General features: G+C 45.4%; 8 protein-coding genes across 9 annotated transcripts; 6 read left to right on the top strand and 2 right to left on the bottom strand.

Moving 5' to 3' along the window:
* Positions 1-3,109: 3,109 nt before the first annotated feature.
* On the top strand, positions 3,110-8,461 carry LOC134640749 (inner ear-specific collagen-like). The gene is made up of 5 exons (XM_063492648.1): positions 3,110-3,310; positions 5,639-5,885; positions 6,131-6,211; positions 7,380-7,460; positions 7,542-8,461. The coding sequence occupies exons 1-5, from the start codon at positions 3,110-3,112 to the stop codon at positions 8,459-8,461; spliced, it is 1,530 nt and encodes a 509-aa protein (XP_063348718.1).
* A 9,452-nt stretch (positions 8,462-17,913) lies between these two features.
* On the top strand, positions 17,914-18,849 carry LOC134640748 (olfactory receptor 4S1-like). The gene has a single exon (XM_063492647.1). It carries the CDS (start codon positions 17,914-17,916, stop codon positions 18,847-18,849), a length of 936 nt encoding a protein of 311 aa, XP_063348717.1.
* Positions 18,850-28,853: 10,004 nt separating this feature from the next.
* On the bottom strand, positions 28,854-43,487 carry pgm2l1 (phosphoglucomutase 2-like 1). Of its 2 annotated transcripts, none has more exons than XM_063494404.1 (14): positions 43,098-43,487; positions 38,795-38,962; positions 38,611-38,717; positions 37,730-37,814; positions 37,401-37,484; positions 37,112-37,308; positions 36,122-36,311; positions 35,947-36,044; positions 35,665-35,845; positions 35,497-35,590; positions 35,036-35,165; positions 33,246-33,435; positions 33,037-33,170; positions 28,854-29,883 (listed from the first exon to the last, which is right to left on the bottom strand). In XM_063494404.1, the coding sequence occupies exons 1-14, from the start codon at positions 43,206-43,208 to the stop codon at positions 29,781-29,783; spliced, it is 1,872 nt and encodes a 623-aa protein (XP_063350474.1). In that variant the 5' UTR covers positions 43,209-43,487; the 3' UTR covers positions 28,854-29,780. The 2 variants fall into 2 exon arrangements, with proteins under 2 accessions (XP_063350474.1, XP_063350475.1); XM_063494405.1 differs by having other exon boundaries at positions 38,795-39,003; positions 43,098-43,201.
* A 2,744-nt stretch (positions 43,488-46,231) lies between these two features.
* Positions 46,232-51,183, bottom strand: lipt2 (lipoyl(octanoyl) transferase 2). Its single transcript, XM_063494427.2, has 4 exons — positions 51,091-51,183; positions 50,154-50,672; positions 49,948-50,074; positions 46,232-48,614 (listed from the first exon to the last, which is right to left on the bottom strand). Exons 2-4 carry the CDS (start codon positions 50,460-50,462, stop codon positions 48,322-48,324), a joined length of 729 nt encoding a protein of 242 aa, XP_063350497.1. The 5' UTR covers positions 50,463-50,672; positions 51,091-51,183; the 3' UTR covers positions 46,232-48,321.
* A 604-nt stretch (positions 51,184-51,787) lies between these two features.
* Positions 51,788-61,104, top strand: rnf169 (ring finger protein 169). The gene is made up of 6 exons (XM_063494409.1): positions 51,788-52,130; positions 53,171-53,241; positions 53,552-53,638; positions 53,708-53,802; positions 53,898-53,991; positions 56,533-61,104. The coding sequence occupies exons 1-6, from the start codon at positions 51,836-51,838 to the stop codon at positions 57,646-57,648; spliced, it is 1,758 nt and encodes a 585-aa protein (XP_063350479.1). The 5' UTR covers positions 51,788-51,835; the 3' UTR covers positions 57,649-61,104.
* Positions 61,105-62,554: 1,450 nt separating this feature from the next.
* On the top strand, positions 62,555-68,178 carry spcs2 (signal peptidase complex subunit 2). Its single transcript, XM_063493904.1, has 5 exons — positions 62,555-62,678; positions 63,674-63,757; positions 65,171-65,331; positions 65,624-65,758; positions 65,858-68,178. The coding sequence occupies exons 1-5, from the start codon at positions 62,631-62,633 to the stop codon at positions 66,042-66,044; spliced, it is 615 nt and encodes a 204-aa protein (XP_063349974.1). The 5' UTR covers positions 62,555-62,630; the 3' UTR covers positions 66,045-68,178.
* Positions 68,179-68,328: 150 nt separating this feature from the next.
* abcg1 (ATP-binding cassette, sub-family G (WHITE), member 1) lies at positions 68,329-89,185 on the top strand. The gene is made up of 15 exons (XM_063494266.1): positions 68,329-68,456; positions 75,254-75,500; positions 80,678-80,795; positions 81,046-81,178; positions 81,255-81,305; positions 81,380-81,525; positions 82,092-82,215; positions 82,712-82,826; positions 82,900-83,045; positions 83,176-83,277; positions 85,402-85,570; positions 86,250-86,350; positions 87,264-87,422; positions 87,511-87,629; positions 87,719-89,185. Exons 1-15 carry the CDS (start codon positions 68,394-68,396, stop codon positions 87,945-87,947), a joined length of 2,022 nt encoding a protein of 673 aa, XP_063350336.1. The 5' UTR covers positions 68,329-68,393; the 3' UTR covers positions 87,948-89,185.
* A 21,522-nt stretch (positions 89,186-110,707) lies between these two features.
* Positions 110,708-111,673, top strand: LOC134640747 (olfactory receptor 4D1-like). The gene has a single exon (XM_063492646.1). It carries the CDS (start codon positions 110,708-110,710, stop codon positions 111,671-111,673), a length of 966 nt encoding a protein of 321 aa, XP_063348716.1.
* The last annotated feature ends 9,688 nt before the right edge of the window (positions 111,674-121,361 follow it).

Genomic DNA, 121,361 nt, shown 5'->3' with positions numbered 1-121,361 from the left:
TGTTAACAGACCTCTCTGCATTGAATCATACCTGTTATTAATCTCTGTCTCTCTTCCACAGCATGTCTTTATCCTGTCTTCCTTCTCTCACCCCAAATGGTCACAGCACATGGCCCCGCCCCTCCCTGAGCCTGGTTCTGCCGGAGGTTTCTTCCTGTTAAAAGGGAGTTTTTCCTTCCCACTGTCGCACACACACACATACACACACAGACAAACAAATTGAGTTCATGCCTCAATGTGTTTATATTTATCTGTTTCTTAGCATGTGGCTAAAGTGCAACATTAACTGGATCAGCAGTGAGCTGGTGGATGTTCAGAGTTGGTGTCCACATAAATATGGACAACACATACATTCTACAACATTAGGAAAAAGCTGGAGCAGTGTTTCAGAAAGTCTGTATGAAGTTTGCAGGGTGTGTCTTCATGGATGGATCCTCTGAGGGGGGTCATTACCGTCCTCAGCCCTCTGAGACCAGAGCTGAGGTCTGCTCCGGCTGATCGGTCTCTCTGGTCAAAAGCACTCACAGATAGTTGCATCAGAGGGAGTTGGAGGAAACTGTGGCTAATGAGGAGACACCTCAGGGACAGAAATGTTTACATGCACAGATGACCTTTAATCTACCGGTTACAGTGATGATGTAACTCTTACAGCATCAGCAGCCGCTGCAGGTTTACTTCAACAGAAAAGTTCTCTCACTTTGTTCAAAGTCTTAAATTCGTCTTTTGTGGAAATAACTAAAAGTTAACTCTCGAACCAAGACGGCACTGATCCCAGTGCCACGTTAGCCTCCTGTAACATGTTTCATTTTAGCGTCAGCCAGACAAACCTAAACCTGACCCTGCAGGCAGTGTTTGTGTTCATAGATCAGATGTTTTATTCATGTGGAATCAGAGTGACTCTTCAAAGTTCTTGTAGCCATGGAGACCGTCGTTACTGCTGGTTACTGAGTAATTCGGTGTGACAGCAGCTTACTGCACAACGCTTTCATGTCCGCAATGACAGCCGGGCCACGCCGTCATCGCTTCCTTTCTCCTGGCTGTGGTCACGGTGCGTCAGCTGATGCTGCAGTGAAGAGCAGTGAGCATTAATGCAGTAACTTTATTGAAAGTGCAGCTTTTCACTGATAGGTGGAAGAACATGTAAGAAAGAGTGGAGTGGGGTTATTTTCTGAGGTTAACGCCGTTAAAATTTAATATTTTGATTAATTTTAAAGATTTTCTATTTTGGATCCAAACTTTTTTCCATTTTCTGTTTGGCGTTGGTGTGTTTAACATTTCTTTCTTTTTTCTTTTTTTATGCCTGTCCTGTCCAGCACTGTAGCAATCAAAACTGTTGTCTCAAGACCAAGAAAAATGCCCAACAGATTTTCTTTCCCAAGTGGACCTTTTCCTATACTCGTCCACTTGATTGTCATAGTTGATTCACTCTTTATTATTTATTTTTATTTTAAGTTATTACAACCACAAAGAATAAACTAGAGGAGAAGAGGGATAGAGAGAAAAGACACTGAAAATCTTATTCACCACCTGCTGAGAAAAAAAACAAGCAAAAAGAAAACAGCAGAGTAAGGAAACTACAGCAAGAACTAGCATAAGCATAGGTAACAGTAAATAATAAATACTGAATCGTACTGAAAAGCACACAAGTCTGACAATCCATGATATGTTTGGAGGCAGCAGCCAACCAAGAGAGTGTGCATCTGTGAATACCTTTTTGTACACCTGTGTGTGTGAGAGCGCTTGTATTCATAAGGTTTCTCCATGTAAATATCTAATAGTAGGTAGGTAGGTGTGGGGAGCCATAGCCCCACCCCCAGGGACATGAAGCAGGCATGGAGGAGATCCAGTCCCCAGACATCTAGAGGCCGTCCAGAGTGCGAGAGCTCACGGAGGACCACCAGAGGGCCAGCAAAGCCACCCTCCTTGAAAGAGCTGTGAACAGTTACAGATGAGGGGTCACCCAGCAGCCACGGCACAGAAGCCACAGTGAGGCTGCTGGGTGACATGCCTGCAGGCCCTGCCAGCAGCCAACTGTGCCAGAGTGGACTGAGCCCCAGGCCCAGAGGACCGAGGGCTCTCCATCCCCCGAAGGGGCCCGACCGAGCCACAGGTGCCAGGCCCCTCCAAACAGCCACCGGGAATGAGCTGTTACATACCTGAGGGCCCAGCACCGGACACCAAGAACCACCAACGCACCGACGCCTAAGGGCATCAGCCACCAGCAGTGAGTGTGATGGGGGGAGATAGGCCTCCATACTTTGGAGGGCCTGAGATGTTCACAGAGAGGTGGAGTCTAAGACCCAACCTGACATATAGACACAGACAAACAGGTGCACACAGACACAAATGTGCATTCCCACCCTCATGCACACACATACAAACACTCAGCACTCACTCAACGTGGAGAGAAACAGAAATGACATCGTGGTTTGGAAACAGCTGTGTGAAGGACCAAAAAGCTCTCCAGAGAGTGATCCGTACAGCAGAACGCTGCTGCAGGATTGCTCTCCCCCCGCTTCAGGACACCTACACCAGGAGATGCCGGACTAGAGCAACGCAGATACTGAAGGACCCGTCCCATCCTGGCAACAAACTGTTCCAACTTCTACAATCTGGTAGAAGGTTCCGCATCATCCGGGCAAGGACAGAGAGACTCAAGAGGAGCTTCTATCCCCAAGCCATCCGGGCCCTAAACCAACACCCCCCCCCCCCCCCCCCACACACACACACACACACACACACATCATCTATAATTGACTGAGACTCTCCTCCAGACACTCAATTCCTTTAACTTTAAATATGTTTATATTGTCCATTCTGTAAAATAGTCAGATGTCTATTCATATTAATGTACAGAATTCACCTGCTTGCTGCTACTACTGCACATTCACCCAATGTATATACTATATATATATATATATATATTTATAATGTTATTCCTCTACCCCCCCCCCCCCTTTTTTTTTTTTTGCACATGTTGAGGAGCGTGTCAGGATACATTTCACTGTGTGTTATACTTGTATAACTATGCATGTGACAATAAAAGAACCTTGAACCTTGAAATGAACACTGTACACACACTCACACTCCCCGTACATACTCTATAGCCATGGTCCAGGCACCATCACCCTCAGAGGGGCAATCTGCCCCCAAACCCAGGAGATGTTGCCCTTTTCCTGCAAAAGAAAGGAAGCCAGCATCCCGGATCCAGACCAGACAGTCAACTCCTCCTCCCAGCCCCCTGCCCCCGATGGCGAACAGAGAACGGAGTTATGAAGACCCCATACCTCGAACTGCCTCTTCATATGTGGTCTTGCTGCGTGCTGTTCTAAAGTGCATTTAAAACAGGTGGCCTCCCCTGCACCTCAGTGACATACCTGTACCCCAAGGCCCTGCATGCCTGGGGGGTTTGATGGAGTGGGAAGAGGGAGGCAGTTGGGGTAGTTTAATAACACACTTTAATAAATGACAGTTTTAACCTAGTTAAAAAACAAATACGTTGATTAATTGAAATAAGTAAACCAGTTAAAGAAAAACAGGAAAATGTAAAATAATAACAAAAAAAATCACATGTAGTGAATAAATCTACAGGCTAACACGTGATAAATGAAGTTTGTTTATAAATAATCTGTACTTACAACAACAACGTGGATTTTCAAAATAAAAAAGTGTATCAATCGTGTAAATTTCCTGCACCTGTCACAGACGTTCACATGATGATCCAGTCAAAGCTGTCAAAAATGTTGAACTTCATGTTGTGTCACGGTTGGACATCTAAAATTTGGATGCAGTTTGGACGTTGTACAGATGTCCTGAACTGGTCTGCACGTTTATCCGCCATCTAGTGTTTGGTGGGGGATGAACCTCTCTGTGGACGGCGCCGTCTTCAGTTCTTCTTTCTGTTTGAACTTTGCTTTTCTGCTTCTTGGGCTACCTGCCTCCTTCGGGGTTTCAGTCATTGCTCCACACTTCATGGCAGCAGTTCCTAAAGTTGCTCTAGCTGATTATACCTCTGATACCTGAAAACTAAAACTTCTAACAGTCATGTTTCTGTATTGTATCATGTGCCTTTTATGGCATCACGGAGGTTTGTAACGTATAGATCTTGTATGTTGTTATCTCCTTCGTATAAAACGTCTTATTGTCCATAAAAGAGGAAGTTCACTCAAGCCCTAAAACTTTTTCTGAGGACATATTATGATGATGTCACTACAGCGTTGACAATATTATAATGCCTGTGCCAGTAAAACAGCAGGAAGAACAGATGGAGGCCTTTGCCATCGAGAGGGATCGATTTCCACCCATGTAGCCTTTATTTCTTTGTCCTTGCATGTGAAGCTGGGAGTCTGGTCCTGAAACTGAGCCATCACGTCGTGGGTGTATCACCCGCTCTGCTGTAAAGTTGACCCATATCCTGATTCCCAGGGTGCGGCTTTAATGAGGTCCCGCCTATGGAGCGTTTGTCTGTGCGGGATCCGATGACGACCTTCAGTCAACCTGCTGGATCGTACATCAGAGAAGGATTACAGTTACACCTGGGCCTATCAGGGCCTCCTCCACTCACCTGAGCAGCTTTCTTTTTTGGCTTTAACTGACTTATTCTGATTTTGTTCTCATATTCTGTTTTATTTAAATGATGTTTCTCCTTTGTGTTGTTGGTTTGATGTTTCGGTAACAACCTGCAAAAACTGTACTTGTAGCCGCACACGCTGAGGAGACCGTCGTGCACCACTGAGATGAGGAGGAGGAGGAGATGAGGGTCTGACATCATTCTGCTGATCACAAACAGCTGCAAACATGAAAGTAACAGAAAAGAATTCGAACTGTAAGTGTGTGTTTCTGTGTGTTAGTGTGTGTGTGTGTCTGTGTGCCCTGTCATCTGACACCTGTGAGGCAGCAATGAGGTCACATTTTTCAGTACAGTCAAAAACATGAAATGCAGACTAACACAGACACACACACACACACGTGTGGGTGGGGCACCAGGTGGGCGTGGTCCAGGTGTTTTATTAGCTGCTGTGAGAGGTGAACTCAGAGAAAAGGCAGAAGGCGTGAAACACGACAAGGTGAGTTTCTTTAAAACTTTTAAACCAGGAAAAAGCGAGTGACTATTTTTATGAATTTGTATAAAATGCATTTTCAAACACAGGACACCAAAGCATGTTTGTAACATTTCAAATTAAAATGAATTAATGAAACAAAACCAGACTTAACTAAATAATATTTAACACTAAAACAGCTTACTATACTTAAATATAAACGTAATATAATTTAATAACACGGACAGATTTTAGGCAGATTGCACTGAACAAAACCCTCTTTGAACAGATTTGAAAGGACAGAAAGTTTCCAGAAGATAAAATCTTATTTTAAAAGTGACCCAAATACTCCGGGGCACTGTTTTTTCAAATAAAAATGAAGATGTACTCTTTATTTTCGTGGCAAATGTACAAGCCCTCATTGGTGAGTTAACCAGAGCTCATGGAAGCTCCTGATCTCCATCGCTGGCTGACCTTGCTTTAATTCCCTGATGAAACGTTCACGTCCTTCCAGGAAACTCTCAAACACAGCTTCAGAGCCCTGCAGAAACTGACATCAGCAGCAGGAGGAAGTTCAAACATCTCCTTTGTCTCTGCAGACCATGGTGACTTTTCTTCTTCATGCCCTGCTGGCGGTGATGTTCCTCCCTGTTGTCATGTTAACAAATGGGACCCAGTCCCCTGTCCTCACCTTTGACCCAGCAGCTGTCAGTGACCGGGATGCTTATTGCCAGATGCTCCTTCAGTCCGGCGTCCCCGAGCAGCAGATCCCCTGGTTTTGTGTCTGCACTCGGTGCCAGAACACCAGAGGGCCCAAAGGAAGCCGCGGAGACGAGGGGCTGCCAGGTAACCTGGATCTATATCATGACATTACAGATCGCACAGAACATTTTTACATTATTTTATTTCCATCAGACTGAAAATAAATACAGAACAACATGACGAATATGAGAAGCTTATAGTTTGTGTATCAGTCTGCACACATGCTTAAATTAACATGGGGCTGACTCACCTCTGCCTCTGCTGAACAGTGAATGAACTGCAGCTATTGTTGATTTGTCGGTTAATCAGTCTGTCGCTCTCCCCGTCAGGTATTCCTGGTAGTCCTGGGAAAAGAGGCATGTCTGGGTTCAGAGGTCCTCTAGGTTTCGTGGGCAGACAAGGAGCCAAAGGTTACTTCTCCCTGATGGGGAATGCTGTGAAGCAGGCTCAGTATTCCCAATATTTCCATTTTTCCTTCTTTAAGAGTCTCTGTCAGGTAGAAAAAAACTAATTTTGCAAGATGTCGCTCACTGATTGGACACTGATTCTTTTCACCAAAGCAATCTTTGTACCTGGCCAAGCATCTGATTCCTTTGATTGGAAATCTAAATGGGATTTAAAAAAACATTTTTATGTGCAGGAATGTCAAAGTATTTTACACTGTGAGCCACAAACCACAAATCCCTCACGAAATGATGTTATGTTAAATTATGTTTCAGTGCTCCCGAAAAGAGAAGCTTTCCTTTGTCTCAGTTTAAAGACGTTTAACTCCACATTTAATCTGTAATTTATGTTAATTTTCTTAATATAGGAACAATAAGTTTAATTTAAACTGTACATGTCCGTTTTTCTACAGGACAAAGACATGGCCATAGTAAATGACTGTTAGCACGACTGTTTGGGCTTAAATTATAATAAATAAATGTTACAGAAAGAGTTCTGATAGCTCATTCTCCACACTGTCCTATTATTATATAATTAATAATTTCTCTAGTAGATCATGAAAAATCAGGAACTCTTCTGTCATTTAATTGTTTATCTATTACGTTGTATCGCGTGAACAGCCATTATTATTATTATTATTTAATTTATTTTATTTTATTTGAACAGTTTTTCCCAAAATGCCTACAGCCAATCAAAAACACCACTTCAAATTTGAATCTCTTTGTTTTTATAGCATTTACCACGAGAGCAAAGAGAAACACAAACTCCTGGTTTAGCTCTGTTTAAAAATATTCCTACATGCTGACTGTGTTAGTCGCCCCGAAAGCTGCTGTGAGAGACTGAAGTTAAATGACTGGATGATAGATGATCAGTTCCTGTTACGAGCAGTGGAAATCATAAAAGAGGTTTGAAGCTGCTCCTGTTTCTGCATCACTGACTGTCTTCTCTTTATGAACTTGTCTGAAAAATACTTCATTTCACCACTAGGGGCTGCTGTAGTAAAAAGAAATGTGTGTTATCTTCTTACTGCCCTAAACTGCTTGGACTCTACTTGTGGTTTTCTGTTTTGCTATAACTAAATGTTTACCATGGTGCGAGTCACCTGACTTCATCTGTTTTGTGTTCAAACTTTAGGACAAAAAGGCGAAGATGGGTATAAGGGCGACCGCGGACCTCAGGGGCCTGCAGGACTCAGAGGACTGCAGGGCTTCAAAGGTGAGTGATGAGGCAGTCATCGGGTGCTTCAGCCCATCGAGCCTCAGAACACCTCCTCATCCTGTTTTTGTTGGTCTGCAGGTGAAAAAGGGGAGCAAGGTTTTGCGGGTCTTCAGGGGGATCCGGGTCCTAGAGGAGATGATGGTGTCTGTCCTGATAATTGCAAGTCCATCCTTGGAACTCAGGGACCAACTGGTTTGATAGGCCCTGCAGGATCCAGAGGTCTGCCTGGCACACCGGGGATGCCGGGTCCCAAAGGTGTCAAGGGTGAGATGGGAGAGTTTGGGCCCCCTGGTGTTCCTGGATCTGTGGGTGAGAAAGGAGAGCTGGGGCCACAGGGGGAGTGCAGATGTATAGATGGAGCCGATGGACATAAAGGCGAAAAAGGAGATAAAGGAGTCAAAGGTGATGTGGGAACAATGGGCACCGTGGGCCAAAGAGGGCCCCAGGGGATAAAGGGAGACATGGGGCACATAGGGATGATGGGTCCTCCAGGTCCCTGCATGCCTGCCATCCAGTCGGCCTTTGCTGCAGGCCTGACGACCAGCTTTCCCTCACCTGACACCCCCGTGGTTTTCTCCTATGTTTTCTACAACATCCAGCAGAATTACAACCCCAGCACCGGCATCTACATCGCCCCCATCAACGGCACCTATGTCTTCAGCTATCATGTCACCGTCTTTGACAAAGTCCTGAAAATCGGCCTCTTTCGTAACTTCATGCCAGTTATTAAAACCACGGAGGCCAGCCAGTTAGCGACCACCTCACAGTCAGTTGTCCTTCACCTGCTGAGGGGAGATTGGGTGTGGATTCAGGTGAAGGACATGGTCACCAACGGCATGTATGTCAGCAATGAGGCCAGCAGTGTTTTCTCTGGCTTCTTACTGCACCCAGATTCATGTGATTTGGCTTTACTCAGATCCCCCATGCCCCTCAAGAAGGTTCCCGATGATGGATACACCTGGGGCGGCACGCCTGAGTCCAGCACCCCCCAACCCTGATCAAGTTACACTCGTGTTACACAAGATAAAAATATTTCCCACCAATCAGACCGACACAAACATAGTGTAACCACAGACGGTGTGCTTGGTTTTTGCACTTTGTGAATTATCCTTTAGAAACCTTATGTTTTAGACCAATAGAGTGACTTCTGGTGTTGTGGTCTCATTAATTTTGGAGCTTTTCTGTTTTCTTTGTATTTCTAGAAATTACAGATGGTATCTGATGGGGAAGTTTCTCTCCGAGCCTCTGCTGTAATAACATCCTGTATTGTTGGCGTGTCCTCGTTTCCTCCATGGTTTCAGTAGCGCTGGAGTATTTATCTCCCCTCTTATCTCTCTGTCTTTGTCTGTAAACTGGTGTGATCTCCAAACTCTGAGATTTACAGGCAACGACTTACCTGATGATCCCCTGACACCAACCCGACTGGGCGGGTTCCCCCAAAACAGCTCTGCTCTGCTCCAAACAATGAAACCTAGACAACACAAATCTCTGTCGCACCCTGATGACTCAGCCAGAGCTGTTCTCTGTTTTCGAACAGGACATGCATCAGAAACATCAGCTCTGAAGCATCTTCACATGCAAAAGATTTCTGTGAGACGCACAGCTCAGTAACAGCTCAGGATCTCAAAATTCCCTGAAGAAAAAACTTATATTTTAATATTGGAACACTTGCATTGCAGGATGATTTACTTAAAACTTGAAGATGTTAAAGTGAAAGCTAAGGGGATTTGGAGCTCATGTTGCTGTCTTCAGATAACATCACACAGTTTCTCTCTCAGAGTTTATTGATCAGTGCTAACTGGCATTGAGTCTTTTAAAAGAAAAGCTTGTATCGCTGTGTGTTATTAGGTTCAGGTGTTGGTGTCATCAGGTTCCTCACACAAAGCTAAGAATAAATAAACTGGGAGCTCAATTTATAAAACACAGTTTATTTAATAAATACATTAATTTCAGGGCATACATGTAAAAAAGCCTCCCGCATCCAAACCCAACAGGAAATCGGCCATTTTGAATTCCATTTTGGCATCTTTGCTAATAAAGTTTTCTTAATTGAACTTTTATTTAACAGGAAGTTAATTAAAGTTTAAATGTTTCTCTGCATAGTTCTTTCCATCAAGATACATTTTAAAAAACTCCTGCTCGAGTTGTAACAGATCAGTTTTCAGAAGACTTTGAAGAGTCTGATGTGCCGACCTCTTCACGCTTTGATGGAGGTGTGTCAGGGAACTGTGGCAAATTTTGATATTTAGATATGAAATTTTAAGTTGCTGTGATTAATAAATTGTTCAGTTGACCCCATCACATGCGAGTCTCAGCCTGAGCACAGCTACCTGCCAGTATTCAGTTACAGTCACAGTGCCACCTAGTGGAAACAGGGTCATTGCCATATCATCCAGTATATGTAGCAGCCAATCAGTCCCAACCCTGCTTACAGGAAGTGCCTGAAACACATGCAGCATGCTGACGGTCACTGCAGCTGTAACGTTTGGCTGTTCTTATCGTCTTTATTCAAACAAAACAGTTTCAAGAGCTTCATTCTTGTGGTCCACATTAGAAAATAAATCATTAGCAGGTCGGGTGATTCTAGTTCACCCTGAAATAAAAATCAAATATTAGAGATGTTGTGGGTTTTGGTTTGTGATTGTCCTCTGTATGAATACTTTTGTGTTGTTAAATTTAAAAGTCCTCTATTAAAATAAGAAAGAAAGGAATCTGTCATTTCATGTCTGAATAAAAACTAACTGCAAATTCAACAAGAACAATGTCAGCTTTAGAGCGGGACTCCAGACGAGTCCACCCGAGCTGTCTGTTGTGTCTCTACAAAGTAAACCCAGACAAAAATTAATTCACAAAGAAACAGTGTCTGAATGCTGAGTGCATGTTAAGCATGTGTGATGCTTCAGCTGGCTGCCTGTCTCAGTAAATGGTCTGCATTTGTATAGCGCTTTACTAGTCCCTAAGGACCTCAAAGCGCTTTACACAACCAGTCATCCACCCATTCACACACACATTCACACACTGGTGATGGCAAGCTACATTGTAGCCACAGCTGCCCTGGGGCGCACTGACAGAGGCGAGGCTGCCGGACACTGGTGCCACCGGGCCCTCTGACCACCACCAGTAGGCAACGGGTGAAGCGTCTTGCCCAAGGACACAACGACCGAGACTGTCCAAGCCGGGGCTCGAACTGGCAACCTTCCGATTACAAGGCGAACTCCCAACTCTTGAGCCACGATCGCCCACATGTAAGAAAGTTGCTTGTAATTTTCCACCAACAACACGTTGGTTCAGGCTTCATTCATTTCTGTTTAACATGCGCCTCGACTGCCAGGGTTTGCATTGTTGGCTGCACAGCAGTGTTTAATTTTCAACAGATTATGTTCCTCTGTGATGATGCGACTCTGACACAGTGACAATCAGTGATGGGAATAACGCTGTTACTAACGGCGTTGCTTTTTTCAGTAACGAGCAGAGATGGGCAGTAACGCGTTACTTGTAACGCGTTACTGTAATCTGATTACTTTTTCAAGTAACGAGTAATGTAAGGGATTACTATTGCAAAAACGGTAATTAGATTACCGTTACTTTCACGTAGGAACGCTGCGTTACTGTTTTACTAAAACCGTGATTTTTTGCGAGAATGTCTCATGACAGTGACGTAAGCGAGTGCGACGTTCGTGACAACAGCTGTGTGCAGATCAACAATGGATAATATATCAAGTGTGGGAGAGAGTATGAGCGTGCAGCGTTTAAAGCGTGGAAGTACTGACCTCACTTTGAGTTTGATTCCATAAAAAGTGACAAAAACATTAGCGTCCGCTGTGCGTGGGAAGAAAACTTCTTTTTACAGCGAAAAAAAACCCTAAACTTCCGAGCAAGCACCGAGTGCGCTACGACGTAATGGCAAATTCACAGAGAAACTCGCGGAGTCTTCAACTGACCGCTGTGGCTCACCTGCACCAGGGTAAACCTCCGCCTACACCAGTCCTGCTTTATAGGTGAAAATAGAGCAACAGGACCGCTAGTCTTTGATTTTATTTATTTTCTGCTGTGTTTTACTTGCATTTATTTGAAAGAGTGAGTGTAAACACAAAAAAATATTTTATTTTATGTGCTGGAATGTGCAGAAAATAGGTTTAAATGTTAAACAAATTTCTTCCAGTCAGAGAATGTTGAATATAATTAAGTTTTTCACTTTTTGGCACAACACCTGGAGCTAAGGGGGCAAAACAATCACATGAGTGCTGCTGTTTGACTGAGGAAGAATAAAGTAGTCGTGGTAAGCCAATCATATGACCACTTTAAGATGACAAAGCAACAAGGTGATATATACCAGTTTTTAAATTGTGTTGATAGGCCACGTAAAACTAGAGTCATGATAAACAATATATACGCCTGTTTTTCCTCAATAGTTTCGTCATGTTTACTGTCTAAGGACAGCGCAGTGAGACCTCTCTGCTTATGAGCAAAACATAAAAAAACTAAACAAAAAACAGCCCGTTCGTGTTGGTGGAAAAATGCACCATGTCGACCAATCAAAAAATGATATGTTAATAAATAGTTTGAAGTGGTTATTTAAAGAAGGGGTAAAAGGTAAATGGATGCAAATAATTTTGTTGTTTCCAAAACTTGTACATATGATTTTAAAATTGACAATTTATATTTGCATTTAAAGTTGTGAAATATGATTCAAGAAACATGTTTGTGGTTGTTACAGTAAAATTTTTAACTTTTTCTACTTGGATTTTAGGGTTTATGTCTGATTTTAGATCAATTGTGTTAATACAGTTTGTCAAATTGAAAACATAACTGTAAATTCAGACACGTGAGGTTGTGCTGAAAAGAATGATACCAAACAAGGCAAAGTAAATAGTTTTTAAAGGTGAAATGTAGAGGAAACATCAAAAGTAGTTAAAAATGGCCAATTATACCCTGGAGCCCAGAGGGTTAAACTTTTTTTTTTTTTAAAGTAACTCAATAGTTACTTTTCAAGTAATTAATTACTTTTAGAATCTTATAACTCGGTTACTAACTTTTTTGAAAAAGTAACTAGTAACTATAATTAATTAATTTTTCAAAGTAACTTGCCTGACACTGGTAGCAAACATACTCATTAAAATTAGTCAAAAACAAAGAGAGTGTCTACAAAAAACAAACTATTTTTCTCAGTTTGGTTCAATATGGGGCGAAGAGTTTTGTGACGCTTCTCAAACTCTAAACAGTTTGAGAAGACTAAACACTTGTGCCTTTGAGACTCTGACGTTCTTCGCAGAACAAAAATTCAAATCTGTATTTGAAACTCTGTTGCTCACAGACCACGTGAAACAAAGCAAACCCAGACACCAGGATCAGCTGATGGGCTTCCTGCCGAGAGATCCTGTTTGACGAACGTCACAGATTCTCTGAACTAATAAAGAAGTAAAACTAAACCTTGTTTACACTGAATAAATCTGCCCCTGAGTGGGTCTGATTGTTTTGGATGTGTTACCATGAAAACCATAGCCCAACAACATCAGGCCAGATGAGTCGAGCGCGATATGGTGAAGTTTAGATGAAGATCACAGAGCTTACATTTCAGCATTTATTTTATTGGATAATTTTCACAAATACACCTGCTTGTAACATTAAGTTCCTGAAGAACAGGAGTGATGTGCTGGTAGGAGGGGTTCTGGTAATAATGCGAGCAGCAGAGTTCTGACCCAGTTGAAGCTTATGGAGGGATTTTTGGGGGAGGCCATGCAGAAGAGAATTGCAGTAGTCAATACGGGAGGTAACAAGACTGTGGACAAGAATGGACGTAGACTGGGTGGAAAGAGAAGGACGTAATCTGTTAATGCTGCGTAGGTGGAAATGGTTCGCCTTCAAAAGGTTGGATTTGGTGCCAATAAGGAGGATTTCAGTTTTATCCTCATTGAGCTTGAGTAAATTAGAGCTAAATCAGGATAGACATTCTGTAAGGGAAGAAGGTGGGAGGGAGGAATCAGGTCTGCAGGAGAGATATAACTGGGTGTCATCAGCAAAACAGTGAAAGTGAAGATCAAATTGGCAGAAAATGGTACCTAGAGGGAGGATGTATATTATGAAGAGAAGAGGGCCTAAGACTGAACCTTGGGGTACACCAGAAGTGACCGGGAAAAGACGAGAGCGGAATGATTTCAGTTGAATAAACTGGGAGCGGTCAAGGAGATATGATTGAAACCAGGCTAGGGGTGTGTCAGAGATGCCGAGAGAGGAGAGTCTGCTTAGGACAGAGTGAGAGATGGTGCCGAAGGCTGAGCTCAGATCCAAAAGGACGAGAATGGTGAGAAGACCAGAGTCAGCTCCGATTAGAAGATCATTAGTGACTTTAAGTAAAGCAGTTTCTGTACTGTGACATGAACGAAAACCAGATTGAAATCACTCGTAGATATTATTATAAACCAGGTGTGAATGAAGTTGAGCTGCAACTACTTTTTCGAGTATTTTAGAGATGAAGGGTAGATTAGAAATCGGATGGAGGTTGCTAAAGTTGTTAGGATCTAAAGAAGGTTTTTTCAGTATGGGAGTGACTGAAGCAATCTTGAATACGGAGGGAACGATACCGGTGTTGAGTGAAGAGTGGACGATAGCAGAGATGAGTGGGAGTAGGGAAGAGAGGCATGATTTCACAAGCCCTGTAGACATAGGGTCAAGATGACATGTGGCAGGCTTTGATTTACATATAACCTCAGAAATATCAGATAAATCAGGAAGATGAAAAGTGGAAAGCGGCTCAAAATAGAGAAAAGGTTCTGGAGAGGGGGTAGACACAACATTTGAACTGAGTTGCTGGTGAATGTTACTAATTTTTGTAGTCCAGAACAGCATCAAGGAGTTACAGGTTTCAGAAGAAGAGAAGTGTGGTGGTAAAGTGTTGGGGGGTTGAATTAGTTTGTTGAGAACCGAAAACAAAATCCTTGCATTACCCTCATAAGAACTGATAATACCTGAGTAGAAACTTTGTTTGGCCTTGTTGATGGAGTCTTTATACTGAAGTACATGGTATTTGTAGATTTCTTCATCAACAGTTAAACCAGATTTCTTGTATCTACGCTCTAGCTGCCGAGCTTTGGCCTTCAATGCTCGGAGGTCAGAGGTAAACCAGGGAGCAGAGCGAGCGAAGGAAACAGAGTGAGTTTTTACAGGAGCCAGTGAATCAAGGACAGTGAGTAAACAATTATTATAATATAACAACAAATCATCAGGAGTAGAATAGAAGTCCGGAATCTGAATCTTGTCCAGTCTGGTAGTGAGAATGTCCATATCAATGTTCTTGATGCTGCGGAACGAGATGAGACAGGTTGGTTTGGTAGAAGAGCAGCTGATAGTGAGTTTAAAGGAAAGGAAGAAATGGTCAGTTCCAAGGGGTGTCCTTTGGAATGAGTGGGAAAGTCAGCAAATTGTTTAAAACCAAAGCCCTCGAGACAGGAGGAAAAGTCTCTGGTGAGCAGAAGGTCATTATTATCCATGTGAATCTTGAAATCTCCCACCAAGATAACATTTGGGGAGAGAGATGAAAGATGGGTTAGTAGATTAGCAAAGTCACTGAGGAAGACAGGGTTAGGTTTGGGGGGGGGGGGGGCAGTATACAGTAGCTATGATGGTGGGAATGGGTCCAGTCAGCTCACATGCAAGGACCTCTAGAGAACTAAAGGTATCAACATTAACTGGCAGGACTGTTAAGTTCTGGCAAAAAATGATCGCGAGACCACCCCCACGACCTGAGCAGCGAGGTTTAGAAAAGTAAACAAACACCAGAGGAGTAGATTCATTTAGCTCAGAAAAGTCATCAGGTTGTTGCCCGGTTTCAGTTAAACAGAAAAGGTCAAACTTACAGTCAGATAGGAGGTCTTGGATGAGATGTCCCTTATTTGTCAGTGAGCGGATGTTTAGAAGACCGAAGTTGAGTGGAGTGTTTTCTTTTTTGCTAATCGCGGTCGGCGCCCTGGTCAGGTGGGCTAGAGATCGGTGGTTGACAGCCCGATCAGGGTTCCTGCGAGGGCGGCGAGTAGCAGACCAAAACGATTCAATTCCACTGGAGTTGAGGAAAATCCTGCAGGACCCGTGATGGATGTATCTCCGGCGAGGCTGGAAAGTGATGTCCGGGTGGTAGTGGAGCTCCGCCGGCGACGGGAGCGACAGCTGGCCGCGAAGGTGCAGGAGCTCAGCGGCCGTATAGCGGAGCAGTCCAGCTGTAGGATGGTAGATGAGCGTCAGGAGAATCTAGAATAGTGCCGACCAGCTCAGGAACATCTTGGCCCACATTTTGGACGATGTGGAGGAAAAGGAGCCGAGCCGGCCGGAGCGACGAACAGCTCAAACAGTTAAGCTAGTGCAGCTCACTGGGAATAAGATGTCAGAGCACATTTAGCTGAAGTAGCAGACGTTGAGGACAATCGTTACAAATCAATCCCTGGCAGAGATTGATCTGGCCCTGAGTGTGAATGTCCCTGTTCATTCAAATCTGAATCCAAATAATCGAAAATGTAGCGGTGAGTAGCAGCAGCCAGAGGCGCCAGCGTTCACTCAAGCCGGAAGTGTAATTGTAATTGAACTTTTAAACCCCAAAACACGCTGCGCCAAAAATTGGTCCACCCCAAGGATCGGGTCCCCTGACACAAACAGAGTAACATAGTGTACGCTGTTAAGTGCCAGGAGGATTGCCAGGATTTATACATCAGGGAAACCAAACAACCTCTGGCGAAGCGGATGGCACAACACGGAATAGCTAATGGTTCCCATTTGTCTGTGGGATCCCCAGGTACTTGTAGCTGTCCTCTGTGTCTACAATGTTGCCTTCTAAGTGTTTCTAGTAGTTTGATTCCCTCAGTTCTGACTACCTTCCCTCACTTTTTTATCGTCCGACTACATTTCCGATGTCATTGCTGTATATCCTGGTGGTGTGGATCAGTGAATCGATGTCTTGATCACTCTTGGCATACAACAGGATTCAGGTTATGCAACTTGTGGGCTGTCCTCTCCCTTAGAGACAGGGTAAGGTGTTCCTTCATTTGAAAGGGAATCAGAGTACTTTTCTACATTTAATGAAGCCAGTTGTGGTGGTTGCTAGTACATAATCTTATACTGATTCCTTCCTGGAATCTGCAGGAATAAACTCTAAATACTTAACTTTTACTATAAAAGTTTTTGGGCCCCAGTTGAACAGTTGGCTGCCCAGAATTTAACAACACTGTTTTTCTATTATTGGGCATGTTCATGAGGAGAGGGCGTGGCCTCAGCCAGCTCTGTGAAGTCAGCAGATTTCTCTCTCCACCTGTCCGTCCGTTTGTCAGGTGTATAAGAGCAGCTTCCCGTGTGGATCACAGACACCTTCACACTGCTCTTTGAAGCTGATGTTTGTTGTCCCTCTTACAGGATGACTGCTGCTGTCATTTGACTTGCTCTTTGACATGCCCTTGTTGATGAGGAATCTGTGCTGATGACGTTGTTTTTCTCACTTGCGAATTTGGTTTCATTTTGGTGATTTGACTGTTTCACAGTTAAGGGTGTAACGGATTCTGACTCCAGTGATAACAATCTCTTTCATTAACCTCAGTGAGAGCAGACTGACAGAGCCTCAGACGGTTTCTGCTGTTTATTAAGTGAGTCGCTGAGTCCAGCTTCATTGCACAGATGTAAAGTGCTTCTTTTCCTCATGCTGCAAGCTTATGATGCTTAAAGAACCTCATCTGTTTACTGTTGATTGTATTAATTAATGACTTTTTATGTTGAGAGGTAAAGACAGAAATGCTGTGTGCAGTTTTAATTGCTGATTCCCTGTTTTACAACCTGACAGCTGAAATAGAAAGAACTTTGTATATAAATTACTCATAGGATTAAAAGTAGTTTTTTTCCTTTGAAATCACAGCAATTAAATAAGTTTTTTCTGAAGATGTTAAAATTATAATTTTGTATTCCACCTCAGCTGGATCTTTTTTTTTTGTTTGTTTGTTTAATTAGAAAAAGAAAACATTAAAAACTGAGGTTAGCTCCTCATGTGCTTTATGTTTCTATGTCTGATGGTGAGGTGGCACCTGAGATCATGTCTGCTCTTTGTCTAGCCTTTTTTCTTTATCTAAGAGCTTCTTTAAGTGTCTAAAGCAGATCTGAATGAAGATGACGTCAGAAAACATGAAGAACAGAGGTTAAATGTGGATCTCTTTTATGTCACTGTGGTTTCCTTTTGTACAGGATGAGCTCTTCAATGTGAACTCTTTTTAGTCTTTCTGAAGTGAAACAAGTACAAGTTCCAATCCTTCACTGTGAGATTCATTGAGTTTTGTTTTCCTTGCCTCCCTTTAGATAGAATTTATGTTTTTCTATGGTTGCTCTGTTTAAAGAATAGTTTTGAACTGAATACAGACTCAGTGCAGCTTGTGTTTAAACTCTGACATGATGAAGAGTTGATGATCCTTTAGCAGCTCGTTACAGGATGGAGAATAACTTTGAAATCGTGTTTGTGCTTCAGGGTCTGAACGACTCGCTGACAAACCATCAGATCTACTTTGCCTTCGCTCTGATGTCGTACCTCTTCACCGTATCTGTAAACCTGACCCTCATCATCACCATCAGCCTGGATAAAACGCTCCACGAGCCGATCTACATCTTCTTGTGCAGCCTTTGTTTTAACGAGATCTGTGGAGCTTCGAGTTTCTACCCAAAGCTGCTTCATGACCTTCTGACCAACTCTTATGTCATCACGTACACGGCCTGTTTGGGTCAGATGTTTGTCACTTATAGTTATATTTTCTCTGAGTTCACCGGTCTCACTGTCATGGCGTATGACCGCTACATCGCCATCTGCAAACCACTGCAGTACCGGATGCTGATGACAGCTCAGAAGGTAGCACAGCTTCTGATGCTCACCTGGTGCTTCTCAGTTTTTGAAACGGCCGTGGGCACCGTCCTGACCGCCAGGCTGCCGCTCTGCGGACGCCACATCCCCAAGATATTCTGCACTAACTGGGAGGTGGTCAAACTGTCATGCTCTGACTCGACCCTCAACAATGTCTATGCTTTCATGTTGATATTTTCACACCTGTCACAGGCTGCACTTATCATGGTGTCGTACGTCCACCTGATACGAGCTGCCATCAGATCTCAAGCCGACCGCAGGAAATTCATGCAGACGTGTCTGCCACACCTCATTACACTGCTGCTCTTCACCACCTCACTGATGTTTGATACCATGTACTCTCGTTACAGTGGCAGCAGTACAATGAAGGCACTGCAGAATGCATTAGCTGCTCAGTTCCTGGTGGTCCCACCCCTCGTCAATCCCATCATCTATGGCTTGAACCTGCAGCAGATCAGGTCCAGGATGCTCCACAGGTTCACCCACCGGACTGGGACATTCAGGAAAAACTAAGCCATGTTAATGAAATCATCATGAAGAAAACATAGGAAGATTAAGTTATTTTCTAATCTTCTGTTCAAGTCAACCAAAATATGTGGATAGAATTCAGTTAAAACTAATAAAATCCAATCCTAAAATGTCACTTTTGGTTCTCAGTACTTTAAATTAAAGTTTGTTTCATTGTTTTAGTGTCCTGTGATCAAAGGGTCAAAGAATTTTTAAGTGTCTTTTTCTTATCACTCTGTTCCTTTCATTTATTTAAAGGAATCTGTGTAAAGATTGGTTAGATTCTAGTAAATGCTAAAACTCCTTGTTACTTCCCACCTTTAAACCGTTGTACTCACACCGGCTGTAATGAAATTGGATGAAAAAATGTTATGAAATGATAGTCATAATCCACATGAAAAACACCATCCAAGCCACATTGGGGACCCTACAGCACACACACAATTAGTGTCGGTGCTGCCCTTCATATTGCCGTCACACATTAGAGGGCAGCGACACTTATGTATGAACGCTGCTCATCAGCTTCCCTTCAGTATTCAGTACTGTGATACCACATAGACTAACTCTGGATACTGTAGCTCCTGTGAAAACTAAGGCCTCAAATCAGAAGTCCCTGACTCCGTGGTATAATTCTCAAACACGTAGCCTAAAGCAGATAACTCGTAAGCTGGAGAGGAAATGGCGTGTCACAAATTTAGAGGATCATCATTTAGCCTGGAGAAATAGTTTGTTGCTTTATAAGAAAGCCCTCCGCAAAGCCAGAACATCTTACTATTCATCACTGATTGAAGAAAATAAGAACAACCCCAGGTTTCTCTTCAGCACTGTAGCCAGGCTGACAAACAGTCAGAGATCTGTTGAGCCAACCATCCCTTTAACGTTAACTAGTAATGACTTCATGAACTTCTTCACAAATAAAATTCTTATCATTAGAGAAAAACTTTCCAATAATCATCCCACAGATGTAATATTATCTACAGCTACTTTTAGTACCATTGATGTTAAGTTAGACTCTTTTTCTCCAATTGATCTTTCTGAGTTAACTTCAATAATTACTTCCTCCAAACCATCAACGTGTCTTTTAGGCCCCATTCCTACAAAACTGCTCAAAGAAGTCCTGCCATTAATTAATTCTTCAATCTTAAATATGATCAACCTATCTCTAATAATCAGCTATGTACCACAGGCCTTCAAGCTGGCTGTAGTTAAACCTTTACTTAAAAAGCATCTCTAGACCCAGCAGTCTTAGCTAATTATAGGCCAATCTCCAACCTTCCTTTCATATCAAACATCCTTGAAAGAGTAGTTGTCAAACAGCTAACAGATCATCTGCAGAGGAATGGCTTATTTGTGGTTCCTAGAGTATTTAACGTAGAATTGGAGGCAGAGCCTTCAGTTTTCAGGTCCCTCTTCTGTGGAACCAGCTTCCGGTTTGGATTCAGGAGACAGACACTATCTCTGCTTTTACAGATATTCAATTCAATTCAATTCAATTCAATTCAATTCAATTCAATTCAATTTTATTCATACAGCGCCAAATCACAACAACAGTTGCCTCAAGGTGCTTTATATTGTACGGTAGACCCTACAATAATACATATAATATTACGCAAGAAAGGGGTTTCTTTAATATGTGCATTGAAGGACATATCCTGTCAAAAATGACTCCAAGTGTCCTCACAATGTTACTGGAGGAGGAGCCTGAGTTAGTGCGTGAGGTTGAGAGGTAGCGGCTAGATATAGTCGGGCTCACCCCAACACACGACCTGGGCTCTGGAACCAGTCTCCTGGACTCAGTCTGGAGTTGCCCCTGGTGAGAGGCGGCGGGCTAGGGTGGGTATCCCTAGTATCCCCTCGGCTTGCTGCCTGTATGTTGGGGTTTCTCCCAGTGGAGGAGAAGGTTTGTTCGACGCATAAGCGCAGACGACAGTCGGGACCCATTGCCCAATCCAGAGGCACAGGGTCCCGACTGTCGTCTGCGCTTATGCGTCGACTGGCAGTTCAGAGTACCCAGCCTTCTTGGAGTCCCTGGGTGGGGTGCTGGAGGGTGCTCTGCCTGGGGACTCTGAAGTCTCCCAGTTGGACAACAATGCTCATGTGGGCAATGACAACGACACCTGAAGGGGACTGACTGGGAGGAACGGCTTCCCGGATCTGAACCCAAGCGGTGTTTTGTTGTTGCACTTCTGTGCAAACCACAGTTTGGCCGTAACGAACACCATCTTCAAATCAAATCAAATCAAATCACTTTTATTGTCACATCACATGTGCAGGTACACTGGTACAGTACATGTGAGTGAAATTCTTGTGTGCGAGCTTCACAAGCAACAGAGTTGTGCAAAATACAATAATGTAAAACAAGCAAAATATAAAAATGGCTAATCTAAAAAGTAATAAATATATGTACAATATGTAAAGGTATATACATTACTGAATGTGTATACTAAATATGTTTTTCTACGTGTGTGTGTTTGAGTGTGTATATAGTATGTATATACATGTTTTACAAATGAAATAAAGTAAACAATAAAATAAGATATATAAAATATACAGAGGTTGGTATGTGCAAAACAGTGGTATTTATATACAGTATGGAGTGCATAATGTTGAAGTTCCAGTAGTGAGGGTGAGGTGTCTATGAAGTGTTCAGCAGTCTGATGGCCTGATGGAAAAAGCTGTCTCTCAGTCTGCTGGTACGGGACCGGATGCTGCAGAACCTCCTTCCTGATGGTAGTAGTCTGAACAGTTTATGGCTGGGGTGACTGGAGTCCTTGATGATCCTCCCCGCTTTCCTCAGGCACCGCTTCCTGTAGATGTCTTGGAGGGAGGGAAGCTCACCTCCAATTATCCGTTCAGCACACCGCACTACTCTCTGGAGAGCTTTGCGGTTGTGAGCGGTGCTGTTGCCGTGCCAGGTGGTGATGCATCCAGTGAGGATGCTCTCAATGGCACAGCGATAGAAGGTCCTGAGGATGCGGGGGCTCATGCCGAATCTTTTCAGTCTCCTGAGAAAGAAGAGGCGCTGCTGCGCCTTCTTCACTGTTTTGTTTATGTGTACTGACCACGTAAGATCCTCAGCCAGATGTACACCAAGGAAGCGGAAGCTGCTCACTCTCTCCACAGCGGCGCCGTTGATGGTAATGGGGGTGTGTACTCCTCTGCACCTCCGGAAGTCCACTATCAACTCCTTTGTCTTTGCGACGTTGAGGGTGAGATGGTTGTCTTGACACCAGTGGGTCAGGGCGCTGACCTCCTCCCTGTAGGCCGTCTCATCACCGTTGGTAATAAGACCCACCACTGTAGTGTCGTCCGCAAACTTCACAATGATGTTGGAGTTTCTAGTGGCCGTGCAGTCGTAGGTGTAGAGTGAGTACAGGAGAGGGCTCAGTACACACCCCTGTGGAGCACCAGTGTTCAGTGTGATGGGGGATGAGGTGGTGCTGCCCAGTCTGACCACTTGGCGTCTGTCAGACAGGAAGTTAAGGATCCAGCTGCCGAGGGAGCTGCTCAGTCCTAGATCCTGCAGTTTCCTGTCCAGCTTCGAGGGAACGATGGTGTTGAATGCTGAGCTGTAATCTACAAACAGCATTCTCACATACGTGTCTCTCTTCTCCAGGTGTGACAGGGCAGCATGGAGTGTCAGGGCTATGGCATCATCAGTGGACCTGTTGTGGTGGTATGTGAACTGTAGAGGGTCCAGTGAGTCGGGTAGTGCAGAGCAAACGAAGTCCCTGACCAGCTTCTCGAAGCATTTGCTCACGGTGGGGGTCAGGGCTACAGGTCGCCAGTCGTTCAATGAGGAGATGGTGGAGGATTTGGGTACAGGGACGATGGTGGCCATTTTGAAGCAGGCTGGGACTACAGACAGAGAGAGGGAAAGGTTGAAGATGTGTGTAAACACTCCAGCCAGCTGAGCCGCGCATGACTTGAGGACGCGGCCGGGAATCCCGTCCGGACCAGTAGCTTTGCGTGCGTTCACCCTCCTGAAGCACTTCCGCACATCCTCCTCAGACACAGTGTGCGCACTGACGTCATCCGCGGTGCGCACACTGTCCGGTCTCGTGGTGTTCGCTGTGTCGAATCTAGCGTAGAATACGTTTAGATCCTCACACAGAGAGGCCGTGGTCTGCGGTGTGCTGGTTTTCCCTCTAAAGTCTGTGATCGTGTTTAGTCCCTGCCACATACTCCGAGGGTTGTCAAACTGTTGCTCCACCCTGTCCCTGTACTCACGTTTGGCTGCTTTGATCGTCTTCCGGAGTTGGTAATGTGCGTGTTTGTAGTCCGATGTGTTCGCGGAGGCAAAAGCGGTGCTCCGTGCCGCCAGTGCTGTGCGAACATCTCTGTTAATCCAGGGTTTTTGATTTGGGAAGGATTTAACTGTTCTGGATGGGACGACATCTTCCACGCATTTTCTGATAAATCCGCAGACTGAGTCTGTGTACTCATCAATGTCTTTAGCAGCCACGTGAAACATTTCCCAGTCCGCGTGATCAAAACAGTCCCGCAGCGTAGACTCCGATTGGTCCGACCAACGGTGCACCGCCCTCAGGGTTGGAGCTTCCTGTTTCAGCTTCTGCCTGTAGGCGGGCAGGAGCAGGATGGAGCGGTGATCTGATTGGCCGAATGGGGCGCGGGGGAGGGCTTTGTATGCATCCCGGAAAGAAGTGTAGCAGTGGTCAAGAAGCCGGTCTCCACGAGTGCTGAAATGGATGTGTTGGTGTAGTTTTTGTGAGACTTTCTTCAGGTTACCCTTATTAAAGTCCCCGGTCGTGATAAACGCCGCCTCTGGGTGTGCGGTTTCCTCACTGCTGATCGCGCTGTACAGTTCCCTGAGTGCTCGGTCAGTGTCGGCTTGTGGGGGAATGTAAACAGCCGTAATAATCACTGCTGTGAATTCCCTCGGTAGCCAGAATGGCCGGCACTTAACCATCAGGTACTCCAGGTCCGGTGAGCAGAAAGATTTGACCGGGTGCACGTTCGCATAATCACACCAGCTGTTGTTGATCATGAAACATACACCACCGCCTCTGCTTTTCCCAGTAAGCTCCTGTGACCTGTCCGCGCGGTGCACAGAGAACCCCGGTAGTTGTATTGCGGAGTCCGGTACCTTGTCCAATAGCCAGGTTTCTGTGAGGCAGATCACGCAGCAGTCCCGCATCTCTCGCTGGAATGAGATCCGTGCCCGAAGCTCGCACAGCTTGTTCTCCAGAGACTGCACATTAGCCAGTAATAAACTGGGTAACGGTGGTCTGTTAGTGCGCCGTCTCAGTCGAACCAGAACGCCAGATCTTCTCCCTCTGCGTCGGCGTTTGCGGCCTCCACGGGCCCAGAACAAAGGCGTCTCAGGTGAGATGAATGGGGGGTCTGCAAACGGAGGGTCCGTGTTGCAAAACTTGAACTCCGGAAAGTGATGAGAAAGTCCATCTTTTATGTCCAGTAAGGTTTGTCGGTCGTACACAAGGAGACATGTGCTACTCGTGAAAAAATAAAGAAAAAGTAAAATTAAACACAAAAAACAGCTGTTGCTTGGGGGAGCTCGCGACGAGGCTGCCATACTCGGCGCCATCTTAAACATCTTTGACCATAAGTGTTCCATAAGTGCACGTGGCACCAGGACACTCTAGGCGGCAGGTCAATGATCAATTTTATAATCGTTTCACAGACCTGCGGTTATATGTTTTGGACACTTGGGTAAAGAGAGGGGCTGAACCATCAACTGATCACCACCTGGTGGTGAGCCTAGCAGAGACCCCGGTCCGCAAGATCTGCAACGCACACCTACTACTGAGCTTCAACAGCATTCCGAGGGAGACTGGGGACATTAAGTCCGAATGGACCATGTTCAGCATCTCCATTGCTGAAGCTGCTGCACTGAGCTGCGGCCGCAAGGTGGTTGGTCCCTGTCTTGGTGGCGGACACCATAGGACACAGGCCTCGAGGGCCGGTGTCCTGCAGGCTTTAGATGTGTCCTCGATCCAACACAGCTGATTCAAACGGATAAATGACCTCCTCAACATATCTTGTAGTTCTCCAGAGGCCTGGTAATGAATTAATCATTTGATTCAGGTGTGTTGACCCAGGGCCTGGAGTTGCCCACCCCTTCCATAGGTGAAGGGAGCCACCAAGCTGAAAAAGGAGTCCTATCGGGCTTGGTTAGCCTGTGGGACTAGGCAGCTGATAGGTACCGTTCACCAGGTCTGTAAAGTCAAACAGTATGACTGTGGTACATGATACAAAAGAATAAAAACTTTATGTGAATAACTTTACTCTTCTTAAATATAACTCATAAAACAAGTAAAAGTACAAATGTTTACAGACTTCCTTAGTATGTTTACGCTTTCGGAGTGATTTTAATTGTGTGTTAAAGGAGAAAGAGATTAGGAGGTAAAGCAGAGGATGCAGAGTCCATTATCACCTCTCCTGCATGAAGTCCAGGTGCTGGTTTTCCAGTGTGTGCATCTGATGGCCCAAAGCTGACTCAGAGCTGTAACACCATCAATGGCTGCAGTATGGAACAGATGTGGGTGTGTCCTCATCTCCCAGAGGAGTCCAAATCGTCATCAAACAGCCCTACAGACACAAAAACGTGAAAATATAAACAACCAGACTATCAGCAGTGATTTAACTACTTTAAGACCTCTGTGAAAATCATTTACAGTATATATCACAGAATTTAAGGCCTTTATAATCACAGAGCATACAGAGAAAAGTACTAAACTGAATCAATTTCAGCTTTCGTTTTTCATGATGTATATTGTATTAATAATTAAATTTCATTATCTGTGTCTTTAGCACAAATTTGCCACACAGGTGTAGATACTGTAGGTTCAGTGAATGCTTAAATTGTACTGATTAGAATATACTGGACATTCAAAGCTAAGATTCAGCGCACTGTGTTAGTCACGGCCAGGAGGATCAGCTGGACGCTGATCGGCGGTTTCTATCTTTCTCTCTCACTTCCACTCTCTCTCTCCTCCTTTCCGTCGCTGGGGCGGAACTCATTGTGGGTTCACGCCCTTGGCCCACGCCCTCGGAGAAAGGAAACACCTGAGCCTAATCAAGGTTATCAGCATTTAAGCCAGAAGGTGACTGCTGTTCTTCACTGGATCGTTGTCTGCCACGCGTTAGTGAAAGTCAAGCCACAGCAAGTTAAGTTGAGTGTTTCTTTGTGCTTTGTATTTAACCCCGTCTCCCTGTCTACAGACTTCCTGGATTCTTCCCCGTGTGATTCTCGAGTGGCGAGTGTTGGAGTGAGAGACTGCTATCATGTGTCTCCTCCACATCTCATGATTGCAGCAAAATTAACTGTGCAACTCAAGATTCATTCCCTTAGAGCTCTGATTGACTCTGGGGCAGAACAGAACTTTATTGACGCCTCGCTGGCGCTTAAGTTAAATATGAGCATGGAGCCTCTGCTGCATTCACTTCAAGTTACAGAGCTTAGTGGTCAGCGTCTCCCAGACATCACTCATATCACAGAACCTGTTTCCCTGACTCTCTCTGGTAAGAACTCTGAAGCCATACAGTTGTATGTGTTTAAAGCTCCTCTCACGTCGCTAGTCTTTGGTTATCTCTGGCTACATCAACATAACCCTGTGATTGACTGGAATAAGGAGAGTATCCTGAGGTGGGGAGAAGAATGTCACATGTCCTGCTTAAAGGCCGCCACGCCTTCCGTGGACCCGCTAACCAATTCCCCGCTGTCCGAGCCGCCAGACCTCTCCTCCGTACCGCCCATTTACCATGACCTTAAGCAAGTGTTTTGTAAGGATAGGGCACGTTCGCTTCCCCCTCACCGGCCATATGATTGCGGGATTGACCTTCTCCTGGCCGCACCACTCCCGACCTGTCACTTATACAGCCTGTCTCAGCCTGAGCGTGAGAGCATGAGAAGTACATCAACGAGTCACATACCGCAGGTCTCATTCACCCCTCATCATCTCCCGTGGCCGCCGTCTTCTTTCTTGTTGCTAAGAAGGACAAAAGTTTACGGCCCTGCATAGATTACCTAGGCCTCAACAACATCACCGTTAAAAACAAATATCCTCTCCCGCTTTTAAGCTCTGCGTTAACTCAGCTTCTCCAGGGGGCCACCATCTTCACTAAGTTGGACCTGTGCAACGCCCACCATCTGGTAAGAATACAGTGGCTTGCAAAAGTATTCGGCCCCCTTGAACTTTTCCACATTTTTTTTTTGGGAGGTTAGGTTGGACCCATCCTCGTCCAACCTAACCTCCCATATGGAAAAGATATATATAAATCTTATAAAGTTTGTATCTGTCTTGTGTGAAACTTGTATGAAAAGCATACAAGAGTGAAAACAGATATAAGATCCCTTGAAAAATTATATAATGAAACTTGTATGTTTTGGATACTTACTAAAAAATATATGAAAGTAATGGCCACTTTCATGAGTAAATCAGGAGATCGAGAACTACTGGCCATCAAGCTCGCCCTGGAAGAGTGGCGTCACTAGCTGGAGGGCGCTGCCCAGCCATTTGTGGTGTGGACTGACCACAAGAACTTGGCGTACATTCGGTCGGCTAAACGACTCAATGCTAGGCAAGCCAGGTGGGCCCTGTTCTTTACCAGATTCCAATTCACTATTGCCTACAGACCCGGTTCCCGTAACGTCAAGCCCGATGCTCTCTCACGCCAATTCACCGCCTCCGAAGACACAGCTCAGGACTCCCCCATTCTTCCTCCCACGTGTGTTATTGGGGCCCTGACCTGGGAGATCGAGTTGGCGATTAGAGAGGCTCAACTGACTGAACCAGATCCTGGAACGGGCCCTCCAGGGCTACTCTTCGTCCCCTTGTCAGTGAGGTCACGAGTGCTACATTGGGCTCATACTGCCAAGTTCACCTATCACCCTGGGGTCCACCGCACAATCACCTTTCTTCAACGCTTCGCTTGGTGGCCATCTCTCACTAAGGATGTCATTGCCGCCTGTCCGACCTGCGCTCAAAACAAAAATGTCCATCAACCATCTTCCGGTCTCCTCCAGCCTCTACCGACTCCAAGCCGCCCCTGGTCACACATTGCTATTGATTTCATCACTGGTCTGCCCGCCTCATCTGGTAACTCAGTCATCCTCACCATTATTGATCGCTTCTCTAAAGCTGCTCACTTATAGTCGCCCTCCCTAAGCTCCCCACTGCTCTAGAGACCGCCCGGCTCCTGACTAACCACGTTTTTCGCCTCCATGGAATCCCCGCGGACATCGTTTCAGACAGGGGGCCGCAGTTTGCGTCACGTGTCTGGAAGGAATTCTGCAACGCCCTTGGAGCTCAGGGCAGTCTCTCCTCCGGTTTTGCACAGTCACAGGTTCAGCTCTCCGTTTCGCTGCAGGGTCCCTTCATTCTTCACATATGCATGTTGAGCCGAGTGTAAATCCCGAGGCTGAACGGCCTTTGTACAAGCACACACGCTTCCTAGCAGGGCGAAGCTATGAGCTAGAAAAATCTTGGCAGACAGCCTGTGTCTGTCCAACCAATCAGAGAGCTCCTTACATCCCACGGTGTGGCTAATTTGCATTGCGGCAGGATTTTTAAAATGAAGTTGTTAATCCAACTGCGAATCCAAAAGTTAATCCCTGAGCAAACAGGAAAGGGAAATGGATTTTGAAATGAGTGGAATCACCATTTTTAAAAGCAATTTGAAAATCACTTTATTAAAGTGCAATTCGAAAAAGGTTTTTGAAATTAAGTTTTTAAAAAGCATTTTGAAAGTCAGTTAATGTGGAATTCAACAATGAATTTACAAATGCAGAATTTATTCTAAAATTCATTATTTGACAATGAATTCTTTATTTCGATTTGCGTGGCTCTTGTGGTCCTCCACAAAAAAACTAGTTCATGCATTTATTACTTCTAAGCTGGACTACTGTAATTCATTATTATCAGGACGTCCTCTCTCCAGCTCTCCAGAAGAATTTAACAAGATCCATGTTTCTGTGAGATTTGGTTGGTAAGAAGTGAAGAGCACATGAAGGTAATCAGAGAACCACATTAGGAGTATTTTTATTTTATTTTCAGTATGAGTGAAGCTGCGACAGTAATACACAGATGAGGCATCACGCTGTCGTCAACCATTTCTTTAACAAAATAAAAGCATCTGCATGGAGCCGAATGCGCAACAGCAGAAACAGCAGCTCCTCCTCTCACATAAACATCTTTAATCTCCTTGAGTAGAAAAATAAATTACCTCAGGCCAACGAACAGTCAATGTGACATCAGAACAAGCTCAGCTCTGTTTTATTTCTCAACAATATTTAAAATAAATATCAGCAACAGCTGCTTCTACAATCTGTTTAACATAAAACATCAAGAACTGGATAAAAATAAAAAACAACAGATTTTACTGTCACAAATAATTAAAAAGCTACAAAAAATATTTGGCATTTTTACACTAAAATAAATAAAATAATTTAATTGTCCTGCCTGCCGATTTTATTCATTTAAATTTGGATGAAAAGAACAGATGGCTGAACAACAACAACAACAACAACAACAAAATATCCACACGAAAAGAGTATTCAGGGCCAACTCCCATAATGCACTGCTGCTGAATTAAGCAAACTAACGAGCTCTGCTCACACGTGTCCTATTTCGATATTTCGTTTTGATCTTTTGTTTCATTTTTTCTTTTGGTCAAACTTTTTGTTTTAAAGAAAATTAATTTGTTGCTTTGTTGCCAGAACATGAAAATAATCTTAAAATAAGATTTAAATGTTTCTCATACACAAACACCACGTCAGGTTTGTCTGACATAAGGAGGTTCCATCACAGCCAATCACACGAAAGAATCTGAAGACTTGCTCTCTGAATCTCTTCAGGGTTCATAGTTCACCAACACCAGACTGAGGCAGCTGCTGCTCTGATTCACACATGACAGGATGTGATGTCATCAACAGTATCAGGTACGAGCAGGCGGTGCTACACCAGGCGGCGAATCAGGTTGTTCTTCTCGGGCTCCAGGAACTCATCCACCAGGGCAGCGGTGACCTTCCTGAGCTCCTCCTCTAGGGTGGACACCTCGCTGCAACACAGAGAGGGTGATGATGTCACAGAGGCCCCGCCCACACATCATGAGGTCACACATGAAGTTTGTTAGTGACATTAGGACCTGACGTAGATTACTCTTGGACTTTATCCTGTCTGCTCTAAATAAATTTGTACAAACGTCACGGTTCTATCAAACTTTCTTGTGGTACACAGATTTTCTCTGAAACGTCTGTGGATCTTTTCCTGTTAGCAGCACAGTTATTGAGCTCACAGATCAGAGCCAGTTCAGCTGAAGGCATCAACACTGCATGAAAAGAAAGCTCCATCAGTCAGCTGGCAGACCACAATTCAGATCAGTGTTATTTACACAGCACCAAATCACAGCAACAGTCGCCTCAAGGCGCTTTATGTTGTAACGTAGACCCTATAATAATACATACAGAGAAAACCCAACAATCATATGACCCCGTATGAGCAAGCACTTTGGCGACAGTGGGAAGGAAAAACTCCCTCTTAACAGGAAGAAACCTCTGGCTCAGGGAGGGGTGGGATAAAAGACATGCTGTGGAAGTGCGATCGGCACCATGCAGTCTTCCTCCAGGGCATTAGGACTTAATCTCAACAACTTTTACCGGTGAACAAGTGTGCTGTGACCTGCGTTTCTGGTCTTCCAGGAAAAAACTAACTTGTGTAGGAATACACATTACCATTGACAGGACATTTGAGCACTTTAAATTTAAATCTTATTCCATATAAAACCCAAAATGTTCTTAACAGCTGTGTGAGGGGGGCTGAGGGTCCGTCTCGTCTGTGCTGCTCAGTCTTGGTGATAGCTCTGTTCTGTCATTTCCTGTGGAAAATGAAGCTCATCACATCCACAGATCTGTTGTTGTCAACAGCTATAATAACGGTGGCTTAACTTTCATTGACTTCAGCTCTTTAAATAATACTTTCAACATTAACTGGACCAAAAAGCGTCTTAAAAATCCTACGTCCAGCTGAGATTTCATCTCGTGCCATCACATTTGCTCTGTTTAGGTGGCCTGGAGTTTATCCTCCTTTGCAACTACAATATTCACAAAGTCCCAGTGAAGCGCTCTGGGGTTGGAGGCGTGGCCTCTGATCTACAAACATGTTATATTTGGAACAACTGTACAAGAATACATCTCTGGTTTAATAAAGGGGGTGTCCAAATTCATGGGCTGCATCCTCCTGAGGCCGCATTTGTAGGCCGATTACGTCACAGCGATGCGCCGAAGGCTGTCCAAATTCGTAGACTCCTCCGAATGCAGCCGACAAATGCGTCCTCCTTCTCCCTGAATTTGACCTATCCCAGAATTCATAGCGCAGCCCAGCCAATTCCAGTTTCCAACAATGGCAGCAGCCACTTAGTTTTAATATTACTCTGTGTCGCAAAATAAACTTTTAAGATATTTTCAGAATGTAGCTGTGTAAACTTCAAATATCTGCAGATTTATCAAGATATCACATATTTGCAAAAGCGCTCCGACGTTTTTGGAGACGTCTGTTACCCACCAGCTCGATAGCTGACCGGGGCGAGAACAACGAACTCCCGGCACATCGTTTTCAGACCCCCGCGGTCTGTCGCCACTCAGGTTAAAAGTAATACATAAGTCACTTAGATAACTTAAAACTGTTATTGTTGGGCTTCTTTCAGTGTTTGATTTGTTCCTGAGTAAATCGGTTTGGCTGAGATCAAAGTTATTAGATTATTAGATTAAATAAAACTTTATTAATCCCCCGGGTGGTTTTCACACAGCTGAATAAACGTCAAACAGAAAACTGATTAAACAGAAGTGTGAGACGGTCGAGAGTTTACTCCAGTGTCCTGTTATATTTTAGATAGCAAGGAGCAGACGGCCGAGTTTATTAAACTCCACCGAGACAGCGGTGACGCTAATCTGAAGGTTAGACCGTCCAGTTTCACAGCCGTTTACTTCCGGCCTACCCGACCTCCTGAGGACCCGGCCCACGTAGACCGCGAAGGCCGGGTCCTCAGGAGGATGCAGCCCATGAATTTGGACACAGCTAATGTGTTCTCCTTGTAAGTGAGCTGTTTAACAATTATGGTTTATTACGCTCAGAGTTCAATAAGGACAGAGTTGCTGCTCAGAGGTGTGACCCCCCCCACCCCCCACCTGAAAGTGCAGGTGGATAGAGCCGTCAGCTCACTGACTCTGATGCGTCGGCGGGTCCGCGCTGTGTTTACGTCTTTTTTGAGCTAGATTCTGAGCTGCAGGTTTCATCTCTCAACAACCAAAATTCACTGAACCAGCAGCAAAAGAAGATCCAAACTACGCTTCACATTTGATAAATGTCGTCATGAATTCCCTCTGACTTTTGCTGTTTTGCTTCCACCACGATAAAAACTTCCTGCACAGCTCTCTGTGTGTACTTCAAGAACAGTTTCCCATCTCAAATCTGTTTTCTGCAGTATTCATTCACTTATTACCCACCAGTCTACTGTTGTTTACAGCGCTGTCGGCTGCTGTCTTTTTTTTTGGTTTGTTTTTTTTACTTAAATGACCTCGGACAAGAAAGCCTAATTTCTGCTGTTCAATACTGAAGAAATTTAAACTTTCAGAATTTTAAAAAGTTATCTGCTAATCAGAACAGGAAAATCTGCTTCATGTTTTTCTGTTTTATTCTCAGTGACTTTGACACAAAGACACCTGCTGTGATGCTCACACCTCTGATGAAGGCTCACAGTGTCAGTACTGATAAATGATCAGAATTATAATATTTTTGACTGTCTGAGGCAAAACTGAATCGAGTTGAATGGATTATAGAAATCAGTGATGATACTCAGCCCTAGTGAGCAGCCTAGGCCTGACAGAAGTGCCAAAGAGTGTCAAAGCACTTTAAGCACAAACACTTTTTCAGTCACGTGTATTTCTTGTAGAAATGTGCTCCAAATAAAGAACTTTGTGTTGACAAGACTGTTAGTTGATCATTTACAAATCAATATCGTCTGTACGGGCAGCAATTTCCCCCCCAAAAAAGTACACATGTAAAACTGCGGTGTTCAGCGACGCGGTTGAAAAATTTGGGTGCGCCTAACTTTTTTTGCACTGCGCACCAGTGTAACCGCGGCAAAAAGTTAGTCTAGTAACTCTGCTGCTAACGTTTCATCTCCATCACAGACAAACAGAAACGAGGAGCCGACCTCTGCCCTGGCGCTGCGCAGAACTCGGTGTAGTACTTGATCTTCGGTTCGGTGCCGCTCGTCCTCAGCGTGGCCACGACGCCGTTCTGCAGCGTGAAGGTGATCATGTGACTGCTCCTGGACACAGGAAGAACCTGTACGGGAGAACACACCTGAACACACCTGAACTGAACAGGAGGAACTTGAGGAAGAACAAGACTGCATCTCACAGATCTGAGGTCTGGCTGACTGCTGTCGTATCCCGTGGTAACATCTCTGACATGAGCGATCTGGACGCCGCCGCACGTCTTCGGGTACGAGCCGCTGCCGTCAAAGTTTCTGATGCGGCTGAAGATCCTCTGGATGGTGGGAGGGTCGTTACAGATGATGTAGGAGGTTTTGGACACGTGATACCCGTACCTACAGACAGGAAGTCACACTGAGGATGACTGTCAAAATAAGAGCAGAGCACAGCTTTCTGTCCAATGTAGTTTTAGTAGTAGTTTTGTCGAGATGTTTTTCAAAGGATTACAGTGGTCCCTCGCTATAACGCGGTTCACCATTCACGGCCTCGCTGTTGTGGATTTTTTTTTTTTGTGCAATTTTGCATGCTTTCTTTGTTTTGTTTTGCTTTTTTAAGCACATTGTGTTCTGCATCCTGATTGGCTGTACACTATTGTCAATCACTCTCCTCCGTGCCGTGTCTCCTGTACAGTACAGAATGCATTCAGCTTGTCAAACTCACATAAATCTTCGATCCTAGCAGTGTGACTCTGAAGTGCAGTACTGTATGTTTGTAAGTGTTCTCCCCGAGAAAAACAATGTGGAGGAAACGTTTTGCTCAAAGGCTCCTGCCGTAGCACCCAAAGGCAGAGGAAGATGCTACCATCACACAAAAAGCTGGACTTCTGGACATGCTAAAGGAAGGTAGAAGTTACTGTATTTTTCTGATTATAAGGCGCATTAACGAAACAAAACAGTCAGATAAGTCAAACTTTACTCAACTCATTCCTCTGCTTCCGTACCATTGATTCATTATTGATTCATTATTGATTCATTAATGTTGAATTCCCTCACAGCTGCTCTATTCCATGTTCTGGACCTGAAAACAGGGTTTGATCTTTGGTTTCATTCTATAATACTGGACTTATTTTTCTACGAAGGTTTGAACTTTGACAGTTTAAAGAAGAGAGAAAAGTGTGAAAATGTTTGTGCCTGTCTGAGAAAAGTGTATAAAGTGTGTAGTGAGGGGTTTTACGGCCTTAAAACATCTATAATTATTGTAAAAAATAAAGTTGGCTACTTTGCGGGTTTCACCTATCGCTGTTTTTTCTTAAAACATAACTCCTGCGATAAACGAGGGAGCGCTGTAATTCTATTTCTTTTCATTTTTACTTCCTGAATCCACTTTTTAAAAATATGCAGATTAAAGAGCCACGTGTCCATAACATGACATCAGCCTGTAATGTTTTATGTTTGAATGCACCAGTATAAAAAAAAAATCAGTTGTCCTTCTATCAACACTTCCTCTGTCACTTATACACGAGCCTGAAACTAAAAGAAAAACTGCAGTCATGATAATTCTTCCTGTTTTCTGTCTTATTTTAAAATAAATACATTTAACTGGATTATTTTGTTGATTCTCTGAAAAGGTTTACTTTAATAAAAGGACAGTTCTGGGTGTTGTCGGTGTCCCTGATGTGCTTTAAGCCTGATTGGAGGATGCGCTGCAGCATATGCGCTGCAGCACATGCTCTGCAGCGTCTGCTGCCCCCTGCTGGTGATGTTTCTGTTTGGAGGGTCATGCAAACAAACGGAGGGTTTGAAATATCTGGACTGAGTAACGCACACTGGTGTGTGAGTGTGTGTGGACCAAACTGTGCATGGGCATTAAGGGACACGAAATAAAGTCCAGCATAGAATCTTTTTCACTTATTGAAGCAGGTCAGTAAACGTCACACAGCTCGACATTAAATGACAAGTTGTGATCGTGATGTTAGAGCGGTGCCTGCAGTCTTACGTCTGGTAGATGTTGTGCAGCTGTTGGCTCAGACTTAGGTGCTTGTTGTGAAGGTAAGCGGCCATTTCAGCCACGACCGCCGCCGAGCTCACGCCGTCCTTATCCAGGACTGTGTCCCCACAGAGGAACCCTGAAGAGATGAAGGGACACCTGACAGTTTCCCTTCCAATAATCCTTTAAACACAGAACGAATTCAGTTCTCCAATAACCATCAAAGGGCCTTTATACTGTAAAGGACTGTGCAGCAACACAGGTAGCTGCTCTGTGTTGGTACAGGGCATTGAAGATGATCACAGTAGGTGGATTATCCTTAAACTCATCTACTGTGACGAAGTCTACTCCCCACTGCTGTGTAATCAGTTACTTTACATTTAAATCAGACAGTCAGACAGGAGAGGGTTTCCAGCAAACACTGCTAACTGCTCAGTTTCTACGCCAAACGTCACAGCGAACTTAGTTACCGATGGACTCCTCGAAGGAGAAGATGACTCTGCTTCCTGTTTTGGACAGCTCGTGGATTCTATTCCCGATCCATTTAAAGCCCGGCAGAGTTTCCTGTTGAACACAGAGAAACCATCATCGTCTTACTTCCAGACACTGGCGTGCTCACTAACACCTGAGCGTCTGACCTCAAAGTGGAACCCCTCGATGCGAGCGAAGGCCTGCAGGATCTTCGAGGACACCGTGGTCGCCAACATGTAAATGCTCCGAGCATCTGCTGGTTCAGAGTGGTTCTCCTTCCACGTGAAGAACATCCACCAGCCCAGCAGGGCCGCCAGCTCATTACCTGTGAACACCTTCCAGCCACACCTGAAACACAGGTAAACTAGACCCTGAAACCAGTTCGATACAGGTGAACCTGCAGCGCTGCCAAATACTTTCGGCTCTGAAGTGCCTTTGAGCAAATATACCCGTCAGACTTCTCTGCTACAGCCAACCGGTCAGCATCAGGATCCGTCGCCAGGACGACGCGGGCGTTTTCCCGCTCTGCCAGAAGGAAAGAAAGTTCCTGGAAAACAAGACATCGGATAAGCGAACGACAAGATTCGGTCATTTGTGAGCAAGCGAGACGGGAACCCGACCCACCAGCACGGACTCTCCCTCCTCGGGGTTGGGACAGCGCACCGAGGAGAAGTTGGGGTCGGGGTCTTTCTGCTCCGGAACGGCGATCGGTGGGGGGAAGCCGAACACCCGGAAGGCCTGCTGCACGAAGGCGTGGCCGACGCCGTGGAAGGAGGAGTGGACGAACTTCAGCGGGGAGCTGCTGTTCAGGTCCCTGAGACGCATCAGGAAACATGTTCTAACTTTGGTGCTCGGGGTCATTTTAAAGGTCAAAGTTCAACATTTTCTGACGTCCTTATACGTTCACATCCTGGCAGAACATCAGGGGAACGTGTCACTCTTACCGCAGGTTCACTAACGTTTATTTTAACGACACAAACAATCACGCCGTGAAACCCAAAAGTGGGGCTTCAGATCAGACCACCTCACTGTGACATCACCACGTCCAAGCCAACAACGCCAACCACACGATAACGTCACTGATTTTTCACTTAAACCTGAAAAAGAAATGATTATTTCCGCTGTAAACGCTCAGCGGTTAGAAATAATGATCATCTTTATTCATGCAGCAGTGGAAACAGCAGGTGGTCTGACGAGCTGCAGATGTGACTCATGAAACATGCGCTGCAGTCCTCCAACGAAACACCTGAACTCATCACGCTGAAACCTCAGCCTGCGGTCAGAAACATCGTCCTCCATTTTCACTCAACCATTGCTGGCAAACAGCTTCTGACATCAGCAGAACAACACACGCTGTGAAAATGAGGAAACTATAAATGACTTTTCACATATTATAAAAACCACGAGCAGGCATCTACTAATCAGGAGGTTGGTGGTTCAATCCCTGCTGCCGAAATGCCCTTAGGCAACATACTAACCCCAGGTTTCTCTCTGATGCTATAAATCAGAGTATGAATGAGCTGGACAGAAATCACCGAGGCATCAAAAACGTGCTGTAGAAGAACCATCAGCGTGCCTGTGGAGTACACCGAGAGGAGGAACAGGTGGGCTTACCTGTGGAAGCAGAGGGAGGCGAGCTCATCCATGTAGCAGCTGTTGATCTGGGTCAGGGGGTCGGTCCTCAGGGAGCAGCGATCCACCAGCCCTACGTCCCAGCAGGAGGCGCTCCAGGGCTCCAGCTGCTCCTCTATACATCGCAGGATCTCTTTGTCGTGAGGCGAGGTGATCTGGGCGCCGTTACACCAGTACACCTGCAGGGGGAAACACGCACTCCGCTCAGTCTGTGAGCTTCCTCACTTTTACTTCGCGTTTGAGGCGCAGCTGCGAGCGTGCCCTTACTGACCTTGTATCCGTTGTCTTCTTTTGGATTGTGCGACGCTGTGATCATCACTCCGGCTGCAGCCCCCAGCTTCTTCACAGCGTAAGGCTGTGAAAGGAGAACAGAGCGCGCTCAGTGTGACACTCCTTCATCCTTCAGCGAACGTTCAGTTTTAATAAGTGTTTAAATAACTGTGGCGTGTCTGTGACACCGTCAGCTATCAGGCTGCTGCTGGCGCCGACGCGAGGTCGGCTCATTCATTACAGCCCGGAACACGTGACAACGTGAACATCAGTGAGGTCACAGTGAGCAGCCGGCTGCATGCAGGAAGTGATGCGTTAATGTTTCCTCACCACGTACGGCGTGGGGATGAAGGAGGAGAAGAGATGCACAGGGACGTCTCTGCTCAGCAGCACAGCAGCCGTCAGCTTCGCCAGCCTGAAACACACACACACACACGCACAGACAGACACACAGACACACACACACGCACAGACAGACACACAGACACACACACGCACAGACAGACACACAGACACAGACACACGCACAGACAGACACACAGACACACACACGCACAGACAGACACACAGACACACACACACGCACAGACAGACACACAGACACACACACACGCACAGACAGACACACAGACACACACACGCACAGACAGACACACAGACACACACACGCACAGACACACACAGACAGACACACACAGACAGACACACACGCACAGACGCACACAGACACACACAGACACACACGCACAGACACACACAGACAGACACAGACAGACACACACAGACAGACACAGACAGACACACACAGACAGACACACACAGACAGAGACAGACAGACAGAGACAGACACAGACACACACAGACAGACACAGACAGACACACACATACAGGTTAAAAGTGTTGGTTCTGCTTCATTAACTCTGATGTTTGTCCATAAAAAAACAAAACATTAAATCCTGATTCTTTAACATTTTTACAGTTTTTAAAAATCAGGAAATTATGTCAGAAAATATCCAAAGAGAACAAAACATTGAAAACATTTATGAATATGTATGTTCTTTAAGTAAATAATGAAGAGTTTTAAAGAAAAATGCCTGAAAGATTGCACATAAATGAAATATTGCAGAGTGGTGATGGTCATCTGTGTGTCGAGGGACGTCCGTGGACTGGTGGGACTGGGTCGTCAGCGCATGTGTGTCTGTGTGTGCCACCTGTGGCTACTGCAGCCGCTCTCCTCCTGTCCTCTGGTGTCGAAGCCCACCACGACGCCTCTGCCGCTGAAGTCTGCGAAATACCGGCACAGGTAGGAGTATAGGCCCTGCAAAGGAAACAGGAAGTGGCTCGGGTCAGACATCGGCCTACCTGAGCCGGCCATGTTTCCTCCCTCTCTCTCACCTGTGTGGACTGGATGACAGTGAGGTCGTTGATCCGGTTGAATCCCGCTCCCATCGGCGCTCTAAGCCCGGCAGTGCCGAAACTCATCCTGCTGCAGAGTCTCCGCCTCAGGTCATCGACACGTCCCGCCCCCACCAGAGACTCCACCTGAGCCCGGGTCCACTGGTTCTGCAGCACAGCGTGGAAAACCATCACACCTCTGACCACACCTGCATAGGTAAAACCACACCCTCAACTCACAGCAGCTTTCACACCTCACACACACACAGTGACACACACATACACACACACACACAGTGACATGCACACAGTCGCTCACACACAGTGACAAGCACACACACACTGTGTTATCACTGAAGCTGATTCAGGCGCAGACGTCTTGTCCCTGTGGTGAGGACATGGATATCTGGGGATGACCTTTTCATGCTTCTCTAAACATTCAAACTAAACTGCACGGCCGTCATAAACACCTGTGGAAGTCCAGGTGAATACGGTCACATCACCTGGCTCAGGTGAGCTGCCCAAGTGTCTTCAGCGTTTCAGCCCTTCTTCATAAACACACTTGTCCAAAGCCTTCGCCTGCTCGGCCTCACAGACTGAGCATGTGCAGTGTGCTTACAGACACACAGGAGTAAGGACGTCTCGTGGGCCTCGTTAAGCCGACCGCTGACACCAGGAGGGAAACGTTCTCACGCTGCACTGTTTGCTGTTTTTCAGCCTCGCTCTTTAATCAAAGCTCTTAGAACAGTCTGACCTCGGCAACCTGAAAACTCTGGACTCAACTTTTTAAACTACCCGCCCCCCAACAGGGACGTGAGCGCCCTGTACTCACACACAGCCAAGGTCTCAGTGGAGGGACGGCTGCATGGAAGCCACTGATAAAGACGGGAAACAGGGAGGTTCAGGCTGTGCTGAAGGATAAAGGTGCTCACACCAAATATTCACTTTGAAGCGTGTTAGAAACGTACAAACTCAGCTTCTGTCTCTGACATGTACAGAAATCAGACACATATAAGGCAGCACACTGTAAAGACAGCTGCACGGTGCCGTATGTGGACACGTCACGGACAGGCAGCCCTGGCCCTCAATCTTCAGTTAAACGTCTAAGAGAGATATGATGACCCATTTGAGGTCACGTCCCTCAGAGGGTGGAGGGTAGTGGTGCAACGGATCACGGTTGAGCTGTGATCCGAACCGATCCCACTCCACGGTTCGGCACGCACGTGATCCGAAGATTCGAAAAAAAAGTATGTGTATGGTGCGCGTGGTGGGTCTGTCAAGCGATAGTTATGGTCAGCGCTAGCGGTCCAAGTGGAGGAGCAGAGGAGTTTGCAGTATTTAAGCAGCCCTTTGCTGCCCAATCCGACCGGGCTAAAGCTATTACAAAAGCTACTGGGGTGTTTAGCTGCAGACGGGAGGCCGTGTTCCTTTGTGCAAAACAAGGGGTTTAAAGTGTGATGAATGTGCTTGAGCCACGCTATGATATCCCGTTTGCGTCCACTTTAGTGGCAAGATCGTTCCAAGCATGTATGAGCAGGAATAGATTTAAGTTATGGCTGAACTGTCCCAGGCATCTTCTGTTGCCCTAACTACTACAAATGGGTGGAGCTCCAGGGCAACGGAAAGCTACGTGACCGTGTCCGCTCATTATATCACAGCAGAGTGCGATATAATGAGCGGTACGTATTATTGTAGGGTCTACCTTACAATATAAAGCGCCTTGAGCGACTGTTGTTGTGATTTGACGCTTTATAAATAAAATTGAATGAGTGGTAGAGACAAAACCCTGTACTGCCCTATATTGTACCATAATTTTTTTTAATAATTGTGTGGAATGAGTCTTGAGTTGAATGTTTTTAACAGGCAAAAAATACTTAAAAAGTTAATAAGTAAATGTTACATTTTTGTCTTTTTTCTTTTTTTGCTGATCCGAAAATTGATCCGATCCGATCCATGAGATTTTTTTGATCCGTTGCACCACTAGTGGAGGGTGTTCAGTCTTGGACCTGATGCAAACCTGAAGCATACTGTGAAGCTGAGCGTGGGAACACCTCAGGAACCTGTCAGGTGTGAGGAAACCTTATTTCCACACAGTGCAGATATTTATTTGTAAAGAGCAGGAACTCCGTGAGACGGTTAAACGCTCTAACAGGCTGATGAAGGCCGTACGCCAAATCATTCCTGACCCTCCACTGTGACACGTGGATCACAGATTATGATTATTGTATCTGTGGCCTGCTGGAAATGTGCAGAGAGGACGATGACTGCACGCCTAATCTCCCGACAGGCACAAACACAGGAAGCTGAACCTTCACAGAGGTTTCATTAAAAACATTAAATGAGATTAAGATTCTCACCTGAGGTCACACTCTGTGGGTGATAAAATATCACACATATTTAGAAAAGGTGCCCGGTGCATGTTTGCTGTACTCTGTGGTGGGGTGCTCACTTCCTGTCTTCATTAGGACGCACTCTGAGTGAAGGAGTCCCTGCAGGCTCACGGGCCTCGGAGCATCGGCTGATCTGCAGCTGATGCCCCGAGAGGCAGAAGGACGGACCTCATTCATGTTTCTCTGCACACAGGATAAAGATAGAGTCCAAACGGCGAGTGGGAATCTTTTCCCGGCTGCTGACATTTAAAGCGCAGTTCAAGGCAGCCGTGACCTTTACAGACCGCACAGCTCTGAACACTGGGAGGGCGACACTGGGGAGCGAGGGGGGGTTCAAACCCAGTCCAGTCTGAAACACTGTCACAGTGGACTTCCTCTGGTCTCCTGCCACGCAGCGTAGCTCCGGGTTTCTTCTTGAACATGGCCAAAGTTTCAAACAGCAAGGATAAAACGGTGTAGCTGGGATTAACCTTTGACCTTTCTGAAGCGAGACATTAGCACTAACGAGCACAGGCAGGTCTTGCTCACAGTCAAACGGTTGTAGTTCTTGCACAAAGTTGCACCACGTCTTTGTTCTGCAACAGGATGAACCAGCGAGGTGCTGAGGTGTTTTAGAGAAGTCCTCACTCTGCCTTCTTCTGCAGACGGGACTCTGCTCCACCGGCGTGCACCAGTGACCCATGGTGACCCATTCCCAGATCCAAATCCTCCGCCAGCATCCAAAACCTAAACTCGTCTGACTGTTCACCATAGGAGTTGGAGTTCCTCAGGGATCGATCCCAGGTCCTCTGATTGTATATTTTGCTGCTGACGCATACACAAGATTGACCCACAATAACGAGTCTAAGATTAAAGAAAACTGAAACAAACAGCTTCATGTAAAGGACCTGCACGGATGGTCACGGTGTCAGAGCTGAAGCTACAGTGCAGCCTTCACAGACGTCATCAAACACCCGGGTTTTTCTCACTGTGCACATTACAACAATAATTACCTGCTAGATGGCTCTTCCGAAACTGTACAAAAAGGATGGACTTGGCCACCTGGGGTCACCTTCTGGTTCCACATTTTAATGAATCTGGTGCCACCATGCTGGTTTGGGGGCCAGAAGTGACCATGTATGGATGAGGAGGTGGCACGAAGCTTATTTTTCATTTGCATTTAAAGTTAAAATGGTTCTAAAACATGTTGGCTTTAAAATGTGTTTGGATCTGAGCGTCATCCAGCAGCTCACAGTGACCTGGTTCCTGAATAAAGATGAGTAAAGGATCAATATTCACCCATGGATGAATGTTTATTGACCGGAAAAGCCTTTCTGACTCAATCTGCTGAGTCACGCTGCCGGTTAATCCTCCGGTAACCTACAAAGGTAATCTCCATCACGCCCCGAGCAGCCGCGGTGCTCCCGCCAGCCGACTTGCAGCTCCGCACTGCGGCCACCACACACCCTCTGACCCGGAGACAGACTCGCCTCCCGCCACCACACAACTCCCCTTTAAAAACTGCTCATTTTACTTTACTTCATTGTTTCGGAAAATAATTCAAGGAGGAAATACGTCTTACTAGATTTTTTGGGGGCTAGCTCATTCTACTTGTTCATTCGGCTCACAGTTTCAACCTAAAGTCTTAAACTGACTGTTATAGTTCAGACCTGCTGCAACACCGGCTTCCCGTCTTCAGGCTGTATGATGTTTATGTTTAATGACAAACAGTGCTGCTTCATGAAACAGTTTGTATGCCGATTTCTCCACACAACCACAATGATCTATAAAACATAACTCATAAACATGTTTCTGTGACATGTCCCTGCCCAAAAGTGGTGATATTTTGAAGCGACGGATTTGTCAGGGAAGTCTGGTGCAGCGCTCGTCGCTTACACCCGGCTTGGCTTTCTGACTAACGGGCACAGACTCACCCTGTCCCAGGCTAACCAGTGCTGCACCGCCTTGTCAAGCTTCGGGTCGCCGGTCCTCTGACACCTGACGTTGGCGTTCAGATCTCCATCGAGTCCGTTGTCGTCCTCCATGCTGACAGCTAAGGCTCAAAGAGCCGCACGGCCATCTGTCTGCCCGCTGTTAGAGGCTATTAGCTCCCCGGCGGTTAGCGCCTCAGGCTCGGACTTCTCACACACACCGCCTGCCTGTTATGGCTGCTGCGGCTGAGCTCTCTCCAAAGTCGTGTATAACTTCCCACGCCGAGGCCAAACGTTAGCGAAAATTACGCCAGATCACCGCTGGAGGCCGACAGAAGCTGGGCGATAGCCCAGAATTTTCTTTCTTACTTAAGTTACACGGAAGTTCACAGAGACCGGCAGAGGCAGGGCTCCTCATTTCCGGTTAGTTAATAAAATAAAAGCTTCACATGAAGCGGCACAAAAGAACAAAACCTTTGTTTTCATTTGTTAGTGTCTATGTTGTTCTTTAAATATTTCACAGCATTCTCTGATATGATTAATGTGCTCTGGGGTTTAGAAAAAGTGTTTAAAATTCAAAGTAAAAAATTAATTTCCGGTACATTTTTGCCCAACTGACGCCAGCTTTATGAGCAGTAATTGTAGAGCAGGGGTCGGCAACCTTTCTGATGATGAGTGCCATCTAAAATTTCCTCAGAAGTCAGTGTGCCATATGATTGCATTAGCAATAAATTTAATAACGCTCTATATTAACAGTTACACACTATATAGAACAACAGAATTATATTTGTTTGCAGATGTTTGCAGCTATCAGCGAATAGTTATCAGCTATTTTGAAACAAAAAAAGACACTTTTTATCCATAACAGCAAATGAACTGTACAACAGAAAATGCTATTTATGGTCTCCTCACAACAATGATAAGAACAGTAAACTGAGCCAATATGGCATGTTTGTTAATACAGAGATACACATGTTAATGTGATCTCTGGTCTCCCACTCAGAGACACTGGTCTCCGAGTGTCCAGCATTCAGACCTGAGGACACTCATGTGAGAGAAAATCTGCTCACACAGACATGTAGAGCCAAATACTGTCAATAAGGCCTCTGCAATGTTCTGAAGACAGTTAAACTTGTCAGGTAGTGATGTCCAGCAGGTGAAAATGCAGCTCCATGAACACGCACAGCTGTGGATTCCAGCTGCTTCAATGTTGCATTAACTGGCATTAACTCAGCCAGTTAATGCGAGACAAATCCAGCTGCTCATTAAAGCTTTCTGGTTTGATCAGAAAAGAAAACATTGGTCCATACACCTGAAAGTCCTGAAAACGCATTGTGAATTCTGTCTCGAGTCTACGGATGTATCCATGTATCTCCGCGGTGCTGATGCTGCGCTGAGCGGAAAGCTCCTGAAGCATTTGAAGAGTCTGAATGTGGAAAGCTAACAACGTCCCTCTCACCAGTAGGCTAAGTTATTTTTAGCCAATTACAAGTTGAATCTGGCAGTTGAGGTTATTAGCTAAGATACCGTCATTAAGAAGCGGCACAACTAATGTGTCTATGCAAGCTAATTTGCGATGTGCACCGCTGGCCCGGCCATTTATTTTTTAATGCACCTTCTCAGATTAATTCACTGCGTGTCGTGCCCAGGGCTGGACTGGGACAAAAAATCGGCCCGGGCATTTTGACGAGAGACCGGCCCACCAGGTATTAAAGCCATAAAGCCTTTGAATGAAAACAAACACTGTTGTGACAGTGATGTACAGTCTTGTTGGTATATGTATGATTTTAGACATTTTACGTCATACTAAAAACTTTGGTTGTAAGATTCAGATAATTATTTATTAAAAGCGAGACATTTTTAATGAGAATAAGAAAGAAAAGTATTTCTTTGTGCCCCCCTTTCCCTGTTAATGCCCTACCTGGCCCCCTGGCAACACTTTGCTAGACCCGCCCCTGCACAGTTACCAGCTGTCAGCTACTTAGAAAAGGATCCTGGTGTTATTTGTCTCTCAGAAACAGTTCATAACTTCCCTTCAACTCATTCATGTCACCTAAAAGGTAAACCTGTTTCTCCATCACCTGTTCAGCTCTGATGATTCAGTAAGGACATCTCCTGGTTTCATCTTCATGTTTCCCTCTCACCAGATATCCAAACCGACATCATGACCAGCAGCTTTACAGCTGTGGCTCCAGCAAACATCAGCTGATACTAGAAATTAATATTAAATCAATTCTAACAACAGCTGATCAAGCTTAAACGTGCTGCTGTTGTTTAGCACAACATCCGCTGGTTTCCTCTTTCTAGCGCAAAGTGGGAGATAAACAAACAAGAGAGAAAAGCCGATCAGCTGATCATTGATCAGTTTCATGATTGACGTAGCAACAGGAGAGGGAGGGGGGGAGAATGAGAGAAGAAGAGGCAGCTGCAGCGTAACGACAGAATAACTCCAGCTATGCTAACAGACGCTATCTAGAGATAGCGTCTGTTAGCATAGCTGGGCCATATCATACTGTTCACAGTAATACCGGTATAATGTTTGGCAACGATAGGAAAATGAAATATGGCCATAGAATATGGGTAAAACGCGCATGCGCAGTGCCTTTGTTTTCATACGCACATGGCGGAAAAAGCATGGCGGAGAATGAGAAGAGCGAAAGCGGATCGTTGAATGAAACAGATGAACCAGAACTGGTTTGTAAAAATGCTGCAGCTTCAGTGGTGTGGAACTGGTTTAGCTTTCGTCCGTCAGATACACAACAAAGCACTATTTTTGGTAGAGCATGCTAGCGGGCCGTCGTTATTACCGTGTTGTTTGGAAAAATCAATCCTTTGATTTTTCTGAAAATCGACAGTGCCCCTTATAATCCCGTGTGCCTTATGTATGAACTCTGGTTGTGTTTATGACCTCGAAACGGTTTTATGTGCTACACGGCGCTCGAAAATCTGTCAAATGTTTTAGTACGACTTTGCTAAGCTACGAAGCCGCACCGCTTGATGGATTGTCGCAGCATTACGGCTATCGTAGGCAGGAGCCTCGCGGAGTGATACGTACTGTGCTTCAACATAATATTACCGTATTGTGTGTGTATAACCCCTTTTTAAGTTTTGTGGATATTATACATGATTATGCTGAGGATATGTCGGCCAGTTTCCACTGGAAATGCCTTTTGGTTAAACTGTCAGCAAGGAATTTGCATTTGCACTGTTACATTTTTATATAACTTTAATGCACATAAAAAACAGCTGCTTGTTTAAGTGAAAATACATTGATGGGGGTTGTTGCACTAATAAAGTTGTGGAGTTGTAAAGTATTTTGTCTAGTGTCAATTATATCGTTATCGCAAATTTTCAAATGTATATCGTGATAAATATTTTTGCTCATATTGCCCTGCTCTAGTGTCTGTCTCCTGAATCCAAACTGGAAGCTGGTTCCACAGAAGAGGGGCCTGAAAACTGAAGGCTCTGCCTCCCATTCTACTTTTAAATACTCTAGGAACAACAAGTAAGCCTGCAGTGTGAGAGCGAAGTGCTCTAATAGGGTGATATGGTACTACAAGGTCATTAAGATAAGATGGGGCCTGATTATTTAAGATCTTGTATGTGAGGAGCAGGATTTTGAATTCAATTCTGGATTTAATAATGTGAAGTGAAGCTCTGGCTGCTCTAAACTTTTGTCACAGATTTTTTACTCTCATAGACGTAGAAGAGCAGCCAGAGGTTAAACCTCTGTGAGGAGCAGCCAATCAGAAGAAACGTTCCTTAAAGGGGGATGAGATAAAACAGCTTGTTTCAGACAGAGAAGCTGAACCGACGTCCACTGTCAGATTAAGAAGGATTATTCTTTACTGTGAATCGTGCAAAGCTGACCTGTCCCGTTATAAATACTCACCTGGGCCATCAGTGAGACTCCATGAGCAGTAACAGCTGCCTGACATTTTACTGCAGACGACACTTTAACACATCACAGACACACTGAGTGACTTTTTTGTGTATTCAGGTGTGAATATGCAAATGAGGTGTGAAGTCATTAAATAAACACAGATGAATGTGAATAGACCTTCATCCAGCATTATAAAAACAGCTGTTAGATCATGTGACCAAAAGAAGTCAAACCGAGCTTTGATCCAGACCAGAGCAGCACACCTGGACAGGTGTGGGCTTCATTAAGGCTACGTTCACACTGCAGGCGAAAGCGCATCAAATCCGATTTGTTTGACCCTATGCGACCCATATCCGATCATGGTATGACAGTGTGAACGGCACAAATCTGATATTTTCAAATCCGATCTGGGTCACTTTCGTATGTGGTCCTGAATCCGATACATATCTGATGTTTTAGAAAGCGACTGCTGTTTGATGGTCATGTCGCATGAAATCCGTCTTTTACGTCACTGACACAAGACAGACGCCAATTATCAGCTCCGGAGAAGACATCACGAACGCTTCCTGGCCATCCCGTGTAGATGTTAGTGAAATTGTTGGGAAGACAACGTTGGAGAAACGTGAACATTTTATTTGTACTGTATAATCGGCAGATTCTGACAGAAATCTGCAACTATCCTTTGAAGCACCGCTCCTCTAAAACAGCAATAAGGATAATTATTAGGTTATTTACATTATTATGTAAATAACAAAATAACTTAAAGCAAAAATTGGGAAACGTAAAGTCCGAAGTCTTTATATTAAGGCCATCAGTCAAACTATTGTTTGCTCTGGGTCTAAACAGAGCGCGTTGTGTGTGACGTCTTCTTTTGCGCATGCGAGCCGCTTTGAGCGTTCACACTAGAGAGCGTTTGCTGTCTCATTTTATTTGTAGTGTGAACGAGCAGACAAAAAAATCGGATTTGATCAAAAAATCGGAATTGAGCGTTAAGACCTGCAGTGTGAACGTAGGCTAACAGGGCCAGTTCAAAGTGATGTCTGGGACCTTTGTTTCAGTGGAGGGGCTCTGCCATTCACTGGAAGGAAAATTTAATAAATGAAAACTTTTCATTCCTTTCCATTCACTCAGTTTTTTATTGCAGTGCAAACTGAGGGCACTGCAGTGAGTTTTCAAGGTGTTACCCTTTCACCCTGTGAGCCTAATATTGAAAATATCAACACCAAGACCAGAAAAGAGCTCTGAGAGGCTCCGCCTACATGCTCTCCGTCAGTTACAGGTCAGGCACTGATGATGATGATGATACCAAAACTGCTCAGCACATGCAGATCAGAAAGTTTGTGCTCAGTTATCCCTCAGGTTAGTGAGTGCGGAGGTTCCTGCTGATGTCACAGGCGTCGGTGACTCGCCGCCGTCCTGCGCTGCCTCGGTCAACTGACAGTTGAACTGTTGCGTGAAGGCGTGCAGCAGGTGAGGGACGACCTCCTCCACGCTAGCGTGTCTCCGCAGCTCGGCACTCAGCGATGTCACGCCTTTCCCTTCGATCCCACACGGAACGATGTGGTCGAACCACGACAGGTCAGTGCAGCAGTTCAGCGCCAGACCGTGAGACGTGATGTAGCGGCCACAGTGTATTCCTGAAAACACGACAGCCGTCATTCAGGCGATTCTTACACAGGACGTGCTGAAGAGCAAGCAGCTGGGTTGGAGTCCTGCTGAATATGGCAGCGATTAAATGAAACACACTGAGATAAACGTCCTTATATAAGATTAAATATGTTACCAACCTCACACCTGACCAACAGACATGAAGAGCATGTTTTTACCTCTGTACCTCCGTGGGCCAGCGCACTGTTATACCACACCTGAGTCCAGCCGGTAAAACTGTTCTGTCTATGCGAGCGGCCTTTAGGTCACATGACCTCAGACCTCACGCTCGCTGCCAGCCTTTAACAGGTGAACAGCACCTGCAGAGATTGGTGGTTGGCCATCTGCTGCCAGATGGCGCTTTGTAAATAAAATTGAATTGAACTCAAAATTTTTAAACTGAGGTTTTTTCACGGTGGCGGTTTTGTTCTTATCTCGATCTTTTTCCCGTCACACGTATGGTCCGCTCTCCTAATGACACAATAATTTAACCATAAATCACACTTGTGGTTAAGAGAGAGGACTACGACTCCGTGCGTCTGAAACCCTGACAGTGAAAACTACAATGGCTCCACCTTCGACACTCTGTGAGGATCAATGATCAATAACGAGGCCGCGCCTGCCTGGAAATCAAAAGGGGTTAGGTAACAATGAAGTCATCGGAGAAGGTCGTCCCGTCTAAGGACATTTGTGTGCCAATCAAAAGAAGGCAGTTTGACTTTGTCTATCGTCACCTAAAGACGAGGAAGTAAGAAAACAGGACAGAATCAGTGCTTTTGAATAGTGGTGCTGAAAATGGATTTTATCAGACAGAAGGAGCTGCGACTCGCTTATTTCAGACACGTCATGTCTCTTCTGTCCTTCACATCAGCGTGTGAAGAACAGAGGGAAGACCGGCAGCGTTGGTTTGACACCATTATGACAACAACAGGAAGAGCTCTGGCCAAGGATCAATCTTCCTACAGAATGTTTATCCACCGAGTCGCTGTGGTTCAGGAACGAACCGACGAAACTAACTAACCGGGGCTTAAAATGAGTTTTTACTGGACTTTATGGTTTCAGCTCTATGACGGTCCTGGTTCTGGCCCAGCTGAGATCAAACTGAACGTCAGTGCTGTGCGACTGTAGGTCTATACCTCGCAGTATAAATAAAGCATCCTGAGGTGACTGCTGCTGATGCCAATAAACCTGGTGAACTCCACCTGTAGCCTGCATTAATCAGCTGCTCGTGTCTGATTATTGGTAATTATTGGTTTTAAAAAGCAGTCACGCAGTCAGTGAACACATGGTTGGTGAGTCAGGCTCAGAGCGGCGCAGTCGTACCGATGGCGCATATCTTATTGTCTCCGACCCAAACTCCCGTGTGAGGGGACGTCGTAGCTCGGATGGCGAACCTGCTGCAGAGTGCGATGACGGTCTGCTCCAGCTGATCGACGTACCACCGCACGCTCTGAGAGAACAGAGAAAACATTAAAACACGTTCGGCTCCGATAAAAACACTCCAATCTCACTCCCACGTCAGCTCAGACCTTCTTGAAGCTGCACAGGTTCAGGACTGGGTAGCAGACCAGTTGTCCCGGCCCGTGGAAGGTGATGAGTCCTCCCCGGTTTGCCCGGTGCACATCGGCTCCCAGCAGGCGCAGTTGGTCCAGCAGGGGCTCGGGGTAGGGTTTGTGGCGGATCCCGGTGGTGTAGACTGGCGGGTGCTCACACAGCAGCAGAGCGTGAGCAGGGCCGGACCGGTGCCGGTTCACGTAGACCTGCTGCAGTCGCAGAGCCTCCTGATAGGAGACCAGGCCCAGGCGGACCACCTCCACCAGCGGCTGGCCGCCCCGCATCTGGGACTGGCACCAGACCAATCCAGACTGTTAGTTGCACAAATATTTAGTTTTGTAACTTGTAACCTGTTTAAAATGTATCCAGCCTTAAAGGCTGCATGACTAGGGGCGTGGCCTCTTTGACTGACAGGTGGATGGTGACACAGGTGTTTGCTGTGTCTTACACAGTGGATGGGTTCCGTCAGGAGCAAAGATCCTCCATCTGGTTATCTGAAACGAGCAACACGTTAGCTTTAGTGTCACAGCACATGTACATGCATGCTCATGTTCCCAGGACCTGAACCGAGAATTCACAAGCTGCCCTAGAATAACGCAGTTTTTAGATTTCCACAGTTCAGCAGAGATCCTGGGACATTTCTCCGAATATAATCCAAACGATACAAACCTGAGCTGCTCACAGACAAATCGGCTGCTTCAACTCACACATTATAAACTCACACAGCAGAAAACTAAGAATAAAATCGAGGAAGAGTTTCTGCTCGGGGGCACTGAGCGCTCTGACCTCAGTGACACGGTCAAAGCAAACCGCAGTACATCTCTGAATGGGAAGCAAATCCCTCCGCCGTGTCTCTACGTGGTCATTTCATTAGTTTATTAATTTATCAAAATACTTTATCAAAACCATCACCTGTCTAACTTCTGTACGCTCCTCTACCACGACCCGCTCTTCTTCTACAGCTGTGAGACTGATGACGTCTTCCGGTTTGTACAGCGCCGTGGTGCCGCGAGTCATTAACCGGAAACTAAAGTCTTTCATAATAAAACTGAATTATTATCGACTTATTTTTTAATCTCGCAGTTTTGTCAAATTAATAAATATCATTTCTTGAGTTGAAGAATTAGATTCATATTAAGGCAATAAAATCTAAATTGCCAAAGATATGCTCTCTTTCATTAGAAAATAAATTCACAACAGGTAAATTACAATATGTTGGCCGTCTTGTTTTTAATTTTATTACTTCTCATCCCTCCGTCTTTATTTTGCCAATGTTTGCTTTCTAAGTAGCAATTTATGTTTATTGAAAATAATGCTGTTTAACCACACACTAACAATCACAAACTCAGCCCCAACAAAAAGAGACATATTTAGCAGCTTCAAAGCACATTTTGCTACATATTTTACATGTTTTTTTACAGACTACCATCAAGTTATTTTTATTTTCTAAATTTGAAAATTCACAATAAAATGCAACGACTTTGTTTTATTTTGAAGTCGAGACCTGACGTCAGAGGAGGCTCGCGCCGCTGTGATTCAGCGGCTCCGGTTGGCGGGCTGCACGCGCGTCCACTCTGCTGCGCTCGCGCTGTTTCGGCGGCGGCAGGGCGGGGTTTGTTTTGAGAGCGGACCGGAGAGAGAAGACTCACCAGGGAAGATGGCGACCGCAGGGTCTGCCGAACGGCCTGGGAGACCGGCCAGCGCCACGGCCGCCGGCACGTCCCGGGCCGGGCTCGCAGCTCGGTGCCGGTCCGGGTCCAGTCCACCCGAGTACGAATCCAAGAAGTGCATGGCGTGCGCGGAGCCCGGTGGCAGCCCGGCCGGCGGACACCTGGCCTGTCCGCTGTGCCTGGCCCGCAGACACTCCGGCAGCGAGGAGCGGCTCCGCGGGAGGAGCGACCACGAGAGTAGCAGCAGTAGGCCGGGCGGGAGGGACTGCGACAGCCGGAGAGGTCGGTGAGCTTCTCGGGGAATCGCCCGTGCGCATTTCGCTGTATCACACCGCTGCAGGGTGTTTGTTTAACGGCAGAAAACAGCGGGGATTTAAATTAAATCAACTTTAATAAAGTTTAACGTGAGCAGCGGGCGGTTTTAAGAATGTTAAAGGTTAGTTTTATGCGAAAAACATCTATGAAGTGTGATAGCTGCAGGCGCAAAAATCCCCGCTTTCCTTATGGAGCTACAGGATCAATCACAGGTCAACGTGTGGACACAAATCAATGAGAAAACCATGGAAACAGCCCTCAGAGGACACGTGACTGCTCACAGTAACCTCACCTGATCACAGGTATAGGCAGCAGAGTCACATGTCATGTTGCACTGCTCAGGTCTGTAGATGGGGAATGTGTCCAGGCATGTACAGCTGGAGGAGGAGTTTAGTTACTGCAATGCTAGTAGTACTGGAGGTATTACTGCGTGGACCCTGTTAGCAGTGATTGGCTGGAAAAGCCCAACGGGGTTATTACTAGTACTTAGAGCAGGACACAGCAGGAGAACCATAAATACTGTAAGTACTCTTTGACTTGCATTGACCACTGTGAACAGCAGTTCTTACATAAGAAAGCTCGGGTGAGACTCACTGGCTTCATGTTTGTTGGATGAAGTCAGAAGGTGCTGATGGTGATCATCACCTCTTGTGGTTAATGTTTTATTCATTGACCCAATACTGACACCTTTAGCATTTTTCCTTTTAGGCTGTATCTGAGCAGCTTTGTGTGATTCACAGTTCACAATAATCCCTGTTTGTCTGATGCTGGGCTTCTGTCATGTCTCTCTGACTTCACAGATAGCCAAGAGTCGAGCAAACTGCGCCCGAGCTGTGAGCTCACAGGTTTACTGCACGTGCACTGAGCTCGTTATTACAAAGTTTTAAGACAGGAAGTGAACAGAAGAATTTTAGTAGTCAAAGTCACCTGTTTAAATTGTAGTAAGCCTTTACATTATTATGGGCATGGCTTCTTTGACTGTTTTCTCTTTGGCTGTGTTCCTTTAGAGTTCTTCGTCTCTCCGGCGCTCATCCCGAAGTCTGCCGACGCTCCTTCAGGCCCGAGCGGGAAACACAAGGTGAGTCAGAGAGCTGCAGGTAAACCTGTGATCACCTGTGAGTGGTTAAGCTTGTCACAGCCGACCGAGCCTGCTGAGTGTTTTATTGCTGAGGAAGAAAAGCACAGCTCTGCAGGCTGCCGATATCAAACTGGGAGAACTTTGGCTTTAATTTGAGCTCATTAAGTTTTCTCTCTAAGCAGTCACCTCTCTCTCAAAGTTTTCACTGTGAGTCTCGATATACCCTCGCAGATGCTGTGTCGTCTCGCGGAGACCTGAGAGTCTTTGTGTTTTAGCCCTCGAAATAAACTTTAACCCCTCCGTGTTTCAGCTGCTGCTGTGTGACGACAGAGAGGAGGTGAAGAGGAGGAGCTCTCTGAACTGTAAAGACGAGTCAGTCCGTCGTGATGAAGAGCCGGTGAGTGATGACAGGCTGAATGTTTTCATCCTGCAGCAGCTGTCTTAAATAGCCGTTGTCCCTCCTCAGGGCGTCCTGTCTGACTCCGAGAACGAGGAGCCGATCAGCAGGAGGATCCGAAACATCTCCGCCTTCATCAGGAAAACCAAAAACTCATCTGCTGGGTGAGCACAACCACCCTGTCCTATTACTTTTACAGACAGTGAACGTACCACAGACTACAGGGGTGTGACCTCTGACCTCTGTGTTTATTCTTTAGGAGTTGTCAGAGGAGCAGGAGCTGCACTGATCCTGTGGAGGACGGAGGAGGAAAGATGAAAGTTGTCACCCAGCCGGCAGCCGTGATGGACCGGGTATGTGAGACAGTCATGTCATGTGATCAAGACTCCCATCTGTGGGAACTTTAGAAGAAATAGTGTTTTATCAGGCTGTGTTAGAGAGTGTAATCAGATTACTGGATGCTTCAGGAGCCGTCCAGGTTCAGTCTGCGGGGAGAAGGATCGTTAAGCCCCTCTTCCATTAGAACCTACTCGGGTCAACACGATTAGCCACAGTTTTCAGGTCATAGTACCTGGTCGGGTTCCAAGCGAGCCGAGCAGGTAATAAAATGTGACTTCATCAGACTGCATGATTGGCTGGTCAGTAGCGTCACTGGATGAGTCGTGAGAGCTTCTCGAAAATCAAAACCGCCATTTTTGAAACGCTACATCAAAGGAGATGGCTACAAAAACAACGCTGTGTTCCCCGAGTGTGACGAAAAGCCACAGAGTGAGCTGCAGGTATATATTCGCTTCGATGTCCACCTTTGTTTTAGTGTTCGTGTCACATATTAACAGACTTTGTGCACCTTAGCATGTGCTACTTCCGGTGGGGAAACTCCTGCAGGGCGCTTTGTTTCCGGTGTGATATTCGCGTCTTGTTTACGGTCGGGTTTTCCAAAACAAGTCAACCAAATGGACGAATCAAGTGGCGATTTACATTTCTCAAGATGTCTTGGGCATTTACCGAATATATCTGTAGATGATGTTCGTCGACGTGTCGATATTTTTCCCCTGCGCCTCAGAGCAAAAGAGAGAAAGGGTTCAAATTTTATATTTCTCAGTATTTATATACAGCGGTCCCTCGTTTATCGCGGATGTTATGTTCTAAAAATAACCCGTGATAGGTGAAATCCGCGAAGTGGCCAACTTTATTTTTTACAACTATTATAGATGTTTTCAGACTGTAAAACCCCTCATTACACTGTTAATACACTTTTCTCAGACAGGCATGAACATTTTCACGTTTCTCTCTTGTTTAAACTCTTAAAGTTCAAACCTTTGTAGAAAAATTATTCCAGTATTATAGAATAAAACCAAAGATCAAACCCTGTTTTCAGGTCCAGAACATGGGAGTAGAGCAGCTGCCAGAGAATTCAACATTAATGTATCAATAATGAATCAATGAATCAGCGATCGATGTAGCGATTCTGTACTGTACAGGAGAGACGGCACAGAGGAGGTCGACAGTGGTCTACAGCCAATCAGGACGCAGAACACAATGCGCTGTGTAAATTTTTTTTTTAAAAAAAGCATGCAAAATTGTACAAAAAAAATATCCATGAAACAGCGCAGCCGCGAAAGGTGAACCGCGTTATAGCGAGGTTGTAATTTTGAAGGTAAGTCACAACATACCCTTCGTAAATACTAACGTATAGAAATCCTTACCAGCATGATTCATTTATTTTTTTGTGGCTTTTTTCCACGGTTTGCTGACATGCTGTGTAGGTGTGCACTGATATCGACATAACGGGGAAACATCTGTGACTATTGTTCAGCTGTAGTCTGAATGCTGAACATTTGCCTGTTTAAATCATAAGACCAGTCACTATACAGAGATGTGCTTCTGAATGTGGACGATGTGTCTTCTGCATGCAGTAATGCAGTTCTGCTTGTGTTGAGTGATGTAAACAACCAATCGATCTACACGCTTCAAACATCAAAACTGACCATTAGATTTTTTTATGACACAGCAGTGGTGAGCGTTCCCACCTCTGCTCTTTGTAACTTAACGTAATCTTTCCATTTTCGTGTTTTGGACATGATTTTGGAGTATATCTTTGCAGTAGCGATTGACTACAAAATAAAGCTACCGGAAATGTACAACCCTACATCCGGTCTTAAAACAGGAAGTTAGCATTTTCTCATGCACAGGGTCTATTACGTTGTGAGACGCGCAGACACATTGCTCTGATGACAAGCACGCACACTGGGCTGTAATGGAAAACCAGTCGATTCAAATAGGTACTAATGCAAAAGGCTCTATAGCGGGGTGGGGAAGTCCAGGCCTCGAGGGCCGGTGTCCTGCAGGTTTTAGATGAGTCCTTGATCCAACACAGCTGACTCAAATGGCTAAATGACCTCCTCAACATGTCTTGAGGTTCTCCAGAGGTCTGGTAACGAACTAATCATGTGATTCAGGTGTGTTGACCCAGGGAGAGATCTAAAACCTGCAGGACTCCGGCCCTCGAGGCCTGGAGTTGCCCACCCCTGGTCTATAGAGTGCTTTGGGGTCCACATCCTGAACTTTCACTGTGAGCTTCCACCATCAGGCAGACGTTAGAGTGACAAAGCTCTGCCTACTCGTCTGCGTGACACGTCAGCATGTGTGGATACCACCCCACTACAGCTCAAATACCTGCTGAAACATCACAACTCTGAAAGGACTGGCCTTCTACTCAAACATGCTCACAGGTCCAGCTGTGTAGAGTCCAGTCTCTGCATGGAAACAGCACAGCATCCATCAGAAGGAAGTGTATACAACAGGACGGGCCTGGTGATGGCGTTTATTCTTATATTTCACCTGTGTTAAACACCTGTGTGGTCGCTGACTTGTGTTCTTGTGTCCTCCGCCAGGTTGGCATCAGCCACAGCTATGCGGCAGGAATCCTCCTCTCCTCTGAGAACAGCCGCTCTATCTCCGCCCCCATCACCGCTCCCGATCGGAGGCTCACCTGGCGAGCTGTGCTGACATCATCTTCCTCGGCTCTCCTGTGCATGCCTCCCCCCCGCCCGGAGCGCTCCATCAGCCCCGAGAGCAACGACAGCATCTCAGAGGAGCTCAACCACTTCAAGCCCATCGTCTGCTCGCCATGCACGCCACCCAAGCGCCTCCCGGACGGCCGCCTGATGGAGCCCACCATCGTGAAGTCCACGCCCCGGAACCTGACCCGCGGCCTGCAGAAGGCCACCAGCTACGAGGCCAGCCCTGCCGTCCTGCAGAAGTGGAGACAGATCGAGCTGGACCGCCAGAGCCTCAAGGTGAACTCCAAGGCCACGCTGACGAGCCCCGTCTCTGAGGTAAACCACAACAAGCTCGGCATGGGTGGCGAGGGTGCAAAGACGCGCCAGTCCCCGGCAGGAGACGCGGTGACGTCAGCAAACAAGAGGAGGCTGCTGTTCGACTCTCCGGCCGGCGACACGGACAACTTCCAGAAGCAGTCGGTGAAGATCCGCGTCCCCGCGATCCGCTACAGCAGCGAGTCGACCTTCAAGGGAGGCTGTGAGCCGCCGGCCGGCACTCCTGAGTCCTGCAGCACGGGGGCGCTGTTCAGTCGGAAACAGTCGTTCTCGCCCTACACCAAGAACTCCGGGTTGCAGTCCTGTAAGTTAGTGCCAAAGGACTCTCAGAGTCCCAGGAAGGAGTCCGACAGTAGCATCCACAACCAGACTACCTCACGGAGGGGCAAGAAGAGGAAGCAGAAGACCAAACACCTGGACTCGAGCCGCGACTTGGATCTGAAGAGGGGCCGGCCCGTCAACCAGGAGGCGCTGGACGAACGGTACATCTGCCAGATTCAGCAGGAGCGGCAGGATCGAGCGCTAGCCCTGAAGCTGCAGAGACAGTTCGACCGCGAGAACCAGAACCGTAGAAGGAGCCCCGACAAGTATTTCCTGCGGTCCTGGATGTCCACTCAGAGCCGCAGGAGGCGTGGCCTGAGGAGGTCCAGACGAATCAACAAGAAGCACTAGACAGACGGGAAGGATCTCATATATGCAAAGACACGAAAGGCGAAGGTTTAACGAACGTATGAATGTTTTCACTTGTCTGACAGACGGGTTTGTAACCTGGAGACGTTTCTTCCAAACACCAGCAGATCACCAAAAACTGAACCCAGCCTTCAGCTGCAGGACGGCCCGACAGTCATCACCACAGGAAACGTCCTGGAAGTGTTCGAACTCAGAGGCTTAATCGGAGCCCTTTTACAGATCGCATGACCGAGTCGTTTCTCTGCAGCTGGAACAAAGAAAGCTTTCACAGGTTCAACCATAATCACGTGACCTGGGGCAAAGAATGTTTATGTTGAGCTTCCAGTTATAGATCCAGGGTGGATGTCAGCCCCAGAGGTCACGATGTCTGAGCTGAACATCGCCTCGCATCCCGACGACGCTGAAGGCGACGGCAGTGTTTAATCCGTACTTGTGCGCTGCGTTCCAAACACGGCGGCCTGCGCATCATCTGAAAATGAACTGTTGTAAAGGTTCAGATGAAGGCAGGCTGCACGCTGCCGGGCCGAACGTGACTGTCGGTTCAGTCTGGTGCGCTCCATGCGATGATGATGATGATGATGATGTTTATTAATATAGTTCATTTAAATCTCACCGGCCTCACAGCGATCTGAGAGATCCGAGAGGCCGAGAAAAATCTAAAAGGAGCTTTATGGAAAGAAATGAGATAAAGGACTTTTCCTTTGCTGTTAGTGTGAGTGTTTGACAGAAATCTGTCTTTGTATTTGTGACAGTTTATGAAGCCCAGTTTGACTAAAATGGTTAAAAGTGAATTTTTATTGGCTCTAAAAGTCTGGGCTGTAGAGGGGAACTCCCGACTGTCAGAACTTTCCAAAAGTCCAAAATCATGATTCGTATGTATTTTGGTAGCTCACAGTGTGACACGCGTCTCTTCATATCTGAAGTGATTCACACATCACTTCCTACCTGACGGTCCCTCTGGGTGTGCAGGTAACCCTCCACCCCTGAAAGCGTGACATGTACCTGGTATTACCCTCTGAGGTCGGAAGTGGACAGAAACCTGCAGGAACCCGGAGCACCCACAGTCGCTGTGACGCAGGTTTCTGTCGGCCAGACGGGGGTCAGCAGTACGTCTTTGCCCCGGGCAGGTGCAAGTTACCCCTGGTTTATCCTCGTGAGAACTTTCCACAGGTTAATCAAAGTCCAGCCGACCTGCATGTGTTGGGAATGCAGGAGAAACCAGAACCCGCTCTAAATATAAGGAGGTGTTGAGTCAGACTTCTCCCAGCAGCTGAGGATCATGGGACATAAACTTCCTCTAGTATAGCTGCTGGTGTCATCCTGGTCTTCCAGTCTGAAAGTCGGAGCTGCCGAGGCTCGTGGGGACTGCAGTCTTTAGAACCCGATTGGTCAGGAAGGATTTCTACCTGAATTCGGATCAGGAGACTCACCTGGTCACTCTCAAGGAGCGAGGAGCCGTGTGATTGGACGAGCTTTATGGCCTGTGATGTCAGATGCTGGTGCGTTCAGACCAAATGTGAAGTTACTGTGGTCACAGAGCTCTGACTGTGGTACTTTTAATAATTATTGATTAATAAAAATCACGCTGGAGTCAGAGTTAGAACTTCACCTGTGGTCCACAGGAAGCAGGCGAGGCAGGCGGCTGTGGAGCCGACAGCCATTTAGCAGCGAGGTTAGAGCCCCATCTCTATGCAGAGACGAGAGTTCTTCTGTTTCAGACAAACTTCCATTATTGGGCCAAGCTGAACCAATCAGTGAGCGAGTTCAAGCTTTCAGGGACAAAATCCACCCTGACCCTTCAGCCCTCACGTAAACATATTTAATGCAGAAACCGCCTTCATGCTGCGAATACTGTCAGAGTTACAGGAAGTGCGTGAGGTGGGGTCCAAATCTGGATCTTTTTAATGGTTTTGATCGCTCCGTCAGTGCAGCAGAGGTCCACACGAAGCCTTCAGGCTGAAACCATGTTTAAGCTGTCAGAAACTGCAGCTCCCTGTCACGCCCCCTGCAGGAGCCTCAGCCCGAGCCTGAAGCTGAGACTGAAGGTGGGCGTGCACGTGCTTGGCCTGAGCTCACCTTCACACTCTGCTTCAGAGTTACAAAGGAGCCGCACGGCTTCTGTTTGCAGGTTGTCTGTGATGGATCGGTGATGCTGTAGCTCCTGTGGGCCGTCCAGATGTCTGGTTCCTTGACACGTTTTTTTTCTCCATGCTAAGCTCTGTCAGTGGTTTGCCTGAGTGCAGCGCCACGCTGTGTTCACACTGTGCTCAGATCAGAGGCAGTCTGAACGACGCTGAGCGCCAGTGGGCCGCTGTTAGAAAAGCCGTACTCACACTGAACCTCAGTGATGTCATGATTCACTCTGGGGGTCGTATGTATGATAGACACTGAAGAAGATGTGAGGGCGGGGACAAACTGAGGACACGTCCACAAACATGGAACGTGTTGGTGTAGTTACTCTACCTGAACACCTGTAAAGAAACAATGAGGTTGGGTGGAGTTAGAACCAGACTGCAGCTCACAGGCTGGATGTAAAATAAAGGTGTAGCTCCTTAAACCTGCATTCTCTCTGATGTCCAGCAGGGGGTGGCAACTCAAAAATCTGAGACACTCATGCTCACCTGCTCACTCACCTGGTCTCTGAGCTCATTAACACTTTCCTGATTGGCTGATCATCCTTTTGGAGATGATGGTCCCGTCAGAGTCACAGGAAGCAGGTTAGGGGTTAGGGCGGGGCTACCTGTGATTGACAGATTGCAGTGCTCTCTCTCTCCCTGTCATGTCTGCCAGCAGCACAAACCCAGGTCCAGTTCAGTGACTGGAGTTACCTGAGGTAAGAGGCCACGCCCCTAATAATTGTATCACTACCTTTAGCTTACAATATAAAGTGACTTGAGACGGCTGTTGTTGTGATTTGGTGCTAAATAAATAAAAGTGAATCGAATTCAAACCAGGTGAGCTTAAAATGCAGGTGTCATGAAGGCAAATGATCCACAGAGACCAAACAGTGTGTATCAGGCTGCAGTCATGTTCACATTAACACGGGAGTCTGCTGCCCCTGCTGGACGGTGGAGGAACTGCAGGCTTTGGAGGTGATTGGTTTAGATAAAAATAACATTCCTGCTGTTTCCTCTTTTTTTTTTTTTCTTTTTACATTCCTGTGTCCTCAGTGATTCCTGGCCTTCATCATCATCATCATCAGCTGTTAAAGTTTAATTTGAAGTCTTGATGGAGCTGAAGGGCTTTTTTTTTTTAAACTCCATTAAAGATGTGCACGTTTCTGTTTTGTATTCTTTGGTGGGTGCAGAGAGTTCAGGTGGGGGTGGGTGGATGGGGTCAGGGGTCACGCTGAGTGCCAAATGAGCAGATGATGTTGATCCTTTGTAACTGACTAGTTTTGTATGAGCGGCTGCTGGAAGAAAAAGTAAAAGAGTTGAAACGCTGGCTTGTGTCCTGTCTTCTCTTCACTCAGTGATCACCTGATGATTGGTAATGATTGGTAAGAAGAAGCAGGAAGTGCAGCAGGACGTCCTCCATCGACTGCAAACAATATCTCCAGCAAAAACCTCAGCAGGTTGAAGGTGATGCTACAAACTCTGTTACTCCATGTTTCATTCCCCAAATCAAAATGAAGGATGCCGTACAGCAGGTGCTGTGAAGTCTGATATTCACAGTTAAAACAGTGCTATTATTGCTATTGTTTTTCCGTTGACTGCTTCTCTTAGCTTCACTAACCATCTGGCTGAGTGGTGCAGCAACAACAACCTGTCCCTGAATGTGCAGAAGACTTAGATCAGCATAGACTTCAGGAGAACTCATACCCTGCACACCCCACTAACCATTAATGGTGCTGCTGTGGAGAGGGTAAGCAGCACCAAGTTCCTGGGTGTGCACATCTCAGAAGACCTCTCCTGGTGAGAAAACACAGCATCACTGGTCAGCAAAGCCCAACAGCGACTCTACTTCCTCCACAAACTGAGGGGAGCGAGAGCCTCAACCCCATTATGAGCACCTTCTACAGAGGCACCGTGGAGAGCATCCTCAGCAGCTGCATCACTGTGTGGTATCCTGCACTGGTTCCTGCTGGAAACAGCTACAGCGGGTAGTGAGAGCAGCGGAGAGGCTCGTGGGTACTTCTCTTCCCTCCCTCCAGGACATCTGCTGCACCCGCCTCATCCAGAAAGCTCTCTGCATCACAGTGACTCCACCCATCCCTCCAACAGCTTCTTCAGTTTGCTGCCATCAGGAAGGAGACTGAAGAGCCTCGAGGCCAGAACCAGCAGACTGAGAAACAGCTTCGTCCATCAGGCTGTCAGGATGCTGAACTCTCACACACACCAACTCCAGACCTGCATCCATCTTTGACCCCCCCCCCCCCACACACACACACTGTTGGACTCTGTTGTGTGTGTATAACACTTTTATCTGTTTTAGTGTAACACTGAGGGCTGTGGGAGCACTGCAATTTAAAATTCCTGAGTATGATCTGCACATGTGGTTTTTGACAAAAAAATGACTTTGAGATTTTCAAAATGGAGGCCTTCAGTAAGTTACAAGAGATAAGATAAGATAAGACTTTACTGATTCCACGACGGGGATTTTTTTTCTTTTTTTTTTGCGTTACCTCAGCTCAGGTACAGATATCAGAAGGATAAAGATACAAATAAAACACAAACAAATATAAAATAAGTAAGTTATTACACTACATACAACGGTAGCATACACGCTTTAAGGTTTCAGATTTTTCTAAATAAAGGCCTCCTGGTTGTTCGCTAAAACTGAACCTCGTACGTTTTCATTTCATTTTTGAGTCCTTTGTATTTTCCACATGAGCGCGCACGCCGCAGCTGCCTCGGCCACGCTTGCAGACGTGGTGACGACATGGGCGTCGAGCGCTATGATTTCGGTGGACAGCCAATCAGCTGCATCCAGGTCACAGAGCCGTGTTTGTAGCGGAAGAGAAGATGGCGGCTGCAGCTGCGGGGAACAGAAAGAGCGGGCTGCTGGAGAAAGTGAGTAAAAGCGTGAACGGATTCTCCTGAGCAGGATGAACCGCTGCGGGGAGGGTCTGTGTCCCGGAGCTGGGAGGTCTGTGTCCCCGCTACAGCTGCTGTGCGGCTCGGTGTGTGTGTGTGTGAGCTGCCGCTAAGGGGCTAAGCTAATGCTAACGAGCTAAAGTGGATACATTCAGAATGAAAACAAAATAAAAACAAAGTTGAGGATGAAGCTGAGAGCCGAGTTTAACCTCGGCGTGGGAAATAAACCGTTATTAGAGGTCAAAGTTCAGCGGTTTGTTCTATTTCCTGCTTCCAGCTGTTAAACAGCTGCACCAAACCGGAAACCGACAGTTTAACTAAACTCACCCGTCTGTTAAACAGGTGATGTAGGAGTGCACGAGTACAGTAAGAGGAGAGCAGGAGGTGTGCTTCAAAATGAAGCTTTAAGTTTCCACACATGAAACAGGTAAAACATCTGCACCAGGTGGCGCTGCACGTGGGCACAATAACTCTTGTTCTTTGGGGGGGGTAATTCCTGGAGCACGTTTCTGGGTCACTTCCTGCTGCATTAAAGCAAACATGGCTTTTAAACTGATGGTATCAGACACAGTGGGGGGCGTAGAGCAGGAAGTCACCAGCTGACCTGCGATCAGGCGCCCTTCACTGTAAGAGCATGTATCTTGTTTCCGGTCTGATGGTCTGTGTTTGATGGCGCCCTGGTCTTTGTCTTCTTTCAGTTTTTGGACTGCGACGAGCCTCCAAAACCTCTCTAGCCGTTGTTCTCGTGCCCTCCATATTTTTAACATGCAACTAGTCTTTAAGCCCATTTTTTAGAAACTCATTTTGAGGCTCAGATTTCTTTAGCTTCCATCATACGATGACAGGAAGACGATGTCTCTGCCCTCAACATGAACTCTCCCTGAGAAGAGTTGCCGTTGCCGCCTCCGTGTTTATGTTAGCCTGATCTTCAGATAGAAACTGTCGATTAAACTGCTGTGTTTGTGTTTCAGTGGAGGATCGACGAGAAGCCGGTGAAGATTGATAAATGGGATGGAGCGGCGGTAAAGAACTCCCTGGATGACGCTGCGAAGAAGGTTTAATGGATTATTTTTATCCACATTTTAACAGCAAATATTCAAACATGAACCGCATGTGTAACTTATTGAAACGTTCCAGCAGTTTACGTACATGTTTCGGAGACATGAATGTTTTAAGTAAAAGTAAAACAGAAAATATCTGCAGGTTCACTCAGATGAGAGGAGGGTGGAGAACTGCAGCTGTGTGAAGGTAAAGGTGGGAGGAGGGGATGTCTACGTTTGAAGCGACCTGAGCAGTGTTTCTTCAAGGAGCTAATTTCATGGGTCAGATTTTAGCTGATGACGTCGGATTCACACAGGGGGTGTCCAAGTTCATGGGCTGATCTTCCTGAGGCTGCATTTGAAGGCGATTACGTCACAGCGATGCGATGAAGGCTGTCCGAATTTGTAGACTCCGAATGCAGCCGACAAATGCGTCCTCCTTTTCCCCGAATTTGAAGGATGGGTCGGGTGTGTCCTTCATAGCCCACCATATCCCAGAATTCATAGCGCGGCCCAGCCAATTCCAGTTTCCAACAATGGTGCCCGCAACTAAGTTTTAATATTACTCTTATTAATCTTTCTGGGTCACAAAATAAACTTTTAACATATTTTCAGGCGAGAAAGTAGCTGTGTAAACTTCAAATATCTGCTCGGTTTATCAAGATATCGCATATTTGTAAAAGTGCTCCGACGTTTTCGAAGGCGTCTGTTACCCACCAGCTCGAGGGTCACTGGAGCCGCCGAGAAAGGCACAACTCCGCACATCATTTTCAGATCACCGCGGACTTTGGCTACTCAGGTTAAACGTAATATATACGTCACTTAGACAACCTAAAAATGTTATTGTTTGGCTTCTTTCAGTGTTTTGTTTGTTCGTGAGTAAATTGGTTTGGCTGAGATTAAAGTTATTAGATTAGATTAGATAAAATAAAACTTTATTAATCCCTCGGGTGGTTTACACACAGCTGAATAAACATCAAACAGAAAACTGATTAAACAGAAGTGTGAGACGGTCAAGAGTTTACTCCAGTGTCCTGTTATATTTTAGACAGCAAGGAGCAGACGGCTGAGTTTATTAAACTCCACCGAGACAGCGGTGATGCAGATCTGAAGGTTCGACCGTCCAATTTCACAGCCTCGCTCTTCCGGTCTTCTCGGTCTTCTGAGGACCCGGCCCACGTAGACCGCGAAGGCTGGGTCCTCAGGAGGAATTTGGACACAGCTATAGTCGAAACTTTGTCACTCGTTTAAGCTTTGAATGATGTTTGCAGCATAAAGCTTGCACACGTGTGAGAGCTTCACTGTCGGCTGGGATTTTTCACTCATCGCGATGAGTCATGAACGCATGTGAAGGAAAGCTGCTGTTCACTGTGTTTGGCTAAACTTCATATCGATGTGACCTATCTGTGACCTCTGCGCCCTCTGCAGGTGCTGCTGGAGAAGTACGGTTACCTGGAGAACTTCCAGCTGGTCGACGGGCGCCTGCTGATCTGCACCGTGTCCTGTCTGTTCGCCATGCTGGCTCTGGTCTGGGACTATCTGCACCCCTTCCCCGAGTCCAGACCCGTCCTCGCCTGCTGCGTCATCTCATATCCTTCAGCCGACTCACCTGGACACATCTCACCTGTGCTTTTAAAAAATAAGATGGCAAACTCACAGTGCGTCATATGTTAAACATGTGAGGGAAAAAATATTAAAATAAGATTCAAAATTCAGAAACGAAAGAGAATCAGTAAAAATGTTTTTACATGTTAAAAACACTGAAAGTCTCATGAATGTCACTAAAACACAAAAACAAATCCCAAACATTTTTAGAAATGATTCAGTCTAATATGATGATGATGATGAGCGAGTTGGCCTTCCCTAACTCCTCTTCCTCACGTACTTCATCATGATGGGCATCCTCACGCTGTACACTTCCTACAAAGAGAAGAACATCTTCCTGGTGGCCATGCAGAAGGATCCAGCTGGGATGGATCCAGACCACATCTGGCAGCTCTCCTCCTCCCTCAAACGGTCAGTGAGTATGGGAATCAAACCAGCAACCCCCAGCAGTCTGCACGTTTCCTTATCTGCGATGGACTCAGAGTGGATCAGTTTGTCTGTGTTTTTCAGGTTTGATGACCAGTACACGCTCCGAGTGTCCTTCACCGACGGGAAGTCCAAGAAGTCGAGAGAGGCGGACTTTACCAAGTCGGTGTCGGCGTTCTTCGATGAACACGGGACGCTGGTCATGGACCAGTTTGAGAAGAGCGTTTCTAAACTGCACGACACGCTCGCCGCCGACAAGAAGACCAAATAAAAGACGGGAAGCAAACGTGGTGTGAGTCTGCCTCCTCTGTTCCTCCTCAGAGTTCACTGGTTTCAGCACCGGCTCCATCAGGAGCTGCCAGAGGAAACTTATTCATGCATTCATATTAAAAATCTGAAATCTGCAGTCTGTCTGTTTTTACTGCCACACTCTGACCAACCCCAAAGGTCAGCACGCTCGGCCGGAAACGGGCGGCCGCTCCTTTCTTAGTCAGACTCGGCAGCAGGCTGAGTCACAGGTCCGTGTTGCCCACCGATGCTCCGAGAGTGGGAATGATCGGAAACCAGTGAACTTCAGGAGGGACAGAGACCAGAGTCAGAGGCTCAGCTCCACTCTGAAGGATTTATTTTATTGTCACTCAGAGGTCAAAGGTCAGGTGTTCTGTCAGCAGGTTAGGAACATTTCAGCAATTTAAAAACATCCTGAGACTCAATTCGTCTTCACCGGGTCTCCAAGTATTAAAGGTTTAAGGACCGCTGTGTGACATGGCCGTGGTGGGCGGAGCCTCACATAAGGGTCACGGAGGTGGGGAATAAGCAGCTGATGATGACCAACAGTTTAAAAATAAAATGTGATATTTTCAGTGTTTAAAAAAAGTCAAGTTTTTGTCATTTTTTCTCTGTGATGTGAGAACCAGTTTGAACTGCAGCAGCAGCAGGTGTCTGAACAGATGAACTAACCGGCGAGTCGCCTCACAGGCTGACGTGTTGGTGCCGTACAACAGGAAGTGGACATTGATCAGACTTTTATTTTGAAGGTTTTTAATTCTCAGATGCTTTCTCTGTGTTAAAAAAAATTAAACTTGGATCTTGTTAGAGAAACATCTGGATGTTTGTCTCACTTTGAGTTCAGCTCTCAGCCCCCACAGGGTCACCTGCACAGGTGAACCTGGTCAGCAACCTCTGGGTGTGGCTTTGGTTTGTGTGGAGGTGTTTGTGGTGCAGTACTGCTGTCCGGCCAGCAGGTGGAGAACTCAGGCTGACGTTCGTGTCCACAGGCAGCAGCCGGTGTGCTGCTCCAACACTGTTCACATGGTTTCTGTTAAAGAGTCAGTGATTGGACACGTGTGGAGGGTCTGGGCACTTCCTGTCTGCGTCCTCTGAGCACTGTCAGGCGTTGATGAGGTTCAGTTTTCCAGCAGCAACATCTGAACTGACAGCAAAACGATACTGGTTTCAATTTAAAGAGGGTCCTGAGTTCGATTCGCCCGCCTGGCCGGTCCTGGTGAATCTAAATTGCCCACAGGTGTGAATGGTTGTCTGTCTCTCTGTGTTAGCGACCTGTCCAGGGTGTGCCCCGCCTCCTGCGCTGTGGTAGCTGGGATAGGCTCCACCCCCACCATGACCCTGTCAAGGATAAGAGGATGGATGGCTGCAGTTACATTTAAACCTGACTCAACTGAACTAGTGTGAACAAATCTAAACCTGCGATTTGGTGGATAAACTAAATCTGTCAGTCTGCAGCACAGAGATTTAAACTAAAGTCGCTCTTTGAACTCTAAAACATTTCAGAGCTCACTCACGACGTGAAACAATGAAATCAAAGCTGTAAAAGATTTCCTGAAAAAAACATCTCAAACTCCAAACCTCGTATTTGGCTTCAGTCTGCAGAAACCAAACTGAACAATAAAGTTACGTCAAATAAAATAGTATGCAGCATTCGTGCTGATGATGTAGAGGCCGTCTGATACTAACACGTCTTCAAATGGCCTCAGACTCCACCCAAAAACCAAGATGGTGGCAGCTAAAATGCTCAGGGTCCAAGAGGCTGAAGTTGCTCAAAGTTTTTAACCACAATGAGGTCAAACTGGTTCAAATGTAAACTGTTGGAGTCAGCCCGGCACGCTCACACGGCTGCTGGGTTAGCATTAAGCTAAATAACACAGAAACAACAACAATCGGACAACCCCCTATAAGCCTCCAGCAGACTCAGAGGGAGCTCTGCGGTGAGTGTTTGGGATCATCGGTCTAAAGACCTTCATCACAAATGAGCATGTTTAAATTTGGTCTGTTTTCCCGTTAATCTGACATTATCCTGTTGGCAGTGTCCATCTGTTATTTACAGGCTGTGGGTAGAGCACCTGTGGAAAATTATTTTATTTTTTAGGTGACAAACACAAATAAAAAAAAATAAAAACGCTGGCAGATTATTGTACATGTTTTTAAATTGTTCTCTTTAAGGCAGCACCACTGGTGTTATTCACTGTTCACAGAGAGGGGTGTGGCCACCGGACAGGGGTGGGGTTAGTGGTTAGGGGGCAGGGCCATGAGTGCCAGCTGCTGCCTGTCAGTGAGGCACTGATCAGACGTGTGTGTGTCAGAGTGCTGCTGTCTCTCGGCCATGGCCTGTCTGATGGCTGCCTGGTCCGTCCACAACCCCACTGTCACCAACTCCATCATCATGGTGAGTACGAGGACTCCAGAGATATGATGAGGGGTGACCCTCTATGTCTCCTGCTGGTTTAAGGAAAGGAAACAGCTTTCTAAGCAACGAGATCTGTGTGGGAATCAGCCTGAATGTGACGGTCAGCTCTGTGAGTCTCAGCAAATCTCACATGTTTGGGTTTTAAAGAAGTTAACAGTCCTGCAGCTCCACTCTGCAGCGAGGTCGGCTCCTCAGGGAGGAAGAGGAGAGTCCAAATGATATGAGCAGAGTTCTTCTCATGATGATAATGTGGTTTTAACTTGAATGATGCTGCAGGGTTATCCTCATCGTTTCTGTGTCCACACACTGAAGGGGCAGTTCTGTAGTGCTGGGGTGTTAGTGCCTCTGTTGGGAATGTTTCTCTAAGACAGTGACTGCTAAGACTGGAAACCTACTGCATGAAATGTTGGGCTATAGTGAAAATGGAGTCAGGGTGGACAGACGGGGTGATTACAGGATTTTTTAAATGAGGGGAATTCAAAATACATACTATACCAAAACTTCGAACATTGCTAAATAATGCTCAGACCTCCGGCTTAAATCGTAAATCGGCAGGGGCAAAGACTGTATATAATAGATGGCAGTAAGCACACTGAAATCACTCATTCGTTTCAGGATTCACATTCTGGCGTTTAACCACCACAGTGTTGTAGTTTTTTTTACCCAGACGTAAACAAGAGGGTGGCGTGCTAATGCTAGCCAGCTTGGTGGGACTAGGGATGGGTACCGGTATCCGGTGCCAGGATGGCACCGGTTCTGACATAAATGGTAGTAACCAGACCGAAAAGCAGCGCACATTTCAGTGCTTTATTTCGGTGCTTTTTTTTACTGAGATGTCATACACTTTGGATTCTAGCCAATCATTTTACCTTTGCAAGCGTAGTAGGCGGGCCCAGGTACGTACGTTCTTTTAGAGCAGAGCTACAGATTAAAAATGCCCAAGGCGAAGTGTCAAAGTCTGGCTGTACTTCACAGCAAAATATGCAAACTCAGCAGCCTGCAACAAGTGCTTTAAGGTGATACTGTGCAAAGGAGGTAACACCTCGAATCTGATGAAACACCTGGGGACGTATAGCATTTTGTTAAAAGCCGAGAAATGCGCCGTATTTGATAGCTCGTTGCGAGACCTCACGTCGTGCACATCTACTGCGGGTGTGGTGCCTGTTATCGGACCCGGAGTTAGCAACATCCCCCAAGAACCCGAAGAGGAGAGTCCTGGCCCCTAGCCCTGCCAGTGTAGCAGAAATGATGAGGATGATGATGGCAGCAGCAGCCGTTCTTCTCTGCGTGAGTAGCTTAATGTTGTTCGTGTGTAATTCACGGTGAGTACGCTAACCACGTTATTAAATTAATGCATGTAAGGTGAACTAGCAAACACCGTCATAGTTACATGTGGCTGTCTTCTTGTTTGATGGCAGATACTCCCTTCACCCTGGCCAAAAAGGCTAAAATGACCAAAGAAAAAGTGGAAAACAGCTAAACATGAGAGGTTTTTGGACAAAGTTTGTGTTTGTTCCATTGTTTAAGCACTGCTTCCAGTCAAGAGTGATACCATATATGCCCTATAGCTGCAGAAAAGGCTTACATTGTTATCTTTTTACAAAAAAACAGCTAAACATAAGAGGTTTTTGGACAAAGTGTGTTTCCTCCATTCTTTAAGCACCGGTTCGAGCACCGTTTAAGCACCGGCACCGTTTCAAAAGTACCGGTTTGGTACTGGTATCAGATAAAACCTAAACGATACCCATCCCTAGGTGGGACTGTATTAGCATCATCTGTATCACGCAGATACAGATGATGCTAATTCAGTAACATCCAAATAAAATCCTAGAATTTCTCTCACCGCCACTGGAGCGCAGCCTTCGTGGGCTGTCTGTTAGTACAGTACCCTCACAGCAGCCATATTATTGGTCAGATAATATCATTAAAAATGCTCCAAAAGGTTCAAGTGAAACTTGCAGCTACAGCCGCCTGTGTCACCATCCACCTATCACTCAAAAGGCCACGCCTCTGACAATGCAAACTTTAAGACTTCCCACAATTTAAACATCCTCCCAGCATACCGTTGTTATGATGGCTGAGATTATCCACAGACCAAACATCAGGCTGCGAATATGACTCACTGCTGCTTCTGCTGGAGGAAGTGCAGTTATACTCGAGACTTCCTTGACCGTGGCTCAGGGGGGTTGGGAAGCGCATCTGTAACCGGAAGGTCGCCGGTTCGATCCCCGGGCTCTCTTTCCTGGTCGTTGTGTCCTTGGGCAAGACACTTTACCCTACCGCCTACTGGTGTTGGCCAGAGGGGCCGATGGCGCGATATGGCAGCCTCGCTTCTGTCAGTCTGCCCCAGGGCAGCTGTGGCTACAACTGTAGCTGCCTCCACCAGTGTGTGAATGTGAGAGTGAATGAATAGTGGCATTGTAAAGCGCTTTGGGTGCCTTGAAAAGCGCTATATAAATCCAATCCATTATTATTATCCTTGTGGCCCCTCCTAATGTCTGCCCGGGCTGTGATGATGTCACAGCACTGTTTCGGGGTGGGACAATCAAATTCCACGGAGGGGCGGTGCTCCAGTAGCCACGCCCATGACTGGAAGTTTTGAAAGTTTAGTAGCTCTCACAGAGCGGACTCATGCTGGGAGGATAGAAGCCTTTCTCCTTTCATAACACGTGTAAGTACATTTACTTAATACTTGAGTATAAATTTGTGGTACTTGTACCTCCATTGAGTCTTTTACTAAGACTTTTACACAAACCATGTAAAACTTGTAAAAATGGGATGATTTTAAAATCGTACAGTTTATGAGCTGAAACGATGAGTCACAACAAAGGTTTGTCACTACTTTAAGAACTTTTACAAATCAAATGGAAGAACACATTAATCTGTAGCTGCAGGTGGCTCGATGCTCCAGCAGTACAATTGTGCAGGAGGAATAAAATACAGTAATTTAAGTACAGTTTTCAGATTATACTTACGTTGCAGTCAATTTATGAGGTGATCCTCAGGTACTTGTACTTCATTCACTGCTGCACACACAAAGTTTCCTCAAAAACATCCTGAAATCTTCTGATTTCCTGAAAAGCTCTTTGTTTAGTCACATGTTTGTTTATATGTTTCTGAGCTCAGGATTATCTCTGCTCCTGTCTGTGTGGTCACAAATTATTAGTTATGTGTATGTATTCATATTCTGCTCGAGTTTTACAAAAAGCATCACTTCCACATAGAAAAATATTCTCAACATGAGTCAGTGATGTAGAGCTGTTCATGCTGCAATGATGAGTAATGACAGAAAAGTTATTTGGTAGTTTTTTTAAGCAGACAAACTGAGACGTCTGAAAAATGTTACATGAGCCGTGCTTCCTCCCTGGAGCCCTGATTACCTAAAAAAAGAAAAAAGAAAAAAAAAGAACACGGAAAAACTCCAAGGCAGGAAATCATTTTTGTCTTTAAATTGTTTTCTCAAATTTTGGCTGACAGGTGACATCAAACACCTTTCATGTCTTTTCCCAGAAACCTCACTGTCACAGTCAGTGCTCAGGCTCAGCCGGGGCTAAACTGACGATAACATGGAGGCATCAGGTGTTTCTGTCCAGAAAACCCAGAGTGATGAGTTTCAGCAGGTTTTTGAATGGAATGAAAGTATTCCTAAACACGGATGCCACATCGTCTCTGCCATTGTTTCACTCAGTCCATAATCTGCAGTTCCTCTGATGTCCAGCAGAGGCAGCAGTGAGTCAGTCCCCATAGAGTCCCATGTTAAAACTTTACAGCAGAAACAAACTTGTTTACAGCCTGATACACAAACTGTTTGGTCTCCGTGGATTATTCCCTCCATCATAACACCTGCACCGGAGAGGATGTTTCTAAATGACCTGATAGGGTCATTATTAGGGGCGTGGCCTCTTTGATTGAAAGGTGGATGATGACACAGGTGGCTGTAGCTGCTAGCTTCACCTGAACTGGATCTCTGGATCATGTTTGTGCTGTTGGAGCATTTTTAATGGCATCATGTGACCAATAATATGTCTGCTGTGAGGTTGCCGTAGTAACAGACTGAGCTCCAGGGTTAATGAGGGAAACTGTGGGATTTTGTTATTGATTAGCAGGTATCTGTGTCTGTAGACTGATAACTAGCTCTTAACTTAGTGCTCCTTCCTCTCATCCAAATATGGTCACTTCCTGAAAACAAGAACCAACATGGCGGCAGACACATCTCAGGCACTGACGCTTCATCACGCGGAGCAGAGAAACTTTATATTCAGTTTGTGAAGACCTGCAGATAATCCTCAATTGTAATTTAGATCTCAGTACTGAGAGTGAAGAAATCAATGATAAGGGTTACCATGGTGACCATGGCAATGGTTTTGCTGAATCACAGCAGCAGGGTGCTCAGTTTAAATCCTGCGCTCAGCCTGTTCTTCAGCTCGGTGACTAAGCTCTGCCCGACAGTTACCTCCTGCTCGAAGGCAGATTAGTGCCTCGTTTGGGTCAGGTCAGTCACACATGGAACAACACCGGACAAGCTGACGGCTAATCTGACAACATCCACATCTGCGTCCAGGCCTGCTGGAAAACATGTAGAGAATCAACAAACCCAGACAATAAACACTCGGCTCTGCAGGATGAGAGCTGACAATCACAACCAGCGGGCTCAGCTTTTTAAAGGAGGGACAGAGGTTCGAAACTCTATTATCAGCGCACTCTCACTGTACTGCACAAGGAGTCGTCACAGGAAGTATTAGATAAACAGGGTTTTGTTTATTTAACCGAACAAGTTATATTTACAAAACAATAAATGTTGAGCTCATAAACAAAAAACTGAACTCAGCCAAAGAAATGTGAAACGACCGCCCAAACAAACATAACTGACCCAAACAGGAAATGACACACAAAGGTATATATAATGATCAGAGCACTATGACACAACAGCGGTAACTAAAAACAACACAATCACATACCACAGAAACGATGCAGTTCAGTTTGTTAATAAACTAAACAGCAAAGAAGAAAATCAAAAACATTAAACTCAAATATTTAGTTAATTACAAAAACATGTTTAACTAAAGAAAATACACATTCTGCCCCCTTCAACAGGAAGTGGTGGTGTGGTCCAGTCAGCCCATCTATGTATTTAAGTTTTTTAAACACTGGCCAACATCTTTTGTCTGGCAACAAAAGATGCCAGGGATGATGGCAGGTAAGAAACCAGTAAAAGAGACAAAGATTAGTCACAATCAAACCAAAAATCAGAAATGAATTGGTATGAATATGTAAGTAAACTAACTGTGCACGGTTGCGAATAGAACAAATGTGTTCAAACCAATCAATAAACTTACTGCAAACCAAAGTGTGTGAATGTGTTTAGATGAAGGAATGAATTAAAATACGTAAGAGTTGCCGACTTTTAGTGCGGCCATGGATTTGGCCATCGCAAGCGGCTAAGAGGAGTGAACATTGTTTAGTTCTAGTGTCTCAGTGTGATTGAGCCTGAGATTAGAGCAAGGACTACAGAAATATGTGAGTGCATCATCCAGGTGAGAGTCTGTGATACTGTGTGTACAGGACCAGCTTTACCAAAATCTGTAAGCTTTTACCATCTATGAAGTCTCTGTGGTACAGCTTAGGTTCAGCTTTTATTTTAGCCACACACTGAAAAAACATGTACACGGATGATGATGGATGGATGATGGATGGGTGGATGATGATGGATGGATGGGTGGATGATGATGGATGGATGGATGATGATGTGGATGGATGATGATGGATGGATGGATTGATGGTTGGATGGATGATGATGGATGGATTGATGGATGGATGATGATGATGTGGATGGATGATGACGGTTGGATGGATATAATGGATGGATGATGATGTGGATGGATGGATGGATATAATGGATGGATGATGATGTGGATGGATGGATGGATATAATGGATGGATGATGATGTGGATGGATGGATGGATGATTGGATGGATGGATGGATGGATGATGATGTGGATGGATGATGATGATGTATTGATGGATGATGATGATGGATGGTGTGGATGGATGATGATGGATGGATTGATGGATGGATGATGATGGATGGATGGGTGGATGATGATGGATGGATGGATGATGGATGGATGGATGATGATGTGGATGGATGATTGGATGGATGATGATGGATGGATGGATGGATTGATGGATGGATGATGATGGATGGATGGATGGATGATTGGATGTATGATGATGGATGGATGGATGGATGATGGATGATGATGGATGGATGGATGGATGATGATGTGGATGGATGGATGGATGGATGATGATGTGGCTGGATGATGATGTGGATGGATGATGATGGTTGGATGGATGATAATGGCTGGATGGATGGATGATGATGTGGATGGATGATGATGTGGATGGATGATGATGGTTGGATGGATGATAATGGCTGGATGGATGGATGATGACGGTTGGATGGATGATAATGGCTGGATGGATGGATGATGATGTGGATGGATGATGATGGATGGATGGATGATGATGTGGATGGATGATGACGGTTGGATGGATGATAATGGCTGGATGGATGGATGATGATGGATGGATGGATGATGATGTGGATGGATGGATGGATGATGGATGGATGGATGGATGATGATGGATGGATGGATGGATGGATGATGATGGATGGATGGATGGATGGATAATGGATGGATAGATGGACCTTTTTACTTATAGAGGGTCAGCTATGGTTGTCTTAAGCCGGATTCCTTTTATTCACCTTCAGAACACCAACGGGCCCCCAGACCTTATGTTGGATCCACGGACAGTTTGTGTTTGTATGGATGAGGTGGTCAACAAGCGGCCGGCGGGCAGCCAGCAGACGCCAATGCTGCAGGGACACCTGAAGAAGGTGGACAACAACCTGACGGAGGCCCAGAGGTTCTCCTCGTTACCTCGCAGACCCGCGGTCAACATTGAGTTCAAAGACGTCTCCTTCGTGGTCAGAGAGGGACCCTGGTGGAGGAAGAAAGGTAGAGTCATACACAAAACAAACATGGCAGAGGTTCAGAAAATAAACACACTGTCACTGTAAATTCAATGCCAGCTAATGCCTGAACGGTGGAAAATAGCCCAGAGCACGATTCAGCCTTGTGTTGTAGCTGGTTTATTCATTACAGATCCTGAGTCACGCTCCTATAACAGCAAAAAGTATCAGGACAGCAGGAGGAGCTGGTCTGAACGCTTCTATTTTAAAAGGCTTCCACAGAGATGTGGACCAGGCCGACCTAAGACTGATTAAAGACAGTCACAGTGACCGTTGACCTTTGAACACCAACATCAGAGCCGCCCTGAACCTCACAGAGATGCTGAGTCTGCAGAACGCAAGAGAAGATCTGACATGAACGCTTCTGACCGACTCATAAACCCACAGATTTAATTTCAGACGGCTTCACATTTTATAGCCCTGGACAGGAAAAATATATTTACATATATATGTATGTGTGTGTGTGTGTGTGTATAGATCTATCCATCTGAGGGCTTTATGTGTCCAGTTGGAGAGGTCAAAGGTGATGGCCGACCTCACAGGGTTCATGTCATTCTTTTGACTTTTTATTGTTAATGATGGGCTGTGCCTCAGCAGGCAGCCGTTAGGTGTTCTCGGTTTGGCTGCTGTGTGTTTGTGCGCTCGCTGGATTATCGGCTGTAATCTGTTAATCTCAGCTGGGTCTTCTGCTGTAAATAGCTGCAGGTCAGATTGGAGGATGCGCCGTCGCTCGCTGCCTGAAAATAAAGAAGCAACAAGAAGAAAACAAGCGATGATGTCACTGCTCGTGAACCCGCCCACATCTGAGCTCTGCTCAGGCCTGAGAATGGGTCGGATTGTTATTTTAGGGAATCCTTTCCCATGATGCACTGGGTGTTACTTCTTAACTCACTATGTGTTAATATTCAATTTTCAATTCAATTCAATTTCATTTATACAGCGCCAAATCACAACAACAGTCGCCTCAAGGCGCTTTATACTGTAACGTAGACCCTACAATAATACATACAGAGAAAAACCCAACAATCATATGACAGTGGGAAGGAAAAACTCCCTTTTAACAGGAAGAAACCTCCGGCAGAACCAGGCTCAGGGAGGGGCGGGACCATCTGCTGTGATTGGTTGGGGAGAGAGAAGGAAGACAGGATAAAGACATGCTGTGGAAGAGAGACAGAGATTAATAACAGATATGATTCAGTGCAGAGAGGTCTATTAACACATAGTGAGTGAGAAAGGTGACTGGAAAGGAAAAACTCAATGCATCATGGGAATCCCCCAGCAGCCTACGTCTATTGCAGCATAACTAAGGGAGGATTCAGGGTCGAATCCAAACTGGAAGCTGGTTCCACAGAAGAGGGGCCTGAAAACTGAAGGCTCTCCCTCCCATTCTACTTTTAAATACTCTAGGAACAACAAGTAGGCCTGCAGTGTGAGAGCGAAGTGCTCTAATAGGGTGATATGGTACTACAAGGTCATTAAGATAAGATGCGGCCTGATTATTTAAGACCTTGTATGTGAGGAGCAGGATTTTGAATTCTGGATTTAACAGGAAGCCAATGAAGGGAAGCCAATACGGGAGAAATCTGCTCTCTCTTTCTAGTCCCTGTCAGGACTCTTGCTGCAGCATTTTGGATTAACTGAAGGCTTTTCAGGGAGTTTTTAGGACTTCCTGATAATAAAGAATTACAGTAGTCCAGCCTGGAAGTAATAAATGCATGAACTAGTTTTTCAGCATCACTCTGAGACAGGATATTTCTAATTTTAGAGATGTTGCACAAATGGAAGAAAGCAGTCTTACATATTTGTTTAATATGTGCGTTGAAGGACATGTCCTGGTCAAAAATGACTCCAAGGTTCCTCACAGTGTTACTGGAGGCCAAGGTAATGCCATCCAGAGTAAGAATCTGGTTAGATACCATATTTCTAAGATTTTCAGGGCCGAGTACAATAACCTCAGTTTGATCTGAATTAAGAAGCAGAAAGTTAGCGGCCATCCAGGTCTTTATGTCTTTAAGACATTCCTGCAGTTTAACTAATTGGTGTGTGTTACCTGGCTTCATGGACAGATAGAGCTGGGTGTCATCAGCATAGCAGTGTAAATGTATGCTATGTCTTCTAATGATGCTGCCTAAGGGAAGCATGTATAATGTAAACAGAATTGGTCCTAGCACTGAACCCTGTGGAACACCATAATTAACCTCAGTGTGTGAAGAGGACTCTCCATTTACATGCACAAATTGGAGTCTATTAGATAGATATGATACAAACCACTGCAGTGCAGTACCTGTAATACCTACAGCGTGCTCTAATCGCTCTAATAGGATATTATGGTCGACAGTATCGAACGCTGCACTAAGGTCTAGCAGGACAAGCACAGAGATGAGTCCACTGTCAGAGGCCATAAGAAGATCATTTGTAACCTTCACTAAAGCTGTTTCTGTGCTGTGATGAGCTCTGAAACCTGACTGAAACTCTTCAAATAAGCCATTCCTCTGCAGATGATCTGTTAGCTGTTTGACAACTACTCTTTCAAGGATGTTTGATATGAAAGGAAGGTTGGAGATTGGCCTATAATTAGCTAAGACAGCTGGGTCTAGAGATGCTTTTTAAGTAAAGGTTTAACTACAGCCAGCTTGAAGGCCTGTGGTACATAGCTGATTATTAGAGATAGGTTGATCATATTTAAGATTGAAGCATTAATTAATGGCAGGACTTCTTTGAGCAGTTTTGTAGGAATGGGGTCTAAAAGACACGTTGATGGTTTGGAGGAAGTAATTATTGAAGTTAACTCAGAAAGATCAATTGGAGAAAAAGAGTCTAACTTAACATCAATGGTACTAAAAGTAGCTGTAGATAATATTACATCTGTGGGATAATTATTGGAAAGTTTTTCTCTAATGCTAAAAATTTTATTTGTGAAGAAGTTCATGAAGTCATTACTAGTTAACGTTAAAGGGATGGTTGGCTCAACAGAGCTCTGACTGTTTGTCAGCCTGGCTACAGTGCTGAAGAGAAACCTGGGGTTGTTCTTATTTTCTTCAATCAGTGATGAATAGTAAGATGTTCTGGCTTTACGGAGGGCTTTTTCTAATAGACCTCTCTGTATTGAATCATACTTGTTATTAATCTCTGTCTCTCTTCCACAGCATGTCTTTATCCTGTCTTCCTTCTCTCACCCCAACCAATCACAGCAGATGGCCCCGCCCCTCCCTGAGCCTGGTTCTGTTGGAGGTTTCTTCCTGTTAAAAGGGAGTTTTTCCTTCCCACTGTCGCATAGTACTTGCTCATAGAGGGTCATTTGATTGTTGGGTTTTTCTGTTTTCTTTGTATCAGTGTACGGTCTCTACCTCATCTTACCTCTGATTGGTCCTGAGCAAGAATCTGAACATGGTGCTTGTGTAAAGCTGTGCCGGGGACCTCTAGCTGAAACTAGATCTGTTAGAGACTCTGATAGCCTCAGGTTACAGACCATTATTATGGAGCTCAGCCAAGCTCTTTGTTCTCATTAGAAAAGCTGAGTTTCACTGAGAACATTTCACACCTGCTCAGGTGTGAAATGTCGGAAACACACCGCTGCACGAAAACAGCGTGCTGACGGGCAGGTGTGGGTTTGAAAACATTTACAGGTTTTCCATTGTAATTTTCACACAAAACCTTTGATTGGTTCTTTGATGCTTTTCAGGTCAACAGAATCTGTTAAAATGCGATCTCATGTCATTAAATGCCAGAAAGATGGATCCATGAACCAGAGGAGCAGATGAAGGTGTGAGGGTTGATGTAATGGGGCATGTACGAGGCGCTAACAGGCTAGAATAGTTGTAATAGCTGTTGACAGTCTGAATGGCCCAGGGAAAGAAACTGTTAGTGAGTCTGGAGGTGTGGACCTGAGGTGCTGACCAGAGGGCAGCAGGTCAAACAGGTGGTGGGTGGGGTGTAGGGCTCACCTGTGATGGCCCTGCTTTACCTGAGACAGGAGGATCTGTCGATGGCCTCTAGGGCGGCAAAGGCAGCCAGTGATGGGTGGTGTTAATGACTCTCTGTGTAGCCTTTCTGCTCTCCCTCGTGGCCCCCGAGTACCACCTGTTCTCCATTTATAATGAGAGCGGACCTGTCGGTGCTCACTGAAGTCCATGATGAGTTCTCTGGTTTGAAGGATGTTCAGCTTCAGATTATTTTCTGAGCACCAGCAGGACAAGTTCTCTACCTCCACCCTGTACGCCGTCTCATCTCCATCAGAGATGAGCCCAACCACAGTGGTGTCATCGGCATACATGATGATGATGTTGGCTGGTGGGTTGGTGTACAGTCATAGGTGTTCTGAGGTGAGGACGTTCATCTGGGTGTACAGTGTGTGTGTGTGTGGAGGGTACTGTCGGTCAGATTAAATCTAATAATCTCATTAAAGCGCGTTCAGCCTCCATCAGCAAATAAACGCCACAGGCTGCCCTCATCGTCATCCTTTTGTGTGTAACGTGTAACACACTCCTCAGTTTTATGTATATTTCATAACGACAAGCTCAGAAACCTGGTCTCTGAGACAGGATTTCAGGTGTCAACACGTTCTTCATGGTTTCTCAGCCTGACACACACGTTCTTACATGTGTGTGCTTCACTGTGTTTCAGTCATGAGTGACTGTTTGCTTTGATACTCAAACTGTGAAACTTGTGGATAAGTCTGATGCTGAGCTCACTGTGAGGACAAAACATTAACAGCAGATTACTGAAGATGTTTTCATGATTGCTGCAGGGTTTTTGGACTCACGCTGATGTAAATCTTCTGGTTGGTCACACTATGGTCAGTGAAGCTGATCTGAGTAAGGGAGGGACAGCTGAAGGTTTGGGAGGGTCTCTGATGGACCTGCAGATGTGCTTCAGGCATCTGCAGGTTCAGGAGAAACGTGGTCTGTTTCAGGACGATGCACGAGCTTCACCGAGTTCCGTAACTGACCTGAGTACAGTCCAGACCGTCAGCACTGAAACATCAGCAGTGAGCCTTTAGGAGGAGCCGAGCAGAGCAGCTAAAGTGTGAGAGCAGCTGCTGGTGTGCATGAATGAGAGAAAAACTCCAAACTGATGTGAAACCTGAGCCGAGAGTTCGAGCACAAAGAGCAGCTCTGTGAGCGGCTGGGAAACCTGCACACTGATTGTTTCTGTTCGCCTCAGGTTACAAAACTCTGCTCAAAGCCATCTCTGGGAAATTCACCAGTGGGGACCTGGTGGCGATCATGGGGCCCTCGGGAGCCGGAAAGTCCACGCTCATGAATATCCTGGCCGGGTACAGGTGGGTGCATCCACCAGGGCGGAGATGATGACTGTGTGTGAGGTTGAGGTCATGGTGCTCTCAGCGGCAGATGTTTTAAAAATGTTTTCAGATCATGTTACATCTCAGTCTGAGAGCTTTACCGCATCCTTACATCGGCCTGCTGTACCTCTGTGTGTGTCAGTAAATGCTAGTGAGGAATCTGATTACTGATTGTAGGTCAGTGGATTTGTCCAGAGCGCGCTCAGTGCACATCTGTCTTTGCGTACAGGGAGACGGGGATGAAGGGCGAGATCCTGATCAACGGGCAGCCCAGAGACCTGCGCTCTTTCCGGAAGGTTTCCTGTTACATCATGCAGGACGACATGCTGCTGCCTCACCTCAGTGTCCAGGAGGCCATGATGGTAGGTGCTCCTGAGCCTCAGCGTTCAGCCTGCTTCAGACCGCAGTAGTCGCAGACCCTGCTCTCTGTTTCTGCAGGTGTCGGCCAGCCTGAAGCTGCAGGAGAAGGAGGAGGCGCGCAGAGACATGGTGAGCCGTACGCTCCTGGCCTCCCTGATCTCAGAGTCTACCCTCAGGCTGAACTCGGATCTCTGCTCCTTCAGGTCCGGGACATCCTGATGGCTCTGGGTCTGCTGGAATGTGCTCAAACCAGGACGTCTCACCTGTCGGGGGGGCAGAGGAAACGGCTGGCCATCGCTCTGGAGCTTGTCAACAATCCGCCGGTCATGTTCTTTGATGAACCCACGAGGTAAGAAATCAGGTTGACCTCCAGGTCCTCTCCGTGGTTCATCCTGAGCTGGCAGAAGGTCACAGAAGGTCGGATATCAGTCCTGACCACGGTGCTCTGTCCTCAGCCAATGAGAAGCAGCTGAACCATTCCCACTCAGAGTCAGCTCAGTCTTCCTCACCAACTTTAAATCTTTGCACTAAAGCAACTTTTGAATCGCACAGGCTGAACGCTTTTAGAGATGTTCAGCCTGTGCAGACTCATTTTAAACATAATGCCTGACACGTAGGATCATGCAGGGAGATCTGTGGTTCGACTCCTGGCCCCGCCACTCACCTGTGTGAAATGGTTTCGCTGCCTCAGAGATCAGTCGTGCCAAAGCACAGCTGTTTTATTTTACTCGACTTATTTCAGACGTTTGATCAGAACAAGCTGTACTTCAAATTTTACATGTGAGTGATGTTTAGTCATGTTTCTGCTTCATGCTGAGCGTCTATGAAGGTGTGTGTGTGTCATGTGTGTGTGTGTGTGTGTGTGTGTGCGTGTGCGTGTGCGTGTGTGTGTGTGTGTGTGCATGTGTGTGTCAGTGGCCTGGACAGCTCGTCATGTTTCCAAGTGGTGTCTCTGCTCAAAGCTCTGGCTCGAGGAGGACGGACGGTTATCTGCACCATCCACCAGCCGAGCGCAAAACTGTTCGAGCTCTTCGACAAGGTGACCCTCCTCCACGTTACTCTGACTCACTGCATCATCTAGTGGTGTAAACTGGTATGACATGAAAGTGTGGCTGGACAATGCACAGAAGTGTTAGCAGCTGTTCTTTTTCTGAAGATCTGAAACAGTTTGAAACATTTATAGAAGCAGCTCTAATGTCAGAAGCAATAAATGAATGATTATATTCCCTTCAGTGGGTTAGATGGTCATCTGCTAATCAGTGTGTGAGAGGGGCACAGAGCTTTTAAAGGGGATAAAATCAAGTTTGTGTAGAGGAGTAAATGTGGCGTAAAGAAGCTTCGAGTGAGCACTTGTAACAGTTTGTATGATGGGGTGAAATCCGTTTATTCCTGCTCAGGTTTTAAGGATGGAGAGAAGAACAGGAAGTGCTCTACAAAGGTGTTTGGAGCTGAAAAACTTGGTGTGGGTCCATAAAATGATGAAACATGATTCAGTACGGGTTTCACTTGTGTCTGTCTCTCTGTGCGTGTTTCAGCTGTACGTGCTGAGTCAGGGTCAGTGTATCTACAGGGGACAGGTGTCCAGTCTGGTCCCGTACCTGAGAGACCTCGGGCTGAACTGCCCCACGTACCACAACCCCGCTGACTTCGGTAAGACTCGCCCGGCGAGCTGTTCCCACTCGGCCGTCGCGGCGTCACACTCACTGATGGGTTCTGTGCGCAGTGATGGAGGTGGCGTCCGGAGAGTACGGGGACCAGATGATCAGGCTGGTGACGGCAGTTCAGGAGAGGAAGTGTGAGAAAGACCACCAGCCCGAGCTCAACGGAGACAGCACCCTCCACCCCTTCCTGTGGCAGCGCACCGAGGAGGTAAAAAAACAGCACGCCCTCTGCTGTGATTGGTCGATGAGAGGCAGGTTTTCGCTTTACCTCCTGTGAATGTTTCACGACGAATGAGTCCTTTGAAAATTAACATGTACCTGTGATGATCTCCCGTCAGGAGAGCTCATCGTCTGAAGGCTGTCACAGCTTCTCTGCTAGCTGCATGACGCAGTTCTCCATCCTGTTCAGGAGGACCTTTCTCAGCATCCTCAGAGACTCGGTGACAAACACCTCCGTACACGTCACTTCAGATTCACACAGATGACACCATTTTTCCATCACTCTGACATAAAAATTATCATTAACATTTACAGTGGTGTGAAAAAGTGTTTGCCTCCTTCCCGATTTTCTATTTTTTGTATTTTTGTTATGTCTTAGATCAGACAAATTTAAATATTAGACAAAGATAACACAAGTAAACACAAAATGCAGTTACTAAATGAAGGTGTTTATTATTAGGGGAAAAAATATCCAAACCTACATGGCCCTGTGTGGAAAAAGTGATGGCCCCCTAAACTTAAAAACTGGTTTGGGCCACCCTCAGCAGCAACAACTTCAATTCAATTCAGTTTGATTTATACAGCTCCAAATCACAACAATAGTCTCCTAAATCCGCTTTATACTGTAAGGTAACCCCTACAATAATACACACAGAGAAAAACCCAACAATCATATGACCCCCTATGAGCAAGCACTTTGGCGACAGTGGGAAAGAAAAACTCCTTTTTAACAGGAAGAAACCTCCAGCAGAACCAGGCTCAGGGAGGGGCGGGGCCATCTGCTGTGATTGGTTGGGGTGAGAGAAGGAAGACAGGATAAAGACATGCTGTGGAAGAGAGACAGAGATTAACAATAACTAATAATAACACAATGCAGAGAGGTGTATAAAAATAAAGTGAATAAACAAGAAACATTCAGTGCATCATGGGAATCTCCTATAGGTTTTGCAGCCTAGACCGAGGGCCGAGTACAGTAACCTCAGTTTGATCTGAATTAAGAAGCAGAAAGTTAGCGGCCATCCAGGTCTTTATGTCTTTAAGACATTCCTGCAGTTTAACTCATTGGTGTGTGTTACCTGGCTTCATGGACAGATAGAGCTGGGTGTCATCTGCATAGCAGTGTAAATGTATGCTATGTCTTCTAATGATGCTGCCTAAGGGAAGCATGTATAATGTAAACAGAATTGGTCCTAGCACTGAACCCTGTGGAACTCCATAATTAACCTCAGTGTGTGAAGAGGACTCTCCATTTACATGCACAAATTGGAGTCTATTAGATAGATATGATACAAACCACTGCAGTGCAGTACCTGTAATACCTACAGCGTGCTCTAATCGCTCTAATAGGATATTATGGTCGACAGTATCGAACGCTGCACTGAGGTCTAGCAGGACAAGCACAGAGATGAGTCCACTGTCAGAGGCCATAAGAAGATCATTTGTAACCTTCACTAAAGCTGTTTCTGTGCTGTGATGAGCTCTGAAACTTGAGGATAAAATATAACTTCATTGATTGCAGGTAACAACTGCAAACAACTATTTGCGATAACTGGCAATGAGTCTTTTACAGCTGTGGAGGAATTTTGGACCACTCACTCAGTGTCATGGTACAGCATCTCAATCAGATTCAGGTCAGGACTTTGACTAGGCCACTCCAAAGTCTTCATTTTTTTTAAGCAGTTCAGATGTGGCCTGCTGATGAGTTTTTGATCATTGTCCTGCTGCAGAACTCAGTGCACTGCAGTCCTGAGGGAGCAAAACAGCCCCAGACCGTCACACTACCACCACCATGCTGTGTTACTTTCACTCCAGATGTAACAGGACACGCACCTTACAACTTGTCTCATCGTTCCACAGAATATTTTTCAAAAGTCTTGAGGATCATCAAATGTTTTCTTGCAAAACTGAGACAAGCCTTTATGCTCCTTTTGCTCAGCCGGGTTTTTTGTCTTGGAACTCTTGGAAGTTCCAGAGTCATGAGCACTGACCTTCATTTGTGGATAAAGGCTTCTACTTTGGTTCACTGGATTCCTACAGCTTTAGAAATGGCTTTTTCTAGACTGAGAGATCTCAACTACTTTGTTTCCACATTTGTTCCTGAACATTATTGAATTACGCTCAAAGAGTGACCTTTGACCTTTAGATGCAGATGAACAACTGAGTCTTGTCCTGTCAAGGTGGCTGTTTGGTGTCTCCAGTGTAGAAGTCTGAGCACTCCTCGCTGCACTTCACAGCTACACTGTTGTTTAGTTTCTGATTTGTGATTTGTGAAATAAAACATGCTGTCAGTGTGGTAATATTACTGTGCAGTATTGCAGTTTGAAGTAAGGCATTGTCATTGGCAGGTGCTGACTCACCTGAGGATCTCGTCTCACATTGGGATCGGCGTTCTTATTGGTCTGTTGTATCTGGGTATCGGGAACGAAGCCAAGAAGGTTCTGAGTAACTCGGGGTTCCTCTTCTTCTCCATGCTGTTCCTCATGTTCGCCGCTCTGATGCCCACGGTGCTCACCTGTGAGTACGCCTCAAGCTGCTGTGTCACTTTACCTGCACACAGGTGACGTTTGTTTGAGTGAAATCAGGGTGTCATCGGCGTAACAAATACATCACAGAGTCGAGCTGGAGAGCAGCTGTTATCTGTCCTTCATCGGCTTGTGTGACACGAGGTCTGCTGTTACAAAGGTGGACAGAACAACAGACCTCCATTTATCCTACCTGCAATACAACCTGTTTTAGCCCCTCCCCCTTAAAGACAACTTTGTTCTGATTGGCTTCATCTTGTAAACAGAGGTTCTGAAGTGTTAGCCTCTCTGACATCACAGAGGTTCAAGCATAGAGCTGAGTGTTCAGAGATCAGCTCAGCAACAGGTGCATCACTTTTACCTGAACAGCACCGAAGGTGCCGGCTCTGACTCAGGAACCCTCTGTCTCATACACAATAAAACCTTTATTGATGTTCTCAGGGCCAGACCCATCCAGGCTGCAGTGGGAATATCCTTAAACTGACACCCACAATTGCCAGGATTAATGACGGTAAAATTGTTTCTTTAAATTTGAGCTTTTCTGGGATTTTATGAGCCAGCAGTCGCTCTGGGAGCTGCTGTCAGAGAACATCAGACTAAGTCTCTGTAATAAGGACGAGTTTTATTCATCGCAACCTTTGAAAACCTGCTGCCATGTTTTTGTGCTTCAGTTCCTCTGGAGATGGGCGTCTTTCTGAGAGAACACCTCAACTACTGGTACAGCCTGAAAGCGTACTACCTGGCCAAAACCATGGCTGATGTCCCCTTCCAGGTAACAAAGACACAGCTTTATCTATCTCTAAGCTGCACTTAGAGTGGCAGCTCCTGGTTCCAGCTCCTAAATCTCATTCTTTATGACACATTTGAAGATGAAAGATGATGAAAGATCTTGCTTTATTGTCATTTTTCTGACGGAACAGTTTATCATTTTGTTAGAAACTTTGTATCCGTCCACTTACTTTTGAACTGGTTCCTGGACTCTGGATTTCGGAGCGTCAGCCACAAGTTATCAGCTGGTTCTCAGTAAACGTGGAGTTCACCCTTCACGGATAGTCAGTTAGTACAGTAACTTCACCCTGGCCATATTACTGGTAACTGATAATGATACTGATAATGTCATTAGGAATGTTCTAAAAAAAAGCTCCAACAGCAACGGCCCAGAGGTCCAGTTCAGGGACGCCTCACCTCAGGCTAGCAGACCGCTAACACCTACAGCTACCTGTATCACTATCCACCTGTCAGTCTAAGAGGCCACACCCCTAATAATGAAAGCCTTAAACCTTAATAGATTTAAGTAGGGGTGGGTTTAAAAAATAGTTTTTAATTTTAATAATCCCATATCGTCTCATGAAATCCTGAATTTGATGTATTTTGCCCGAAATGTCAGAATCTCAGCTACAGTCAACAATAACCAACAATAACCAAACACTGAAAACAACATGAACAGATTCCGCAAAACGATGTAAGCACGACGGCACATACACGGACATGCTGTACATGTCCAAGATAATTGATCAGAATTATAATATTTCTGAGTCAAAATCCAACCTTGTGAATCAGAATTGAATCGTTGTAGAAATCAGTGGCAATATGCAGCCCTAGATTTAAGAGCTTCAGTTTAAAGTTGCACACTGAGACCTGGCAGTATCAACCCTCTGACCTGCAGTGTTTCCGCGGTTGTGCAGGTAGTGTTCCCGGTGGTGTACTGCAGTATCGTGTACTGGATGACGGCTCAGCCTTCGGACGCCGGCCGGTTCTTCCTCTTCCTGTCTCTGGGGATTCTGACATCTCTGGTGGCTCAGAGTCTGGGTCTGCTTATCGGAGCCGCCTCCACCTCTCTGCAGGTCCGCTCGCTGTTTCTTCCATCACCTCCTGTCCGCTCACAGGTGTGTTCCTGTGCTGACATCACTCAGGTGTGTTTGTTTCCTGCAGGTGGCCACGTTTGTGGGTCCGGTCACGGCGATCCCGGTTCTGCTGTTCTCCGGGTTCTTCGTCAGCTTCGACACCATCCCCTGGTACCTGCAGTGGATGTCCTACATCTCTTACGTCAGGTGGGGGCGCTGTTAGCTGGCGGGCCTGTGGCTGTATCCACACAGCAGGGGGCGCTGCTGCACTCTCTTAACGTGTTTGTGTGTTTCAGGTACGGGTTCGAGGGCGTCATCCTGTCCATCTACGGCCTGGGTCGTGATGATCTTCACTGCGATGAAGGTGAGGCGTGTCACTTCCAGAAGTCTGAGGCAATCCTCAAGGAGCTGGACATGCTGGACGCCAAACTCTACCTGGACTTCATTGTCCTCACCATCTTCTTTTTCTCTCTGAGACTCATTGCTTATTTTGTCCTCCGGTACAAAATCAGCTCTGAGAGGTAGAGCAGTGCCAGGAGGAAGAGGAGGAGTCGCAGAGCAAGAGCCCAGAGGCCGAAGAGCAGCTGTCCAGTTTGTCTCCACTTTGACTCGCTCTTAAACAACACATGAAGAAGAGATGGCGTGTGAGGACGCCGCAAGCCTACAGGGGTAGATCTCATGGTCTCATGGAGGTCCTGTGGGACCAGGAGCTGGTCTTCTGGATCCTGGAGGTTTCACCATGCCACATCCTGACTAATTTCTACTTTTTAGAATAAAAGCCTCTGCAGTTGCAGGATGATGACATCTCTGCCTCTTTAGTTTATTGCTGAGGTCAAAGGTGAGAGCAGCACAGAGGCCCTGATTCCCTGACTAAACGCTTGAGTTCTGTCCTTCATGTTTAAGCATCCTGCGAGCCTCTGCAGATCCACCGAATTCAGTGATGCAGGAACGTTTCAGATTTTGCAAATCCTGGAAAACTGTCCAAAGACATGCAGCTTGTGGGGATAGGTTAATTGGATAATTCAAATTGCCACTAGGTGTGAATGAGCGAGTGAATGTGAGTGCGAATGGTTGTCTGTCCCTGTGTGTTGGCCCTGCGACAGACTGGCGACCTGTCCAGGGTGTACCCCGCCTCTCGCCCTATGACAGCTGGGATAGGCTCCAGCGCCCCCCGCGACCCTGAAGAGGATAAGCGGAAGCGAATGGATGGATGGATGGAAAACTGTTGGATGAAGTTTTCAGCAGTGCATTTAAAAGTTTTTTAATCTTCTTAACATCCACCCAACGTACATTCACACGCAAAGACACATGATTTCAAACAAAACATCTTCTAGATCCAGGAAGCTTTTCTAAAACAAAACTCAATGTGCTGCTGGTGAAAGCTAACGGGATAAAAATTCTGAAAAATCTAACTTTTGAGCAGAAAGTGTTTGGGATTAAATCCACATGATTCAGATATAAAAGTTTTACAATAAATATGAATAAAAATAATTGTCTGGAACCTGTTTAAGCACAAATGTTGCATCTGTTTACTTTTACAAAATTCACATTAAAGACATTTTAGTAAACTTTCCTGTGAAAAAACAGAAAAACTGACATTTCAATAAAACAATAAAACGATAATTACCCACACCGTCTTCTGAAAGGGAGGATGAACAAAACAATGAAAATATCAAAAGTATTTGTCATGTTGAGATGCTGTTTATTCCTGATCATTTTACTGGCTGTGACAGAACTAATTAAACTGAATTATGGGAACGTTACACTGTCTGTTTTTAATATTCAGGCTAACTGTGTATGTACCTGCGACAGAAGGCAAACAGCTTTGTCTGAAAAACTCAGCAGATGTTTTTCTCACATACAGATCCTTCTCAAAAAATTAGCATATTGTGATAAAGTTCATTATTTCCTTTAATGTACTGATAAACATTAGACTTTCATATGTTTTAGATTCATTACACACAACTGAAGTAGTTGTGTGTAATGAACTTAGAATGAAATTAGCCTTTCATTGTTTTAATATTGATGATTTTGGCATACATAACTCATGAAAACCCAAAATTCCTATCTCAAAAAATTAGCATATTTCATCCGACCAATAAAAGAAAAGTGTTTTTAATACAAAAAAAGTCAACCTTCAAATAATTATGTTCAGTTATGCACTCAATACTTGGTCGGGAATCCTTTTGCAGAAATGACTGCTTCAATGCGGCGTGGCATGGAGGCAATCAGCCTGTGGCACTGCTGAGGTGTTATGGAGGCCCAGGATGCTTCGATAGCGGCCTTAAGCTCATCCAGAGTGTTGGGTCTTGCGTCTCTCAACTTTCTCTTCACAATATCCCACAGATTCTCTATGGGGTTCAGGTCAGGAGCGTTGGCAGGCCAATTGAGCACAGTAATACCATGGTCAGTAAACCATTTACCAGTGGTTTTGGCACTGTGAGCAGGTGCCAGGTCGTGCTGAAAAATGAAATCTTCATCTCCATGAAGCTTTTCAGCAGATGGAAGCATGAAGTGCTCCAAAATCTCCTGATAGCTAGCTGCATTGACCCTGCCCTTGATAAAACACAGTGGACCAACACCGGCAGCTGACATGGCACCCCAGACCATCACTGACTGTGGGTACTTGACACTGGACTTCAGGCATTTTGGCATTTCCCTCTCCCCAGTCTTCCTCCAGACTCTGGCACCTTGATTTCCAAATGACATGCAAAAGTTGCTTTCATCCGAAAAAAGTACTTTGGACCACTGAGCAACAGTCCAGTGCTGCTTCTCTGTAGCCCAGGTCAGGCGCTTCTGCTGCTGTTTCTGGTTCAAAAGTGGCTTGACCTGGGGAATGCGGCACCTGTAGCCCATTTCCTGCACACGCCTGTACACGGTGGCTCTGGATGTTTCTACTCCAGACTCAGTCCACTTCTTCCGCAGGTCCCCCAAGGTCTGGAATCGGTTCTTCTCCACAATCTTCCTCAGGGTCCGGTCACCTCTTCTCGTTGTGCAGCGTTTTCTGCCACACTTTTTCCTTCCCACAGACTTCCCACTGAGGTGCCTTGATACAGCACTCTGGGAACAGCCTATTCGTTCAGAAATTTCTTTCTGTGTCTTACCCTCTTGCTTGAGGGTGTCAATGATGGCCTTCTGGACAGCAGTCAGGTCGGCAGTCTTACCCATGATTGCGGTTTTGAGTTATGAACCAGGCTGGGAGTTTTTAAAAGCCTCAGGAATCTTTTGCAGGTGTTTAGAGTTAATTCGTTGATTCAGATGGTTAGGTTAATAGTTCGTTTAGAGAACCTTTTCATGATATGCTAATTTTTTGAGATAGGAATTTTGGGTTTTCATGAGTTATGTATGCCAAAATCATCAATATTAAAACAATGAAAGGCTTGAACTACTTCAGTTGTGTGTAATGAATCTAAAACATATGAAAGTCTAATGTTTATCAGTACATTAAAGGAAATAATGAACTTTATCACAATATGCTAATTTTTTGAGAAGGACCTGTATTCAGTCTAAGAGCAACTGAGCGCACATGCTTCACAGCTGCTCGCTCAGCTGCACTGTGTCTCTGTGACCAGCAGCTGGCGCTGTTTACTGGGAAATGAAGTTCATCCTACTGGACGTCTGCTCTAATAACTGTGTCACAACTCTGATTTAACAGCAGAAATTTAAAACACAAAAGTGAAAATGTTCATTTTTGAAACTTGATTAAATCAGATTTAAACTCAGAGAGTGAAAAAAGGAAAATAAAATCAGAGTTCAGATGTGATGCAGAGACAGAGAGCACACAGAGGGACTCAGACACGATTAAACAAGGGTCCTGAGGGTCGGGCCGGTCAGAGTGCACGTCGCACACATGCTCAAGCTGTTGCTGACATTGGCCAGTTTGAGGCCGTAGATGAACAGGTCAGCGGCAGCAGGAAGCCCTCCATCCACATGATCACCCTGATCTCCCAACCTCACACACCAGCTCCGCCTCCTTCTATACCAGCGAGGCGATACCCACAAGCCATTTTTGGAATCCAGGGATCAGAATGCCAAGACCTCTACCCCTGACTGCCACCCAATCCACCAAGCACTGAACCTATACAGTGCCTCCTGTGTCCTCCCCACCACCCACAAGAGGACAACACCACAAAAGTTGTAATGAGATGTTCTTAATTTGCCAGCTGATAAGTGATGGCAAACCTACGCTCAGCTCGTTTTTCCACAACAGCAGCTGCATTTTGAGAGAAGACACACGTGTAAAATTGAAAGCATCCGTGCCCTGAAATGAACCTTCTGTGTAAGTTCAATAAGAACGAGCTGAATTCAGTTGTCAGGCTGCTGGTCTGTCCCATACATCACCTTCACAGTGTCAAGTTCAGTTTCATCTTTACCACAGCCGAGGAAGTTGTTGCCCATCTTAATTTAAGACGGGCAACAACATTTCAAGCAGAGTTTATAAGACCTGAGCGGTCATTCTGTACTCAGACACATCCTAAACATGACCACAATCAGGTAGACGCATCCATCAGCCATAATCACAGTCAAGGAGGGGCATCCGTCCACCATGACCAGGATGAGGGAGGGTCATCCGTCCACCATGACCAGGATGAGGAAGGGGCATCCATCCACCATGACCAGGATGAGGGAGGGGCATCCATCCACCATGACCAGGATGAGGGAGGGGCATCCGTCCACCATAACCAGGATGAGGGAGGGGCATCCATCCACCATGACCAGGATGAGGGAGGGGCATTCGTCCACCATGACCAGGATGAGGGAGGGGCATTCGTCCACCATGACCAGGATGAGGGAGGGGCATCCCTCCACCATGACCAGGATGAGGGAGGGGAATCCTTCCACCACGACCAAGATAAGGGAGGGGAATCCTTCCACCATGACCACGATGAGGGAGGGGAATCCTTCCACCATGACCACGATGAGGGAGGGGCATTCGTCCACCATGACCAGGATGAGGGAGGGGCATCCGTCCACCATGACCAGGATGAGGGAGGGGCATCCCTCCACCATGACCAGGATGAGGGAGGGGCATCCGTCCACCATGACCAGGATGAGGGAGGGGCATCCCTCCACCATGACCAGGATGAGGGAGGGGCATCCATCCACCACAACCAGGATGAGGGAGGGGAATCCTTCCACCATGACCACGATGAGGGAGGGGCATTCGTCCACCATGACCAGGATGAGGGAGGGGCATCCGTCCACCATGACCAGGATGAGGGAGGGGCATCCTTCCACCACAACCAGGATGAGGGAGGGTCATCCGTCCACCATGACCAGGATCAGGGAGGGCCATAATTGGCTGAGTGGAAAATTCAATCAAATGTGTGACTGTCAGAACTTTTGTGGAATTATGAAGTGAAGATGTTGTAAAGAAAGAACGACTGAAGCTGTGACGTTAACATACACTCACTGTGTCATAGTCAGAGATGGGCAGTAATGCATTACAAGTAAGAGTAAAGTAAGGGATTACTATTACAAAAATTCATTAAATTACTGTTACTTTCGCGTAAGCTCGCTGTGTTACTGCATTATTAAACCGTGATTTTGTTTGTGAGAGTGTCTCATGACAATGACATGAGTGCGTGCGACTTTAGTGGTAACAGATGGGTGTACATCAACAATGGATAATATGGAGTGATGGAGAATATGACCGTGCAGTGTTTAAAGCTTGGAAGTAATCACATTACTTTGAGAAACCCCCGGATCTGCCCACTGACATGACCACTGTGGGCAAACCTCCACCCGCCCCACTCCTGCTAAACAGGTGACAATAGATTTAAGAGCTGCTGAGTCTTTGATTTTATTGATTTTCTGCTGTGTTTTACTTTCATCTATTTGAAAGAGTGTAAACACAAAACATGATTTTATTTTATATGCTGGAATATGCAGAACATAGGTTTAAATGTTAAACACATTTCTTCCAGTCAAAGAATGTTGCATATAATTTAATGTTTGCTTGATGCATAAAGTTAAAAGATTAAAACTAATAAAACAAGTTTTAAAAAGAGACTTTTTCATTTTATATATTTTATATGACGGAAAAAATGCAGAAAAAATAGAATTGTGCTGAAAGGTCTGTTGCTTTCTTACGTATTCGGGTTGTGTATCATGTTTTTAAAAGGTAACTAAGTAACTAATTACTTTTGAAAATAAGTAATCGGTAATTTTTTGGAGAAGTAATCAGTAATTAGTTACTAATTACGTTTTTCAAGTAGCTTGACCTTCACTGGTCATAGTGATGCCTGGGTGGTAGCGTTGTGTACCTCATTGTATTTGTGGATTACTGCTCTCACTGGATAGAGGGATGAGGTTCTGACCCAGCTCTCAGAACAAACACAGTAGTGGGATCAACATCTTCTCGACGTTTGTGTTGTGCTGAATTCTTCCCTGTAGGAGCCCACAGAGCGGTAACAGTCTGAGAGCGTCGAGTTCACAGCAGCGAGCGTGGAAAGAACGTCGCACCGTATCACGTATAATTTGATTGACATATACGTTTTTGTGAACTCCATTGTACACGAAGCAATCTTCACGGGTGGGGGGGCAAAACGATCTGGTCGATATGCCCCCGAAGGCCGTTAAGGCGCTACCGGCAGAGGATGACGGCTATGTCAGTGTTAGCACGCTGAACGCTATGCTGGAACAGCAACAGGAGTTTTACAAAGATCTGATTCACCAACAGCAAGATAACTTTAAGACATTTGTCCAATTAATCATGGATGGAACTAACAAAAGGTTGGACAGCATTCTAAGGGATGTACAGGATGTTAAATCCAGCCTGCAATTCGCGGATGGGGTTGTCACCGAGCTGCAAACTGAAGAGAGGTGCATTAAAAGCAAACTAAAAGAGTTTGAATCGGCGGTCAGCAGCATACGCGAGGAACACAGAGAATTAACAACCAAGATGGATTATTTAGAAAATCAATCGAGAAGGAACAACATTGTGGTGGATGGATTAATAGATGAAAAAGCAGAAACGTGGGAAGGATTAGAGGAGAAAGTCCGACACATGCTGAAGAAAAAGCTGGGCCTGGATAGTGACAGCATTCAAATTGAACGCGTTCACAGAGTCGGTCCATACAAGGAAAATGGACGAGCCAGGCAGATTGTGGTCAGACTACAAAGATTTAAAGACAAACAATTAATTTTCTCATCTGCCAAAAAACTGAAAGGTACCAATCTTTACATCAACGAGGATTTTCCAGAGTCCATCAGGAAGAAGAGGAAAGAACTGTTACCACAGCTGAGAGCGGCCAGAGACAGAGGTGATATTGCCGTCCTGAAATATGACAAATTAATTGTTAAACCGAGGTCACAGAACGCCGGAATTAATATTTAGACTTCAGCAATGTTGTCATTTGTAGCTGTTGAGATCGATCGGTCTGCAAATGTCTGACCCTATACTTATTCCCGGACTCTCCAGTAAAGATTTTTCAGTAGCTCATGTCAATATTTGTAGCCTTATATATAAGATTCAGGAAATTCAGTCACTGTTGTCAATAAATATGATAAGCGTGCTGGCTATTTCCGAGACTCATTTAGACGATGCCTTTGAGAATAATGAATTTGAAATAAAAGGTTATAAGTTGTATAGGAAGGACAGAAACAGATTTGGAGGGGGCGTAGCCTTATACATTAATGATAATATGGCAAGCAAACTACGAATGGACTTAATGTTTGATGATCTGGAAATTGTGTGGGTTCAGTTACACACGCTCTATGGCAGGCCTGTATTAGTAGGTTGCTGCTATAGACCCCCAAGTAGTAATATGTTGTATGTAGAACAAATCCGTGAAATGCTGGAAAGAGTAACTGAGGAAAACAAAGACATGTTCTTATTAGGAGACTTTAACATCAATTGGTCAGCTCCTTCTTGTCCTTTAAGGAAAAAGATGAGCTCAGCGTCGGCTTGTTGCCTGTCTCAGATGATCACCATTCCCACCCGGGTCACGGTCAACGCAGGAGGTCATAGGTCATCATCATGTATTGATCACATATATACAAATGTTCCTGAGCATTGCTCTAATATTGTTTCTATTCCAGTTGGTTATAGTGACCATAATCTTGTAGGTTTGACCAAGAAAATGAAACCACTGAAAACTGCACAAAAGATTATTTTTCATAGATCATACAAAAATTTCAATGCAGACAAGTATATTAAAGACGTAAAGGAAATTCACTGGACTGACATCTGCCTCGAGCGTGACCCTGATTTGGCATTATCTATGTTTATTGAAAACTTTTGCTACCTGGCTGACAAACATGCCCCCTTAAAAAGATTTACTGTTAAAAAGAACTATGCACCTTGGCTAGATAATGAACTTAAGGCTGCAATGTCAGAAAGGGATATAGCAAAAGCAAAAACACATAAGTCTGTCAGTCCACAAGAGTGGGCAAGATATCGCGAGTTAAGAAATCAAGTAACTAAATTGAATAGGCGCAAGAAGAAAGAATATTATTAACTTAAGCTCAAGGAGGCCAATAAGGACAGCAAGAAGGTGTGGAAAGTTTTAAATAATATAATGGGTAGAGATCTTGCTCCAGTGGTGTCTCACATCTACACGGGTGGTACGTTTATAAGTAAAGCTAAGGACATAGCCAATTATTTTGTGAATTACTACAGCAATAAAATAACAAATTTAAAATCTAATATGAGCAGAGGCGATCCCACCTTATCACGTCGTCTTATACAGGATGTTATCATGAATAATAAGAATTGCCAATTTAAGTTTGAGGCAGTGAATGCGGAGATGGTAGAGCGCTTATTAATATCACTTCCTGACGATACATCCTCCGGCTCTGATAACATAGACAGTAAACTGCTCAAAGTTGCAGCCAAGTTTGTGTCCCTTCCTATATGTCACATATTTAATAGATCTTTTGTCACGAGCTGCTTAGAGGATCCACTCGCAGGACTCCTGGGTAGCGTTCACACAGAGATAGTTTATTACAAATCTTCACCGAGTGTATGTATAGACAGTGCGGGGTTAGTGCTATATACAAGACGTGAGGGGCAGGGGTCCAGGGCTCCAGGGAAAACGGGGAAACCACACTCGCGCTCCAAACAGCCTCTCTCCTCTCCACTAGCGACCTGTCACTCCTTCCACACACCACACGGGGAAACACGGGAACGGGTCCGGGGAATCTAGGAACAAAGGAACACGTTAAGTCTCAGAGACAGAGGCACGGGAAACTTGAGCTGGGTGTGTACTGACAGAAGCCTTCACAACAATCCAGCGCTGAACAGCTGATCTCCTCCTTCTGATATACCAGCTGGTCTGATGAGGCCCAGGTGTGCACAATCCGAGAAGGCGTGGACCAAGGGCGTGAACCCGCCATGAGTTCCGCCCCGGCAAAACAGGGGAGAGAGGGGGAGAGAGAGGAAAAAGAGGAGAGAAGGGGGGCTAGGAGTGGAGTGATGCTGTTCAGCGCCTTGCCGATCCTGCCGGCCGTGACATCTTTGGCATGCAGCTTATTTCCATTGCAGTGGAAAGAATCGAAAATAATTCCCATTCCTAAAAACAAGAATTACGTTTTTAATGGTGTCAATAGCAGACCTATTAGTCTACTCCCTGTTTTAAGTAAAATTATGGAGAGGATTGTCTATGAACAAATTCAACATTACTGTCACGATCTGTCGAGACAGGCCGTGCGTTGGTGTGTGTGATGGACCCAGGTGCGTACACAAGTGAGTAGACGGGAGTGAACTTAACAGAAAGCGAGCCTTTATTGTGGCTGGTGACAAGGAGTGCAAACAAGGCAGAAGCGCAGTGACAAAACTAAACTATAACTAAACTGGGAAAGTAATACTAGGATAAACTATGAAGACACAGGAAACCATAACTATGAATACAAAGACTGGCTGTGACAACATGGGGGTGGGAACACAGACGACGCGACACAGACTGCATGAAACACAGAGGCTGTGTCCAAATTCAGGGTCTGCACGCTTGAAGTACGCATTTCAAGTGCGAATACGTCACCGCCACGCAACGACGGCTGTCCCAATTCAAAGTGTACTTCAAATGCATACTCCAAATGCGCCGTCAATTTCCCCAAATATCAAGCATGGTCCGGTGCACGCTTCGTGGTCCCATATATCCCACAATTCATAGCGCGGCGGTGGGTGTGGATAATTTTGCCGCAAAATACGGCAGAAGGGAGCGGCTGAAGAGTGAACTGTCAAAAGTAAGTACTGAATGTTATGTCACTTATTTATGTGCGAATGTTTAATAATGAAGAACATTAAAACATTACTGTTGGCCACATGTCGGCAAAGTTATGTGACATTAGTGATGTTTGTACTTTCAGCGTAAACTTGGTTTTAAAGCCTTTACTTGTATATATATATATATATATATATATATATATAGTCGACCTTAATCTTACAGAGAATGTGATGATTTTATGGATAATTAAAGTCAGTCATATATCCACAAACACAACAAGCTGAAAGTCAGTGATGCTGCTCGGTTTGCAGTCCTGAATATCACGGCACAAGCAGGATTCACTGCACTGTTAATGTTAGCTATGTTATATTGCTGCCTCTGTTCGGTGGTGTCGAGCCAAACGGACTTTAACGTGTGTTTGAACGAGCTGACGGTTCACTCGTTAAGCTGAAAGAAAGATGCTTTAATCACAGGAGTCACACATGTGTCCACTGGACCATCTGGAACTCTTCTTGTTTAGCACTCGTAATAACACAAACACTAAATCCTCCTTCTCTTGTGCTGTTTTGTAGCAGTGTATACACCTGAGACTGTCACCTGTCTGTCTGTCCTGCACTCTCTCTCTGTTTCTTTCTCTCTGATTGTGGAATAAAAGTATGAACATGTATTTATAAGTTACACTTGTGTTTGAATCCTGCAGCTTATCACACATTTGATTTCCATGTGTGACGACTGCAAGTGTCCAGAGTGAGGACAGACTGAGGGACCCACTGCTGCACATCATCTGTGAGGCTTTGCACCCCTGATGATCCACCAGGACAAACTCAGCAGTGTGTGAGGAAGAGGAGGAGGAAGAGCCAGCAGCAGCTGACAGATGGAGAGAATAGACAGACTGTTCCCTGTTTGTGAAGGACTGCTAGGAAAGTTTAACATAACTAATTGTCTGTCCTGAATCAGTCTTATTAGGTAATGTTCAAATAATGTTATCATTCCAGTGTTTTCAGTGTGGGAGAAAGTACTCAGGGCCTTCAAGTTACACACTATGAAAGGCAGCAACAAGTTTAATATTCAGAAACCTAAAGTATGTATCAGCAGCAGAATGGAGCTAAAAATAAATGTTTGTTTCAGTTCTATGAAGCTTTGAGTATTTTGGATTAGTAGCACTGCTGTGTTTGTTGCATCATATTGCTGTAATTGTTTATATGCTTTATATATTCTGAGGTAAGTTGATCTATAGTGTTACATCATATTCTATAAGGATGTTATGTGTTTGTATACTTTCTGCCCAGTTTGACCCATTTAGCAGAAGTCAGCCTGTTTAAGGCTCTGATATCTATTCTGTATGACTTAAAGCAGTTATGACATGGTCTGATTTTCTCACCCAATAAAGGAATATTTAATATATCAGTCTACTCTTCATTCTATCAGGAACAGTTTTCACAGCTAGTACATTTTCCTTTTTACACATGTATGAAAGCATTGAGCCAAATTTAGTAATGCCAACATATTAGACGAACAATATTTGTCTCTTATATATAACACATCTATATATACACTGTCAAAGATACTTGTCTTTGAGTGAAGATTTAAGGTGATAGGAAATATAAATAACTGCAACTTTAATCTTTGACCCAGAGTTCAAGCTCATTGCTGTAATAAAAAACACCCATCTCGCCCCTGCGGGCGGTTTATCCTTCAAGCTCGGGTCCTCTACCAGAGGCCTGGGAGCTTGAGGGTCCTGCGCAGTATCTTAGCTGTTCCCAGGACTGCGCTCTTCTGGACAGAGATCTCCGATGTTCTTCCCAGGATCTGCTGGAGCCACTCGCCTAGCTTGGGAGTCACCGCACCTAGTGCTCCGATTACCACGGGGACCACCGTTACCTTCACCCTCCACATCCTCTCGAGCTCTTCTCTGAGCCCTTGGTATTTCTCCAGCTTCTCGTGTTCCTTCTTCCTGATGTTGCTGTCATTCGGAACCGCTACATTGATCACTACGGCCGTCTTCTCCTGTTTGTCTACCACCACTATGTCCGGTTGGTTAGCCACCACCATTTTGTCCGTCTGTATCTGGAAGTCCCACAGGATCTTAGCTCGGTCATTCTCCATCACCCTTGGGGGCATCTCCCATTTTGACCTCGGGACTTCCAGGTTATACTCGGCACAGATGTTCCTGTACACTATGCCGGCCACTTGGTTATAGCGTTCCATGTATGCCCTGCCTGCTAGCATCTTGCACCCTGCTGTTATGTGCTGGATTGTCTCTGGGGCATCTTTACACAGCCTGCACCTGGGGTCTTGCCTGGTGTGATAGACCCCAGCCTCTATGGATCTTGTACTCAGAGCTTGTTCTTGTGCTGCCATGATTAGTGCCTCTGTGCTGTCTTTCAGTCCAGCTTTGTCCAGCCACTGGTAGGATTTCTGGATATCAGCCACCTCTGCTATCTGCCGGTGGTACATACCGTGCAGGGGCCTGTCCTTCCATGATGGTTCCTCGCCTTCCTCCTCTTTCTTGGGTTTCTGCTGCCTGTGTCACGGACTACCGGGGCAGACCGTGTGGAGAGTGTGTTGAGGACTCAGGTGCGGACACAGGCGAGGACATGAAACTGAGTTCAAACAAAAAGCGAGCCTTTATTGTGGCTGGTGACAAGGAGTGCAAAACAAGGCAGAAGTGCAGTGACAAAACTAAACTATAACTAAACTGGGAAAGTGATGCTAGGATAAACTATGAAGATACAGGTAACCAGAACTATGAATACAAAGGCTGACTGAGACAACATGGAGGGTGGGAACACAGACGACGCGACACAGACTGCAAGAAACACAGAGACTAAATACACATGAGGGATAATCAGGGGAAGTGGCCACACATGGGAACACAGCTGACACACATGAACCTAACGACAGGACAGGAGAAGTGAAACTGAATACACTGACATAGAATACAGACTTTCAAAGTAAAACAGGAAACATGGAGATTAGACACGACGTGAACTAAACATAACCACGCAGACATGACACATGAACCAGGGAGACTTAACACAAGGGTAATATAATAACAAATGAGCTAGCGTAGTTAATGAACCTAAACAATAAACATCAAAATAACTAAAACTCAAAACACTGGGTCGCACGACCCAGGACCATGACAGCCTGAGGTATTCACTGAGCACGCTGTCAGTTGGGGCCATCTTCGTGATGTATTCGTGGATGTTTCTTGTCTCATCCTGGACTGTGGTGCTGACACTCACCAGTCCCCGGCCTCCTTTCTTCCGCTTAGCGTACAGCCTCAGGGTGCTGGACTTGGGGTGAAACCCTCCATGCATGGTCAGGAGCTTTCTTGTCTTTATGTCAGTGGCTTCTATCTCCTCCTTTGGCCAGCCTATTACCCCAGCAGGGTACCTGATCACGGGCAGGGCGTAGGTGTTGATGGCCCGGATCTTGTTCTTACCGTTCAGCTGACTCCTCAGGACTTGCCTGACCCTCTGCAGGTACTTGGTGGTTGCAGCTTTCCTAGCGGCCTCTTCATGGTTCCCATTCGCCTGCGGGATCCCCAGGTACTTGTAACTGTCCTCTATGTCTGCAATGTTGCCTTCTGGTAGTTCAATCCCCTCAGTTCTGACTACCTTCCCTCTCTTTGTTACCATCCGACTACACTTCTCCAGTCCGAACGACATTCCAATGTCATTGCTGTATAGCCTGGTAGTGTGTATCAGTGAATCGATGTCTCGTTCACTCTTAGCATACAGCTTGATGTCATCCATGTACAGGAGGTGGCTGACAACTGCTCCATTTCGTAGTCGGTATCCGTAGCCAGTCTTGTTAATGATCTCACTGAGGGGGTTCAGGCCTATGCAGAACAGCAGTGGGGACAGAGCATCTCCTTGGTAGATCCCGCACTTGATGGTGACTTGTGCTATGGGCTTGGAGTTGGCCTCTAGTGTTGTACGCCACATCCCCATTGAGTTCCTGATGAAGGCTCTTAGGGTCCTGTTGATCTTGTACAATTCTAGGCATTCCAGTATCCAGCTGTGGGGCATTGAGTCATAGGCCTTCTTGTAATCAATCCAGGCTGTGCACAGGTTGGTCAGTCTGGTCTTGCAGTCTCGGCTGACTGTTCTGTCTACCAGTAGCTGGTGTTTTGCGCCTCTGGTATTCTTGCCAATCCCTTTCTGTGCCCCGCTCATGTATTGACCCATGTGCCTGTTCATCTTAGCCAATATGATGCCTGACAGGAGCTTCCATGTAGTACTGAGGCAGGTTACTGGTCGGTAGTTGGATGGGACCGGTCCCTTCTTGGGGTCCTTGGGGATCAGGACCGTCCGACCTTCGGTTAGCCATTCCGGGTGTCTCTCGTTAACTAGCAGCTGGTTCATTTGTGCTGCCAGACGCTTGTGGAGTGCAGTCAGCTTCTTCAGCCAGTAGGCGTGAACCATGTCGGGCCCTGGTGCTGTCCAACTCTTCATACTGGAGACCCTTTCTTGGATGTCTGCCACTGTGATGGTTACTGGACCCTGTTCAGGGAGGTCGCTATGGTCTGCCCTCAGATCCACTAGCCACTGAGCATTGCCGTTATGGGTTGCGTCCTTCTCTCATATGCTCTTCCAGTATTGCTCCGTCTCCAGCCTTGGTGGTGCTGTTCTCTTATTGTTCCCTTGCCACTGAGAGTACACCTTTGCTGGTTCTGTGGAGAACAGCTGGTTTATTCTCCTGCCTTCTATCTCTCTGGTGTACCTCCTCAAGCGGCTGGCCAAGGCTGTGAGTCGTTGTTTGGCAGTTTCCAAGGCCTCAGGTATGGACAGCTTGCTGTATTTCTTATGCACCTTCTTTGTCGCACCTTTCTGCAACTCCGTTAGTTGGCTAACCTCCCTTCGTGCTACTTTGATCTTGCCCTCTAGCCTCCTTCTCCATGGAGGGTACTGCCCCTTGTGGCTGTTCAACTTGTAGCCAAACATCTCACTGATCACTGCTGCCGTGATCAGTTAGTGTGCTGCTTGTTAGTGTCGGTAATCGTGGTTGTAGGTATCGTCCGTAGTGCTGCATTAACATCATCTAGCAGACCTTCTGAGGGTACTTCACGTAATCTTGGTAACCGGCTACGGGGGATCCAGGTTTCAAGCTTGGCCATGATCCTATCTTTCAGGTCAGTTCCTCTCGCACTCAACGATCCTTCTCCTATTGCACTTGGGGCTATGTACCCAATCTCAGGTGGGGGTGATGATATCTCCCCCCTGACCTGGCGTCCTGACTCCTCCTTCCCGTACTTATAGTACGCACCGTCCGTAGTACGCGTAGTGTGCGTACTTCAAGCGTGCAGACCCTGAATTGGGACACAGCCAGTGACTAAATACACATGAGGGATGATCAGGGGAAGTGGCCACACATGGGAGCACAGCTGACACACATGAACCTAACGACAGGACAGGAGAAGTGAAACTAAATACACTGATACAGACTTTCAAAGTAAAACAGGAAACATGGAGATTAGACATGGAGATAAGACATGACATGAACTTAACATAACTGTATAGACATGAAACGTAGACGCAGAAACCAGGGAGACTGAGTACGGGGGGAGATGACATAAACAACTAAGGAACAAAGGGCTAAACAGCAATCACAAAATAAACTAGATGAGCTAAACTAGGGCACAAATGAATACAAAATATATATAAAACTTAAACACTGAGTCGCTCGACCCAGGATCATGACAATTACCTAACAGAAAATCAGTTACTCACTCAGTTTCAACATGCTTACAAACCTGGTTATTCCACCAGTTCAGCCCTCATTCACATGACAGATAACTGGTATAAATATCTAGACAATGGGAATTTGGTCGGGGTGGTATTTTTGGATTTTAGTGCTGCATTTGATTTGATAAATCATGATCTTTTGATAGATAAACTAAAATGTTATGGATTTTCACCAGCTGCTTTGTGCTGGATGGAAAGTTATTTGTCTGGAAGAAGGCAAAAGGTTTATTATAATGTCTTGATGCATTCTCAATCATCCAGGAAAGTAAATCTCCAAAAGTTGAATCTGTTCATCTGGACGTAGCGTTTTGTGGGAGAAACGTTTCGTCACTCATCCAAGTGACTTCTTCAGTCTCAGCTGACTGCAGGTTTACCCAAATCTTATAAACAGTATTATGCAAATGTACTGTTTATAAGATTTGGGGAAAAATAAAGTCTCGCTCTGGATTCACAGTGTTCTGGGATCCCTGGAAATGGGAAGCAGGGTTAGTGAGCAGTGTTGGTCAAGTTACTTGAAAAAAGTAATCAGTAACTAATTACTGAAGTAATCAGTAACTAATTACTGATTACTTCCCCCAAAAAGTAATCCCGTTACTTTACTGATTACTTATTTTCAAAAGTAATTAGTTACTTAGTTACTTAAAAAAAAAGAAAAGATTTACAACCTGAACAGGTAATAAAGCGACAGATCTTTCAGTCCAATTCTATTTTTTCTGCATAATCCATCATATAAAATGTAATCAAATGTTTTATTAGTTTTAATATTTGAAGTTTATGCATGAAGCAAACATTAAATTATATGCAACATTCTCTGACTGGAAGAAATTTGTTTAACATTTAAACCTATTTCCAGCACATAATATAAAACAGTTTTTTGTGTTTACACTCACTCTTTCAAATAAATGCGAGTAAAACACAGCAGAAAATAAATAAGATCAAAGACTCAGCGGTCCTGTTGCTCTATTTTCACCTGTAAAGCAGGAGTGGGGCAGGCGGAGGTTTGCCCTGGTGCAGGTGTGCCGCAGCGGTCAGTGGAAGGATCCGGCAGTTTCACATTCCCGTGGCAGCGTACTGTCGGTGCTTGCTCGGAAGTTTAGGGGTTTTTTCGCTGTAAAAAGAAGTTTTCTTCCCACGCAGTGAGCAGCGGACGCTAATGTTTTTGTCACTTTTTACAGAATCAAACTCAAAGTAAGGTCAGTACTTCCACGCTTTAAACGCTGCACGCTCATACTCTCTCCCGCACTCGATATATTATCCATTGTTGATCTGCACACAGCTGTTGTCACGAACGTGGCACTCGCTTACATCATTGTCATGAGACACTCGCAAAAAAATCACGGTTTTAGTAACGCAGTAACGCAGCGTACTTATGGGAAAGTAACAGTAATCTAATTACCTTTTTTGCAATAGTAATCCCTTTCTTTACTTGTTACTTGAAAAAAGTAATTGGATTACAGTAACGCGTTACGCGTTACTGCCCATCTGTTAGTGAGAACTCTGAAATGTGGCAAACTCCCCTGGTTGGTGGTGTCAGCCTGAGCTTCTCCCTGACTCCACCCCGCCGGCTGCACCTGAAGCAGCTGACTGACCTGCTCCTCAGTCATGCAGCTGTACTGAAAACACACCAGAGCTCATGAATCTGCACAAACTCACAAACATGAATGAGTTTATTATTATCATTTGCTCAGAATCACACCTGTAGTCTCTGTAACTGTGACGCTCTGGGGACAGTAATGATTGTAATCTGATTACATTTATTGTATGGTACTGTAGAATTACACGAAGTGAATCTGTACAAAGTCACACTGATGGAAGAGAGTCGGTGAGTCATCTCGAGCACGGATGACATGAAGACCCGAGTGAGCCTGCACTCATTGAGCACACTGAACAAAGTTTTCACAGGCAAACGTTCCTGTAACATAACATATACACGTTTGCATTTTTGCAAATGATTTGTCCCCCAAAAAACGAATTGAAAAACGATGTGAAAAAAATGAGCTGGTCCTGGCGTTTCTGAACAGGCAGAAACTGAGATTCTGGTTCATCCGATTCTCAGGAGCAGGCAGCAGCAGGGAGGGTTTCCTGGTTTGATGCCAGAGTCGAAGCTTTGGTCCATGTTTCAGGATGTCAGTGGGTTCAAGTTCTGTGTGCAGAGTTGGGACCACATCTGAGGAGGCAGAAGGATGATTTCAGACAGCCGACTGACCCGGAGCAGCAGCCAGCTGTGAGTCTGAGGTAGGGCTTGTTCGATATAACGATATATATCGGATGACGATATAAAAATGTCTATCGTTTCATTTTACGCTATCATTTGTTTCGTGGTGTCGCAAAATAAACTGTTTCCGGCAGCATTTTTTCATGGTTTTGATGGTCACTGTAGGGGCTATATTAATTTCTTAAAGTTCTCTGTTTCTCTTATATTTAATATAACCACACTATGGACGGACAAGCGCCTGTTTTTATGTGTTGTCGCTAGCAACAACGATGGTAAAACCATCGCGTTGTTTATTTTCCACATAAACCAGTCAGAATAAAGCTCAAGATCCTGTTGAGACTTTTCAAAATAAACTGAATCACGTGAAAGAGCATGCAGAGTGTTTACGGATGAGGAGCAACAAAGAGCCGTCAGGTGCTAATAACTAAACCTTAGACTCAAACATTAGAACAGGCTTTTCCCCGCAGCACGCCGTGTAATAAATACTCACAAAGAAAACGGCGGCCGTTACAACTTATGTCTAAAAGTGTATCGTTTCACGCATCAGATAAAACACTCGACTCCAGGTACACGACGCCCAGCTGGAAACACTTCACGCAAGTCGAGCTGCCCGAGATTCACAGAACTTTCAGAAAATGTAAAATTTTTGTGATTTATGTCGTTATCGGGACGATAGACGTCTTATATTGGGATATGAGATTTTGGTCATATCGCACAGCCCTAGTCTGAGGGAAACAGGAGTATTTCAATGTTTCCATCTCACTGGATATTCAGTACATGTGCATGTTTTGACCTTTAAATAGACTTGTACCAAATGCAGTGTTCTGATTGGTCAGATCTTTTTATGCGCATGTAAAAATGCAGAAATACTGAGCTAGTTTTGAAAACATAAATGTCACAAATTCGTCCAATGACGCCATCGATGTGAACATTTTAAAGTGGACTACAGTGGTTTAAAGTGAGTTTTCGAACCTTCAGACCGCCTCAATCTGTTCTTCACGCTCAGATTGTTCACACGATGAAACGTGGTCCATTCATGTTCCTCCATATTCCCCATCCTGAGGCCATGGTGACCCTCAGGGTGAAGTTACCCCGGTAACTCTGATCAGCTTTACTGGAACTGAAAACTCAGGGTTGGTCGAAGTTGCAGGAGGCCTTTAAACTGTCTTTGGTTGAACTTTTAACTTCATTTAATCAGGTGAGAACTATCGTGTGTGGCTTAAATCCTACAGTTGTGTATTTTCTGGCATCGTTTTATTTTTACTCAGTTGTATATAGCATTTTTATCTTATTATATATTTTATTCTATTTTATTCTACTGTATATAGTATTCTATTTTATTCTATTCTGTACAGTTGTGTACTGTATTTATTCTTATTTTATTTTATTCTAATTTTTGCTTCATAACTTTTGCACTGTCCACTTCCTGCTGTGACAAAACAAATTTCCCTCGTGTGGGACTAATAAAGGTTATCTTATGTTATCTTATCTTAAAGTATTTGGGTTCCTGGAGGAGTGAAAGTCCGAATCCATTTTCTATCAGAGGGACTGATCTGGAAAAGCTAGTTTAACTTCAGTCCGATTTCCCTCCGGCACCGAGACTAACTGGAAAACTCTACCTGTACAATTGTCTTTAGATGTGAGGGTGCGTGACTTCAGCAGGCGTTAGACGAATGTTAAGTCTTAGTTTAATACATTTATTACTGATGGTGTTAAAAAGTTCTAATTCAAACTGTACTGTTGGTTTCACTGGAAAATCAGGAACCTGAGAAACTTGTAATTAATGTAAACCCTTCAGAGACTGAACTGTTTCTCTATCACTGTGGCTCGTTAATGAAGTCCCTGAGGTCAAAGGTCATTTCAGTGTGTCATCATGTTTGTCCCTGAGGCATCTTCACATTAGCTACAGTTTCCTCTAATTCCCTCTGGAGCAAATCAGAGCTGGAAATCTGAGAGACCAAAGAGACCAGAGAGGTCCCGAGCCGACCAATCAGAGTGAGCGGACCTGAGCTCTGGCCTCAGTGGTCCGCTGAGGACTCGGGATGATAACGACATCCCCTCAGACCGCTCTGTAATGACCCCCCCCCAGGATGGATTTTAGTTGCTTTGGTCAATAAACTAATATGAACTTTATCTTATCTTATCTCTTATACAAAAAATACAATATGTGACACACAGTCAGACACCTCAGGTAGATAAAGGTGTGCTGTACTGGTGAATGTCCAGAGTCATAAATCTAAAACTATTTTTAATGACTAGTTTCAGTTTAATTTTAGCTCAGCGGAACAATCTGATCGAGAGCTTCTGAGTTTATTCTTGGTTACAAACAGGGAGCGTTCACGTGCACCAGACTGGGGCGTTCATCAGTCAGGTAACCACCTGACATGTTTTCAGAAGCGCCACCATGAAGACTGTGAGCATGACTGTCAGCAGGCTTGGGATGACCGACCTTTTCACAAGCGCTTTATATTGTAAGGTAGAGACCCTACCCCAATAAAACAATCAAACAACCCACTTTTGTGGCTCGGTCGTGGCTCAAGAGTTGGGAGTTCGCTTTGTAATTGGGAGGTTGCCGGTTTGAGCCCCGGCTCCGACAGTCTCGGTCGTTGTGTCCTTGGGCAAGACACTTCACCCGTTGCCTACTCGGGGTGGTCAGAGGGTCAGAGGGCCTGGTGGCGCCAGTGTTCGGCAGCCTCGCCTCTGTCAGTGCGCCCCAGGGCAGCTGTGGCAACAATGTAGCTTGCCATCACCAGCGTGTGAATGGGTGGATGACTGGATGTGTAAAGCCTTTGGGACTAGTAAGTATACAAATACAGGCCATTTACCATTTTGTCATGGTCCCTGTGCCTCACCAGCTGATCCCGTCTTAGGCAACATGTGTTTTTGTTGTTTTTGCTCTCTCTCTCTCTCTCTCTCCTGCTGGGGCGATGCTCATTATGGGCTCCCGCCCCTGGCCCACGCACCTGCCATCTCCACACCTGCTGCCTATCTGCGTAATCGCGAGTCCTATTTAAGATGGCAGCATTGTGCTACTCGTCACTGGATCGTTGAGCTACCAGCGTCAGTCGCTCAGTAGTTTGAGAATCAGATTCTGTGAGTTGTTTCGGTCTGTTCGCCTCTAACTGAAGTTTCTGTGTACAGATCTTTCCCGGACCTTTCCCTGCCTGCCTGTCATCCCGTGGACGAGTGTGTGGATTTGTGTAACCCAGTTGTGGAGAGAGGAGAGTGATTCTTTGGAGCGCGTCTGATCCCCTTCCTTTTCCCTCACATACCCCGGAGCCCTGCTGGACCCCCCCCCCCAGCAGGGTGTATATAGTATCACCTGGTGTTGTCTGTATCAATAAACTAACTGTCTTCTCTACATGGATTTCTGGTTTGCGCCTGAGTCCGTTAACTACACGTGACAACTTTGATCAAAGTCAGGCCAAACTGTGGTACCAAACACACTGCTAAAAAATTAAAGGAACACTTTAATCAGACTACAGCATTGAGTCTGTTAAACTGGTCAGGTAAGTATTAGAGGGAGATGTTAGTCAGTTTCAGGCCATACCTGGACCCTGCAGAGCTTGCACAGGTAGCCCAACTACCTGTGGATGACAGGGATGACATATACGTACCATTGCTAGAAGGTTTGATGTGTCTCCCAGCACAGTCTCAGGACCATGCAGGAGTTTTCAGGAGATGGGCAGTTATCGGTGGACAGGGCCATAGAAGGCCCTTAACCCATCAGCAGGACCGGTAAATGCTCCTCTTTGTAAGGAGGAACAGGAGGAGCATCCTCAGAGCTACAAAATGACCTCCAGCAGGACACTGGTGTGAATGTCTCTGACCAAACAATCAGAAACAGACTAACGAGGGGGGCCTGAGGCCCCGACGTCCTCTAGTGGACCCTGTGCTCACTGCCCGGCACCGTGGAGCCCGACAGGCATTTGCCATAGAATACCAGAATTGGCAGGTCCACCAATGGTGCCCAAGGCTTTCCACAGTCGAGAGCAGGTTCACTCTGAGCACATGTAACAGATGTGAAGGGGTCTGGAGAAGTTGTGGAGAATGTAGTAACATCATTTGTGGGGGGTCAGTGATGGTCTGGGGAGGCATATCCACAGAGGGTTGCACAGACCTCTACAGGCAGCGACACACTGACTGTCACTGGGTATCAGGTTGAAATCTGTTTACCAGGTCATAGGTGACCCATCTGAGGTTAGGGTTTGGGCTCAGCTAACCTACCACTCATTATTCACCTGCTTGAAACACTCAGATTTAGATCTATCAGACTGGATCAGGATGAGTCGTCCTTTGTCCACAGTAGGACACCCACAGCAGAATAATAGTGGTTTTCTTCACCTGAACCTCTGAACTGTGATGTTCTGCTCAAATTGCGCAGGAAGTGGTCGGTGTGAAACAGGCTGAATTTGCCTGTGATGGCTTATTTAAAACAAGAAAACACGTTGATAACTGAAAAGTACAGAAATTTTCACTCATGCTGAGCCTGGCCTGTTGTTGAAGTGGGCCCATCTTCATCAGCATGTCAGTGACGTGTTGCCACAGCTGCATGTTTGCAAAATTAGTGGTGCAGTCTGAGCCAAGGCCAGAATCTAAAGGTCTGAGCAGGTTCAGCGTGAGACACATGACTGCTTACTGACAGCTCTTCGTTGACTTCACGTCAACTCCAGGCTGCCCAGTCGTGATGCAGCGAGGCAACAACTAACCAGGTTTCACATGAGGACTGCTGCATCTGTGAGATTGTCTTCTGAAGCTGAACAGATACACAAAGGGCCTCAGGTAGAGTCAAACCCAGGCCCTCGGGGTTTCTGGTCACCTGCTCACCCTGTGCTATTAAAGCAACGAGCTACCTCACTCTGAAAACTGAAACAATTCCAGACGGTAAGTGCTCAGGAGACAGAGGCTGTTACACTGAACCACACAGACGTGCTGATTATCATCAGACGCAAAACAAAACAAATCCGAACCTTCCCGCCAATCACTAAACTCGTTAGTCCGTCACAGGTGGATATGTGCTGAGAAGGTATAAAAAGGCTGCAGAGGTGACTGTGTTGTCACAGGTGAACAGGTGAGCTGCAGTGTTTGTCTGATCAGACACAACAACTGTGCACATGACATATTTGGGACATTTGTACTTTGTGAGCTATGTTAAATGTAACTACGCCTCCTCTGTCTTATTTCATTCTTGGAGCTTTTATGAATGTTGGAAGTTTAAAATTCTTCTATTTCTCATTAACTGTAATATTATACATCCTGATCATTGCTGCCAACACGTCTCTGATTGTGGTTATCTGTGTGAAGAGAAGCTTACATGAACCTATGTACATGTTTCTGTGCAGCCTGTTTGTGAATGAGCTGTATGGTAGTACAGGGCTGTTTCCGTTCCTCCTGCTTCAGATCCTCTCTGATGTTCACACTGTTTCTGCTCCTCTGTGCTTCCTGCAGATCTTCTGCATTCACACTTATGGAAGTATTGAAGTTTTAAACTTAGCCATCATGTCTTATGACAGATACCTCGCTATTTGTTGTCCTCTACAATATAACACCCAAATGACATCGAACAATACAGCTGTTCTGATTATGGTGACGTGGGCGTACTCTTTAGTGAAATTTCTTATTGCTTTATCCTTAAACCTGCGTCTCACGCTGTGTGGAAACTTCTTAAACAGTTTGTATTGTCAGAATTACCTGGTGGTTAGGCTGGCTTGTTCTGGCACAAAGGTGAATAATGTTTATGGGATTTTTGACCTTACTATGACCACCATAGTCCCCACACTTATCATCATGTTCTCTTACATGAAAATCCTCAAAGTGTGTTTTTATGGATCCAAACAGATGAGACAAAAAAGCCTCACCACCTGCACGCCTCAGCTGGTGTCTCTCTTGAATTTTTCTTTTGGTTGTTGCTCTGAAATATTTCAGAGCAGGTTCGATACGACGGGTTTACCCGCCGCTCTGAGAATGTTCCTGTCTCTGTATTTTCTCATGATGCAGCCGCTCATGAATCCGATCTTGTATGGAACGCAGATGTCAAAGATCAGAGGCGTTTATGAACATGTGCTGTCCTCTAAAATTTCATGTAGGTGTAGTAAAGTTTCACAGAGTGATTAACAGCAGCTAACCTTGAAATGTGTTATTTAAATTATGAGAAAGTGTCTTCCTGTGGAGATGAATTCATGTTTAGCTGATTTGTATTTAACCAAAACAGAAGAGAAGCACCAGAGAGAACCTGTGTGCCACAGAAATATATACACTGTAATATAATTTAGCTTTCAGGCAATAAACACACACACACACAGATTATATAGTATAATAGGGATCAGCAAGTTAAAGTTTGGTTACTCTACGTGACTTCAGAGCATCTCAGATTCCCCTGGAAACATGGCAGGGAGAGGTCAACTTCTTTACAGGAGTTATAAAAAATCATTTAATTTCATAGAATTGTATTTATCCTGAAGGAAATTCTTACATCATGTCACATCACATCAGATCCCACACAAAATGAAGCAAACCGTGTTTGTCTTTGTTTTTAAAGTCCTTTTTTCTAGAAAACCTTCTCAGCACGACGAGTGTTGGAGGTTAAAAGTTTGCTGTTATCAGACTTCACTCTCAGAAGTGTCGCTCGAGTTAAATGCAAATTATTATTGTATGTTTTTTTACCTTACAATATAAAGCGCCCTGAGGCGACTGCTGTTGCGATTTGGCGCTGTGTAAATAAAACTGAATTGAATTAAGTGATGCTCTTCTTCACACTGCACTGTTACCAGTGTTGGGGAGTAACAGAATACATGTACCAGCGTTATGTATTTAAAATAATCTGTAATCTGTAATGTAATCATGTAATCTGTAATTTGTAATGGAATACATTTTAAAAGTAACCTTCCCAACACTGAGTGTTACACCTGATTTTAGGGCTCCTCCACCTGCCAAGTTCCAGTTTAACACCTGATAACAACGAATAGCAAGATGTGCAGGGACAAACATGTCAAGAAAGAGCTGACTGAGAGGTTTGAATACTGTATAAGATTTCTAATTGAACTTATTAAAGAGCTTTCACTGGACTTAACATCATATGAATCCACGAGGTGATCGTGGTATGTTGCATTTTGGTGTTTTCAGGCACCAGAATGGCTCCTTACAGTTGTACAATAGACCTGGACTCACCTGAACTGGTGAGGCAATATGGGCACACAGAAAATGTACATTAGCCCCTCAACTGTATACAATACAATATATCTTTATTTGTATAGCACATTTAAAACCAGCGGTACACCAAAGTGCTTTACAGTAATAAAATAATTTAGAGAAAGGAAACATTAACAGGGAATAAATTCACCAACAGGTGGAGAGCACTAATTAGCCGCAGCGCAGCAAAAATATGTAAAAGAAAATACAAACACAACTCAACTAGGAGATTATTCAGCAATAAAATAAAAATAAAATGATTAAAACTAACTAGGGAAGGCTAGATTGAATAAATGGGTTTTCAACAGCGATTTAAAAGATTGAACTGATTCAGACTCATGAATAGCAATACCAAGATTATTCCAGAGTTTGGGTGCAGCTATGGTGAAAGCACGATCCCCTCTGGTCTTCAACCGTGCCCTAGGATGCACTAAGAGCAGTTGGCTCGTTGATCTCAGTGCTCTTCTAGGAGTGTACAAGCTGAGAAGTTCAACAAGATAGCTGGGAGCAATGTTTTTTATAATTTTAAAGGTAAGCAATAGTAATATAAAATCAATACGGTATTTGATGGGAAGCCAATGCAGGTCAGCGAGGATAGGGGTGATAGAATCAAACCTGCCAGTTCCAGTTAAGAGGCGTGCCGCCACATTTTGAACAAGCTGCAGTCTGCGGAGAAGGGTAGATTGGAGACCAATATAGAGGGAGTTACAGTAGTTTAATCTAGAGGCAATAAAGGCATGGATAAGTTTCTCAAGGTCCTTACAGGGTATGTAAGGCTTGGCCTTGGCAATTTGGCGTAATTGTTAAAAGCTAGATTTAACTACAGTGGAGACTTGTTTGTCAAGTTTAAAAGAACTGTCCAAGAGAACACCAAGGTCGCTTACAGTGTGAGAAAGAAAGGTAGCAAACGGCCCAAGTGAACCTGTTAGTTGGCCCCTAGGAATATGGCTATCGAAAACAACAATTTTCCATTTTCTTTTCATTTAAAATGAGTGAGTTACTCAATAAGCAATCCTTAACCTCTCTCATACAATCAAAAAAGCAGTGTAGCGACGGTAAGACATCCTCAGTCAGATGAAAGTAAATTTGAATATCATCTGCGTAGCAATGGAAGGAAATGTTATATTTTTCAAAGATGCGACCTAGAGGTAACATATACAAAGAAAACAACACAGGGCCTAACACAGACCCTTGGGGCACACCACAGCAAAAGGGGGCAACAGAGGAAGAGTAATTTCCCATTGTAACACCGAAGGACCTTTCAGAAAGGTACGATTTAAACCAACTAAGAGCATTACCCTTAATGTCTACCATGTGTTCTGGCCTCGTTAAAGGGATATTGTGGTCCACTAAATCAAACGCTGAGGACAAATCCAATAAAACTAAAACCGCTGAGTGCTCTGAATCAGTGATTGAAAGGAGATCATTGAAAACTCTCAACAATGCCGTTACCGTACTATGAGGTGTTTGAACCCAGACTGGAATTTATCAGTGATGCTATTCGCATCTAGATGGGCCTGTAGTTGCAAAAGGACTATTTCCTCTAGAATTTTAGCCAAGAAAGGAAGTTTGGAAATCGGCCTATAGTTTGCAGGGTCATTTTGGTCAAGGCTACTATTTTTAAGAACAGGTTGCACTACCGCGTGCTTACAAGTGGTCGGGACACCACCCCAAAAGCAATGATAAGTTCATTAACCTCCAAAGACCCGAACTCTTCCACAACATGCATTTTTAATTTCTCTTTGATATTTGGGCATATTGGGGCCTGATGAATGTAAAAACAAAGAATTACCAGATTTTTTTTTTTTACCTTATTTTTGTTTTTAAGAAAAATGAGAGCCACAAATGAGGATATTCATTTAAAATTTTGATAGAACAGTAGCAGTATAATGTCCTTGTGAGTGGATATCAGGCCCATGTAGAGCAAAATTGAGTATTATTGTATTTTGCACAACTCTGTTGCTTGTGAAGCTCGCACACAAGAATTTCACTCACATGTACTGTACCAGTGTACCTGCACATGTGATGTGACAATAAAAGTGATTTGATTTGATTTGATTTGAAATGTGATGTCCACATATGTGGACGGCAGGTCCTAGGAGGTTAAGGATAGAATACTAGACCCAATTACATTAAAACCCTCTTTGATGATGCGAGTCATATTCAGATTTATTCAATGTTATTTATGTAGCATCAAATCAAACAACAGTTGCCTCAAAGTGTTTTATGTTGTAAGGTAAAGACTCAACAGTAATACAGAGAAAACCCCAACAATCAGACGACCCCCTGGGTTGCTTGGACACAGTTGGAAGGAAAAACAGCAAGAAACTTCTGGGTGAGTGCTGACGTTCACTGCTGAATGGCACATCGGGTCCTGTTTTTTGTGGCTGCTTGCATCAGTGTGTTGTGAGATTATTATACTATCTTATGCCACGTTATACTCCTAATTAAAGATTGTGAAATCATTATGTAGTTTAAGGTTGCATTTAACTATTGACTTAGAAGAAGGTGACAACTATTACATTTATTAAACTGATTTGTATTACATTAGATTGCTGATTTATTGTGAATGGATGATATTGTTTTATGATGCATTATACTGCTGAGTTATAAGAAATACTGTTTTCAGAGAGTCATCGCCTTATTTGTCTGATTAGAAAAGAACAGAACATACTGCACAGGAAGCCAAGGTCATAACTTAGTCTCACTGAGAGAGAGAAAGAATGTGGATGTTTAGGTTTTATGACTTTGGAGGGGGGCTGAGGGTATAAGAATGTGAGAAACGCTCAGACACTTCGAGATCAGGCGGACACCCTCCCGCGCTCATCTCCCCTCCGGATGGTTAATGCGCAAAAGTGTTTGTATGGAATAATGAGAATTGTATGGAATAAAATGGTTGTTGATTGAGCATTTATACACCGAGTGTTGTCCTTCCTTCAGCCCAAAGATCAAAAGAACTGAGAATTTAACAGTGTCCAGAAATGAAGATGGCTTTTCAGCGGCAAAGAGACAATATATGGAAGTGTTACTGGTACCAGTGCTGTGTTGCTGAAAAACAGGTACTTAGTAGTCTCTTCGCAATATGCGATTGCTGACATTATCAAGATAACAAAAAAAACCAAACAAAAACCCCCCAAAACAAAGCACCGAATGTGAGGAGCTGCTGCATCTACGCCTGCTGCCATCTTGGATCATCTTGGTTGTTATCAGGGTTAAACTGGAATTTGGCGGGTGGGAACCTTAAAATCAGGTGTGACAGTGAAGTGTGAAGAAAAGCATCATTTAGTTATGCGATGCTGATTATGTCATCAAATCAGGGGAAATTAATCAACTTTGTCTGATGGCAGCCGTATGACTGCTTCTTGATTTAGCTGATTTTTAACAGAGCGGAGAATAAAAAATGTTCATGAGCAAATAAGCAGTTCAGTCTTTATTTTTTAAAAAGTGCCAAATATGATGGCTCCAGTTTGGCCTTATTTCTTGGACGCAGTAAAAAAATCTAATATCTTTTTGTTAAATTATCAGATACAACAAAGAATCAAAGCTGCAAAAACGAAATACATGACTTATTAATCAAAAGTGTTTGTGTGCACCTTTGCGTATATTTCTTTTTTTTGTATACATGTTGTAAAACTTGTGTTGCAGTAAATTACTCATCATAACATGCATTGTCCTTGAGGGCAGGTGGGTGTAGCTAGCAGGTCACATTTATAAAATCTGTTGCTGCAGACTTACACCACAGCAGGTAACAAGCACGCAGCTGGATGTTCGTCACGTGACTTCCTGCTGCTTGTCTCTACCTTTACCTGACAGTCCAAAACCAGCGTGAAGATTAGGAAATAAGGACACTTTCAAAAGAATATTTTTAATAATTATTGTCTCTTTTATGAAATGATGTTGAATTCAAGTTTATCAGTTTTCACGTATTTCATTCTTGTGGCCTGTAAGAAGGTAGGAGCTCTGAATTATTTGTATTTTATGATAACAGCGACGTTCTACATCACAGTCATTGCTACCAACACGTCTCTGATTGTGGTTATCTGTGTGAGCTGAAGCTTACATGAACCTATGTACATGTTTCTGTGCAGCCTGTTTGTGAATGAGCTGTATGGTAGTACAGGGCTGTTTCCGTTCCTCCTGCTTCAGATCCTCTCTGATGTTCACACTGTTTCTGCTCCTCTGTGCTTCCTGCAGATCTTCTCTCTGTACTCTTATGCAAATATTGAATTATGTAACTTGGCTGTCATGTCTTATGAGAGATATCTTGCTATCTGTCGTCCTCATCAATACAACACACATATGACTGTGTTGGTATAACTTTAATGTGGTAATATGCTTTTGTTTGTATGATTTGGCACCCTCTTGTGGCCACAGTTGGTACTTGGGAAGTTGTTATGCCCAGCTAGTTTGCTACAAGTGCTCAGTGGAGGTGAAACCTTTGCCCACGCATGCCTGTAAGTTTCCATTACATACTATAACCTTAACTATCGGATTTGTGATGCATGTGTAAATTGAGTATACTGAGTTACTATTTCAGCTGTATAGTCATTACTCATTTGTCCAGCTTCGAGGGAACGATGGTGTTGAATGCTGAGCTGTAATCTACAAACAGCATTCTCACATACGTGTCTCTCTTCTCCAGGTGTGACAGGGCAGCATGGAGTGTCAGGGCTATGGCATCATCAGTGGACCTGTTGTGGCGGTATGCGAACTGTAGAGGGTCCAGTGAGTCGGGTAGTGCAGAGCAGATGAAGTCCCTGACCAGCTTCTCGAAGCATTTGCTCACGATGGGGGTCAGGGCTACGGGTCGCCAGTCGTTCAATGAGGAGATGGTGGAGGATTTGGGTACAGGGACGATGGTGGCCATTTTGAAGCAGGCTGGGACTACAGACAGAGAGAGGGAAAGGTTGAAGATGTGTGTAAACACTCCAGCCAGCTGAGCCGCGCATGACTTGAGGACGCGGCCGGGAATCCCGTCCGGACCAGTAGCTTTGCGTGCGTTCACCCTCCTGAAGCACTTCCGCACATCCTCCTCAGACACAGTGTGCGCACTGACGTCATCCGCGGTGCGCACACTGTCCGGTCTCGTGGTGTTCGCTGTGTCGAATCTAGCGTAGAATACGTTTAGATCCTCACACAGAGAGGCTGTGGTCTGCGGTGTGCTGGTTTTCCCTCTAAAGTGTGCTAGCGACTGTATGTTAGCATGTGTTTGCTAACTTGCTATGAGCAATAATGCTAGTTAACTGAAGGTAAAGTGTTTATGTTTAATTTAGGCAACCTTAAGATTTATGTTTTTGCTGGTTGTCATTAAAAGTAAGTTTCTATTAGTACATTATGTATACTCAGTGAATGAGAAGGTAATTATCTGTTTTGTGTTTATTTAGTTTTACAAAAAGAAAAGAGAAAGGAGAGAAATGAAAATGGATAAGGGATACCATGTATAAGAAGCCTTAGTGACATGGCCTGTAAACTGGAGATGCAGATCGAAGTAAAGAAGAATCTCAGTTCAAAGCATTCTCTTCTCATTCTGTTCACAGAATGTTCACAGAACAATGACATTTCAAAAGGTGATTGTCTTTATTGTTATGATATGGTTGTACTCATCTGTCAGATGTGTTTTTACTATATGTTTAAGCCTCCATCTGACTCTGTGGGAGCATCATAAACAGTTTGTACAGTCATAACTACACTATTGTAAAGGTAGCTTGTTCTGGCACTGAAGTTATCTATCTATCTATAAAATGTAGGAGGCTTAATATGAAAAAAACACCCAGCACACCCCTACGGGCGGTTTATCCTTCAAGCTCGGGTCCTCTACCAGAGGCCTGGGAGCTTGAGGGTCCTGCGCAGTATCTTAGCTGTTCCCAGGACTGCGCTCTTCTGGACAGAGATCTCCGATGTTGTTCCCGGGATCTGCTGGAGCCACTCGCCTAGCTTGGGAGTCACCGCACCTAGTGCTCCGATTACCACGGGGACCACCATTACCTTCACCCTCCACATCCTCTCGAGCTCTTCTCTGAGCCCTTGGTATTTCTCCAGCTTCTCGTGTTCCTTCTTCCTGATGTTGCTGTCATTCGGAACCGCTACATCGATCACTACGGCCGTCTTCTCCTGTTTGTCTACCACCACTATGTCTGGTTGGTTAGCCACCACCATTTTGTCCATCTGTATCTGGAAGTCCCACAGGATCTTAGCTCGGTCATTCTCCATCACCCTTGGGGGCATCTCCCATTTTGACCTCGGGACTTCCAGGTTATACTCGGCACAGATGTTCCTGTACACTATGCCGGCCACTTGGTTATAGCGTTCCATGTATGCCTTGCCTGCTAGCATCTTGCACCCTGCTGTTGTGTGCTGGATTGTCTCAGGGGCATCTTTACACAGCCTGCACCTGGGGTCTTGCCTGGTGTGATAGACCCCAGCCTCTATGGATCTTGTACTCAGAGCTTGTTCTTGTGCTGCCATGATTAGTGCCTCTGTGCTGTCTTTCAGTCCAGCTTTGTCCAGCCACTGGTAGGATTTCTGGATATCAGCCACCTCCTCTATCTGCCGGTGGTACATACCGTGCAGGGGCCTGTCCTTCCATGATGGTTGCTCGCCTTCCTCCTCTTTCTTGGGTTTCTGCTGCCTGAGGTATTCACTGAGCACTCGGTCAGTTGGGGCCATCTTCCCAATGTATTCTTGGATGTTCGTTGTCTCATCCTGGACTGTGGTGCTGATACTCACCAGTCCCCGGCCCCCTTCCTTCCGCTTAGCGTACAGCCTCAGGGTGCTGGACTTGGGGTGAAACCCTCCATGCATGGTAAGGAGCTTTCTTGTCTTTATGTCAGTGGCTTCTATCTCCTCCTTTGGCCAGCCTATTACCCCAGCAGGGTACCTGATCACGGGCAGGGCGTAGGTGTTGATAGCCCGGATCTTGTGCTTACCGTTCAGCTGACTCCTCAGGACTTGCCTGACCCTCTGCAGGTACTTGGTGGTTGCAGCTTTCCTAGAGGCCTCTTCATGGTTCCCATTCGCCTGCGGGATCCCCAGGTACTTGTAACTGTCCTCTATGTCTGCAATGTTGCCTTCTGGTAGTTCAATCCCCTCAGTTCTGACTACCTTCCCTCTCTTTGTTACCATCCGACTACACTTCTCCAGCCCGAACGACATTCCAATGTCATTGCTGTATAGCCTGGTAGTGTGGATCAGTGAATCGATGTCTCGTTCACTCTTGGCATACAGCTTGATGTCATCCATGTACAGGAGGTGGCTGACAACTGCTCCGTTTCGTAGTCGGTATCCGTAGCCAGTCTTGTTAATGATCTCACTGAGGGGGTTCAGGCCTATGCAGAACAGCAGTGGGGACAGAGCATCTCCTTGGTAGATCCCGCACTTGATGGTGACTTGTGCTATGGGCTTGGAGTTGGCCTCTAGTGTTGTACGCCACATCCCCATTGAGTTCCTGATGAAGGCTCGTAGGGTCCTGTTGATCTTGTACAATTCTAGGCATTCCAGTATCCAGCTGTGGGGCATTGAGTCATAGGCCTTCTTGTAATCAATCCAGGCTGTGCACAGGTTGGTCAGTCTGGTCACCAGCTACTGTCTACCAGTAGCTGGTGTTTTGCGCCTCTGGTATTCTTGCCAATCCCTTTCTGTGCCCCGCTCATGTATTGACCCATGTGCCTGTTCATCTTAGCCGATATGATGCCTGACAGGAGCTTCCATGTAGTACTGAGGCAGGTTATTGGTCGGTAGTTGGATGGGACCGGTCCCTTCTTGGGGTCCTTGGGGATCAGGACCGTCCGACCTTCGGTTAGCCATTCCGGGTGTCTCTCGTTAACTAGCAGCTGGTTCATTTGTGCTGCCAGACGCTTGTGGAGTGCAGTCAGCTTCTTCAGCCAGTAGGCGTGAACCATGTCGGGCCCTGGTGCTGTCCAACTCTTCATACTGGAGACCCTTTCTTGGATATCTGCCACTGTGATGGTTACTGGACCCTGTTCAGGGAGGTCGCTATGGTCTGCCCTCAGATCCACTAGCCACTGAGCATTGCCGTTATGGGTTGCGTCCTTCTCCCATATGCTCTTCCAGTATTGCTCCGTCTCCAGCCTTGGTGGTGCTGTTCTCTTATTGTTCCCTTGCCACTGAGAGTACACCTTTGCTGGTTCTGTGGAGAACAGCTGGTTTATTCTCCTGCCTTCTATCTCTCTGGTGTACCTCCTCAAGCGGCTGGCCAAGGCTGTGAGTCGTTGTTTGGCAGTTTCCAAGGCCTCAGGTATGGACAGCTTGCTGTATTTCTTATGCACCTTCTTTGTCGCACCTTTCTGCAACTCCGTTAGTTGGCTAACCTCCCTTCGTGCTACTTTGATCTTGCCCTCTAGCCTCCTTCTCCATGGAGGGTACTGCCCCTTGTGGCTGTTCAACTTGTAGCCAAGCATCTCACTGATCACTGCTGCCGTGATCAGTTAGTGTGCTGCTTGTTAGTGTCGGTAATCGTGGTTGTAGGTATCGTCCGTAGTGCTGCATTAACATCATCTAGCAGACCTTCTGAGGGTACTTCACGTAATCTTGGTAACCGGCTACGGGGGATCCAAGTTTCAAGCTTGGCCATGATCCTATCTTTCAGGTCAGTTCC

The sequence above is a fragment of the Pelmatolapia mariae genome, linkage group LG14 (assembly GCF_036321145.2).
Source record: "Pelmatolapia mariae isolate MD_Pm_ZW linkage group LG14, Pm_UMD_F_2, whole genome shotgun sequence".
NCBI lineage: Eukaryota > Metazoa > Chordata > Actinopteri > Cichliformes > Cichlidae > Pelmatolapia > Pelmatolapia mariae.
The sequence above is the reverse complement of the archived record's forward strand: the minus strand, read 5'-3'. Positions and strand labels throughout refer to the sequence as shown.

Bases quoted from the DNA above. Each gene is read 5' to 3' on its own strand.
- LOC134640749 (XM_063492648.1), top strand. From the start codon at position 3,110: ATGGTCCAGGCACCATCACCCTCAGAGGGGCAATCTGCCCCCAAACCC. The intron at 3,311-5,638 runs GTCTTGCTGCGT...TTGTCTCTGCAG, and splicing joins GAACTGCCTCTTCATATGTG to ACCATGGTGACTTTTCTTCT. The intron at 7,461-7,541 runs GTGAGTGATGAG...GTTGGTCTGCAG, and splicing joins AGGACTGCAGGGCTTCAAAG to GTGAAAAAGGGGAGCAAGGT.
- LOC134640748 (XM_063492647.1), top strand. From the start codon at position 17,914: ATGGAGAATAACTTTGAAATCGTGTTTGTGCTTCAGGGTCTGAACGAC.
- pgm2l1 (XM_063494404.1), bottom strand. From the start codon at position 43,208: ATGGAGGACGACAACGGACTCGATGGAGATCTGAACGCCAACGTCAGG. The intron at 38,963-43,097 runs GTGAGTCTGTGC...GCTGTGCTGCAG, and splicing joins ACTGGTTAGCCTGGGACAGG to AACCAGTGGACCCGGGCTCA. The intron at 29,884-33,036 runs GTCGGCTCCTCG...TCTGTGTTGCAG, and splicing joins TGCGCAGCGCCAGGGCAGAG to CGAGGTGTCCACCCTAGAGG.
- lipt2 (XM_063494427.2), bottom strand. From the start codon at position 50,462: ATGCGGGGCGGCCAGCCGCTGGTGGAGGTGGTCCGCCTGGGCCTGGTC. The intron at 50,075-50,153 runs GTCTGAGCTGAC...CTGTTCTCTCAG, and splicing joins ACCTGTGCAGCTTCAAGAAG to AGCGTGCGGTGGTACGTCGA. The intron at 48,615-49,947 runs GTACGACTGCGC...TCGTGTTTTCAG, and splicing joins CAATAAGATATGCGCCATCG to GAATACACTGTGGCCGCTAC.
- rnf169 (XM_063494409.1), top strand. From the start codon at position 51,836: ATGGCGACCGCAGGGTCTGCCGAACGGCCTGGGAGACCGGCCAGCGCC. The intron at 53,242-53,551 runs GTGAGTCAGAGA...TCCGTGTTTCAG, and splicing joins GCCCGAGCGGGAAACACAAG to CTGCTGCTGTGTGACGACAG. The intron at 53,992-56,532 runs GTATGTGAGACA...GTCCTCCGCCAG, and splicing joins CGGCAGCCGTGATGGACCGG to GTTGGCATCAGCCACAGCTA.
- spcs2 (XM_063493904.1), top strand. From the start codon at position 62,631: ATGGCGGCTGCAGCTGCGGGGAACAGAAAGAGCGGGCTGCTGGAGAAA. The intron at 62,679-63,673 runs GTGAGTAAAAGC...TTTGTGTTTCAG, and splicing joins AGAGCGGGCTGCTGGAGAAA to TGGAGGATCGACGAGAAGCC. The intron at 65,759-65,857 runs GTCAGTGAGTAT...TGTGTTTTTCAG, and splicing joins CTCTCCTCCTCCCTCAAACG to GTTTGATGACCAGTACACGC.
- abcg1 (XM_063494266.1), top strand. From the start codon at position 68,394: ATGGCCTGTCTGATGGCTGCCTGGTCCGTCCACAACCCCACTGTCACC. The intron at 81,526-82,091 runs GTAAGAAATCAG...TGTGTGTGTCAG, and splicing joins TTCTTTGATGAACCCACGAG to TGGCCTGGACAGCTCGTCAT. The intron at 86,351-87,263 runs GTAACAAAGACA...GCGGTTGTGCAG, and splicing joins TGGCTGATGTCCCCTTCCAG to GTAGTGTTCCCGGTGGTGTA.
- LOC134640747 (XM_063492646.1), top strand. From the start codon at position 110,708: ATGTTAAATGTAACTACGCCTCCTCTGTCTTATTTCATTCTTGGAGCT.